Here is a 136,955-nt window from a genome sequence, read left to right as displayed (position 1 = left end):
GGGCACGGATGGCTGAGCGCCTCGCACCCGCGCCGGCCGCCCCCGCAGAGGCAGGACCCGGGAGCCCACATATCAGAGGCCGAGATGATGAATGTGACTCCGGTGGGAGATAAGGGAGTCATTTGCTGTCTGGGCGCACCATGCCCTGCTGGCTGCAGGGTGCAGGGGACACGGGTGCATCCAGGCCGCAGGGCATTGCACCCCCTCCTCTGACCGCCCCCCCCCCTGCCCCGTGGGTGCAACCCAACGGGGTCTGGGCAGCACGCACTCCCCTTCTGCCAGGATAGTCGCGGGCGGGGGCCTGCTCCAGAAATGCCACCTGAGCGCTGTGCTGAGGAGGCTGCTGGGAAGCGTTGCTAGGAGACGAGAGGAAGGAGCAGAGGGCATCAGTACCGGGGGGCTCCGCAGACACTCCGCGGGCATCGCAGCCTGCATCCAGGCAGGAGGGGAAATGGATGGAGTCAATCTCTTAATTTCAATGAGCTGGGGCCTACCTGACATTTGGGGGGCGGCGGGGGGAGGGCTCAAAGGACGATTTGAAAGCTGATCGCGGTGTTTTGCTTTGGAATTAGAGCCATAGCCCTTGGCAAATAGCAAGGAGCTGGACGCCTTCCCTGAGCCTCTGGGCAAAGTTTACTGGCGCTGCCCTGGCCCTGGACAAAGGCCATGTGGGAGGGGAGGGGAGGGGGGCGGGGGCAGAGAGAGCAGGTGCTCCTGGGAAGGGGAACGAGGTGGAGGGGTAGCCACGGGCTATGCGCTGCGTGGGAAACAAATGTTCTAAGCGCATGGCTTCCTGGGGCCTCTTCCCTGCTCTGTGCATCCTGGTACCCAACCCTGCATCCCAGGACACCCCCCCAGATGCAAAGATGGGGAGAGACCCTGGGGGTCCTTACCGTGCACCCAAAAAAGTATAGATGGGTCGACATGGAAGTGGAGAAAGTGAGAGAGTGAAACCATTAAAGTATTTGAATAAGTCATTTTAAAAAATCAATCTCAGAATGGGAACGGCCCTTCTAGCAAAAACACAGATCTGAGAGTCATAAAAAGGAAGTGTTAGAACAACCACATGAAGATGGAAGTTTGCTGCCGGGTAAAAGCTACCGAACAGAGTTTTCTTTTTTGTTTAGTTTTGTTCCTTAAGGATAAGTGATAAATACACACACACACATCTGCAATTCTTATATACACAGGCTTCGTTCCTCTTTTAAATAAATCGTCCCTATAAAAATCAATGAGGAAGAAGTTCAATAGCCCGGCAGAAGATGAGCGCTCAGAGGAAGAAATCTAAATGGCGCTGAAGCGCACGGAAATGTGAGCATCTCACTCAGGACGAGAGAAAGCTCACGCGAGCTGCAGGAGGAGAGCACCCCCCCTCCCCCGACCCGCCGGGCGCAGATGGGGAGCGGGGTAAGGGCGCGTGGCCCGGCGGGGACTGGACGGCACGCACGACGGCTACTGGCCTGCGCCGCTAGATTGTATCTCGTGAGACGGAGCAGAGAACCCGGTGACACAGGGACGCGCTCTCTGGGTCGAGTTTCACTCCAGACGCGTGGACTCCCTCCTCCTGAGTCTGAGCCGCGTGACCAGACGCATTACTGCGCGTTGTTGTAATGAGCAAGCAGCCGCGGGCCTCGCCTCGAAGTGCTCTCAGGGTTCGTGGGCGACACCAGGGACCCGCAGCTCAGGTCCGCCCGGGCCGGCCGGCCTCCGACCCCGTCCCCAAACACGGGTCGGTGCGCACACTGGGGCATCCCGCAGCGAACATTCTGGGCTCAGTTCTGTGTGAGGCAGAGCCCGGAGCCGATCTTCTCCTGCTTCCCCCACACCTGTTCCAGCCAGAGAGGCCTCAGGGGGTCAGGGAGCGAGGGGGGCCGGAGGAGGTCCTGAGAATTTCCCACGCATCGCAGTGCTCAGTGTGTGTGTGTGTGTGTGTGTGTGTGTGCGCGCGTGCACGTGTGCTTCTGCACTCCCATGCTCTCTCCCTCTCTCTCACACACACACAAACCTGCCTCCTCCATCTCCAGGGAAATTCAGTCCACACACACACACACACACACACACCCCAGTCTTTCTGGGGCACCGGGCGCACCACCACCCCCCCCCCCAGCCTAATGGCGCTGTGACGCCTGCAAGATGCCATGCCGCGCACATTAAACGCAAATGAACCTTCACGGTTATTGTTGTTGCTGTGATTACCGAGGAAATTAGTGATCATGAGACGCCTGCAGCCACACGCCAGGACCCGCGTGAGCCAGGCCTCAGCTCCGCCAGGCCACCCACCCATCACCCACACAAAGCCAGCCCCAGGTCCCGGCCCGGCACCGGCTCCTCTGATGGCCCTGCAGGCAGCAGACACCGGTGGGGGGACACCTAGGAGAAACTCCGGCTTCTGTGTGAGGAGGGCCTGACCCCGGCCTGGTGAGATGGGGACCACCGGCCTGGGCATGGTGACCAACCAGCCCAACCAGTTCCAGAAGCCAACCCAGGACGGCCTCGTGCAGAGCTGAGCCTTCCACACTCATGCCCTGAGGCACAGCATGCCCCCACCCCCGTCCCCCGCCCGCTTCCGAGGGTCCCTACCCCGAGCACAGTGGCCGATCTTCGCATCCCTTCACTCTGCACTCCCGGCCAGTCCTCCCTCGGCCCCGATCAATGAGTTACAACTGTCTTCTGGTGCCTCCAATCACTATCAGAATCCCCTCCCTGTCCAGCCCCAGACCCTGAGGGGACATCAAAACTCCCTTTTAGGGGCCTCCACAAGGCACAGTCCCCGCGGGTCGCTGGGTAAGCTCCCAGGGCTGGCACTCGGGCCGGGCCGGGCCGGGAGCGGCAGGGGGCGGAGCTGGCATCCCTCACCTGCCCTTCTCCCCGAATTCTCGACTCATCTGACCGACGTGGGCAAAGGGAAAAGGCAAATCGCAGAAGACATGTGGACTGCCATGTGCATACAATTCCCAAAATCAAACAAAAGGACGGCGTCCTGTCTGCGCTCGGTCAGCATAAACCCACCATGACAAGGGCAACACGGGCGTGAGCGCAGCGGGAGGGGAGGCGAGGGGGCCGGCGAGGGTTGGCCCTGAGCGTCAGTGACCCCGGGCCGACCTGCTCCCCGCAAAGGAAAGGCAAGCAGCTGGGTCATGTGCTCCCCGCATTCGTCCTCCCGGGGGTGCGGGCCATTCGGTCGTCCTCGGCCCTGTCTGGAGTTCGCGATATTGGACAACAGTCTCAAGACTGGATACGGCAGGAGGAACCGCCTCCTGGTAACCATGGCGATCTCGAGGCAATTAGATAGGCTCTTTCTTCTTTTTTTCTGCTTTTATATTATCTCTTTCCTTTCGAGAGGACTTTTCTGTTGCGATGGGAAAGTGTGTCCATTTCCCCGCGGTGTCAGGACCGCCCCGCACCCCGCAGGACAGGACAGCGACGGGGCTGCGCGGCCCCTCACCTGGCCCCGCGGGCAGCTCTGCGGAGGGAGATACGGACGCTTCTCCCTGCGGCCGGCGAGGAGGGGAGGCGGGTGGGAGATGAGTTATTGCAGGGACGCCGGCCCCTGCTTATCTCACTCTGTATCCTGAGGCGGACTCACTTAAACTCCGAAATAAAATAAACATCAGCTTCAAATAAGGATTAAATACTCAGCAGGCTCCTCAGTCCAACACACTGACATCGTCCGTGTCATGGTCAGGACGGAGGGCCCCGGGTGGCCACGGGGGGCGAGGGGACGCTCAGGGCCACGGACGGAGGGGAACCCGCTGGCACCTGGGGACTCTGGCCTGCGTTCACCTTTGGTCTCTTGGACGCCACAGAGCGACACCTCTTCCTGCAGGAGGAGGGCTGAGCTCCGTGTCCCAGGGAGAGGGGTCAGCCGGGGAGCGGGGTCGGGAGACTGAGGCAGCCACTGTGCCCTTAGGAAACAGCCCAGAAGAGACTGCCCTGCCCGGGCACTGCCCCAAAACAGCTTCCCGGAGCGAGAGCTGCCAGGGAAGACCCCTGGGTCCCCGCACGGCCCCCGACCACAGAGGGAACCAGGAAAGCCGGGAGGAAAGGTACGCGTGGGCATCTGACACGAAGGCCCGGAGGACCCACCCTCCTGCATCAGGGAGGAGAGACGGCGGCTGATGGATTCTTCCAGACCTGCTGCCCCAAAACCAAGCAGCACCTGCAGAGGCCCAACCCTCGGCCCATAGAGGGCAGGATCACAGAGCAGAGCCCTTGTTGGGGGGAGGCCCGGGCAGCAGGAGGGGCCCCCAGGGCAGGGCTCAGGGGGTCCCAGACTCAGCTGGGGGGCCTGCACAGGCCTCCTGGCCACTGGCCTCCCACAGGTTCAGCGAAGACAATGGTCCTTCTACGGGTGCAGACGGGTGTCTGCTAGGTCCAGGGGGCTCTGTGTTCGGGGCTGGAGCCTAAGAGTCCGCAGTCGCCCAAAGGCAGGCGTTGAAATAGCTGAACAGGCCTGGCCAGTGTGGCTCAGTGGCTGAGCATCGACCCATGAACCAAGAGGTCAGGAGTTCGAGTCCCGTTCAGGGCACAGGCCCGGGGGTGGGCTTGGCTCGATCCCCAGGGGCAGGTGTGCAGGAGACAGCTGCTTGATGGCGTTTCTCTCTCATCAATGTTTCCCTCTCTCTCTCCCTCTCCCTTCCTCTCTATCTAAAAATCAATAAAAACATGTTAAAAAGGAAGAAAGAAAGAAATAGGTGAACAGCAAAGCCGGTTGCGATGGCCGACTCGGGAGGAGGCGGGTGTTGGAGCGAGAAGCATGGGCGAGTCCGTTTCCGGGCAATCGGGAACGTCTAGAGCAGTGGTTCTCAGCCTTCCTAATGCCGCGGCCCTTTAATACAGTTCCTCATGTTGTGGTGACCCCCGATTTCAATGAAAGCATAGTGATTAATCACAAAAACAATATGTAATTATATATGTTTTCCGATGGTCTTAGCCGACCCCTGGGAAAGGGTCGTTCGACCCCCAAAGGGGTCACGACCCACAGGTTGAGAACCGCTGCTTTAATGGCTGGTCCCCAAAGGGGCCGCTTCTCCTCTTCCTGCCCCAATTCCCAGCTGGCCCCCTAAAGCCTTCCCAGGGGTACAGGGCGGCTGTGAGTGCAATCAGAAGAGGGGAGGGCAGAGGGCTCCTCCTGGATCACGAGACAGGCATTCTGCAGGAAAGACAGCAGCCCTCCAGGGCCCATGGTGGCAGCTAACGCACAGACAGATGATGGCTGGCTCTTCAGTACCTGGACTTGGACCATCTGCAGACAGATGAGTCTTCCCAGCCCAGCTGGCACGGCACGCTGAGTGCAGGGAGGGATCGGAGACGAGGGGTGGGAGACAGGCAGCCGGGAGGGGCCTCCCGACAGAGAGGCAGGGTGTCCGCCAGCACAGGGTCGGCTGCATATGAGTGCTGGCTGCCACGCAGGCAGGCGTCCTGGGTGCTGGGACCCCGCGTGATAGGGTCTGCGTCGTCTCGACACAGAGCTGTGAGATGACACACGTGGTTATTTGCTTTCTATGTCTCCCATCTGTTGTTTGTTCCACTGTTCCTCGTTAGTTGTGTTTGGTTGTGGTTTTTTTTGTCTCCTATAAGGTTGAGTATTTTTTATTTCATTTGATCTTCTTTGTTGGCTTGTTAGGTATAACTATTTTGTGGAGTTTGGCTTTGATTTTTTAAAATATATTTTAACTAGAGGCCCGGTGCACAAAATTCATGCAAGGGGCTCAGCCCTCGCAGCCCCGGCTTCGTCCGGAAGGTCATTTGGCTGTCGGGTCTAATTAGCATATTATGCTTTTATTATTATAGATTGATTTCAGAGAGGAAGGGAGAGGGAGAGACAGATAGGAACATCAATGATGAGAGAGGATCATGGATCAGCTGCCTCCTGCATGGCCCGCACTGGGGATGGAGGCTACAACCCAGGCATGTGCCCTTGACCGGGAATCAAACCGTGACCTCCTGGTTCATGGGTTGAAGCTCAACCCCTGAGCAACACCAGCTGGGCTGCTTTGTGTAGCTGCTTTTTGGTTTGTTATATATCTTTAATCATAGGCTACCTTCAAATGATATGATGCCACTTCACATACAGTGTAAGACCCTTACAATAATACAACTTTTTTTTTTTTTAAATTTTTATGAGTTTATTTGAGCCAAACTGTCGACAATTGCAGGAAGCAAAACCTCAACGATGGACAGGATGGTCCAGAGAATGGCAGTTCTGCACCTTGTTTCATACGTGACAAGCAAAAGAGAAGGCGTAGCTGGTTCCGTGAAGTCCACTGGTGACAGGTCTGGGAGGCGGGAGCAAGGAAGCAGGGAAACCTCTGGGACTGGATAAAAAGCAAAACCCAGCAACACACTTTTCTTTCCTGCCCTCAGCTACTGCGTTACTGTCTGCGGGCATTTTGCTTCTACCTGTGCTTTAAATCCCATACGGCATGGTTATTATTTTTCACTTAAACAGCCAATCATCTTTATTTTCATGTTTTATTTTTGACCAGAAAATTTACCATTTTGGTAAATACTCTTCATTCCTTTGTGTAGATCCCAGTTTCCATCAGGTGCCGTTGTCCTCCTGCCTGAGGGATTTTTTTTGTCATTTTTTGTAGTGACGATCTGCTCGTAACGGACTACTTAAGCTTGTGTATACCTGAGAGTCTTTATTTTACGGTCTTGCTTGTTTGCTGTATCTTGGCTGGGTATAGAATTCCAGATTGGCAGTTGTTTTACCCGTCAGTGCTTGGCCAATGCTGTGCCACTGTCCTCTGGTGGCACTGTTACTGACTAGAAGTCTGCCATCATTTTTTTTTTTTTAATGGTAAATTTTTGGGGGTTTTTTTTGTGTGTGTGTGTTTAATATATTTTATTGATTTTTTACAGAGAGGACGGGAGAGGAATAGAGAGTTAGAAACATCAATGAGAGAGAAATATCGATCAGCTGCCTCCTGCACACCCCCTGCTGGGGATGTGCCCACAACCAAGGTACATGCCCTTGACCGGAATCGAACCTGGGACCCTTCAGTCCGCAGGCCGATGCTCTATCCACTGAGCCACACTGGTCAGGGCTGCCATGTTTCCTCCTCTCTACACAAAGTGATTCTTCTTCTCTAACTGCTTTTAAGATGTTGCCTTTATCCTTGGTTTTGAGAAATTCGACTATGATGTGCCTCTATGTCGTTTTCTTCATGTTCCTTGTGTGTGGAGTTCACTGGGATTCTTTGATCTCTGAATTAATAGTTGCTATCAAATTTGAAATGTTTCACCCATTTCTTCATATACATTTCCTTCTCCCCTCTCCCTTTCTCCCTCTTTCGAGGACCACAATCACACAAATATTAGGGCTGTTGAAGCTGATTCTCTGTTCATTATCTTAATCTCTTTTTTCTCTGTAGTTTGTTTTTGATCGTTTCAATCGCGCTGTCTTCAGGTTGACTAGTCTTTTCTTCTTCAGCAGCTAGTCTGTTGTTAATCCCACCCAGTGTACTTTTTAATCTCAGATATTATATTTTTCATCTCTTGAAGTTCAATCTTAGACTTCCTGATCTCCACTTAACATGTTCAAGTTTTCCTTTACCCTCTTGGTGTGGAAAATATAGTTGCGGTAACAGTTTTAATGTATTTCTTGCTAGTTATATATGTGTCATTTCTGTGTCTGTATTTATGGATTAGCTTTTCTTATTGATTTTGGTTTCTTGTTTCTCTGCATGCCTGGTAACATTTTATTGCATGGAAGACAAGGCGAGTTTTACCTTATTGGGTAGTGGGTATTACTGCGTATCTATAAATATTCTTGAGTTTTGTTCTAGATTAACTGGGAATGTGTTGGAGATTTGGAAGCAGCCCCAGTGTCCATCAGTAGATGAGTGGATAAACAGCTGTGGTACATTTACACACTAAGTAATGGCACACTACTCAGCTGTAAAAAAAAAAAGAAAGAAAGAAAGAAGGAGGAGGAGAAGAAGAAGGAGGAGGAGGAGGAGGAGGAGGAGGAGGAGGAGGAGGAGGAGGAGGAGAAGGAGGAGGAGGAGGAGGAGAAGGAGGAGGAGGAGGAGGAGAAGGAGGAGGAGGAGGAGGAGGAGGAGGAGGAGAAGAAGAAGAAAAAGAAGAAGAATGGACCTGGAGAGCATTGTGCTAAGTAAAATAAACCAGTCGGAGAAAGACAAGTAACATACAATGTCACTCATTTGTGGAGCTAATGAACAGAATGAACGAACAAGCAAAACAGAGACAGACTCATGGATAGAGAGCAGCTGGCAGCTATTTGGGGCGATTGGGAGACGGGGGGCAGGGGGGCAGATAGAGCACAAAAAGAAAAAGGGAAACTCATGGGCAGGGACAACAGTGTGGCGATTAATGGGGGAAGGAGGGGAAGGAGGAGGTGGAGGATGATATCGGGGAGACAAATGGTGATGGGAGGAGACGACTTGGAGTGGTGAACACATAATCCCGTACACAAATGGTGCGTGTGGAACTGTGCACCTAAAACCTGTATAATTTTGTTAACCAGTGCCACCCCAAAAAACTCAATTAAAAGGGGAAAAACTAAAACTATGTTTGTCCTTTGAAGACTTTTTAAGGCCTTTTAAGTGAGAGGAGAGTAGCTTTAGCATCGGCTAGTTTCCCACGTTCTGGAGGCGATGTTTTTAGTCCTATGCCCCGTGCCCTGGGGGATTCAGGCCTGGACACGCTCCTGCTGGGAGCGCCGAGCGCGCCTGGGCCTGTGTGAGCCACTGCTCCTGCCGCCCCTCTCATGCGGTCTCCCTCCGGGCCTGGGTAGCTCACTCGCACGCACGCACCGGTCGGCAGTCAGCTGAAGGCGCTAGAGGTGGGTGCCTTACAGCGTCTCCTCTCTGGGCTGTGGACGCTCTGCCTGCCTCGCTTGGCGGCTTGGTCTACCCGGGCTCCCGCTCCATCTCATCAGCTCGGGAGTCCGACCAGGCTCAGCCCGCGTCTCCCTCCCGGGTGCCCTTGGAGCTCGCTGTGCCGTGAGGCGGGACAATCCTTTGTCCCCACTCATCTGCTTGTTTTCTCTCAGGGACCAGTGTCCGGTGCTGCCTCGCGTCTGACCTGTAGTCGACTTAGGATCTGAGACCAAACTGCTTGACACCAGAGGTCACATCCTTCGTTTGTTTGTGAACCCTCACCTGGAAATATTTTTCCGTTGATTTTTAGGGAGAGTGGGAGAGAGAGGGGAAGACAGAGAGAAACATCGATGTGAGAGAAACACATCCATCGGTTGCCTCCTGCACGGCGGGCCCCAACCAGGTCCCAGGCCGGAGAGGAGCCCGCAACCGAGGTTCGTGCCCTTGACCGGAATCGAACCCAGAACCCCTTGGCCCTCAGGCCGACGGTCTACCCACTGAGCCGAACCGACTGGGGCCAGAGGCCACGTCTCAGTGCCCTCGCCTCCGAGGGGTCCTTGTCCCTCAGCCCCACCCGGAGGCGGTCTCTGCTTCCCGGGGCGATGCCCTGGGAGCTGCCAGCAGCGCTCTCCCACGCGTGACTGGCAGCTGCCGGGTGCCCTCTGTTCCTGCTTCTGAGTTTCCGCTCGCTCCCTCCACGGCAGGGCCCGTCGTTAGTAACTAATCTGTGTCCTTCGCGTTGTCATTCCCCAGGCGCTGAGCCAGCTCTGCTCCCGGGTCATTAGCAGCTGAGGTCTGATGTCAAACCATCACACCCACCATCACACCCACCATCACACCGGGAGCCGGTGCCGGAGCCAGCACGCGGGGCGCCTCCGAGAGGCGGCGAGCACCCCACACCCCGGTCTGGGCTCAGGGGCTCACAGCACTGAGTAAGGGGCTCGGGTGTGACGATTTCTCAGACGCTCGCCCTCACCAGAGATGAGCTTATAATTACCCCTTCCCCTCGGGGAAATGGAAGCCGCGGTCCCTGATTCACCCGCGAGCTTAGGGACAGGAGGCAGAGGAGAGCCACTCGGGCCTATTCCTGGAACATGCTCGACAGCTTCTGGAGATTAAAATAATGGCCACTAATGGAGCTACACGCTTAATGTTTCAGCTCCTGGTAAAATTAATACCCTGTTTAATATTAATAGAAGCGGCGTGCGTCCCTAGGGTTGTTAATCTGCTCCCTCTCCTCTGCGTTTGGGTGTAAAAATAGCTCAGTGATTAGCCAGGTGGGCAGGGCGGGGGAGCAGGGGCTGGGGGGGCGGGGGGTGACGATGGGCGGGCGACCACAGCACACGTTTGACAGGCCTCGCGGCTCATCAGAATTCCAAGGGAGGCCGTGCTCTTCCGGCTGAGACGCCTGCTCGCCTGCCCTGATGAGTTTGTTCTTCCTCAACAAACACTGACGGAGCGCGTTCCATAGGCCGCGGCCGGCGGCGCGCTCCTACCACCTCGCCTATGTCAGTCCTCGCAGGAGCGCCTGGAGGGGAGAGCGACTGTCCCCACTTTAAGGATGAGAACACTGAGGCTCAAGGTCCAGCAAGTCAGGATGGGGCAGAGACCGCGATGGGGCCGGCTCTCTCTGACTCCAGAGCCGATACTTCTCACTGCAAGCTCTCCGGGTTCTGTCTTGTTTTTCCTTCCAAAGCAGCTTTAAGTCTGTGATCACTTAAATGCCGCCGGAAGTAGCTAAGCAGACAGGACAGAAAGTGAGGGAGTGGGGAGGCGGCGGGTGGGGGGGGGGGGGGGCGGGAAGTCAAGTGCGCAGGCCCCCACTCCACAGCCGGGACGCCTGGGAACATTTCTCCCTTCTCAGCAGGTCCAGGTTTGCGTCATCATTAAACAAATGCGCGTGAAGCACCTACTATGCGCCAGGCACGGCGCTGGGCACTTAGGACATCAGGGTCCGGACAGACCCCGCTCCGCCCAGGGAGTCCGTCCCGCACCACTCTGCTCAGTGGACCAGGAGGCGGTCACCTCCCCCGCCTCCTCTCCCACCTCCGTGCCGGCACCGCCCGTGGAAGATTCGATGGACGGGGGCTGAGCCTTCCGAGCCCCAGAGGTACCTTTTCAAAGACGGCCCCTTTAAGGTGGGTAAGGACGGCGAGCCAGGGGCCGCTCCCAGGCGGAGGCAGAGGCGGGGCGTTGGGAGGCAGCCGATCCGTGATTCTCTCTCATCATTGACGTGTCTCTCTCCCTCTCCCTTCCTCTCTGAAATCAATAAAAATATATTTTTTTAAAAAATAAATGAGTCCTGCTTCAGAGGTAGGTCTCATATTAAAAAATAAAAATAAAAATGAACCCGGCATTGGAGTGGGCGCTGAGCACACAGTGAGCCGCACAGTCACTGCCCCGCCCTCCCCAAGCTCAGTCCAGCCAGCAAGGCAGAGGCGCGTCCAGGAGCTGCCAATCACCGCTGTCATCGCTGCTCTGGAAGCAAAGCTCAGTGGGCAACGGGACCCTGGACACGGGGCCTGAGCCGGCCTGCAGTCAGGGGAGCTTCCTGGAGGAGGTGGCTCTCACAGAGGAAGAGACGGCGGGGAAGAGATGATGGTGCCTGACTCTCACCCTGAGGCCTGGGAGGCGGGCCAGACCCCGGTTCTGTGGACCCCGGCTCAGCTGTGATGACGGTGATGCCTGCAGCTTAGAGCAATTCCTCGCGGAGGCCATCAGTCCTGTCTGCCGACGCCTCGGAGGCTGGCTGAGCGCCGGGAGGGGCTTGGACGCTGTGCCCGGAGGCGCGGGAGCAGCAGAGGGTGTCGCTCTGAACACCGCCCTGTGGGCCCCGTGAGGCGAGGGGGGTGCTCAGAGGCTCGGCTGCTGCGTTTGCTCTCCCCCTTTGACGTGTGCGGCTCCCTCCTGCGTCCCGGCTGCATCGTGAGCCACGCAGAGCTCGCTCTTCAAGCTTCTCATTATCTGTGCCCCCCCCCCCCCCGCCCCCAGCATATTCCAGGGCAGTGATGGTGAACCTGTGACACGCGTGTCAGAGGTGACACGCGAACTCATTTTTTGGGTTGATTTTTCTTTGTTAAATGGCATTTAAATATATAAAATAAATATCAAAAATAGAAGCCTTTGTTTCACTATGGTTGCAAAGATCAAAAAGTTTCTCTATGTGACACGGCACCAGAGTTAGGTTAGGGTTTTTCAAAATGCTGGCACGCCGAGCTCAAAAGGTTCGCCACCACCGTTCTAGGGGCTGGCAGTAGGGCTGCCGATGGTGCCGTGTATTGTAACTGACGGATCCGAGAGACTCCAACTCCCCCACACTCCCTGCCACGCGAAAGAGACAACATGTTTTTATTCCTCAGCCTCAGAGCCTCGAGGGAAACAAGTTATGCAACCATGGGGCTGCTGGCGCTTCCAGAGCCTGCGGTGGCCGGGGCAGGAGGCCGGCTCGGCTGGCTCTTCAGTAACGAGGGTCCCGCCTGGCCGGTGGGGCTCAGGGGTCGAGCATCGACCTATGAACCAAGAGGTCACAGTTCGATTCCCGGTTGTGGGCTCGATCCCCAGTGGGGGGCGTGCAAGAGGCAGCTGATCCATGATTCTCTCTCATCATTGATGTTTCTATCTCTCTCTCCCTTCTTCTCTCTGAAATCCATAATAACACATATTTAAAAAGAAAAGAAAGAAAAGATAAGTGCCCGGGCCTCCTGCCATGGCCGGAGAAGTGGGGTGCTCCTGGGCACGGCTGCCTCACGTCCACATGCCTGGCCGGAGACGCCCGCGTTGGCTCAGGCAGGAAGCTGCTGGGCCGAAGGGGCAGGCGGGGACCATGCTCATGCCGCCCCCACTGCCCACAGGCGCTGAGCCTTCCGGCCTCCCGTTCGCCTCCGTGTGCTGTGCACCAGGCATCGGTGCTGGGCAGGAACTGCCACCACCGTAGCTGATAACAACCCGGTTACCGGCCCAGTTGCCAGGGGGCAGAGTCCAGGCACAGGTGAGCTGGCTCCCCTGCCCGGGCCTCGTGGCTGACACCGACATGGCAGCCAGGGCCGCGGGCTCACGCAAGAGGCTCAGGTTCCCTCCCGGACGCGATGCTGTTGGATGAATTCAGCTCCTGCGGTTGTCGGACGAGGGCCGGCCCGCCGTTCTCTCCCGAGTTCTCTGCTGCAACATGGCAGCTGGCGTCGGGGTCAGCAGATGAGCTCTGCGGCTTCACTGCTCCGGCCTCTTCCTCCTCCGGGCCCTTTGCTAAAGGACTCGCCTGGTAGGTCAGGCCCACGCCGCCCAGGACCGTCTCCCTTTCCCTGAACGTGAGGTCCACCGACGAGAGGCCTTTGCACCTGCGAAACCTTCCCACCTCGCCGAGCAATGCACCCTCATCGGGAGGAAGGCCTCCTGTCCTGTTCACAGTCCTTCCCACGCGTGGGGAGGGCCTTCCACGGCGTGGGCTCTGGGCGGCCCTGTTAGGAACCCTCCCCCGGCGCCCATCTCCGTCTTCCGTGCACGTGTCGCCTGGCCTCGGGGCACTGCTGCTCCTGCCGCCTGAGCTGAGCCTCTGCTCTGACTCCCACGCAAGCTGTGCCGCCTCAGGCCGGACACCTACCTTCTCTGTGCCTCCGTGGCCTCGTCTGCAGAGTGAGCTCAGCCACAGTCCCCACGTGAGGCGTTGTTCTGAAGGTTAGATGACAGAGGCGTGGGCCCGCTCGCCACAGAGCCCGGCGGAAGCGCCAGGAGACGCCCGCGGTGCCGGCGACACCCGTGCTCTCACTGCCCCCAGCGCGGGCCCAGGACGGAGGCACGCCCAGTCCCCTCTCCCAGCATCCGCCTCGGTCCCAGGAGCAGCGGAGATGAAGCAATTAGCCCTCGGCAATAAAAGCACCCGGGGCCGGGCTGGGCTGCCAGAGGGATTTATGAACTCCTGGAAGCGTGCGCTGCTAGGAGACAGCTTGTCAGGGGACCACTTCCGAGGTAAGAACGAAAACAGCCCATCCATCACTGCCAGCGCCTCCCGGGGCCGATATTAAAGCGCTCCCCCCTCGCGCCTTCCAGGCGGACAGGGAGACAGGAAGGCCGGAACCTGCTTCTCCCCGGGAGAGGCCTGTGGTCAGAAACACCAGCTCGGGCAGCGCGCTCCCTGGGTGCCCTGCCAGGAGGCTGGGAGCTCCTTGTTCGTTCCTCTTTTAAAACAATGATCCATCCCGCAAATGGATCGTCAGTTTTTTAAAGCGTCTCGTCCCGTCTCAATTAATTACAGTCTTCATGGGCCCAGCCCCTCAGCTCAGCATGAAACCCTGGGGGACGTGGCCTGGGGCACCCCCGTGCCTGCTCCTGCCCTGGAGACTCTCATCCCCTCGCCCACCCCTGCCTCCCGCCCCGCTGTGCTTGTCCCCTCGCTGGCTGGCTACCTCTGTGCACCACCGTCTCTCACACACACACGCACACACACACTCACACACACGCACACACACACACACTCACACACTCACACACACACGCACACACAAACACACACACTCACACACTCACACACACACGCACACACAAACACACACACAAACACACACTCACATACACACACACTAACACACACTCATATACACACTCACACACACTCACACTCATACACATTCACTCACACACACACGCAGACACACACTCACACATACACACTCACATACACACACACACATACACACTCATACACACATACACAAACACACACATATACTCACACACACATACATACATAAACTCACACACATTCACTCACACACACACATTCACATATACACAAGCACACTCACATACTTTCACTCACACATACACACTCACACAAAACACCCTCACACTCACACATTCACTCACACATGCACTCACGCACACACACATTCACACACACACACACACACAGCAACCCTGGAAGTTGTGGCTGCTCCATCCTCCAAGAGGGTCCGTCTCCGACCGGAGAGAAACTAATGGCCTGCAATGCACCGCTCAGCCCTGGGCAGCTGGCCCAGCGAGAGTGGCCTCCTGGCTTAGCGCCACCGAGAGGAGAGAAGGGGATGCGGCCTCCAGAAACGCAGCCGGGGTCACCTCTGTCCTCGAGTCTGCTGACCGGCCAGCCCAGTCCCGGTGGCCCAGTGCTCTCCGACAGCCAGCCTCCCTCCTCTGCACACCCCATTCCCTGCCCACTCCCCCACAAACTCCTCCACCCCACCCTCACCTACTCCCCACCCTCACCCACTCCCCACCCACACCTACTCCCCCACCCATTCCCCTGCCCTGCCCACCCCCCCCCACTCCCCCGCCCACCCCGTGCCGCCTCTGTGCACTCCAGGCCGTGTCTGCATCGAGCTGCCCACTTTCACTCTAATGAAAGGAACTGGAAACATTCTCACGAGGGGCCGAGGGCCAACAGCCACCGGCCGCGTGGGCTGTGACCCTTCCGCCGCTCGTTGGCATCTGAAGAGCAATCAAAGGAGGGGTCTCTGCGCCAGTTTAATGAGACGGCTCCGCAGGCCAGGCCGTCTTCCATTGCCCGACGCTGCCCCCAGCCGTGCCCCCAGCCGTGCCCCGAGGCCAGGGAGGCCCATGAGAGGCATCCAGGAGCCAAAGGGGGACCTGCTGCTCTTGGAGGAGGAGGAAGCCCCGAGGGCGGGACCGGCCTCTCTCCGCCTCCCCCGCACTCTGCTCCACGCTCGGGCTGCGTGCCCTCACCCTCGATGCCTCCACCCTCCTCGCTGACCCCTCAACCCAGCGGCCCAGCCCTCTCCATCATGTGGTCCCCGGCCAGAGGCAGCGCCTCCCCTGGGAGCAGCTAGGAGTGCGGAGTCTCAGGCCGCACCCCAGGCCCCCGGGGCAGAAACAGCCATGATGAGAGAGAATCATGGATCCGCTGCCTCCCGCTTGCCCCCCACTGGGGATGAGCTCACAACCCGGGCACACGCCCTTGACCGGGAATCCAACCGTGACCTCCTGCTTCCTAGGCCGACGTTCACCACTGAGCCACACCCTCTGGGCAACAGCCCTTCTTTTCACAGACGGCAATAAAACTCCACAAGCAGCGGCTGAGCAGGGGCCGCGGCTCAGGCACAGAGAGACGAAGACCCAGGAGACCCCGAGACACGTTCTCAGAGGTTCAGGGCCTGGGCTTTCTGCACCTGCGCGACCTCAGAGCTTGGGAAGCCGACTTGAGGGAGCCCCGCTGTGGCTGGGGGGGCGGGGGGGGCAGGGTGTTTGGGGGCGAGGCCGGGGGATTCGAGACATGGAGCAGGAGAGGAGCTGTTCCCCAGGGAAGGAGGGAAGGAGGGGGACACCCCGCGGGGTGGGACAGGCTGCGGCTCCCGACCATGTGGATGGAAGCTCTGCACTAGAATCAGAGCAGCCAGCCTCTCCCGACGCAGAGCCCACAGCACAACACAGCCGCCAGCTCAGATCAAGCGCCAGGGGCGCGAGGCTGTGCCCAGCAGCCGTGGCCACCCCGAGAGAGCCCTGCGGCCGCGTGCGCCTCTGAGACAAGGCGAGCCCCGACCTCCAGGCAGGGAGAGGGCAGGAAGGCTGCTCCCTGCCGAGGACCGCGGGTCCCAGGCCTGCTCGGGTGGACTCGGGTAAGGAGGGAGGTGGGGAAACACTCCCTGTGGCTGGAGCAGGGCCCCAGGGGACCAGGGGCTGCAGGCCACACCCAGCAGGAGTGTCGGGTTCCAGACATTCTCCCGGGGGAGGGTCAGAGCTGCTGCGCCCCCTGCACTCTGAGGGTCCCCTCGCTGCCCCTTTCCGAGCGGAGACGTCTACGTGGAGACCCTGGCCCACCACTGGGGGAGGTTGCAGGTAGGTTTGTCTGCTTAGCTCACAGGCACCTGAGCAATGGGACATGTGAACCTCGTTGTGAGGCCCCTGTGTCCTCCTAAGCCCACCCCCCGAGATCCTGGCCAGGCCCTGCTGGCAAGGCCGAGGCCGCTCCCATCCTAGACGCGAGGCAGCAGCCCCTCGTGCTCCCACCAGGAAGGCCAGCGGGTGCCGATGGAGAACAGGACTAAGGGCATGTGTGTCCGACACGCGGCGACAGCTGTTCGGGGGGACGACCGCTTCCCTCCTTTCAAACGCTCCGCGATCGATGGCCTTTCCAAGGGGAGAGCGTTTTTCTAAGAATAACTTCTCCCAGGAGCCACCGAGAGGCGGTGAAATTTACCCTTCGCCGCGGCAGGAAACCTGTTTGCAAACCCTTAGACGCGCCTCACTGCGCTTGAAGCCGTGGAGGCACCGGAGCTATCGCTCCCAGAGAACGTCGCCTCCGCGCTGAGGCTGCCCCGAGACGCAGACCCGGAGGGGAGCCTGGTCCCGCGCCCTGCCCCACCCTTACCACCCCCTGCCCGACTGGGCGCCCCACCTGGGAGGCCTGGCTGGGACCCTTGTGAGGGAGGGGAGGGAGGGAGGATCCTCAGGCTCCCGCAGCTGAGACACCCCCTGGAGCAGGAGCCTGGCCGCTGCGTGCGTGTGGGAGTCAGCATGTCGCCTGGAAAACGCCTTGCGTCTCGGGTAATAGAAACACATCCCGCACGAGGCAGCGAGAGAGAGAGAGAGCGAGAGCGAGAGAGAGAGAGAGAGAGAGAGAGAGAGAGAGAGAGAGAGCGCGCGGTACGGCGAGGCACACGGAGCGGAATAGAGACCCGGCGACTCGGGGAGGAGCAGCATTGAACATGACAAAGAGTCGACATTGGGCGATCAGCGCCTGGCACGGCGCGTGTGCTGAGAGACGCTCGTAAAACACGGAGCCAGAGCGAGGCGTGAGCCGAGCGGGCGTGTGCGTGTGCGTAAAAGTGAATGCATGTAAGTGTGTGAATGTACGTTCATGCGTGTGTGTCCGTGTGTGTGTTAACATGAGTGGGAATGCGTGTGAGAGTGAGTACATGCGTGTGGGTAAGGATGCATATGCGTGTGTGTATGTACACGTGTGTGTCTCACAGGGGACGGGCAGCGCTGCAGCTACAGCTGGAAGCCGGCTCCGCGCCCCGAGGCACCATCGCCCGGAGCAGCGGGCAGCAGGTGGCTGGGCTCAGACCCGCCGCTCAGCTCCCTGGGTCTCGGGCTGGGTTTCCTCGCCTGTGAAATGGGCTGATGGCAGTGACTGGGCAGGGAGAGGAGACGGCGCATCCCGGGTGGGGCCCTGAACACCAACTTTCCCATTTCTCAGTGGCAAATCTGCCCTCCGGAGCCGCTGGACAGATGGACAGACGGCCCCGGGGACACGCGGTGGCCAGGCGTCCCTTCCGGACCCTGGGGCTGCTCGGTGTCCATGATGGCGGCTGTGACCAGGGAAAGGCAGTGGGCCCCACCCCGCCGCACACAGGGCAGCAGGGGCTCCGGGCCCCGCAGCCGAGGCTCAGACCCAGCTCGGCCAGTTCCTGACGCGTGACTGGGCAAGTTCCACAAGTTTCTCCCCTGGTGACGAGAACCAGGTGAGACAGACCACAGGGCCCGTCCTCACACAAGGCGGGACACCTGGGCTGAGTGTGGGGTTGGAGCCACACCGAGCCCCTGGCCGGGCGGGCGCATCCCCAGCTGTGTGACCTCCCTGGGCCATGACCTCCCCGGACCGTGACCTCCCCGGACTGTGATCTCTCCCGGACCGTGATCTCTCCCGGGCCATGATCTCTCCGGGCTGTGACCTCCCCGGACCGTGACCTCCCCGGGCCGTGACCTCCCCGGGCCGTCACCTCCCCCGGGCCGTGACCTCCCCCGGCCATGACCTCCCCCGGCTGTGACCTCCCAAGACTGTGACCTCCCCGGGGGTTCCAGGTGCTGCCTCCTGGTGTTGTCATGGAGACCAGGAGAAAACAGGCCCAGAAGCACCTTAAAACTGCAAGCAGCTGGCTCCTGGCTGTCACTGTCGCGATCCAGCCACATACCTGGGAGAACTTGAACTCCCAGCCGGCCGTTCACCCTCAGCCCAGCCTTGTGTGCAAGGAGCGGGCAGGCCCTGCGCCCTGGCGGGTCTCCAGGGGCTCTCGCGCTCCCAGGCTCTGGCTCCCCGCACTCCCAGCAGCTGCCTCCTGAGCACAGGGGATAGGGGGCCTTCAAAAGGCCTGCTGCTTGCGGAGTCTCTTGCCCCACGGGGAGCGCGGCTCTGAATGGAACTCTGGCTACTTTCTGTAAACATCTATCCCGGCCCAACACTTTCTGAAATTCTTTCTAAAGTTATCAAAAATGTGTGAGCACACACACACAAACACACACCCGTCCTGGGCACCTACAGAGCCCCCACCCTCCCCAACATATTCACAGGACAGCACCGCACAGCCCAGCAAGGCAGGCGCCCTCCGCTTCTGTCCATCACCGGCTTCTGAGCAGAGAGAACCCCACGCACCTCGAGAGGGACCTCACGGGGGCCAAGGAGGAGGCTCAGAGGCCAGGAGCCGCCCAGCAGCCTGGGTCTCGGCCACAACCCCATCCTCACCACCTCCCCCCTCAGGACATGCTCACCCACAGGACGGTGGGCACTGGGGGCCCAGGACAGCCCCCTCTGGGCCCTCAGCCTTGAGCTTGGACCACCCACCAAGGCCACGGTGGCCTGGGTTCGTCTCATCCGCACTCATCAGTGGCAAGGAGGTGGCCGCCCGGAGTGGGCAGAGCTGCCCAGCTGGCACCCCTGTGGGCTTGCAGCAGCGGAGAGTGTCACACGGCTACCCAGCGAGCCCTCCCTGGGCGAGGACATGAGCGCAGGTGGGAAGGGAGGCGGGACCGTGTCATTCCTCAGAAAGACCGAGGCTTCCCGGCTCGCTTCAGGGCTTATTTCCCTTATTCTGTAAACGTGAAAAGTCCTGGAGGCCTCCAACCAAGCTGGCCAGGCCAGGCCCTCCACCTCCAAAATGCCTCTCCTACCTGCCTCGCGTTGCTGTGGCAACCATCCTGGTCCAAGCCTCCCTCTCTCTTTCCTGGGCCTGCCACTGCCTCCTGGCATGGGTCTGAAGCCATTCGAGGCTGGTCCTACTTCTCCGGCCTCCTCCCCCGCCACCACACTCCCCCCGCCATCGCTCCTGGATCCATCCGGGAGCGGTCTTTCTAAAAACAATCAGACACAGCTACTGCCCTGCTCAAAACCCTTCCTGGGTCCCCTCCCACCCAGGCAGGCTCCCCAACACGCTGTGCGACCTCACGCCCTCCCTTCCTCCCCCTCACTCACTCGGCTCCCCCCACTCTGCCCGTCTTCCTTCCTTAAGCTCATTCCTGTCTCAGGACCTTTGCACGTGCTGTTCCCTCTGCCTTTGAACAATGGGCTCCTCGTTCCCCTCAGCTGAAATGTCACCTCCTCAGGGAAGCCTCCCCTGACCACTGACCTCCATCCTGCTACGCGCAGTCCCTCCTCCTCACCACCTGGGTCGGTTTTCACCCTGACGCCGACCATGCCCGATCTCTCCCGTGCATTGCGGACGCCTTTCCCGGCTCCGTTCTGTGCGAGTCAGCACGCCCCCTGCAGGCACAGACGGGCTCTGCCTGGTCCCCCGCTCCACGCCCAGCATCACGGGCAACGCTGCAGGGAACCCGCAGTTGCTCAGCCGCCCGAGAGCAGGGAAGAGCCGGCGCCGCGGTTCAAGTCACAGGTGTTGGCTGCAGACCTGCCTCCTCCTCGGGGGAGGGGCGTCTCCTGCTCCGCTCCAGCCTCCAACTGACACGGTGCGGCCCCCATTCGGGAGGGCCGTCTGCTTCATGCGAAGTGCACAGACTTCAGTGCTAACCATCCGCAAACACCAGCACAGAAACAGCCAGGACAATGGTGGGCCACCTATCGGGCAGCGTGACCCGGACACGCGGACACAAACCAACCATCGCCAACCCCAAACGGGATGAACCCAGAGAAACCCCAGCCAAGACATGTGACAACCAGCCTTCGGAAAAATCAAAGACGAAGACACGCCGTGAAAGCAGCCAGAGAAAGAGACCTGATCCAGGAGAAAAGCTCTTAGAACGAGAGTGGGTTTGTCCGTGGAAACCACGGTGGGCGGAAGGACACACGTTTCTCATGAGCTCAGTGCAGAGACCCGTCAGCGCAGACCCTCACCACCAGGAAACTGCTCGGTGGGATAAAGGAGACTCGGACCAGCCGCGCGCCCCCCGGACCGTCTCCTGCTTCGAGTTTTGGACGGAGCCGACCCAGGGACGCCCCTTCTTCCCGCCTCCGGCCTCCCTCCAACGTCTCACCCCGTCGCCACCTTCAGAGCCACCCCAGCCCTCCTCGGCCCCAGGGCCCAGCTGAGGCCGTTTCTCCACCTTCACCCCTTGTTGCGGCACAACCTCGAGCTCCCAAATTCGCCACTTACTCCTCCCGGCCGCCTGCTTCCGTGGCCGCCGCACCTACCTCTCGCTGGGCTTCTGTTTCCACCGACGCCATGGCCTGGAGCGGGGGCACCTCTTCCGAGAGTTGGTGGCGAAGCAGCTCGGGGCTCCCAGCGCCTCTTCCAGATGCGAACCCGGCGGGTGGCCGCGCTCTCCAGGCCGCGCAGGAGCCGCGGGTGAGAGGCTGACACTCAGGGCGCCAGGGCAGCGCCGGGGGCCGGAGAGGAGCCTGACCCAGGCCCTTGCCGACCTGCACGCCTTGGTCCTGCCTCGCAGACCCTCAGCCCCGTGACTTCCCGCGGAACCACTTCCGGGCGAGGAGGTGGCGCTTGTCAGGATGATGGGTCGCACCTGGCTCACCTCCCAGGCTGCCGTCCCCCGGGCTGGGCTGGGCCAGTAGCTCTTCCGAAGGCTCCCCCTCAAGTACGACTAGGAGCCAGTGGAGCCCAAAGGCCTTGGGGGAGCCCTCTGTGTCCCCCTGGAGTCTGGCTTTCGCCTGAGTGTCTCCCGAAACCGCTGGAGCCCTCTCCCAGGCATCGGACCAAATGCAAACACTGAAGTTTCGTGCGGGGGAAGGAAAACACAACACACGTTCAGATTGGAAAACAGAACAACTGAAACCAGAATCCGGCAGCAGCCGGCCTCCCCAGAGAAGGGCAACGTTCTCTGAACAGAAAGAAAAGGTGAGGAAGGCAGTGGGAACGTGAGCAGCGAAGGAAGGACAGGGAGCCAACGGGGGGAATAGAACAGGTGGTGGTGGTTTTCAACTCAAGTTCTCTAAAGACGTTTGCAAGTTGCAGCAGAAGCACCGCTGCTGGGCCCACAGTTGGGTCAGGGAACCACTATGGCCGTCATATGTGAACAGGCCGGCAAAGGGGCCGCGAAGGGTCAGGAGTCCCCGGGGAGCCGCAGGAGCGAGGAGGGAATACCCACTGAACTGGTTTTGGAAATGGTGCAAGGTGAGCCCTCACCTACTGGGGGCCAGGACCCTCCGGGGACCCTGTGGGGCACAGGGGGCGGGGTCTGGAGGATGGAGGGAGGAGGCAGGGAGGGGAGGAGGTGGGCGGTGGCACTGGGTGGCTGTGGGGTGCTCCCCTGCCCCCCCCCCCCGCCGTGTTTATCTGGCTGCACCGTGAGGGGCTCAGCAGCCATAGAAGTGGGGCTGGGACTGTCAAACACGGAAGCGGCTTAGATGGCGTTGAAGAAGCTCTTTCCCTCTCGCTGGCGCTGTGCCTGGCAGCTGAAGAGGCCCAGCCGGGGCGATCGGGGAAGCGGGAACAGGGACCAGGCCGGCTGGGAACGGATATGCACCCGGCTGTCCTGGTGAAACCAATTCACCAGGATTCTATTCCCGCACACAAAGGAGCTGGCCTCTCGGGAACGCCAACCTTCCTAGCGTTTCCAGCCAAGGCAGCGTGCGTGTCTCCCTCAGATAGCGCTGCGGGGTCCTGGGCGTTCAGCTCCATCCGCGGACGACAGGGAAATAAAGCTCCCCTTGAAGTTGAGTGTCTGCGCGGCCGGGCCCATAGGGCTCTGGAGTGAGCGTGGAGGTTGCCATGGTGAGCGCGTGCCAGGTCTCATCCCTAATAACAACCCAAAGTCCTGGAAGGGCACGGCATCCGCTCACCTGGGTGCCGGGTAGACACGCAGATCCCTGGCCCTCACCAATCCTGCTGCGCCCAGGGCCGGGAGGGGCCCAGCTTCAGCATCCCTAACGAGTTTCCCAGGCGACGCCGGAGCCCATACAGGAGGCCCGGGGGGCTTCTCACTCGAGATCTGTTGAGGAGCAAAGTCAAGGAGCGTGCAGCCCACGCAGGGCCCGAGCACCCGGCACGATTGCAGAACTGGCCTCTGGGTCGTCAGCTGAGCCACCTGAGGGGCACGGGCACGCAGCTGCAGAGGTGCAGGGGGCACTGGCATTCCCAGGTCGGCTTGTCTGCCGGGCCCCTCACATCACTGCCCTCTGGGAATAACAGGTGGGCACCTCCCTCACCTGCAGGAAGGGAGCTCGTAGGAGACCCCAGGGGGCCTGACCCATGTCCCCAAGAGCATGTAGGACAGACGAAGTCAGCACACTCCTAGACATGAGTCTGCGACAGAGGCTGTGGGCAGCGCTGCCCTGGGGGCCGAGGACGAGAGGGCTTCTGGTGGGTGATATGCCACGAGGGACAGGGGCCAGTGGGGACAGTGGCAGCCCACTGCAAAGGGAGTCTTTCCTGGAGGATGCCTGGAGCGGTGACAAGTTGGAAGTGTCTGTGCAGAGTGGGTGGCCGGGTGCCCTGGGGTCCTCCACAGGAGAGCTCGGAGCAGGCCAGCCTCCATCACCGGCTCCGGGCCGAGGGCCAGAGCGCAGGGCATCTCCAAGCCCTCCCAGGACTCCTAGTGACAGATGGGCTTCTCTGCTAAAAGCTGATCTCAATATCTAGCCTCCAAAACGTGAGACAACCCATTTCAGTTGCATGTCACTCGTTTTTACCCTTTGGGGGACAACCCTAGTAACCGCAGCAGGTACAGCCACATCCCCCAGGTCCTTCAGGAGTGGACATTCCAAGCATCACAGTACATACTGGCTGGCACGTGGTGTTTCTTAGGTGGGAGAGCAGGTGGGAGGGTGGACAAATGGATGGGTGGATGGATGGATATATGAATGGATGGATGGATGGATGGATGGATGGATGGATGGATGGATAGGTTGGTGGATAGATGGATGGATGGAACAATGGATGGATGGATATAGGAATAGTTATATGAATGGATGGGTGGGTGGATGGATGGATGGATGGATGGATGGATGGATGGAACAATGGATGGATGGATATAGGAATAGTTATATGAATGGATGGGTGGGTGGGTGGATGGATGGATGGATGGATGGATGGATGGATGGATAGGTTGGTGGATAGATGGATGGATGGAACAATGGATGGATGGATATAGGAATAGTTATATGAATGGATGGGTGGGTGGATGGATGGATGGATGGATGGATGGATGGATAGGTTGGTGGATAGATGGATGGATGGAAAAATGGATGGATGGATATAGGAATAGTTATATGAATGGATGGGTGGGTGGATGGATGGATGGATGGATGGATGGATAGGTTGCTGGATAAATTGAGGGATGGGTGGAACAATGGATGGGTAGATATATGAATGGATGATGGATGGATGGATGATGGATGGATGGATGGATGGATGGATGGATAAATGGATGGATGGATGGATGGATGGATGGATGGATGGATGGATGGATAGGTTGCTGGATGGATGGATGGGTGGATGGATAAGTGGTGGATGGATGGATGGATGTGGGGTTAGGTAGATGAAAAGAGGAACAAATGAGTAAGTGAATGAATGAACACACAGGGCAGCTACAGATGCTGTGAGGATCTTGCAAAATGCAGCCCCTGCCCACCAGCCCGTCCAGCTGTGCAGCTGGAAGGACTGCCTGGCGCCACGGATTCCACAGAAATCAGTGCAACCTTGACTCCAGGGGGAATCGGGCAGCCTTTCTGGTAGAAATGCAGGCACTGCCTGGCCAAGGACTGCATCACCCTGTTTGCCTTCACACCCCTTCTCTTTATTCCTCATGCGGAGCAGAGGGGTCTCGGAGCAGGAAGCCAGAGGAGGGTGTGCTGCAGGGGGACTGAGTGCACATCTGAAGGGAGGTGACCGGGCAGGTCCTGCCATGAAGAAGGACGTCCTGCAGGGTCCCGCTGCCAGGCCGGTGATGAGCAGGGAGGAGATGCCAGCCCGCAGGCAGCTGCCCTCCGCGGGAGGCCCCTCATGGCAGGTGCTGTTCTTCCGACATCAGAGGATCCGACCACCAACTAGAATGAGATGGCTGCCCGGCTGGCGGGGCTCAGTGGTCGAGCGTCGACCTATGAACCAGGAGGTCACGGTTCGATTCCCGGTCAGGGCACGTGCTGGGCTGTGGGCTTGTAGGGGGCGTGCAGGAGGCAGCGATCAATGATGCTCTCCCATCATTGATGTTTCTGTCTCCCTCTGCCTCTCCCTTCCTCCCAGAAATCAATACAAATATAGACTTAGACGGCGGCAAGGCCCCAGGGTCTGTCAAGGCACAAGTCCAGGCATTAGTGTGGCCACCAGCACACCCTCCCCCCAAGGGCACCTGGAGGGGCAACCGTTCAAAGGCGCAGCTTGGAGACGTGCCCACCCTGTTGGCTTGGCCAGGTCCGGGGAAGCAGGTGCCCAGTGGCTCCGGGAGGAGGGGCGAGCAGGAGCAGGGCCTTGGAGGACACCCCAGGAGCCAGCTGCCTGGAGACGGGCCTGCCCTCCCGTTTCCGGAACAAGGCCCTGCATCTCATGCCCCTCTGGGCCTGGGTGCTGCGCGGCTGAGCCGCGGGATGAAATGAACCAACACAGTCGGAGTGGGGCTGCCGGGACCCTCCCGACACTCGGCTGTGCCTGTCCCCATGCGCCTGCCCTGGTGCCTCACCTCCAAAAATATTACCCCGATAAAAGGAAGCCCGCGGGCCCTGAGAAATCTCCGGGAGCCGCCGCCAGCAGCAGCGTGGATTCATCTACTCCTTTTTGATGCTCTGCACTCATTTGGCCCGGCTTCGGGGGCGCTGGTTGCCAGGGCAGCCTCGGCTGATAAATAATTAGAAGATAATTAACATTTGTAACATACAAGGGGAAACAGCTGGACCTACTGACTTATTAAAACCCAGGAACCTGATTAGTCCATTGTGTGGCGGGTGGCAAACAGCACGGGTTCGCGGATCCATCAGCTCTCTCCACCCTCCCTCCCCCACCCCCGGGCCTCTGAGTCTCTGACACTCAGGTGTGGACTCTGTCCACTCAGGGCCCCCCAGCCTCGCATGCCTCCCGCTCCCCCACCTTGTCTTCGAAGATGAGAGGGAAGTCCACACCCAGTCCTCTCCCAGCGGCCCAAGTCCCAGCCGGAGAGAAAGGCCAGGGGCCCAGGTGGGGGGCACCCACGGGCCCATCCATCCCCTTCCCTCCTGCGACTCCTTCTCCAGACAGTCCCCCGGGGGCTTGGGGAGAGACGGAGCCCTAGGTGTGCCCCCCTGAGACCCACCCACGCACGCAGGAAGGCGGAAATGAACCAGAGCGCCCAGCCGGCGTGGCTCAGGGATTGAGCGCCGACCTATGAACCGGGAGGTCAGGGCACAGGCCCGGGTTGCAGGCTCGGTCCCCGGTGTGAGGTCTGCAGGAGGCAGCCGACCCATGATTCTCTCTCATCATTGTGTCTATCTCTCTCTCCCTCCCCCTTCCTCTCTCTGAAATCAATAAACATGAATTTTTTTTAAAAAAACACAGAGCAAAGCACCCCTGCAGCCAGGACCCCGTGGGCGCTGCCCTCCCGCCCCGCCCCTGCGCGCCACCGCAGGGCACAGGGGTGTGTGGAAACATGCACTCGAAGAGGCTGAATGCTCTCCCCGAGAGCCTTGGTTCCCAGCCAAGAACATTAGGATGTTGCTCTACCAGCTAATCACACTCCCTCCGACAGGAGGGGGCGGAAACGAACGCTGGTGCTCCTGGGAGCGTGGAGGGAAGCCAACTCCAGCTGCGGCCGTGCTCGCGCGCGGGGAGCCGGCAGAGGGTGGTCCTGCAGCTGTGCTCTGGGAGTTCACTCTTTGAGACACTAGGCCACCTCCTCTGTCCTGCCCCTGTCAGGGCCCAATCACCCGGATGTGGGTGGGGCGTACCCCTCAGCACTGGAAACCTGAGGCCAATGATCGGTCACTGGGTGGACATGTGACCTGAGCTGCCCAATGAGAGGCCTGTCCTGGGATTTTTTACCCCCAAGCTAAGGACAGAGGCCTGTGGGTCCCCAGATGGGGGACTGTGAGCGGCCCTGGCTCCTGACTCGGCACCAGGCCGGCACCGGGAGGCACAGGTGGGGTCTGGGACGGCTGACCACACGCAGGCCCCACTTCCCTTGGACCAGCTCCGTCGGGATGCTGGCCTCCCCAACCCTCCCCATCCCTCCCCATCCCACGGGGGGCCGGCCCTGGGGTGCCCTGCTGGGCAGAGGCTTTGAGGAGGGGAAGCCCCCACGTTCTAGTCTAGGAGCCAGTGACTTCCTCGTCCTCGCCCCCGGCGTTCGGGGATGAGTCCCTGCAGATACCCCAAGTTGGTCCCCGTCATTCCAGGGAAAGGCTTAGTCTCCGAGCTGGAGGGAGGGGCTCAGAAAGAGAAAAAGGAAAGGAAAGGCAGCAGACAGGAGGGTGAGATTTAGCAGGTCAGTGTGACCCACACATCAGCCGGGGGAGGCGAGACTTCGTCTGCAGGCGCCCCCCAACTTACGATGGTTCAACTTACAATTTGCCAACTTTACGATGGTGTGAAAGCGATAGGCATTCACTGGAAACCACACTTCAAGGACCCCCCCCCCGCCCCCCAGCCACCCCTCTCCCGCTAGCAGCTAGCTGTACGCGCTCTCTCCTGGGGCTGGGCCGGGGCCAGGAGCCACAGCTCCATCGGCCACACAGTCACGAATACGCGGCCCCCACTCCGCAGTGCGCCCTGCTGCCAGCCTGTTTGGATGCCGCTGTGCTCAGGAAACCGCATACGACATCCAACACTTCGTTGTAAAGCGCGCTTTGTGCCGGAGGACTGCCGGCTGGAGGCCGACGGGAGCTCCCCGCACGGCTGAGGCGGGCGAGGCTCCCCGGTCCGGTGTATCCGTGCATTTTTACTTCCGTTCCACCCGCTGGGGGCTCACGGGGCGCAGCCCACCCCAGGCCGGGAGCACCGTCCTTAGAAAAGCCGCCGTGAGGGTCTGAGGCGCCCGTCCTCCCTCCGCAGACGGCGGCTGCTGTCGCAGGTCCTCTTCCCTGGGCGTTGGCAGACACCGTCTTGTCTCGGCGCCTCCGTGGCACTGGTTTCCAGCAGGTTCTATTTTTAAGTGGCTTTTTGCCCGGCTTCCCGACAGAGCGGCTGAAACAGGCGTCTCCCTGGGGGAGACACAGGCCCATGGAGGAGGGAGAAGGTGCGCAGCCCGGGGCCCAGCCCCAGGCCTCAGGGAGCGAGAAAGTCCCTCCCCTTTGGGGGCCAACGCCACCGCTTCCGGCCTAGACCCCTGAGACAGGGCGAGTGCCTGGGCAGACGCCGTCCCGCACCAGAGCTACCTGTCCCAAGCCTTGCGTCCCCCTGGACCCTTGTCGTTCCCACCAGCACCCAGAGGCGTGGGACCCACTAGCCGGTCACAGGTGGGGAACTGACGCTCCCTGCTGGGGTGTGAGGTCAGGATTCGAACTCGGTCCACCTGGCTCTCACTCCTGTGTTCCTGCTGCCACCTGCTCCGGTCATTGCTGGGTCCTGGCCCCGCCCGCAGCTCCGGCATCAGGACCCCCTCCCCCAGGCCTCTGCCCAGCAGGGCACGCCCCACCCCTGCTGGCTTCCGGATAACCAGCCTGGAGGGTGAGGCTGGGAGGCGAGGCAGCCCCCCCCCCAGCCCCACCCCCGCCCCTCTCCACACCAGCCCCGGGGGGCCTGCCTGGGAGAGGAAGCACGGTCACTGGGGGCTGCTCACTCACTAGGCAGCCAATTTGCAGAGAGCCCTTCGCGGGTGCCCTGGCGAGGTCTGCACTGTGAACGGGTCTGGCAGCCTTTAAATTAGAGGCGCGTATCACTCCGCCGTGAGTGACACCCCAATAAACGCGCTCCTGCCGGGAAATGGCATCGCCACGTGGCGTGCTCTGGGCGGTATTGAACTTCAGGAGGAAATAAAATGAAAATAAAAATAAAGCGGCTCTCACTCCAGACACACCATCATTATTGCAGGTGCGGTGGAGGGGGGGGAGAGGGGAGGGAGGGGCAGATCCCATTGTCGATAAAGATCTCATCATTCTGCCCGGCTGGTGTGGCTCAGTGGTTGAGCGTCGACCTATGAACCATGAGGTCAGGGTTCGATTCCTGGTCAGGGCACAGGCCCGGGTTGTCGGCTTGATCCCCGGTGGGGGGCGTGCAGGAGGCAGCCGATGCATGATTCTCTCTCATCCTTGATGTTTCTCTCTCTCTCCCTCTCCTTTCCTCTCTGAAATCAATAAAAAACATTTTTTATATTAAATCTCAGTGTCCTTGGCAGAGCGGGCATGTGGCAGGCCTGGGGAACCTTTGTCCCATGAGGGATGCCCTGAGGGGTCACCTAAGGCAGCCTCCCCATTCACTGATGGGGAGACTGAGGCCGGGGTCACACGGCAGATCGGGGCGCTGGGCCAGAAGGTGTTCGGTGGGCAGGCACGTGACAGCACCCAGGAGACAGCGTGCCTGACCCAGGGTCATTCAGGGCCTGTGCCCACCCGGCCTGGGCACCCACCAGCTGCTGCAGCATCTGTGTAAGCCTCGGTCCAGGCCCTGGAGAGTGAGGCAGGGCTGGGCACGGCTGTGTCCTGTCCCCGCGTCCTGACGTGTGACCCCCGGGAGGAGCCGCCATCTCTCATCTTTCTCCTAAACCGCCGGCTCCCGCCTCGGAAACCCCGTGTGTTTATTTACGCATTTTTTAATCCTCGCCGAGGATATTTTTCTGTTGATTTTTAGAGAGAGTAGAGGAGAGAGGGAAAGACAGAGAGAAACATCGATGTGAGAGAAACACGAGCCCCACCAGGGCCCGGGCCAGGGAGGACCCTGCAACCGAGGTACGTGTCCTTGACCAGAATCGAACCCAGGACCCTTCAGTCCTCAGGCTGATGCTCTACCCACTGAGCCACACCGGCCAGGGCTGAAATCCCGTTTAAATTGCCAGTTGATTGCCAAAACCGGTTTGGCTCAGTGGATAGAGCGTCGGCTTGCGGACTGAAAGGTCCCAGGTTCGATTCCGGTCAAGGGCATGTACCTGGGTTGCGGGCACATCCCCAGTAGGAGATGTGCAGGAGGCAGCTGATCGATGTTTCTCTCTCATCGATGTTTCTAACTCTCTATCTCTCTCCCTTCCTCTCTGTAAAAATCAATAAAATATATTTAAAAAAAAAAAATTGCCAGTTGAACCCACCGACACTGCCCTCGCTGGTGGCCAGGCCTCCGTGGCCACGACGTGATTCCAGATCGGTCACATGGGCCCTGCACGCTGCTGGCCCGGAGCGAAAGGCGTTAGAGCGAGGCCCCGCCTCTGCCCGCGGAGGGCAGGGAGCTCCGAGGAGAGCAGCCCGGCCGCCAGGAAGATAAGGCACCAGGTGCCAGTTCCTTGTCTCTGGAACCTTCCCCCGGGCTCCGGGCGGCTCTCGTGACAGTGGCCAATGCCACTAAGCCACCAGAAACAAGCCCGACGCGGGTGGGAAATGAACACACATCAGCTCACGGGCCCGGGCGCCCAGCTCCAGCGCCGTGGCCTGGGGCTCTGGCTGAGCCCCTGACGAAGGGCCCTTTGCCCCCCTCCCCCCCGGGTGGTTGTCGGTCACAAGCACCTGGCAGAGATGTCCGACTGGAAGGGCGCTGGTGAACCATCCCGGCCCCGGCGGTAAAGACTGACAAGGCGTCTCCAAACTCCTCCAGGAGCCTCCCAGCGTTAGCCCCGATCCACTGGCCGTGTTTCCACAGCCCTCCTGGCATGCAAACAGCCCCGGGCTTGGCCAGGGGGGGCTTTGAAGTGGGGGGCGGACCAGACCCCCCCCCCCCCCGGCAGCTGCTTGCCTCCTGCACCCGCCTGGCCCAGGTGGGAACGAGAGCGAGGCCGGTGAGGGGTTGGCACAGACTCCGATGAGGGAAAGTGCCCCCCAGGTCTGTCCTGGCAGCCGGGTCCCCCAGAGGAGGCGAGCCAGGGCCCGCGAGTCCCGCGGGTGGGGCCTTGGGGGGACACCTGCTCCGAGCGCTTCCCTGGAGAGGGGGCAGGGCGAGACTGCATGTGAGGACAGCCCGCCCCGCACGGCCCGCCATTAATTAAAACCTGAAAATAGCGCTCCGGAACTAATTAACAGGCCAGGCGCGAAGAACAGCGGTTTCGTGGGTGCTGTCCTAGCGCGTCCGTCATCCCTCAGTCACAGCCGGGACGCAGATCGCGCTGCACAGAGATGAGCAGTAAGGCAGAGGGGCCTCCTTCCTCTCGCTGCCCGTGTCTCTCCCGCCTGGCGGGACAAGGGCCTGTGCCACCAGGGAACCGGGCACGGGGCCGGGAATGGGTCCCAGCAGCCTGAGCTGCGAGAGGTGCCCACTCCAGACCAGCAGAAGGATGTAGGAAATGAGGGAAATCGGCAGAACCTCCCGGTCTGCACCGCCTGTCTCCTCCCTGAGCCTGTCCCCCCTCTCTGGGGTGGGACTGGGCGGTGGAGGCGGGCAGAGCGGAGAGGATGGCCAGGTGTCCCCCTGGGGCAGGCACCCCCACTGGCGCCTTCTGGGGACTCAGACGCAGAGGGAGCAGCGGGCTCAGCAGGCGCAGTTCCTCCCGCTGGGCCGCTCTCGGGCTCTGGCGCTCCTGCATCTTGGAGAGGCACTTAGGCCCCGCTCCAGGCGGCCTTTTCAAGGGGTTTGAGCAGCAAACACCTGGAGCTGGAGAGACGGTGAGCTCCAGGCGGAGGAGGCCCTGGCTGGAGCCCACCGGGAAAGATCGGGGTCCCCAGCTGAAGGCACCCCCGCCCCCGCATGCCCAGCTCCTCGGCGCCCAGGGCCACACCTGGGGATGAGATCACGGAGCCTGTGCCTCCCACTGTGCAGCGGGAACTGCTCCAGTCCCTGTCCTGGGCGTGTCTCAGCAGCAGCCGCTGCAGGGCCAGGGGGCAGGGGCAGGGGGCAGGGGACAGGGGGCAGGGCAGGTGGCCTGTTAGCCTGCAAGGAGGGGGGCATCTCAGGCCGCCCCGGTTGCTGACTCTCGCCCAAGGTCTCGGGCAAGAAATAAGGGCCAGGCCAGCCAGTGCGCTCAGTGGTCGAGCTTCAACCCATGAACCGAGAGGTCAGCGTTCGATGCCTGGTCAGAGCACACGCCCGGATTGCGGGCTTGATCCCCAGGCAGGGGCGTGCAGGAGGCAGCCGATCAATGATGTTTCTTTTTCATGATGGTTCTCACTCTCTCTCCCTCTCCCTTCCTCTCTCTCTAAAAGTCAATAAAAACATTGTTTAAAAAAAGAAAAGAAGAAGCACAAGGGAGGATTCCATCCACACTGTCAACACCACCCGCTCCTGAGGCGTTTCTCATGCTGTGCCCGGGGGACCCCTGCATCTGACAACTGCCGGGTGGGGGGGCCTATGAAAAGCCAGACCAGAGGCCCCACCGCTCACCTCCAGGATGGCTCTCTGGGACCTGGGGGACTTCACTCCCAAGCAGCGCCCCCATCTCAGCTCAGAAGGGTCCCCCAGTATCTGTGGGCACACGCATGGCCCTCGGGGTGTGAGCAGGCGCTACCGCAGACCTGCAGTGCGACGTGGAGGCCCGGCCTCTGCCCAGACGCGAGCTGGCACAGGGCTCTGCCACCCACCGCAACCCATCCTGGCAGCAAACGCAGCGGGACTGTGTTTTGTTTCATTTTCTGCCGAATCCCCCGGGCCTAGAAGAGCGCCTGGCACACAGGAGGTGCTTGGAATTGTGGGAGGAAGGGAAGGGAGGGAGGGAGAGGTGGAGGCAGCGCCCACAAGAGGGAAGAAGGGGACGGGGCAGGGGGCTAAGGCCACAGGTTCTTGAGAATGAAGACTGGGGTGGGGGCTCTTCAGGCAAACCCCAGGGTCCTGGACAGTGCCCCCTGCAGCCACGCCCTCAGCGCTGTGCCCACTGGCCGGACAGACCTCCCCCCACATGGTAGGGCCTGGCAGCGGGTCCCGTGGGAGAGAGGGGGGAGGGAGTGTGAAGGAGGGGCCCGGTGAGTGGTCCTGCGCCGTCACAGAGAGCTGGCAGGTTAGGGTTCTGGGGGACGCAAGGCTGGACGTCGCTGTGCAGAGGACACGCACATCAAAGTGCCGGCACACGAAGGCGCCCAGGAAACCCTGACGAGGAGGGAGCAGGCTGAGGGCCAGGACCAGGGGCAGCAGGCGCTAACGCCCAGCCCTGCGGCCGGACAAGTTGGGCACCCCACAGGCTCAGGGTCCTCAGGGGAGGCCCATGGGAACCCCACAGGCTCAGGGTCCTCAGGGGAGGCCCGTGGGGACCCCGCAGGCTCCGGATCTTCAGGGGAGGCCTGTGGGGACCCCGCAGGCTTCGGGTTCTCAGGGGAGGCCCGTGGGAACCCTGCAGGTTCAGGGTCCTCAGGGGAGGCCTATGGGGACCCCGCAGGCTCCGGGTCCTCAGGGGAGGCCTGTGGGAACCCCGCACGCTCAGGGTCCTCAGGGGAGGCCTGTGGGGACCCCGCAGGCTCCAGGTCCTCAGGGGAGCCATGGAGACGTGTGGAGGTCCATAACCCTGGGGTTCCCAGGTGGGCCAGGGGTAGGCTGAGATGTTCAACCTCCCTACTAATCGCAGGAATGGAAATGACAGTGAGACTCCTCTCAGCTTTCCGATGGATTGTTTTTTGAATAAATTGCGAAGATTCGATCCCGGGTGAGTCAGGAGTCAGACAGGCCCGGCCGCACTGAGGAGGATGCTAACGGGCATAACCATCTGGAACACAAGCTGTCACTTCGCATTGGCAGCCAGGCGGGGCCAGGTGTGCTGCCGAGGAGACCCCGGAACCCGGGCTCACAGCAGCATGTGACTCTCTCCGACCAGCACCCCGCAGGCTGGCCGCTGTGCGGGGAGGGGTGGCCTGGGCATCCTAGTGGGTCTCGTCGGACCCAGGGCGATGGAGCAGGAAAAGCGTCCGGGAGACGTCGCCCTGGCGGGGGCTCTGGCTCTGCCATCCCCTCCCGGTGTCCAGAGCACAATCATGTGGCCGCGTGGCTGCGAGGGAGACCGGGGACGTCCTCGAATTGCTGGCCACGAGGAAAGGGGACAGTCGGTAGCATGTAGCCCGTTTGGAGATGACACCCTGACTCCCCATCACCCCACCGCCCCGGGCACTCTGAGACCACGCCCTCGCCCACACACGGCTCTGAGCCACATGGGACCCACCGCACTTCCACCACTGAGCTGCGTGGCTGCCCCTCGAAGGCCAGGGAGGGCAGAGGGGGGCTCGCTGCCTCCATGGGGGGTTGAGGGGGACTCGCTGCCTCCATTGGCTGCTGAGCAGCAGCACACATGAGCCACCAGGAAACCCCCAGCCCCGGTGTCCCATCCACCAGCCTGCGCCACGGCAGTGAGAGCCAGGGACACGCGTGCCTCTCCGTGCCCAGCTGTGTCTGTGCAGGAGGCGGGGACATTAGGAAGACAGGGAAACAGGTCCTCTCCACTCAGCGCCTCCCGGGACCCCAACCAGATTCTCTGTCTGAGGTTCAGCTCAGGCACCTGAGACACACACACACAGAGACACACGGACACAGGCATGCACACACACACGGACAGACACACACACAGAGAGACACACGGACACAGGCATGCACAGACACAGGCACAGACACACACGCGGACAGACACACACAGAGACACGGAGACACACGGACACAGGCATGCACAGACACAGGCACAGACACACACACGGACAGACACACACACAGAGAGACACACGGACACAGGCATGCACAGACACAGGCACAGACACACACATGGACAGACACACACACAGAGACACGGAGACACACGGACACAGGCATGCACAGACACAGGCATAGACACACATGGACAGACACACACACACAGACACGGAGACACACGGACTCAGGCATGCACAGACACAGGCACAGACACACACGGACAGACACACACACACAGACACGGAGACACACGGACACAGGCATGCACAGACACAGGCACAGACATACACACGGACAGACACACACACACAGACACGGAGACACACGGACACAGGCATGCATAGAGCACATATGGACAGACACAGAGACACATGGACACAGGCATGCAGAGACATGAGCACAGACACACACGCAGAGAGACACACGGGCACAGAGACACACGGGCACAGGCATGCAGAGACATGAGCACAGACACACACAGAGATATATATACAGACACACGACCCAGGACACACAGACTCGGGCACACACGCAGACGGGCAGACACGCACACCCCTGAGGGGCTCTAGAGACCGCAGGGCCGGCCGCCGCCCAGCACACATCACCCCCCGCCTGGCCAGACCAGGGCCTGAGGCCTTGGCTGGGGAGACTGGGGTTGCACGCAGAGACCCACCTCCCCCCAGCCCGGCCGCTCACGCAGAGGCGGCCTCGGCGTCGCATATGGCACCCACCCTCCGCCCTCTCGCCTCACCTGCCAGCTCCGGGCCCGCGGGCGGGACCCACACAGACCCACACACGTGTGTACATTCCGGGGAGAAGTCGAGGCCCCCTCCCGTTGCCATGGCAACCCACCTCAGAGCTGCGGTGAGAGCTTTAATTGGAAATGCTTATTTAGCTGAAACCCCGGGAATCGTCAACAGGAGATTAGGGCCATTACACGCCGGCAGGAGCCACGGGCGTCCTGGCGGATGGACCCTCTGGAAACTATTGATGGGAACAGTGACCGTCACGGTGAGTGGCAGCGCCACCCCAGCCGTGCTCAGCACTGAGTCCTGCCACAGCCCCTCCACCAGCCTCCCATTGTGCAGACGGGGAAACTGAGGCTCCGACTCAGAGCCCACCCAGAACGACCCCAGAGGCCGCCAGGTCCGGAAGCACTGTCCCCAGAGCCACCAGGGTGGGGTCCGGGACCCCCAGAGCCTGCAGCTTTATCTAGGCAGCTGGCACCTCGGGGCTCACAGCCGCCAGCGCCCACAGCCCGGCTGCCCCGAGGCCCGGGCAGGTTGACCCCCAAAGCCTGCCTCCAGGTTGCTGCTGGGTTCTTCCCAGGCTGCCGGCCCCCCGCCACCCGCCTCTGCTGGCCCCACTGCCTCCCTCTGCTGGACCGCCAGCATCCACCCTCCAGCCCGCCGGGGGTCTGGTGACCCCTGGTGGCAGCCATGGGGCGCTGCACCAGGACGTGAGCTTTCGCCCAGATCCCAGACATGGAAAGTGCTGGTCCAGGAGGCCTCTAGGGACAGCCTCAGGGAAGTGGGGGAGCAGAAGGGGGAGCAGGGCTGTCGGGGCAGCTTATCCAGCTCCCAGCACCTTTTCAGGGGGTCAGGAGTGAAGAGAGAGGTAGCAGCAAGCGGGAGAAGCCCATTAGCACCAGGCATCCAATGGGCACCTTGACGCCACCCCTGTCCGCCAGTAATTGGGCTGCGGCTCAGGGTCCCTCTCCCAGGGCAGCAGGTGGCACCTCAGGACACTGCCTAGGACACTGCCCAGGCCCACCCCTGGCCGGGCCACTGATGCCCGCAGGCAGGGGCCGGGCCTGGCCTCCTGTCTCAAGCACAGAGCTGGCGCCGATGCTGCCTCAGAGCGAGCGGGCCCCCGGGCACCACCCAGCACCCCAGCCACCAGCCCAGGTTTCTGGAACCAGCAGAACCCAGTGGCCACTCGGACCAGGAGCCTCACCAGCCAGCCAGTGTCCTCTGAGCACCCACGGCCCCAGCCCTCGCTCTGCGGGGGGCGCGGGGGCCCAGCGGGGTTGAGGGGCTGCGTGGGAAGGATCTCCAAGGCGCTGAGAACTGGGAGGGCGGAGGCGCGTTCCCGGGGGCGACGGCCCAGGCTGGGAAGCGGTGCTTCAAAACCAGAGGGAGACAGACAAGCTTCGAGCACCGGCAGTGACGGGTCACCGAGCTGTTTATCTGGATTATTCTAAGGAGGGCCGCGCCTGCCGCTGGGATCCGGCCCCTCTGATGGCGCGTGTTTCCGCCACAGAGAGAAGCGGCAGGGGCTGCAGGGGCTGCAGGGCTGGGGGAGCGTGAATATTTGCAAATTCCACGCAGATGCGCCTCTTCTCCCCACAAACCAGCTACTTACAGAGCCTGGGAGAGCGAGCGTGGCCATGAGAGGCGGCCTTGGCCTCCATTCCAGGGACGAGAGCTCCCCCCTCTGTCACCTGCCGGCCACTGCACCCGAGCCCGGAGCCCAGGCTTCAGTGGTGGAGGCCAGGGTCCCCCAACCTCCCGGATAGGGGTGGTCAGAGTGGGGACGTGGAGGAGCAGCAGGAGTGAGAAAAATGCCGCTGGAAACACCGCACACGGGGACCTCACCTTCGCCACGGCTCCCACGCCCGGCTCGGCTCCCTGCGGCCCTTAGAGAAACTCCAAAAGCCACAAAGAGCGGGACCCCAGTGGCTCGGGGACTCCCGGGGACCCCAAACCCAGCCATCTTTTTTAATGTGTATTTGTATTGATTTCAGAGAGGAAGGGAGAGGGAGGGAGAGAAAAACATCAAGGATGAGAGAGAATCATGGGGATCGAGCCCGCAGACCAGGCCTGTGCCCTGACCGGGAATCGAACCATGACCTCCTGGTTCATAGGTCGATGCTCAACCACTGAGCCACACCCAGCCGGGTTCAAACACAGCCACCTTTAAAGTTCCTGTTTGAACTTCGAAGTTCGGGCTCATTTTGCATTTCACTCCTCATCTAGTCATACTTCTTAACGTAAAAATAATGCTGAGCCTCTAAATCCGGGAGAGAAACGAATACCAGAGGCGCCTCTAGTCAAATGGCTGTAACTCAGAGCGAGACCCCGGCCCCTCCCCGCCTCCCACACATCCCTGGAGTCGCCTGTGGGCCCCGGAGTCCCTGCCTGAGCGCGAATCTGGCTCTTCCACTTTTCTTGGTGTGTGGCTTTGGGGAAATAAAATCACCTCTCTGTGCCTCAGTTTCCTCATCTGTAAAGTGGGAGAAGCGTCCGTGGCAGAGGGCGGCTGTGGCAGTTAACAGCCCCACGCCCTGGCCTCCAGGACTGTTTCCAGCCACGTGTGTTTTGTGTTTTGGGAGGTTGTACCGCAGGGTGCGTTCCACAGGGTAAAACGAGGGGCCGGTTAAGGGAGATTTAATGAGTCCAAAAGAGATCAGAACCAGGATGGACCCGGGTATAGATCGAATATGAACCTGGGAGAGGCGCGCTGGCGAAGGCGTGAGTCAGTAACACGGCCGCCCGGCAAGCGCCTGCCTCTCGCTCCAAAGAGACTCGGCACATCCTGGCGCAAAGCAAACGGCAGGGGAGCCGAGCAGGAGCCGGAGGGGAGTCTCCGGCCGCTGGGAAGTACCGGGTGTCCTTCCCTGGACACGAGGGACCTGCCAGCTGACCCGCGGCCGTCGGAGCTCATCTTCCTCAAAGGTGCTGGCGGGAACTCGGGGAGGACGCGCCCGCATCACCCCTCACTGTGCTCAGCAGTGACCGTGTCACCTCTGGCCCGCAGTCCTAGCATTACACCCAGTGCTGCCCCTCCCTGCGGCCCTCCTGAGGTCAGCTTCCCTGTCAATCACATTCATCCATCCTTGTCTCGCCCTGGCTGGTGTGGCTCAGTGGATAGAGCGTCAGCCTGCGGACTGAGGGTCCTGGGTTTCATTCCAGTCAAGGACACATACCAGGTGGCAGGCTCGGTCCCCAGTGGGGGCATGTGGGAGGCAGAGGATCAATGATTCTCTCTCATCATTGATGTTTCTATCGCTCTCTCCCTCTCCCTTCCTCTCTGAAATCAATAAAAATATATTGGGGGGAAAAATCAATCCTTGTCTCAACGTCTGCTCCTGGACACCCCACCTAAGACAGGGTGCAGGGCCCAGGGCGGTGCCCGAGATCCCCATCCTCTCTAGAAACCCAGCCCACGGCTGCCAACCCAGCCCCAACACAAGCCCTCAGGGTCTTATTTCCTCCAGGCAGGCCCTGGATGGAAGAGAGAGGCCAAGAGGGGCCTCCCTCCAGGGAAGATCCCTCGGCCCAGCACCAGGCGAGCTGACTGCCTCAGGGACAGACACAGGGCCTGGGGACAGACACAGGGCCTGGGGACAGACACAGGGCCTGGGGACAGACACAGGGGCCTCGGGGACAGACACAGGGCCTGGGGACAGACACAGGGGCCTCGGGGACAGACACAGGGCCTGGGGACAGACACAGGGCCTTGGGGGACAGATGAGGTTGGGTGAGAGGCAGGGCTCAGCATGAGCTACTGAGAGCAGTTGCCTCCTTCCCAGCATCAGCCCTGAGTCCTCCCTTTTCCACAGTCTTAACCGGGGCCAGCTCTGCCCCGCCCGCCCCCGGGCCCGGCCCTGCCTGGACCCCAGGGCAGGACAGAGATGGAGCCGTAGGTTCCACAAACTGGAAGCAGAGGAAAGGCTCCCTGGTCCCCAGCCAGCCCCCCACTTTCCGAGGGACATTTCCGGAGATGTTGCCAGCGGTCCCTCCCGCCAGGAACAAAGGTGGCAGCGTCTGATGTCCCCGCCGCCCAGCCTTCACCCCTGGGGCCAGGAAGCCGCACGGGTTCCCTTTCTTCAGAGCACACTCCGGCCTCTGTAAAAATTCCCCGGAACAGGCTGGCCTGGTGCGCCGGGCCGCTGCTCCCATCAGACCGGAAGTTCACTTCCAACGCGAGCTCACGCCAAGGCTGCACCGTCCCCACAGGCTCCGTCTGAGCGGCTCCCAGCGCCAGCGCCCACAGCGCACGGAAACTGTCCCGGGCGTGTTCCCACGTGTGGGGGGGGGCCCGTGGCCGCGCGTCTGGGGCTGGACTGCTGTGGGCACACGGAGCAGTGAGCTCGACGCCTGCAAATGCCCCGGAGCAGGTGGCCCGTCCCCTGTGGACACACAGGTGCCCAGAGCGAAGGGAAGCTGAACTCAACTCCCAGCAGCCAGGAAGGGTCTGAGTCACTGAACGCTCGCTTATCCGATGCCGTCGGTGGGCGGCTGGCTGCGCCCTGGGAGGGTCCAGGAGTGGCCCCAGCTGTGGCCTCTGGGCGGGAGTCCTCTGAGCCACGGGACCACCCGCAGTGAAAGCAGGAATTAGACTATCTTAGGTGCCCAGGGTCACGTGAGAGCAGGAAGTAGCACAGCCCCCGGGGGCAATGACAGAAGCCCCCCAGACAGGCTGGGCGGGAAAGGGGTGCATCAGCTTCCATGATTGAGACCAACAAGGGGTGGGACTGGCCTGGAGGGTTTCAAAAAGGCCACTGTGTGTGCGTGTGCGTGTGCGTGTGCGTGTGGGTGTGTGTGCACACGCACGTGCAGACTCTCTCTAATTATCTCTCTCTCTCTCTCCAGCTCTCTCGGATCTCCCAGCTCCCCATTCCTCTGTGTGGGCTGCATTTCCAGGCAGGTTCTCCCCACACGGCAGCAGGATGGCCACCAGCAGACTAGGATAAGATCCCAGGACTGAATCTGATTGGCCCTGCCTAGGTCATGTGTCTACCCCTGAGCCAATCACAGTGACTGAGGGACTACATTCTGCTTCAGTGGGTGTCTAAACACTGGGAAGCACTGCTGGCCCTCAGTGCCTAGGTCCCGCCTCCCGCTCACACGCTGGCCCCCGAGGAGGGGCGGGAGTGCGTGGGGCTGCGAGGTTCTGGAGGAGGGTCTGGCTGTGTGCCAGGCGAGGCGCAGCTCTCCCGTTCACTTGCGCCTCTTCTCCGCACATGGGGGGGACGGGGGAAGGAGACGCGTCCCAGGGAGCCCAGCCCCCCGTGAAGTTGCAGGAAACATGCCCCGTCTGCCTCTGCCCCTGGCTTCTCCCAGGAGGTCACGTCACTGAGGGTCAGGTCACCTGCCTCTGCACACCACCCCGCCTTCCGCCGCCCCAGCCCATCAGGGTTGTCCAGAGCCCGGGACCCAGCACCGAGCTGGATGGAAACCCTAGACAGCTTCAAGCCACGGACGCTACAGACGGGTCAGAACCAGGTGAGTCGGGGGACTGGGTCCTGGGATATAGGTGACATGGTGGCCCGGATGCTACAGTCGGGTCAGAACCAGGTGAGCAGGGGGGACTGGGTCCTGGGATACAGGTGAGTATGTGCCAAGGGTGCAGAGGCCTGGGTTCAAGTCCCAGCTCTACCACTTCCTCCTGGATGACAGTCAAGCATGTTCATCTCTCTGGGCCTCAGCGGCATCATCTGTGAGATGGGGGTGAGGGGCCTGATATGGGACCCGCATCCCTGGTCCACTGGGAGGATGGATGAGTGAGGTCGGGTCCAGCACCCAGGACAGCACCTGCCTAGGAAGCCCACCCACGTGCTGGCTGCTGCTGTTACATTCTCACTCACGTCGCATTATGTGATGTAGCACAATTACTATGTTGTATGTCAGGTAATTATCATATAAATCATGTTATCACATTGTAATTGTTATGTATTGCCGTGTTACCGCATAAATTATGTGGTTAACGATAACCATAACACATAGTTATCATCGCTACCATGTGGCAGACAGAAGACTAACTGTTTACACGAATTATGGTCTCACGTAGGCATCCCCACAGCTCTCTGCGGCTGGGAGCCTGGGGCCATTTCGCGGATCAAGGCTGAGGCTCCAGAAGGTCAGAGATGTGTCCTTGGTCTCATCCGCCGGGCTCTCACAGAATTAGACCCCAGGCCCTCGGACGCCGGGGCGGCTCAGCTTCACCCCGACTCCATATGGGGAGCTGAGAGTTCACAGACCACAGAGCCGGCCACGCCAAGGACAGGTCCAGGCCAGGTGATAATGTGCAACAAACGGGCTCTGCATGGGGGTGCCTGGGGGTGCCATGGGGCAGTGGCCGCATGTGAAACAGAGTGGGCGTCCAGGGGGGAGGACACAGCTGCTTCTCAGGTCAGGTAACTGGGGCCGCGGGGGACACGGGTCACTGTGGCCAGACCTTCCTTTTAACAAAAATATAGACTTTGTTTCGGTTTGTAAATGCTGGAAAATTATTTGAATTTTTAAAAACACAGAATGGCATATATATGTATATATATATATATATATATATATATATATATACATATGTATACATGTGTGTGTGTGCATATATATGTATATATATGCGTGTATGAAAAACCCTCTATGGGTCAGACTTGGCACTCAGACCCACAGCCTGGGATCCCTGCAGTGGGAGAGACACCGGGGGACCCAAATCCCCACGCACAGGGGCCCCGGCTCTGCCCCCCTGGCTCTCTGAGGAACCCCTGCGAGAAGCCCAGTTTGTCTGGTGGGAGAGCCTTGAGCTGCAGCTCCAGCCTGGAGACGGGCCACGCACCCCTGAGCGCCACACCTCCCTCCCTGAGCTTCTGCAGGAGCAGCACCTGGCCCAGCCCTGCCCCCAAGGACCACGAGTGCCCAGCAGGGCAGGTGGGCAGTGGGCAGCCGTCCACCCAGAGTCAGCGGGCAGGAGGGGCGGGCCCTCTGCCCCAGGGCCTTGGCACGTGCTCAGTGTGCTGGCTGAACTGCAGCTCGAAGCTCTGGAAACCTCACGGGACCCACAGAGAGGGAGTGTGAGGCCCACCGCGGCCCCGCCCGGAGCCCTGAGCCCCCAGGGTCCTGGTTTCTGGTTCCCCAGGGTCTGCTCCGGCCTCTGTGAGCACAGCTGTGTCTCAGGCATCAGGGTCCTTCCTGCCCCCAGGCCTGGCACTGAGTCAGCATAAAGCTGAGACCCTCGGTCACCAGCTGCCCGTGGCACAGATGGGGACAGGGCCAGGGAGGAAGGTCATGGCCCAAGGTCATACAGAGGCCCACCGCAGAGCACGCCGCCTGGCCTCACCTCCTGGCTGCAGGGGACTGAGCGGCGCGCACCCTCCTCCAGGAAGCCGGCTGGACTCCACAGTGCCCCCGCCCCATCGCCACACACACACAGGCCAGCCGTCACCCGCCGCCAGGCTGCCCGTCAGACTCCAAGCAGACGCTGCTCATATCAAAGACCATGACAGCGCTTTGAACATTTCCCACTTTGAAGCCGCCTCGGACTGGGTCCAGGCCTGCAAACATCTGCAGGAAAACAGCCCGGATTCGCCACAGCGCGTCTGACATGCGTGTGCGGCCCCTTGATCCGCCTCTGGGCCGACAACAGCTCCCGTCTTCGCTTTCAATGAGAACATCCGCGCCAGGGACAGGAAGAGCGGGCAACGTGGGGAATGACTTTAAAGAGAAAGAACTTTCATAAACAGGAGACAGATCGGCCGGAAAATGGTGCCGGGTGCCCAGCCGCGTGACCATCCACCACCCGGCGGCTCCCACCGCTGACGACAGGCCTGACGGGGCCCCTGGGCGGCGGGCGGTGGATCCGGGCCCCCGTGTGCAGATCACTGGTTTTCACTTGGCCCAAACGCCCTGTCACTCAGAGTCGCTACGCCCGGCCCCTGAGGAGGCGCAGGCAGGCCCCGGCGTGGCCGGAGGTGGGACACGGAGCTGGTCCCGTGGCCGCTGCTGGAGGGTGGGCCAGGGCACCTGCCTGGAGCGGATGTTGGCGAGGGCAGGCCCGTTTCACTCTGCATTAGCTCACTATTGCCTCACTCCAACTCGATGGGCCCAGATGGGCAGGGGTCCCAGCCGCCCTCCCCTCAGGAACCTGAGCACCTCAGCCTCTGGCCCAGCCGTGGGCAAACTACGGCCCGCGGGCTGGATCCGGCCCATTTGAAATGAATAAAACTAAAAAAAAAAAAAGACCGTACCCTTTTACGTAATGATGTTTACTTTGAATTTATATTAGTTCACACAAACACTCCATCCATGCTTTTGTTCCGGCCCTCCGGTCCAGTTTAAGAACCCATGGTGGCCCTCGAGTCAAAAAGTTTGCCCACCCCTGCTCTGGCCTCTGCCCGTGTCTCTCGGGGTCCCTTTCCCAAGGGCACGAACCCCGTTTATAAGAACCCGTCCTGTGCCCTAATCTCCTCCCAGATGCCTCACTGCCTCATGCCATCACCCTGGGCAGGAGGGGGGACGTCAACATATGAACTTGGGGAGACACAAACACTCAGACCACAGCACCCACACGGGCACGTGTGTGCGCACACACACACGCACACACACATGTGCACACGCACACACGCACACACGCGCGCACACATGCACACACGCACGCACACATGCACTTCAGCACCTGGACTGGGGCCTTCCTGCCCTTCATGTCCCCCCAGCACTGTGTCCCTTTCAGCCCGTCGCTCAGTCCTTCGTTAAACAACCGCTTCTTTTTTTAAAATATATTGTTATTCATTTCAGAGAAGAAGAGAGAGGGAGAGAGAGAAACATCAATGATGAGAGAGGATCATGGATCGGCTGCCTCCTGCACGCCCCACACTGGGGATGGAGCCCGCAATCCAGGCCTGTGCCCTGACCAGGAATCGAACTGTGACCTCCTGGTTCACAGGTCGATGCTCACTCAACCACTGAGCCATGCCAGCCAGGCAAACAACTGTTTCTTTTTTTCTTTGTTGTTTAAAGTTTTACATATGTCTCCTTTTCCCCCCATTGACCTCTCCCCGGTTGTTCCCCCCTCATACCCTTCCCCCCTGGTGTCTGTGACCATTGGTTAGGCCTATATGCTTGCATACAAGTCCTTTGGTTGATCTCTCCCCCTTCCCCCACCCTCCCCTGCCTTCCCTCTGAGGTTTGACGGTCTGATCGATGCTTCCCTGTCTCTGGTTCTATTTTTGTTCATCAGTTTATGTTGTTCATTATTTTCCACAAATGAGTGAGGTCATGTGGTATTTGTCTTTCTCTGACTGGCTTATTTCACTTAGCGTAATGCTCTCCAGGTCCATCCATGCTGCCTCAAATGGTAAGAGTTCCTTCCTTTTTACAGCAGCGTAGTGTTCCACGGTGTAGAGGTACCACAGTTTTCTAATCCACTCATCACTGATGGGCACTCAGGCTGTGTCCAGATCTCAGCTGTGGTGAATTGTGCTGCTGTGAACATAGGGGTGCACAAACAACCATTTCTTAAAGGCCCTCCGCGTGCGGGGCGCTCTGCTGGGCCCCGGGGCTGGAGATGACCAGCCGCTCAGGAGGGGAAATGGGCCTGGAAACACAGCCGCGCACTGTGGCTGCGCTGGGTGCCGGGGTGGGAGAGGGGCTGTGCCCAGGCAAGGGCAGCAAGGGCCCGGGGCCTCCCCCAGCTGGAGGCTGAACATTTGAGGCTATAAAAAGCTGCAGACCTTTTCTCTCCATTTATCCCTGAAACCTCTGGGGCTGTGGGAGACCCGCCGCCTCTGCCGCCGGGTGATCTGTCTTCATTTGAGACTCGGGAGTGAACCGGCCTCGCTCTGGGGCGGTGAAGGGTGTGATGTTGACTCACCGCCCCCTCGACATCCCTCACGCTCCGTCTATGGGAACCGGCAGGAGGGATGGATGGCGGGGCGGCCACCTCCGGCTCCCTCTCCCGTGGGACCGGGACACACACCCGGCCTCACTCCCCGCGCCGGCCCCTCGCCCACGTCGCATCCTGACACCGTCAGTTCGCGGCTTTGTCATTTCCACCTCGACGCGTATTTTTTACTTTTGGCAACTTGTCGCATGCGCTTTGGTTCAGCCAAGATTTTGTTTCCGGGCCCCTCGGTCTGGCTGTGATTGAGCGCGTGATAGGGCGTCGTGTTGTGTGGACCCAGGGTCTGCTCGTTGATCCTTTAATCTCAGGATCCATTAAGGGGACCCGGCTGCACCGCAGGTGACGGGGCCATGTAGACACCCCGGCACTTTTCCAAACATGCAGGGTGTGCCCTCTGGGGGGACGGGCCCACGTCACCCACCACCAGGGGACAGCGACCAGGCCAGAGACCAGGGGCTCAGGAGGGGCGGCTGTGACATGTCCGGCACGGGATGGACTTGGCCCGAGCAGACCCGCTGGAGCCAGATCCGGGACAGCCACGGCCGGCCCGTGGCAGTGCATGAACACCACCCGGACTTCAAGGCTCTCAGTGAGCCAGTCGGCGCGACACGTCTGCAGACCCTGGAGGGTCCGAGTCGAGGGGGTCACACCGAGGAGCGTCCAGCGTCCAGACCGTGGAGGGTTGGGCAGCCGACTCACCGTGAAGGCGCCCAGAGCCTCAGCCCTGAGTCAGACCGTCAGTCACTCTGGGGATCTGCAAACGCTCTCCCACCGATCCTGCTGCCCGCGAGGCAGAGGTCACCGTCCCCTCGGGCGGTCCCCCCCAGGAGACAGGTCTGGGGCAATCTGAGCAGAAAAATAATGGGAAGAACGGATGGTAGCCCATTGAAAACATAGGTAAGCCAGGAGACCATGAACATATAAATCAGTGAAAAAATAAATGAACTACATAAACATTTTAGATGGCATAAACAGATTTAATAACTACTAATGTGGTAATTTTAATAAATTAATGGGAGAGAAGAGAAGGCTCTTCCTCGTGGGAGAATGCCTGCTACTCAGTGTAGAAGAAACGCTGGAATTAGAAGTCATCGACTCACGCTGAAACTAGAGGACATAGCCCTGGCTGGTGTGCTCAGTGGTTAGAGTGCAGGCCCATGCACCGAAGGGTCAAGGGTTCGATTCCCAGTCAAGGGCACATACCAGGCTTGCATGTTCGATCAGCGGCCCCAGTGAGCATGTGCGGCAGGCAACCAATCCATGTGTCTCTCTCACATCAATGTTTCTCTCTCTCCAGGCCCCCACCCTCCCACCTCCTCCACCCCCCCCCGCCTTTCCTTCCTTCCACTCTCTCTAAAAATTGTGAAAAAAATAGCCTCAGGTGAGGATTAACAACAACAAAAACCTAGTGGCTACAAAGCGTAGTCCGGAAGTACAATACTGACCTGTCTCAGAGTGTCTCCCCGCAAATGACCCGTTAAGTATAAAGGGGAAGGAGTCACTTACAGGAAGTAATAAAAGACCTAGTGGGCACCCAGGGATCAAGGTCAACGTCACCAAGGCTGAGGTCGCTGTGCCTCTGCTGTGGGGAAGTGAGAGCCCAGCATCGCCTCAGGCGTCTTGGCCCAGAAAGCATCGTCCAAAGCCAAACACCAGGAAAAGGTAGGAAACCCACATTTAGGGGCATTACATCACCACTGGCCTATTGTCTTTTAAAATGTCAAGGTCAACATCCCTGAGAACTCAGCCAGGTGGAAGGGGACTAAACAAGATGGTGACCAAATGCACTGCGTGAGATGGATTAGACCCTGGACAGTGGAAAATGAAGCGGGTCTGAAGGACATTATTGGGACAGTTGAAGGAATTTGAACATATATGTCTATATACCAAGGAAGGTAGGTAGAGATAGATAGATAGATAGATAGATAGATAGATAGATAGATAGATGATAGATAGATGATAGATAGATAGATAGATAGATAGATAGATAGATAGATGATAGATAGATGATAGATAGATAGATAGATAGATAGATAGATGATAGATAGATAGATAGATAGATAGATAGATAGATAGATAGATAGATGATAGATAGATGATAGATAGATAGATAGATAGATAGATGATAGATAGATAGATAGATAGATAGATAGATAGATAGATAGATGATAGATAGATAGATGATAGATAGATAGATGATAGATGGTAAATAGATAGATAGATAGATAGATAGATAGATAGATAGATAGACAGATGATAGATAGATAGATGATAGATAGATGATAGATAGATGATAGATGATAGATAGATAGATAGATAGATAGATAGATAGATAGATAGATAGACAGATAGATAAATGATAGATAGAGGATGATAAAGCCAAAATGGGCACAATGGTTGGCTTGGGAGGGAGAATATGAGAATTCCTTACCGTGCTCGCACCTTTGGTATTGATTTGGAATGACGTGAGGATTAGACATTACGGGAATCTCTCGAGGTTCTGCCTGCCCCCATAGGCACATTGCTCGCGGGGGTCTCTGACTGTCCTCAGGTTCAAGGGTTTTCCGGAAGGATCCGCGGCGTTCAGAAAGGGCTCTTTCTAACGGGAGGCAGTGAGTTGGTTTCCTAGCGTGTCGCCTCTAGAAGGATGAGGCTCGAGAACCGAGGTCCCGCTGCGCCTGGGATGCTCTGTGGAGAGCAGCGGGGGTCTGGTCCCGGCTCCCAGGTGTACAGTGGGAGGTGCCGGCCTAGGCTCACGGGCTATGCTGCTGACGTGGGGGTTTTTGTCGCCTGCACGGGACGCCAGGCCCAGTGCTGCATCCAGAAGACACTGGCTGGCGAGAGGAACAGGAAAGCTGCCCTTTCCGGTCGTGAAAACACAACCCTCAGAACTCCTCTGGAGCCGGCTCAGGGATTTGGAGGGCGTTTAGCTCACAGAGCGAAGCGTCCTCTTAAATTAGTGAGGGGGCAGATCCAGGTTTCTTTGAAGCTGAAACATGAAGTAATTATGGAACCAGAACTCACAGCAGGAGATGTTTTATGGAACCTAATTAAAGCGAGGCAGGAGGAGCGGGTTATTAGAACCACGGGAAGGAATACGCCGTGGGGCGTGGGGCGTGGGGTGTGGGGCGTGGGGCGTGGGGCGCCAAGTGAGCTGAGCAGAGCCAGCCAGCACGAGGTGGCCGAGCGGCGACAGGGGCCGGTCTACCCATGCAGACGGCACATGGGGCAAAGAGTCCAATCCTGCCTCAGCCACTTACCAGCTGTGTAACCTTGGGTAACTTACCTACCTCTCCTGCCCTAGATTCCTCATCTATAAGTTGAAAGTGATGATAATAATACCGATTCACAGCATTGTTGTGGGGATGCCTTAATGTTTATAAAGTTAGAAATAAATAAATACACTCTGTGAGTTTCTGCTTTCCCTTCTATAAAAGCATAGAATTGTCCTGAGACACAAATGAAATGAGGTATGGTGGTTATTGAGCACAATCCTTGGAACACAATCCACACTAAAGAGTAGCTACAACCTATCATCACCATCACCATCATCACCACCATCACCATCGCTTTCATCACATCATCCTCATCACCACCATCATCACCACCACCACCATCACCCTCACCATCATCACCACCACCATCATCATCACCATCATCACCATCGCTTTCATCACATCATCCTCATCATCACCACCATCATCACCATCATCATCATCACCACCACCATCATCACCATCACCACCATCATCACCCTCGTTATCATCACTGTCACCACTCTCATCATCGTAGTCATCTCCTTATTCATACCCATCGGGGACAGTGGTGTCTTTCCCATGGGCCTCACAGGGCTTGAGGGAAGGCCACTGAAACGAAAACCTCACAAATGCATTGTTTTTACCATTTCTAACCCCTAAGGAAGTTAAGCGGTTTCTTTCAATCCCTTCTCAAAACACAGCTTCTCAAAAACAGATTTCGAAATCCTGTATCACTGTTATTAGGATATTCTCCGTTCAGTTCTCAGCTCCATGATCCGGAAGTCTCACCTCTTCCTCAATGTAGGGCTCACTGCCTCTCTGTCTTGAAGGGCTAGGGCTCATCTGTTCCCCAGGATCCAGGCATACAGCCCCAGGCCCCAGTGGACCAGAACCAATCCCCACCAAAAGAAAACATCCATTGTAGCGACTGAGCCCCTGACCTCTAAGCATTCAGTCTCCCGCCACCCGCCACCACGGTAAACTCACACATGCATGTGCACGTGTGCGCGCGCGCGCACACACACACACACACACACACACACACACACACACCACCCCCTTGGTCAAGGAGCCCAGGAATAATTAGAGCCATAACCTAAAACATCTTAACATTTCATGTTCTCTCCGGCGTGTCACAACCAAATGCCACCCAAGTCTCTGACCCCCACAATGAACAACTCTTGTCAGTGACATGCACGTAGACATCAGCTGGCAACACATGATGCTTCTGAAAATGCCAAGTTCATCGGGTTAGACGTGACCAGTTTAAGGGACGCTGAGTGAGCCTACTCAGAGGCCCCCCTTCTCTGCTGGAGCCTCCACCGAGCAGAGGCAGTTGCCCTCCTCCGACAGAGGTCAGTGCTTATCAGATGCTAACAGCTGAGCCACCCCACCCTCTGGCAAACCCTTTCTCAGAGCAAAAGAGAAACAATGAGAGGGGCAAGAGTCGAGGACTTGCAGGTTTTCATAAGAAACTTGGGGTGTAATACAGTTACTATAGTCCGCAAAGAAATCATTCCTTCTTTCCACTCATCCACCCATGCATGACTTCCACCCATCCATCCATCCATCCATTCATCCTTCCCTTTCAATCCATCATCATCCATCCATTCATGCATCCTTCACCTTCAATCCATCATCCATTCATCATCCATCCATCCATCCATCCTTCCACTCATTCATTGTCTTTCCATTTCTTTGGTTCACACAGAATCTTTCCCCAAGGTTTTTGCATGCAGACTGGAGCTTCCCAGAGCACCCTGGTCCTTGTAGGAGATTCACCAAATGTAGACACATCAACCTGCTATCTGTACTTTAGAATTCAAGCTTCAAATGGTTGTAGAGAGCAGTTTTAAACAGTGGTAAAAAAAAAAAAATGCAAGACTAGACCCTGGAGTTTCCTTTTGAGAGAGAGAGAGAGAGAGAGAGAGAGAGAGAGAGAGAGAGAGAGAGAGAGAGGCTATTTTTTTTACATATCTCAACAATAAAAGAGTTGTTTGGAATAGTCCCACATTGTTCCTCTTTGACCCAGTTCTTACAGGATTATCACTGTGTTTGGAACAGCCTGGGGGCAGGTCATGCAGCAAATGCTAAGATTTGCTCAGAAACCTCATCCTGTTTCCAGCAGCGGACCCTGAAGACCTCACTCTCACTGGGCTCCCTCCTGCCCCTCCACACTCGACCTGCACCATAGCATTTCATTCCTTCAAATGAGACCATCCAACAGCGTCAACATGGCCTCCCACCTGACCTTGGCGAGGCAGCCACTGAGCAATTCTAGGTCACGAAGACATTGAGTAACACCCAGTCCCAGCTTTCCCCTAGGAATACAGCAATAATTTAAGCGTATTAGGAAATGAGGTGTCAAATGTTGCTATGTGTCGATTTTTTAAATTCTGAGGCTAGACAACCAAGTTTTTATATATCTTTTAACAAAAAAAATCAACATAGGCATATTTCAGGTTGCCTCTCTCTACAATCTGGCAGGTTTGATATCAAAATAAGCAGAGCGTGGTGACGCCCCATTCCATATGTCACCTCGGAGAGAGAGAGATCAATTTTAAGAGACCAGAATTATTAAAAGAAACCCCAGAACTACCCTTATTTTTTATGCTGTACACCCTCCCCCAAACTTGGCAAAATTAGCTGGCCTGAATATTTTTTTTTTACTACATTCATCTCTCTTCCTGCAATTTGGATCGACTTCAGGAACCTTTCAGAATTCATTTGATGAAATGCTGCTCTGTGTCATTATTGATTTTAGTTCCCGTGTAAAACAGGAAGTTTATGTCCACATTTCGGACATAAATACAGCCACGCTGTCTAAATGTTATACCTCCCTGTCACAGAGCGGCAGTGAAAACATAAACATACTTTTAATTGACCTTCAGGCACCTAAAGTAGATGGCACGCGTGGACTCGCCGGGATTGGAGTCTCCTTTCATCAGCAATGCAATATCCGCCGGCTAGGAACGCGCTCTCCAAGCCATTCCTCTTCATTAAAAAGCAGAGACATACAGAACCCTCCCTCGACAAGAGCCACCTCCGCCTGCTCACTCCGAGAAGCCTGGGGAGACGCTGAGCATAAGTAGCGTGTCCGCCCACACGAAGCGCATGCGGGTTGGTCTCCACCTGCCTCGAAATCCTCTCTTCTCTCCCGTTAACAACGCTTTTAACGAGCGAAGACCAAGCGAGCCAGTCCGGTGGACAGCGCCAGGCTTTTTTCAAGGGCGGAGCGTTCAGGACCATGGACAGCGCGCCAGGTTGCAAGGGCCTTGGACAGAGCATTGGATTCCCCCAAGTTTCCTGAGAGTTTTAACTACTTCCCCCGCCCCCCCCCCCCCAAAAAAAGAAGGGGAAGTTAAATCTAAATTACACACTTTTCCTTGCAATGCTTTAAACTAGAAGTCAACAAATGTCTTCTGAAAAGACCAGATGTAAACATGTTGGCTTTGCAGACCATACCGTCTCTGTCAAAACTTCTCCTCTGCCTTGTAGCCCAAAGCCGCTAAATTAATGGGTGTGGCTATGTCCCCCCCACCCCCAAAAAATGTAATTTACAAAAGGCAGATTTGGTCTGTGGGCTGTGGTCTGCTAACACCTACTTTAAGTTAGAAGCAGTGCTGAGAAAGGGGTGAGGTGTGTCAAACAGTTGGAAATCTAGGGGTGTCTCTGGTTGTGTGGTCAGATCACAACTCCCCAGGAACTTCCCAGTAAGAAACCAGCTTTGTATGTCAATAAAGGGTGTGTTTTTTTAGTTCTCCTGTGATTTGAACTTGGTAAGCTTTGCTTTACATCCTCGACAACTAGAAGAACTGAAAGGATAAAGAAGTTTCGAGATGCCAGTGAGCATCCCTCTCCCCCGTTTCCCCAGGCAGTCCTCCTGGGGCCACAGAGAGCTCCTGGAGGAATGGGAGCCAATCCCCGGGGACTGATCCCTCCCTGGCCCTGGGGGGGGGGCAGCTCTGACGCCCCCACTCTCCTCCCAATGGCCCAGGTCTCAACAGGGGGCTGGTAAGGGAAGCTGTTCTTTGGGAATGCGACTGGGGGAAGACGGAAAGAGCGGGCAGGACTGAGCTGAAATGCAGCGTTCGGAAGGCTCTGCTCAATTCTAGATCTGAGTGCTTCTCTCCTCCTGAACACATTAGCTGCTAATTGGCTTCAGCAATTTAAAGAAAAAAGACTAGATTCAATTTCCACTCCCTTAAAATGCAATCTAGACAATTTATGAAAAGCAACCAAATATACTGCAGAGATGAATAGACCTTTTTTTTTTTTGGCCATAACCTTTCTTAAAAGCACTTGAAGAGGTAAAAATATTCTTAAATCAAAATGAATGCCACACTTAATAAAATGCAAGTTGGCATAATTAATCGAGCTGCTTCTTTATGAGAGAGGACAAATAAAGAGTTCTGTTTCCAGCGGTTAGGGCTCATCCTAGATGAATCCATTTAGAACGGGCAATTATGAAATGAAGAGGATCTGGCTGCCAGAGACGTGCAGGCCCCATAGAAGCTCCTGCCACTCAGACAATGCACACGACCTTGGCAGGAAATGGCCCTGGGCGGGGAGCAAGGCAGAGAGCAAGGCCTCGGGAGGAGCTGGGAGAGGCGGGGAGCCAGTCACTGCGTTCCTGGAACTAAGTGCAGAGCTGAGGTGGAAGTTTCCAGAAGAGGGATAGAAGGCCTATAAACAGGAGAGATGGACGCACTAAGGGAGGCGGTGAGGGGTGAGGAGCTACACCCCCCCCCCCCCAGGAATCCCCATGTAGATAGGATGTCACCTGTCAGGGACAATGAACATGCATGCACACAGCTCGATGGAGGCACACAGAGCCAAGGAAACACAGGTAGACACACACCTCACACACACACATACACACTCCCTGAAAAGCAATGGGAAAAAATATCCTCAGGTAACGAAAACAACAACAAAAAAGGCAAATGCCCAACACCTCCCCCCACACGGCCTTCTCCATTTTCACAGCAGCTCTGTGAGGTAAGATGCTCAGACCCCCTTCCCGCCCCCCAACCTTAGGGGCTGGCCCAAGGCTCTGCGCAAGGAGCAGACCGTGTGTTCCACCATCTAAGCCGCTCGAGAAAGATCGAGGGGCTATGAGCGCGCTTGGTAAACTCCCCAACATCATACAAAAGCCCTGCAGTTAAAGAGGCCCCTCGTTCTGAATCTCAATGGTTAGCCTGAGAAGCAAGCAGTTTCTAGGGCAGCAAAATCTGAGGCCGGGATCCGAAATCAGTTGAAAGAACATGTGGGAACATTTAAATCATTCACGATGTGCTCCCCCACTCTCCCACGGCCCTGAGCCACGGGAAGCGCCGTCTGAATGTGCTATGAGCTCCAAGAAGGGAGCCTCCAGCAGGAAACGGGCCCCTGGTTGCTCTGCGCGCGGACTTTGTATGGAAACCTGCTGCTCCACGAGGGAGAGAGCCCGAGACTCCTAGGGCACCTGGGGTTGGGGGCGCCGGGCCTCCTGCAGCGCAGGGTCGGGGTGAGGAGGGTGGGGAGGGGCTCACCACCAAAGCCCTGTTCCCTCGTGATGTCCCGGGGACAGGCTTGGAGGCCACATGTTAGGTCACGTGCTTCCTACTGGGGTCTCGTCCACCTTAGTTTAAGCCAGTGGTTCTCAACCTTGGCTGCACATTAGAATCACCTGGGAATCTTGTTAAAATCCTGATTTCTTGGCCTCATCCTCTGGAAATTCTGTTTCTTTGTTACTAATGATGAGGCCCAGAAATCAGGATTTTAACAAGATTCCCCGGTGATTCTAATGTGCAGCCACGGTTGAGAACCACTGGTTTAAGCCCTTGGTCCCTAGAGAGCTCAGCAGTTCTCCCTCATGAGGCCCCCTCCACTCACACGTGGCCTCTCTGAGCCTCCATGTATCCCTGGGCACTCGGGGCTGCAGGAGGATCTGACAGGACAGGTAGAGGGAACCCCGCCCCCGCCATCATCCTTCAACTTTCCCACAGGCTGACAGCGCCTCCCTTCATTTCTACACTCAGTCCCAGGCCTGCAGCTGCTTTTCTGTGATGGTGCCTCGATGGTCTTCTCTTGCTTTGCACACACACGCTCTCTCTCTCTCTCTCTCTCTCTCTCTCTCTCTCTCACCATAATGCCATGTACCCCATGCTCACATCTATACACACATTCTCACACTCACTTATGCATGCTCTCACACACTTACACCCATACACACTCACAAACAACTCACATACATGCACATGTACACTCTCACAGTCACATACACAACTCACTCTTTCACACCCACATACACACACTCACACACACTCACACACCCATACACACTCCCACACTCTCATACCCATATGCACATCCTCTCACACTCACACACACATATATGCACACTCACACACACTTATACCCATACACACGCTCTCACACACACTCACACACCCATACACACTCTCATACCCATATGCACATCCTCTCACACTCACACACACATATATGCACACTCACACACACTTATACCCATACACACGCTCTCACACACACAAATGCACTCTCATACCCACCCACTCTCACACACATACCCATGCGCACACTCTCTCACACTCACACGCCCACGTGCTCTCACGTCCATAACCACACTCACAGGTGCCGAGGCGCAGATGCCGTGCAGACGAGCCCCTCCCCCGGAACAAGCAGCACCGCAGGTCAGGGGCTCGCCCGCCCCTGCAACATGCCTGCAGGTGTTTCTGCCCGAAGAGGACTTGGAAGGGGAGGCGTCCTTCCTCACTGCACAGCGTGTGCATGGAATTGCCTTCTCTGGAGAGAGGCGACCTCAGATCAACCAGGCGGCTCCGGCCCAGCGGGCACAGGGCCAGGTCTGAATCTGGAGCAGCACAGCCACAGCGTGTCCAGCCTGGGAAGGAAGCAAGGACCATCTTCCTGCCATGAACACCCACTGACTGCAGAAACCCTGGGCCAGGCGCTCCGCCGCTGCCGCCGCCTCCCACGGGACCCCTGGACAACAGCCCACCGGCTGGGGGCTTGGGAACAGTGCCGCTGGCCACTTCCCAGCCATTAGCCACTTTCCAAAAAGCCAGACTCCCTTCCAGCGCTGCCAGCGCCTCTGGAATCTGCCAGGTGACCTCCCAGAGGCAGAGGGGGCAGGCGTTGTCAGAGCTGACCCTCTAGACACCACCTACCTGCGTCTGCCTGCCCCGCCCAATGGCACTCGCTGTTCTTCCCTCCAGAATTCCTCCGAGACACATCTGGATGGAAAGGATGGGTATGCCTGGCATGACGGCGAGGAGGCGGGCCGTCCATGGGACAGACGTGTGTCCACAGCCCAGCGCCAGCTTTCTGTGCCTGTGTAGGCCTCGCGGGGTCCTCATGTCCTCACCTGCAGCATGGAGGTGTGAGCACCGTCTCCTCAAGTCGCCCTGGAGATTAAATAAATTGACGTGTCTGATCTAGAAGGCGCCACAGAAGTAGAGAGACATCGACGTGAGAACTAAGCATCAGTCAGCTGCCGCCCTGACCCGGAACCAAATGACGCCCGACCTACACCTGCCAGCATCCTAGAGGGAGAGGCAGCTCCGGGCCCCTCCCACTGGCACTTCTGGCGGAGCCTGGTCTGACCTCCCTGCGTAGGTCTGATGCCGGGAGGGGGGGGGGGGGTCCGCGGCCCGTGCTGTGCCTCCTCCCATTGAGATGGTCCCACAGACGCTCGTCTCCCCATCACTGGAAAACAAGCACCACCAGGCGGGTCCGGAGTCCGGCTGGAGCTCACTGCCACCATCACCCCGGACCCAGCTGGGGCCAGGCGCATGGGGAGCTCAGCACACGTGCTGAGTGAGTGAGTGAGCTTGGGAGAACAGAGCCACCTGCTCCCATGTCCTAAAGGGAAAGTCCCTAATGAAAGAAAGCGAGGAGGGGCAGATTTCATTGTGTGTGTGTGTGTGTGTGTGTGTGTGTGGTGGGGAGGGGGACTCTGGTAATGCCCCCAGGACATGAACTTAAGGCTGAGCTGAGGTCTGAAGAATAGATTCCCCAGCAAAATGGGGGAGGGAGAGGAGGGTCTCCAGGCAGAGGGAGCAGTGCATGCAGGGGGAAGGGGCTCTGTGGCCGCGCGGGGCAGAGGGCACAGCGTGCAGAGAGGGAGGGGAGGGCAGTGGAGCCAGATGCGTCAGGAGGAGGGGCCGGGGCGGGGGGGAGGGGGCAACCTCACGGGCCTGATCTACATTCCCTCAACACACACGGCACCGCGCTGGGCCTTGCCGGTCATGCTGCAACCACTAGTCTTGACCCTGGAGAGTGGGGAGGCCCTGAGGAGCGTGAGCCAGGCTCAGGCCACCACCGGTAAGGGGTCAACCGCTGCCATGGGCACTCGAGCGGGAGGAGAAAGCTGGGACGCTCTGCAGCCCAGAGTCAGCAGGAGAAGCTGCTGATTTGGTGCGTCCATTGACACGTCAGGACCGGGCAGCAGATGCCCTTTTCTCAGATTCACACATGCACTCATGCAACATGTTTGCTGAGCTTTCCTGTGTGCCCTGTATGAGCTGGGGCGGGGGAGAGGGGGGGAGAGAGAGAGAGAGAGGGGAGTACAAATTTGAGTGTCAGGCCTGAGCAGCTGGAAATACACAGGTACCTGGGATGGGAGGGGGGAGCGGGGAGCAGAGGGTCCCTGTGGGCAGTCAGGAGCCCCTCAGGAGGCTGAGCTCCGGGGGCCCCGCCATGCACACTGAGGCAGAGCCATAAACAACGGCGAGCACAGCTGCCTGCTGGCAGCCCGCGCTGGTTATGGGAGCTCTGAGCTCTGAAGGGCTCCTCGGTAATGGAGCCACTGCGCCAGCCGGTCCTGAAGGCAGGTCCAGTGCGAACGGGCGGGTGGCGTTTAACACGGTTTTGCTTTGTTTGTTTCTTAACAGCCAGCAGTCGACTGGCTTCTTGTCCGATGGACTGCCTGCCAGGCCACAGCTGTCTTCTCCCTCCCTGGGAAACAGCACGGAGAAGCAAGGCCTGGGGAGGGAGAGGGTGCGACTGCCAGGGAGGTGGCTGTGTGTCCATGTGCATGTGTGTGCATGCGGGGGGAGGTGTATACACGTGTCATGCCTGTGTGTGAACGCATGCGTGCATGTGCATGCATGTGTACACATGAAGACTGCATGTGCCCTCACTCACTGCCAAGAGCGGCCCATGTGCCGTCTAATTGCAGGTTCTCTGCAGGGGGAAGAGCTGGCGGGCCCTCAGGTGCCCTCACTTGCTCTGCCCTGAAGAGGCCTCAGCGGTATTCGCGGGCTCTGAGGGAGTCATGCCCTGTGAGCAGCGAACATTCAAGCTTCCAGGGGAGGATGTGAGTCGCGCCTCGCCTCGCCTGCCTCCCGGGGAAACAATGCAGAGGGGCCCTCCAGCAGCTTCACAGCTTCAACTGGAAAAGCTGATGCTTCTGACAAAACTGCCTGATTTAAATGTTCTCACTGGAAGAGAAAACAGAAGGAAGGGCAGCCCAGGCTCTGTTGTTGGCAAAGCACGGCTGGTTCCAGGAGCAGCAGCCAGCCTTCTGCGCTCAGTCAGGGCTGGGGGTCCTGCAGCCTGGATGGGCCCTGGAGCCCGCTGTGCCCTTTTCGGAGGCACGTCCCAGAGCCCAGGAGCTGGAGCTGGGGCCTGGGGTGTTTGAGGGCAAGGCTGGACGGCGCCTTTGTAAAATGTCAAACGCTGACCCTGGGCTGACAGGAGCCAGCACCTCGCCAGGGGCTGTGGAAAGGGGGCCTCGTGGCTCGGCCTCCCTGAGGGACAGGAGGGGCGAGGGGAGGGATGGGGGTGAAGGGGTTAGGTCCCCTCCTCTAAAACACAATACAAACGGAGCCTCTTTAAAAATGGAAAAACTGCCTTGCACATCTTGTGCCTCCAGCCTTTGGGATGCTAAAATGGAGCAAAATAACCTCTGGACGGGGCTTAAGCTCGTGTCCCAGAGAGCTGCGTGCAAAGAGGGCGACAACACAGACACTATGACCAAGGGGCTGATGGCTACAGGGCTGAGAGTCAAAACCTTGGCTACAGCCAGCCTGGCTCAGTGGTTGTGCGCCGACCTGTGAACCAGGTCAGGGTTGGATTCCCGGTGGGGACACAGGCCTGGGTCCTGGGCTCCATCCCCAGTGGGGGGCGTGCAGGAGGCGGCTGGTCCATGACTCTCATCATGGATGTTTCTCTCTCTCCCTCTCCCTTCCTCTCTGAAACCAACGAAATTCTACTGATTTTAAACACGCAGTTAGCATCGCCGCGTCAGCTGACCTGCACCTGTGGGAACGCCTCCCCCGCCCATAGATGCGATGGCCCCCCTCCCTCTCGCACAAGCGGAGCCGCACACCGAGTTCGCGTTCCCCGAATGCCATTCTTTGATCTCATATCAATGCTGGTCCTCCTTGGCTGTGAAAGGCCTTTTGTTTTTTAATATATTCTTATCGATTTCAGAGAGGAGGGGAGAGAGAAGCATCAGTGAGAAGCGATCGGCTGCCTCCTGCACGCCCCCTGCTGAGGATGGAGCCCGCAGCCCCGGAACCTAAGCGAGACCTCCTGGCCCGCGGGCGGGGTGGGGGCCAGTGGCGGAGGGGCCGCTGCAGTCCTTCCCCCAAAGGCTAAGCAACGGGCGGCCGGCGGCTGGGTTCGCTCCGGCAACCACGCGGGTCCTGGGCCGGCCCCACCGACACCCCGCACGGCCCCCAGCACCTCGCCCGCCTGCAGCGCGGGTGCAGCCCGGCCCAGGGCGCGGAGCCTCCGGCCACGTTCCACCCGCGGGAGGTGCGGGACCTCTGGGCCGCCGCCCCACCGACGGGAAGCGGCCTCGGCCGGACGGGCTGCGGCACGGCTCGCAGGAAGCGGGCCCGAGGCCCCCGCGGCCACCCCCACGCGCCCCCCCCCGACACGTGGCCCGGGCCGCAGGGAGGCGCCCTCACCAGCAGGGCCGCGCCCCTCCTAGATGGCGGCGCAGAGCAGCGACGGAAGTGCCGTCACAATCACGGCCGCCACCGCCAGCTCCGCGAGGCGCCAATTTTGTTGGGTCACGTGCCGGAGGGCCCCGGGCTGTGATTGGCCAGCCCTCTGGTGACGTCAGACGACGCCGCGCGGGCCGAGGGCTGGAGGGTGCCGCGGCGCTGGGAAGCGTTAGGCAGGAGCCAGGGGCTTGGCGGTGCGGAGCGCCTCTCACACTCATGAGGAGCCGGAAGGTGAGGGGCCGCGGCCGGGCGGGAGCTGGGTCGGTGCGGCGGGGACCGAGGCGAGTGCGCCGGGCGCCGGTGGCCTGGGAGCTGAGGAGGGACGTCTCGGGCTCGGGGGGGACCTCTGCTTGGGCCTGGTCCTCCGTGAGCGCTCAGGCCGCGCTCCCCGGTCGAGGAGGCTCCCAGGCCACGCCTCCTGGCTGGGGTCTCGCAGGCCACGCCTCCTGGAGGGCTTCGCACGCCACGCCTCCTCGCAGACGTGAGGAAGGGAAGGGGCTCGCAGGCCACGCCTCCTCTGGGAGGGGGTTCTCAGGCCACGCCTCCTAAGACCACGCCCCCCGGAAGGGGCCTTGCAGGCTACATCCCAGAATGGGGACCAGAGCTCCCTCTCCGGAACTGGTCTGGACCCAGGCGTTTCCGGTGCTGCCACGCCAGGGGTTCGTGTTTTTCTGTTGCCACGACTCAAGCCTGGGTGACCTTCAGCTTGGCCCCAGTTATCCCCTGTGCAAAGTGGGGTGACGTGGAATCCACCTGGAGAGGGGTGAGGACTGAAGATGCCCGGTTCCTGGCACTTGGTGATGGGCGCGGTGTGTGAACTGAGGCAAGGGGGACCCGACCAGGGGGGCCTCCGGCGGAGGGGGCGCTGCACCTGGGCACTCCGGGTTTGCCTCAACCAGGTTTGCTCAGGAGCGAATCCCAACTCCTTTTACCCCGAGCGCCTTCGAGCCTGAGGTCCCCCTGCAGGCGGCATGCGGTTGGGTCTTGCGGGCAGCGGTGGTGGGTCCCAGGCTGACCTGTCTGCTCCTGATTACGTTGTGCAGCAGCTCACATGTAACGTTACTGGTATAGTTGGGTGCACACACCTATGCTGTTTTCCTTTTGCTCCCGTTATGTGGTCTCTGTTTTGTTCTGTTCCTCATTTAAATGGGTTAAAGTGAATGCTTTTTATTAAAATTTTTAAAAAAATGTTTTTATTGATTTCAGAGAGAGGAAGGGAGAGAGAATCACGGATCAGCTGCCTCCTGCACACCCGCCCCCACTGGGGATGGAGCCTGCAAACCCCCACCTGCCCTGACAGAAATGGAAGCGTGACTTCCTGGTTCGTAGGTTGGCACTCAACCACGGAGCCGCACCCGCCGGGCAAAGTGGATGTTTTTTAATATAACACTAATGATTTTTCCCCCTGGTTTAAAAGGTTTCTTTTCCAGTGGCCTCTGTAGGTTTAATGTGTCCTTCGTAACAGCAGAATCCACTTCAGATTTGTACCAGCTTCATTCCACACATGCAGAAATGCTAGGCCCGGATAGCTCTGTGCTCTCTACCCGCTTTCATGGTGTGCTGTTATGAATATTACATTTCTTGTTACAAGCGCAGTAGTGCAATGCCATGCCTGCTTTTCCATTGGTAGCCATTTTCTTAGCCCAGTACAGCCTTGCTCCCACTCACCTCCTTTATGCTGTTATTGCAAACTAGTGACCCGGTGCACAAAATTCATGCACATTAATTAAAGGGAATTAATGTCCTGCCCGGTTTGGCTCAGTGGATAGAGCATTGGCCTGCAAACTGGGGGGTCCCAGGTTCGATTCTGGTCAAGGGCACATGCCTGGGTTGTGGGCTTGATCCCCAGTGGGGGACTTGCAGGAGGCAGCCAATCCATAATTCTCTCTCATCATGGATGTTTCTGTCTCCCTCTTCCTTCCTCTCTGAAATCAATAAAAATATAAAAATTAAAAAAGGAATTAATTAGAGGAAATATTTTAATATTGCTATTTGCCCTTTCTCTAGAGTAGAAGTGTCAGAGATGAAAGAAAATTAGTAAAATGTATATGAAAACCTTCCTCCTGTCAGAGTCTGGGGCACACCATGGGAACCAGAGTCAAGTCCCCACCCACCCATGTGCTCCTTGAAATTGCTCGAGACCCGGACCCGGCTGGCCCCACCCCCATTGGGCTAGATTCAGACCCGGCCAGCCCCACCCCGGTCAAGCCCTGCCTGGCAGGGGCCACGGCCTGAGGTCCCCCAGCCTGGCGTGGGGGCGGGGGTGCGGCCAAGGTTCCCTGTCAAGCACCACCAGGTGGGGGGGGGGGGCTCGGCCTCAGGTCCCCGCTGATTGCTTGTTAAGGCTCGTTGCGGGATCCCTGCCTCTGCTGTGGGTGCAGCCATCTTGTTATGGTGTAACGGTCAATTTGCATATTCCCTCTTTATTAGATAGGATGGCACGTTTCTGTATGCGTTGTGTGCATGTTATTCTGTGTGATTGCTTTTTAAGTCGGGTAAGAGAAGGACTGCTGTCCACTTAGGACACAGGTGCATTCGGGGGCTTTCTTTTCCCTTGATTTGGATTGCCATCCGGGATCGCTTCCTTTCCGCCTGAAGCGTCCAGTGTTTCCTGTATGGTGGGTGTGCTGGCGGCAAGTCCTCTCGGTGCTTGTTTATCCGACAGTGTCTATTTTGCCTTCATTTTTGAAGAAGAGCTTTGCTGGATTGTGGGATCTTGGCTGCGAACTTTGAGTACGTTTGAATGTACCCACGTGCTGTGGCCTCCAGGCCTCTGCTGGTGAGTCAGCAGCTGGTGCCCTCGTAAGCCCGGGTCATCTTCCTCTTGCTGCGTCAGGATGTCTCCTTGTCTGTGGCTCTCGGCTTTCTCACGGTGATGTCTGTGGCTCTTTACCTCTGTCCTCCTCGGAACTCGGTTCTTGGAGACGCCTGATGTGCAGGTGGCGATCTCAGTCTTTTGGGGAGCTTCCAGCCATCCTTCCTCTGACTCGCCTCCTGCTCCTCTGTCCTGGTGGGACTCCCACGACACGTGTGCTGTGTGCCCAGCGTTTCTCTAAGACCCTACATTCGTTTTTCTCTCAGGGCTGCACATCTATCAGCCAGTCGTCCCGTTTGCTTATTATTCTGCCAGTTCATCCCGCTGTTGAGCCCTCTAGTGAAGGTTTCATTCTAGTCATAATTTCCAACTACAGGACTTCCATGTGGTTCGTTTTTATAATTTCTGTCTTTTTATTGATATTTTGTATTTGATGAAACATTATCATCAGATCTTCCTTTACTTTTTAACTCACAGTCTCTCTCGTCTCTTTTTCACATGTTTATAACGGCTACTTTAAAGTCTTTTCTGGTAAATGCAAGATCTGGGCCCTCTCACAGGCAGTGCTGTCTGCTTTTATTCCAGGGCCCGGATCTGCTTTCTTGTTTCCCTGCATGCCATACCTTTTTGTTGAAACTGGATATTTTAGGTACCATATTGTCGCTATTCTGCGTGCTGATCTCCCAGCTTGCTGGTGCTGGTGTGCTGTTAGTTCAGTGACGTGGTGGGTTGTGCTGTGAGAGTCTGTTCCCTCCCACAGAGCAGCACTGGGTTACCCAGTCACCCCAGATGACTGCTCCTCGGACTGCCTTCCTCTGACCACACCCAGCTGGTAAACCGGCTGATTGCTCAGTTGTTTTCAGCTGTGACCTGGGGCATAACTTGCTCCACAAACGAATCCAGTCACATTCTGGCTTCTCTGAGGGAATAGCTTCTACGCAAGTGCCTGATTTTGTTCGGGTCCCAGGGGGCCCCCCTGCGAGGAGCTGCTCCAGGACCCCGGCTGCCACTGTCCTGGGAGCCCTGAGGCCGGGCTGCCCACTGTGCGGCACTGGAGTCAGCTCCTCTGGGAAGAGATGAAGAGCTCTGCTTGGATGCTGCCTGTCCCCCAGGCCACATCTGAGCCAGGGCTCCATTTAGCGGGGACAGGGACAGGCCTCAGTGTGAGGCCCCTGCCCCAGGAGCTGAGGGCTTGGGGAGGGACTTGGCAGCAGCCAGGGGAGCTGAGGGCTCAGGGAGGGACGTGGCAGCAGCCAGGGGAGCTGAGGGCTCAGGGAGGGGCGTGGCAGCAGCCAGGGGAGCTGAGGGCTCAGGGAGGGACGTGGCAGCAGCCAGGGGAGCTGAGGGCTCAGGGAGGGACGTGGCAGCAGCCAGGGGAGCTGAGGGCTCAGGGAGGGACGTGGCAGCAGCCAGGGGAGCTGGGGCTCAGGGCGGGGCGTGGCAGCAGCCAGGGGAGCTGAGGGCTCGGGGCGGGGTGTGGCAGCAGCCAGGGGAGCTGAGGGCTCGGGGCGGGGTGTGGCAGCAGCCAGGGGAGCTGAGGGCTCAGGGAGGGGCGTGGCAGCAGCCAGGGGACCTGGGGCTCGGGGCGGGGTGTGGCAGCAGCCAGGGGAGCTGAGGGCTCAGGGAGGGGCGTGGCAGCAGCCAGGGGACCTGGGGCTCGGGGCGTGGCAGCAGCCAGGGGAGCTGGGGCTCAGGGCGGGGCGTGGCAGCAGCCAGGGGAGCTGGGGCTCGGGGCGGGGTGTGGCAGCAGCCAGGGGAGCTGGGGCTCAGGGCGGGGCATGGCAGCAGCCAGGGGAGCTGGGGCTCAGGGCGGGGCGTGGCAGCAGCCAGGGGAGCTGGGGCTCAGGGTGGGGCGTGGCAGCAGCCAGGGGAGCTGGGGCTCAGGGCGGGGTGTGGCAGCAGCCAGGGGACCTGGGGCTCGGGGCGGGGTGTGGCAGCAGCCAGGGGAGCTGGGGCTCAGGGAGGGGCGTGGCAGCAGCCTGTGAGCCCCCAGGAGCCGGGGCGGGATGGATGAGATGCTACTGTAAGTTTCTAAGAGACCTTCTTCCTCTTTGATCTCTTTCCCTCTGTGTGGCCTTTCATCTGCCCTGTGGGTTCCCAGCCCCAGGGCGTGAGGTGAGGACAGCTTCAAGCCTGTCACCCGGTGTCCCTGGGGTGCTCCTTCTCTTTCTTACTCGCTCCCGTCAGTTCCTGCGCGTCTGGGCCAGGAAAGGGGAGTCACAGGAAGAGCTGCTGCACCTCCGGGGGAGCCAGCAGCCCAGGGAGCAGTGCTGTCCAAGGCGAGCTGCCTGCGGGCCGGTGTGCGCGGTGGTGTGACGTCGGGCAGCTGAGGGCAGCACACACAGGACTCCCTACACCCGCTCCTAAGTACCATTCTTCCAAGTTTTCATCTTAACTTCTTGTTATTAGAAGGCGTCTTTAGCATCCGGAGTAAATAGGAGGCGACCCATTTCTTACTGTTGAGGGGCTCAGGGTCTGGGGTTGGGGGGCTTGTTCATGTTGCCTTTCACCCAGAACCTGGCACCACATGGAAGCTGGAGAAGCTTCTGAGGAAGGCTGTGTGCTGCTGCTTCAGAACAGTTACCTTATGAACGGAGGTTCCTAGAGACGGGTGATAGGGCAAGTCACCCCAAGTTTCTGAGACAGTGGGGAGAGGAGGTCTTGCATCTTAAACCCAGAATTGTTTGGGTTCCCACACTCAGGCCACCAGTGTCCTTCCACGCGACGGAAAGTGGGGGGCCATGTCCAGTGTCCTTCCACACGATGGGAAGTGGGGGGGGGCTATGTCGAGCGTCCTTCCATAACCATGGAAAGTGGGGGACCGTGTCCCATGTCCTTCCATAACCATGGAAAGTGGGGGACCGTGTCCCATGTCCTTCCATAACCATGAAAAGTGGGGGGCCGTGTCCCATGTCCTTCCATAACCATGGAAAGTGGGGGACCGTGTCCCATGTCCTTCCATAACCATGGAAAGTGGGGGACCGTGTCCCATGTCCTTCCATAACCATGGAAAGTGGGGGACCGTGTCCCATGTCCTTCCATAACCATGGAAAGTGGGGGGCCGTGTCCAGTGTCCTTCCACACGATGGAAAGTGGGGGACCGTGTCCAGTGTCCTCCCTGGTTAGGAAGCCCCTCCACGCCCACATTTCAGGGCACGGCCTCTGACAGCCTTGCCTCCGTCCAGCTCACAGGGGCAGTGCGGTCTTCAGAGCGTCTGAGAGCCCGGAGTTGCTCAGCCAAGTTGACCTCTGCCCAGGAAGGCAGGACCGCCCCGTCCAGCAGGACAGCATGTCAGGTGAGCCTCCGCCAGGGAGACACAGGGGCCAGGGCTCGGGTGTCCGCTGTGTCTACACAGCGTGCGTTCTGCGGTGTGCTGATTGGGGACCGGAACAGGAGGTTGGGTCCAGGGAGTGTCTGGCCGTCAGCAGGCCTGGCTCGGGTCCTGTCGCCTTTGATGTGGCCTTTTATTTTTTAATCCTCACCAAGGAGCGAGGATTTTTTCCCATTGATTTCAGCGAGAATGGAGGGGAGGGGAGAGAAACAGAAACAATGATGTGAGACACATTGGCCTGTTGCCTCCTGCACGCCCCCCCAGTGGGGAGGGAGCGGGGGTCGGACCTGCAACCCAGGTCCTTGCTCTTGACCAGGAATCGAACTGGCGACTCCGGTGCGCAGGCCGAGGCTCTAACCACTGAGCACGCCAGCCAGGGCTCAATGAAGCCTTTTGAGTGATGGTGGCATAGCACCCTCCTGTCCACCCCTAAGGCTTCGAGAGAAAGGCAGCATGGGCTGGGGAGAGGACCCAGCGTGTCCGTGTTCCGCGCAGTGCGGCGGCACCGGCTGGGACTTGGTGCCCCGTGTGGCTCGTGGACGCCAGGCTGGAGCCACGTATGAGCTGAGAGCACCTCCCCGTCCCTGCCCTCAGCTGCTCACACCCCAGCAGAAACGAACGGAAACTGGATTCTCTGTCTGCAAGTCTGTAGTCCGTCAGGACGGGCTTCTGAACTTGCCTCGGCAGTGGGCAGCCCGGAGCACACGGCGTGCGGGAGCGGGTTGGGGTCTAGGTTCTTCCCGCTGTCCCTTGGGTGGCAGCAGTGACCTGGCCCCGGCCCAGCCGTAGCAGCGGGGCTTCGGCTCATCCCCGTTGAGGTGTGAGGAAGGGGCCTCAGGGGTGGGACTGTTTTGTTTGCCGTCCGCTTCATAATCCTAGACGGGCCTGCTTTCCCAGCATTTTTCTTCCTCAACAGACTTCCTCACACAAAGCCACGGACAGGCGAACTTCCAAGAAGTTCAAATGTGACCGGGGTCAGCTTGTGAAGTCAGAATCACAGAAACTGGTCCCTAAGAGCGAGAGTGCGGCCCCGCCCCGAGCGCCGCCGGGGAGCCCTGGTGGACATGAGCCCCTGGCGCTGGAGGGAGACGGCCCGTCCCCCCCGGGAGAGGCAGCCGGCATCTCCGCGCCACGGGGGACCGCAGGCCTTCCCTTCGGTCACGGCCGAGTGGTGAGTGACGCGTGCTCGGCCAGGACTGCGGACGGCCTGCCCCGCGCCCTCCCCGGCGGGGAGTCGGACAGCAGCTCCACCGCAGGGGGCGGCTCCGTGCTACAGATGGACGGCAGCGCCTTCCTGGATGACGACAGCAACCAGCCCATGCCCGTGAGCCGGTTCTTCGGGAACGTGGAGCTCATGCAGGTGAGGGGTGCCGTCTCCCCTCCGGGGGCTGCGTGTGAGGACTGCTTCAGCGCAGTAACAGGTGCACCGTCATCTTTCAGCCCAGATGATGGCAGCTCCTCACTGGGCACGTCCCCCCTGGCCCCCCCACGGGGAGCATGGCTGCTGGGCAGCGTCCCCGCAGGGCCTGCGCCAGGGGTGGGTCGGGCCATGTGCCCTGGGCTCGTTTCCTGCCTTTCCTCCCTGTGGGCAGTGGTCCCTCTGTCTGCAGGGGGGCTGCGCTGTGGCCCACGCAGGCGCCGAGGCAGAGGGTGGGTGACTGATGATGGCGTGTTCTCTCCCCCCAGGACCTCCCACCGGCGTCTTCGTCTTGTCCTTCCGTGAGCAGACGGGAGTTCCGGAAGATGCATTTCAGAGCCAAAGATGACGACGACGAGGAGGACGCCGAAATGTAGGAATAAAGTACACACGGCGACTGCCTTGCGTATTGATGCGGTTACAGCTGACAGGTTAAGGTTACGGGACTTAGGAAGTTGATCCTCGGGAGGATGTGTCCTTACGCCGACTTCCTGGGGGCTCCGCTGGGAGCCGGGCATCCTGGCGGGAGGAAGCTGCTGCTGCTTGCACGAGGCGTCTGGTCTGCGTCCGTACAGACGTGAGGATGGTTTGAGGCGGCCGTGGGCCGGGGTGAAGGAGAGAGGTTTGCAAAGGAAACGCTCCGTAAGTGTTAGCTGTGATGTGCCAGCCTCTCCCCTCACGGGCTGACCCTACTCGGGCTGATTCGGGCGGTTCCGAGAACCCGTCTCTGTGTGAAGCTGAAGTTGACCATGGACTTTTTGCAGGAGTTACATGCAAAAAATAAAATATATTTTGAAAATATTTTAAAGAAGTCTGTGTCCCTGAAGCTGTGTTCCTTTCTCAAGTGTTTGGGACAAAGCGGGTCGTGCCCTGCCTGGCCCCGAAGTCGAGGTCAGCCTCTTCACCCAGCCAACCGCCTAATTGGCCGCTGCGGCCTGAGGGCTCCTGGGGGGGGGGGGGGGCGCGTTTAATGCGGGTGAGCAGCACTTTCCTCACCTGTGGTGGGCACTGCTATCCTGTGGTTTATAAGATCTTCATCCTGGGCTCCGCTCGCAGCTCTGCAGTTTCCTTACTGGTTGATGTCATGTTAACCAGGTGGCTTTGGGCCCCAAGGGTGGGCCTCCGGGGAGAGGAGAGCCTGGAGGTTGAATCTGTCTCCAGTGGCCAGCACAGCTCACGGGTCTCTCGGAGACCTTCCTGCTGGTGGGTGAACACGCGGAGAGCCTGGTGAGCCTGGGCCGGAAGCTCCGCTGGGTCCCGCCTACCTGGCCCTGTGCACCTCTTCCTGAGCTGTTGGCGTCTAACCTTTTACTTAAACCAGTAGTGTGTTCCCCTGCGCTCTCCGAGCTGGCCTCCGTGGTGTAGCAGTTACCGGGCTCAGCTGCGCCGCCCCCCCCCCCCCCCAAAGACGACACCTAGGCGCCTGGCCACAAGGAGCATCTTGTGCCGCATTCTTGCCAGTGGAAGGAAAGGCTCTGAGACTGGTCTGCAAAGTGATACACAGTCACACACAGAGCCCGCTGCGGTAGGGACGCGGCCCTGTGTCCACAGCCAGGCGGGCGGCAGGGTCACCCATGCTGTGTCGCAGAGAGCTTCCGAACACCTCTTCTAAGTCCGCCCACCACCAAGAAGGCTGCACACACCAACACGCAGGAAACCCCCACTTCTGTGGCTGGAAATGGAACCGCCACCCCCAAAACCCACCCCCAGAGTGCAAGGACCTTGGCAGCCCCCAACCTTCCCTCCAGGCACAGGCCAGAGGGGACACAGTGCCCTGCTGCACTGCCTGACAGACAGGTGAGCTCCGTGAGATGAGATTGCTCGTCCCCCGCAGGCCTGGCTCAGGCCACGGCGCTCCCGTACTCCAGTAGGAGAACGGGACGATTTGGGTCAGGTTTTTGAAAGTCACTGACCCTTTTTTTATCCTCATTTCCATCATTGTCAGTGAGTGCAAACATTTCTGACACGTCTATTTGTGAAAAACCTTTACTGCTTTTCCTGGTTCTACAACAAATGTAAAAATTCAAATGTTACAAAAGGTAAAAAACTAAGTTTTAAAAATTCTGAAATAAATGCTCTTTTTAAAAACTTCAAGTACAAGCGTTCCTCGGTACCCGCGGGAGGCTGGTTCCAGAACCCCACCCCACCCCAACACCAAAAATCTGAGGATGCTCAGCCCTGATGTGGAACGAGGAAGAGCAATGCATGCAGTCGGCCCTCGCGCCCAAGGATTCCAGCTGCGACACAAAGCCGGCGGACACACACGAGGGCCGACTCTCATAAAACACGGTTTAGAACACCAGTCCTGTAACCGGCGCACCCACCGTCCCCAGGATCACTGCTGTCACAGACGAGCTGCCTCACACTAGCACGTGTGTGACACACTCATGGCCTTAGCGTTAGGCCACTTGCCGGTGCATTTAACAGGCAGCTCCCGTGTCCAGTCACAAACACCCGCGCTGTGCACGGCGGGGCCTCGTTACGCGTGTGAGGCTGAACCGTGAAATCAACAACACTGGCCGCTTGGCCTAGCAGCCCGCGATCTCGTGGCTGAGCGCGGGGCCACGGTCGCCACGCCCCTCTGACGGGCGTGGGAGGCCCGCTTCCGGCCGGAACGGCACAGCAGCGAGCACCCTTGTGCTCTTGTGGGGTGTGAGCAGTTCGCCCTGAAAGGGTCACGATCCCAGCATTTGGAAGAGTCCAGAGGATGGAGCTTCGGTCTGGGGAGTGGAGACCCGACAGAGCTGTCCCTCAGGCAAGGGTGGCGGCTTTGGCCATGACGCCGTTCCCGTGGCAACTGTGCCACAAAGCAAGCAGAGTGGGTCAAGTCGGAGGACTCCGGTCCCTGACCCGCCGACCAGGCCCCAGGCCCCGGTGTCCGCAGCTCTCAGGCGCAGGAAACATGCCGAAACGCGCTGAGGCCAGAAATCTAGGGAGATTCTGTAAGCGTGTTTTTCAGAAGCTATTGCAGTGGCAGAAAAATAGCACCAGTTAAAATCCCGCACGGCACCAGGACGCGGCCCGAGTCAGGGGCGCTTGCGCGCAGCCCGCCTCCTCGTGGGCTTGGCCTGGGGCCTGTAGATCCTGCGTGGGTCGCAGCTGAGCCTGTGGGTGGTCTTCTTGTGGCAGGCGATGTGCACCAACTTGAGGTTCTCGCAGGTGAAGAGCAGGCTGTAGAAGTACTCCCAGTCCACCTGCCTCCCGGCCTGCGCGCCGACCGCCTCCGCCAGCGCGGGGATCACCGTGCGCTTCTTCTCTATTCTGTAAGGGAGGGGAGGGCGGTCACGCCTGCTGGCACCCCCGAGGCACAGCCTGTCCACCACAGGCTCTGACACCTCGGGCTCAGGCAGCTCCACGGAACAGCGCTTGGCCGCTTACAGGAGAAGGTGACTGGGAAATGACGATTTCAGAGGAAACCACACTCGGCCGCCTCCCAGGAGCAGCACCAGGGTGGGAGGCTCGGCGCTGTCGCGGGTTGAGCACTCGGGGATGTCCCTTCACTGACTGGACCCTGAGCCGCACTGAGCGTGGCCACAGCTGCAGGTCAGCTGCCTGGCAAGGCCCGATGATGGCAACTTTGCCTGTGTCCCTGGGTAGTGCCAATTTGTTTAAACACTGGGAAGCCCCCAACCCGTGGACTCACATGTGGTCCAGGTTCCAGGTGCTGAAGAGGACCCGGCTCTCCCGGCTGCCGTAGGGGTTGATGGAGTGTCTGGACGCACAGTCGGCCATGTCGAAAGGACCCTGCGCCGAGAGAGAGCAAGGTGAGCGCGGCGGAGGGAGCCGTTCCCTCTGGTCTCGGGTCAGGAGGCGCCACCTCAGTCCCCGCCCAGCTCTGCAAAGCCCAGCTCTGTCATCGGCACTTGAGGCCGGACCACACCTGACACCCCACAGACGTGAAGGCCAGGACGGTGGTGGGACGGAGTCCCCGCTGTCCTCCGAGGGGTGGCACCGGGGGAAGCTGTGCCCGGGGATCCCTCGGGCGATGGGGAGGCTCCTGCAGGGCCTGCCTGTGCAGCTCAGAGTGCCGGCTCCGGCCGATGCCCCCGGCCCGGGACTCAGGCTTACCCAGCGCCCGAGACGTCACAGTGGCCACAGACCCTGACATCCCTGCGCTGTCACCGAGGAAGCTGCCCAGAGGGACACAGCGCTTGCTTCCCAGAGGCGCCTGATGTCCCTCCTCGGCCCAGCCCCCCCAAAGGAACGGTGTGCTCCCAGATGCTGGCGAGAGCTCAGCTCGGCAGCTGTGACAGCGGGGGGCCCGGAACAGTAGGAGCGCCACCGGAACTTGTCAGATATGCAGGTTCTCAGGCCCGTGCGACTGGAGCAGGCGCCATGGGTGGGCCCAGCAGCCTTTCAGCAGCTCGGGGTCCAAGGCCTGCTGGCCAGAGGCCCAGGGCGTTGTCCCGCCCACCTCCTTGGGAGGGCAGCTCAGCACTGGCCTGGTGGCCCTGGAGAAAGGACACCCACTCACCTGGCAGGAGAACCAGCCTTCGGGCGTGCAGAGCCGGCCGCTGGCCTTGGCGCCCCTGTCGAAGTAGCTGCCGTTGTACTGCGCGGCCCTGAGCTTCTGGGCCATGGCGGCCACGGCCCGTGCGTACTCCTCCCGAGCCTGCGCGCCCACCACGGACGTGTGCGAGCTCACCTGGAGGCGGCAAGGACGTGGCTGGGGCTGGTGCGCGATGCCGAAGCCCGCAGTGGGAGCCCAGCCCAGCCCACAGCCCTCGGGGTTCAGACGGGCCCTCGCTGTCCAACCCGGGAAGTTTCCACAGACGGAGCTACATCTCAGGCGGCGGACACAAACTCGGGCTCCGGACACCCTGCCCACCCCTCTGGGCTCCGCACTGGCCGCTGCTGCCCAGGAGGAGGCTGAGGGGAAGAGGGCCGACGAGGAGCTACCGTCGTGCTGCGTCCCCACCTGCCTGCCATACCGCCTGCTCAAGCGCAGGTGGAGACTGGCCCCAGGGGTGCTCCGGGCTGTGCCCAGCACCAGCGCCCCTTCCTGAGCTGCCCCAGGCAAAGGCAGCACCAGGCACTGCGGGGCTGGGGGTCCAGTGCTGACCCAGGAGCTCCAGGAAGCCCGAGCCGAGCGGCCTCACCTCCCACAGCGGAGCCCCACGTCCCCCCGCCCTCTCCGTGCAGGGCCCACCTCTCTCAGGTAGGTCCGGATCCTGCTCGCACAGCTGAACCTCAGGTAGGCACACTTGTTCCTAAACCGGGACTCCAGACCTGCAGGGGCAGCCAGGCAAGGGCCTGCATTCATGCCGTCCTGGGCGGGGGTGGGGGGGTGGGAGGGAAAGAGGAAGGTAGGGGACCCTGTAGTCCATGCCGTCCTGGGCAGGAGGGGGGCCGGGAGGTGGGGGTCAGGGCGTCATCTGAGAAATGTCCTGCCAGGCGTGTGTGGGGAGTCTTTGTCCACGAAGGGATCTCAGCTGCCACCCCAGGCCAGGGCTCCTGCCTGGTGCCACCTTCTCAAGATGCTAGCATTTCAGGGTTGCTCAACAGGCTAGCCCAGGGGTGGGCAAACTTTCTGACTCAAGGGCCACAATGGGTTCTTAAACTGGACCAGAGGCCGGAACAAAAGCATGGATGGAGTGTTTGTGTGAACTAATACATGTTAACACGGCTGCTGGTGAAGGAGCGGAGGGGAGAGCAAGAGAACCCTCCACTCTTTCGGCTCCGCGGGCCGCATAGAACAGCCGAACGGGCCGGATCTGGCCCGCGGGCCGTAGTTTGCCCACGGCTGGGCTAGTCCAAAGCCACCCAGGTGTCTGTCCATGGGCGGGTGAACGGATCAAGAACACGGGGTCCCCACACAGTGAGACAGGTTTCACCCACGACGGCCAGGAGGGACCTCGTGGACGGGCTCAGGAAAGCAGCCAGTCGCAGAGGCAAGTGGTCTGACTGCACCTCGGTGAGGTCCCTGGAGGAGTCAGGTCCACAGAGGCAGGAAGGAAGGGTGGGCGCCAGGGGCGGGGGGAGCGAGTGGCGGTTAGTGGTTAGTGGGGACAGAGGTGCAGTGTGGGAAGATGGACAGTTCGGGAGCTGATGATGGGGAGGGCTGCACAGCAATGGGAATGTATGTAATGGCCAAGCTGCGCCCTTACCAATGGCTAGGATGGGGAGCTGTATGTCATATGTACTTCACCACCATCCTGGGCTGCCTGGGACCAGCCCACCATGATCAGGGAGGCTGCAAGCCCCTAGTTTGGGGAGCCCCTAGTTTTGGGAACTGAAGTAGAATCCGGCCTCTCCCAGGGTGTCCGGCTCTGGGGAACCCTCCCACGCCCAGCTCCCCAAGCCCCAGCTCCCAGGCACCTTCGAACCAGGGCGGGTCCTCGGCCCTCGTCTCGGCCGCGATGTTCTCGCTGACTGTGTGCAGCAGGTCGGCCAGCAGCTTCTGCCGCAGCGGCGCCTGCTCGTCGGACAGGAGCTGCCGGGCAGCCTGGATGACCCCCACGTGCGGCCTGTGGAACACGCTGAGGAAGCGACTGATGTCACTCACGTCTGCCACCAGGAGGGGGACAAACAGAAGAGCCATCAGTCCTTGGGCACCGCCTTGGGCCGACACAGCGCTGACCACCTCCCACGTGACGTTTTGGAGTCGGGGCTTCACTCCATTCCCGGCAGAATAACATCCCACTGTTTGAACCAGTGAACACAGAGCTGTTTCCACCTTCGGGCCATTAGGCATAAAGCTGCTGTGCACATCTGGGTATAACCCAGTGGCTCCCCGCCTTCCTTTGGCCACACCCCATCTAAGCATCTCTAACATCCTGATGCCACCCCTCCCCCCGCCCCCCCCCCGTGACATAAAATTCTTATTATTCACAAAGTGAACCCCTGCCCTGACCAGTTTGGCTCAGTGGATAGAGCGTCGGCCTGCAGACCGAAGGGTCCCAGGTTCGAGTCCGGTCAAGGGCATGTACCTCGGTTGTGGGCATATCCCCAGTGGGGGGGTGTGCAGGAGGCAGCTGATGGATGTTTCTCATTGGTGCTTCTAACTCTCTGTTCCTCTCTGTAAAAAAAATCAATAAAGTATATTTTTTTAAAAAAAGTGAACCCCTAGTCATGTGGAGGAAGCCTAAAAGGCCATGAACTTAGTCTAACCAAGCTTCCAAAGAACATGGCATCCATGAAAGAGAAAAATAAAAGAATGAAAGGACAGTTGAAGTCCTGAGAAAGAAATCACTCAGAATTTGTTTAAAAAATAATAATATGAAGCGATATGAAAAAGTAGCAAATAAAGTTTCAGAATATATACTAGAGAACTGAAATTTGTATGTCACAACATATATTTACATACTATATGAGGTGCCTAGAACCATAAGAAATGCAAAAAAATCACTGTTAATAACTCATTCTGGGACCCCCTGTGGGCGTATGACCCACGGTGGGAACCCCTGGCATAACCCTTTGTGTGGCCGATGCTTTCAGTGTTCTGGGGTACGCACCTAGGGGAGCACTGCCAGGTCACCTGGGGGGCGTCTGTGGTTCCAGGAACCACCAGACTGGCCCACGCGGCTGCACCGTTTGACGTCCCACGGGCAGAGCGTGAGGGCCACTTCCTCCCCCTCCTCCCCAGTCCCTGTCCGCTAGCATGCGAGGTGCAGTCTCACCCTGGGTCCGGTCTGCACGTCCCCGATGGCTAATGATCACGCATCTTGTCACCCGTGGATGGACTATTCGAACATGCTGCTTGGAGGAACGCGCACCAGACCCTTTCCCTCAGCGCCCAGGGCCCGCCACGCTCTCTGCCACGCTCCCCGCCACGCTCCCCGCCACGATCCCCGCCACGCTCCCAGGCCCTGGCACTCACAGCCCTGCCAGGCCTGGCCCTTGGTGAGCAGCACCAGCTCCGCGTTGTCGGGGACGCTCCAGAAGCCATCTGCAGTCAGCTCCGTGCCGTCCTCCCAGAGGCACAGGCGGGAGCCGGGCACGGGCACCTGGGAGGAGCGGAGAGGAGAGGAGAGGAGAGGAGAAGGCAGGACGCTCGCTTAGGGCCTCAGGCAGGCCCCCCTCCACACAGCAGCACGAGGGCTCCCCACAGCAGCCTCACGAGGAACAAGAATCACGCTCACACGCTGCCTGCACGCCAGCGGGCGCACACCAGAGGCAGACACGTGTGTCTAGAGCAGGGGTGGGCAAACTTTTTGACTCGAGGGCCACAATGGGTTCTTAAACTGGACCGGAGGCCGGAACAAAAGCATGGATGGAGTGTTTGTGTGAACTAATATAAATTCAAAGTAAACATCATTCCATAAAAGGGTACGGTCTTTTTTTTCAATAGTTTTACTCATTTCAAATGGGCCGGATCCAGCCGCGGGCCGTAGTTTGCCCACGGCTGGTCTAGAGAATCAGCCTGTCGGAACCAGGGCGCCTCCTGCAGGTTGTTCTAAGACAGACTGGTCCCCGCTCTGCGGGAGGCACGACACGGACCTTTCCAGCTGCTGTTCAGAGCACTTCAAGCCAAACCCGTCCCGCACATGACACGTGACTGCTGCCGCGGAGCCAGCAAACGCACCCCCATCCGTGAGGGCACATGGCCCGACGGGCCAGAACCACGGGCCTGGCGTGGGTCTGGTTTCCCAGGCGCCGATTGGTTAGGACAGGGGTCCTCAAACTTTTTAAACAGGGGGCCAGTTCACTGTCCCTCAGACCGTTGGAGGGCCAGACTATAGTTTAAAAAAAAACTATGAACAAATTCCTATGCACACTGCACATATCTTATTTTGAAGTAAAAAAAAAAAAAAAACGGGAACAAATACAATATTTGTATTTGCATGTGGCCCGCGGGCCGTAGTTTGAGGACCCCTGGGTTAGGAGGAGTCTCGCTGAAGATGACGCCGGCCGCCGTCCAGAATGGCCGCCACCCGGGGCCGTTCCCTGGCGGAGGTGGGCGCTCTGTTGCTCCACCCTGGTCGGTTTTGTGAATTTTTAGGGCAACTCCTGTGTCACCCCCACCGCACGTGTACACACCCCAGCGCTGGTCCAGGCCCAGCCATGGAAACAACGTCAGCGAGAGCAAGAGTCACGGCCGATGAGCCACATTCGTGCTGCAGGGCCGGAGGGCCTCCCAGCCCAAGCCCTTCATCCCACACGAGGGGAACCCGAGCCCCACGGAGGCCAATGGCTGTGTCCTAGCTCGCAGCGAACTGGCAGGTGTGCCCTGGAAACGGTCCCCAAGTCTCAAGCCAGAGGTCAGGACCCTCACAGTCAGGGGAGGGAAGATGCCCCCAGCCCTCCACAGGCCTGCACTCTGCACCCCAAGGAGCTGGAGGAGGAAGTGCCTCTTCGGGGTCTCAAGGGACCAATAGCAGGAAATGGCTTTTCCCTGGACCCTCCCCCCCCCCCCCCACACACACACACCCTGGACGCTGCACCTCTGATTCTCCCAAATCTCTCCCAAGCGGGTCAGTACCTGAGCAGCGCAGAGGCTTCGCTAACGCTGGGAGCCAGACGCGGCACCTCTGGGCCAGGGGAAGTCTGAGGGCCCCCCAAAGTCCGAGAACCCCCAGAAATCTGCAGACTCCAATTCCACCCACTCTGCAGCACCCCGGCGCCCTTCCAGGCTCTGCCACCTGGCTCCTGTCCTGAAGTGGAGGCGTCAGCACAGAATCGCAGGGTTTTGTCGTGGCCCCCGAAGCAGTTCACGTGGGGAACCCAGACGGTGCCGCCCCCGGGGGTCCACCGAGGTCCTGTTTGGGGTCCCCGCCTCCCGGGGCATCTGTCACACGGGGTCCGCCGGGGTCACACGGGGCTCCGCCGGTGCTGATGGTGACAGATGACCGGCCAAACAGTCCCATCCCACCAGAGCCGCCGGGCAAGCTCGCGGGGCCGTCCTCGCCCTCCCCGCGCACCTGGAAGTGGAGGCTCCCGCCCCTTGCCCAGCACCCCTGGAAGTGGAGGCTCCCGCCCCTTGCCCAGCGCACCTGGAAGTGGAGGCACCCCTTCCGCAGCACCTCCTGGCAGCTCCTCCCCGCTATCCCAAACTTCTGCGGGCTGTGCAAGGCCCGCAGCTTGAACGTCTTGGGCTTCCGGGGCGCAGACATCTTCAGGGCCCCGGCCCCGCGGGCAGCACCTGCTTGGCCCGCTGCTCAGGGAGTCCTCACCCGGAGAGGAAGACGGCCGCGCGCCGCCCCTGGGAACTACACTTCCCAGAAGGCCCGGGAAAGGGGCGGTGCTATCCTTGTGCGCATGCGCCATCCCCCGGAAACTCCGTTACCCAGAAGGCCTGGGAAGGCGTGCGCCAGTGCGGCGCCGCGGGCAGCGTCGCGCAGGCGCGGAGGCCTGCCGGGCCGGGCCCGGTCTGGTTGTCATGAGAGCGGCGGCCCCGGCGCTGGTCGCCGCCGCTGCGAGTCGGGGCGGCGGAGGCGGCGCTACTTGAGCCCCGCCGAAGGCGCGGAGGTCGTGTGGATGCCGAGGTCCGGCGGCCCTCCGTCCTGACAGGTGGGCGCTCGGTTCCTGGCGGTTCGCGCCGGATGCCGCATCCCGGTGTCCCGACCTGTCTGTGCGGGGCGCCCGGCGACGGTGACTCGCTGCCCGCGCAGGTTCGGTTCGCGTCCTGGCCCCGACTTAGTTACTTGGGGTCCCCTCGCTTCCGAACCCCTTCGCTGTGCGACATGGAGGTTTCCTGGAGAATGGAAGCGAGCTCACAGACATCTTCTTGTAGCGAAGCGTCCGGAAGCTGCTAAAATGTTATAATTTGCTGGAGAGACGCCAGTGCCCCTGGAAGGCGCGCCCTGAGCAGACTCCGGAAAGGGACCCGGCGTCACCCCTCCCCGCGGGACCGGCCTGTGTCGTGGGGGAGCCTGGGGGCGCCTGCAAGCGGCGCTGGCTGGGGGTGACCCCCGCCCTGCACGGGGCAGTCGGGGTCCCGGGGCCACTCTGAGCGCTCGGCGGTGCTCCCGGAATCATCGGTGGTTTTATGGAGCCTGTGCTCCCGGGATGAGCCCTCCTGCAGCCCAGCGCGGGTCGCGCGGCCTCCGGCCCTGACTCGGGAACCCCTCGGGGCCCTCCGTCCAGGTGGCCGGGCCAACCTCGTGTCTGCACCCAATGTGCCACCCCGGCCCTGCCCGGCCACACTTCCTGGGGATCAAAGTTGCACCCCTCAGCTCGGGACCCCCAGGTCCGGCCTCGTCTTTAGGAGCAGGACCTGCTGCTTCCTAGCCGGGTGTCTCCCTGTTCTCGGCTGAGTGCCATGGTGGATCTCGAATCCGTACAGATTTGAAGTCCTACTCGCCCGGTAGACTCGCTCCACCCCCCCACCCCCGCACTTGGCACTACGGTGGGCAAGGCCTTGAGGGCCCGTCCTTCAAACCTGCATGACAGCGGACACAGGGGCAGCTGTCCCCCCAACTCCAGAGACAGGGAAACTGAGGCACAGCCAGGCCCAGGCCAGGGTCACCCAGCTGCGAGCCACGCAGGCAGGGTCGGTGCCCAGCTGTCGGTGGTCAGGTCCCAACACCCTCCGCTGCGGCGCTAAGACTGAAAAACGACCTGTGAAGCCCCCGGGGAGGATGTGGCCACGATACCATGTTGCCTGGATAAATCCAAAACACAGGACTGGCGCTTAGGGACCAGGCAGGGGAAATGCCTGGGCACGGCAGGGGCACCCTCCCAGGGTGTCTGAGAAGGACTCGGTTTTGGCCACCCCCTTCCAGAGCCCTTCCACCTTGTACCCGGGGGGCCCCCTTTATAAACCGCCATGTGTTACGTGAGATATTGGGGTGTGGCTAAAGGAAGCGACTATTAAAGGTGCTTAAGGAGAAACAGGATTCTGTCCCAGCGGTGGAAACACTGTGAAGACGCTGAGAATTACTTTGTGTGTGAGCGAGGCCTGAACTAGCAGCTCCAACGCGATAACTTATCGCTGTTATAAATATGTTACTAAGTTCCCGTGTTTTAAAGGAGCGTTTCCTGCTCTTCCCAACAGCCCCAGCGCACAGGATGCCCCACAAGATCGGATTCGTCGTCGTCAGCTCATCTGGGCACGAGGACGGCTTCAGCGCCCGGGAACTAATGATCCACGCTCCGACCGTCCGAGGGTGGAGGTCGCCAAGGTGGGCTGGGCGAGGGGCCTCGGGTGGGGGCGGCGGGGGCTGGCAGGCAGGCGGGCTCCTTTCGTTCTCACGTGTCAGAACTCAGACGTCAGAGCCGCGGGCTGTCAGCTGCTGCTGCGCCCCCACCTGCCTGGTGTGGTGGTGCGTCTTCTTCCTGCGGCTTAGGTTTTTAAAGAGAACTTGTTGGGCCTTTTGCCTCGTAACATGACCCACGTCCACTTAAGAAATGTGCAAATACGAGAGAGGAGGAGGAAGACAGAGACCCCCGCCCAGGTGTCGAAGCCCAGCCGTCCGCCCCGGCTCTCGCCAGCGTCTGTTCTGAGCTGCGGTTTGGGTTTGCAGGGCTCCTGGTTTCACATCTGACCGCTCGGAGATCACACCGAGCTTTAGCCAAGGGAGGCTCGGGGGTGTGTCCTGACGTTTGTGCGCCTTTACGCACGTGTTCGCTGCTGGAGTGATGATACTGGGTGCTCTGTTTCTGACACGGGGGGAGGGGGGGGTACTTGTTGAGAGCTGGGTCAGGCGGTCAGCATCGTCAGTGCCCTGGGGTGGCCTTCCCCCCAGCCCCGTCACCTCCTCAGTACCCCCGCTCCTTGTCCCCGTCTGAGCAGAAGGTGCTGTTTGCTCCTAACTCACACACATGTAACACGTATCACAGTGCAAATCCCGTCACATGCCTGCGACTCACTTGTGCTGCTGACAAGGTGAATATAGGTCCCACTTTAAATGAAAACATTTTTCCTCTTGGCGTTTTTTTGAGGGGACCCAATAAGCCAGTCTCCCGTCCCCGCCTGAGCTCTGGAGGAGCTGAGAAATGAACGCGTCGTGCAGGGGGCGCGAAATGGCTCCTTTATTGTGGGTGAGGCTGATACTGGGGAGCAGGGCTGTGTCTGCAGGCAAGTCAGCGGCGCAGGACTCAGCCACCCACGGCCAGGTCCGCCTCCCCCGGTCAGCCGCCCACGGCCAGGCCCGCCTCCCCGGGTCAGCCGCCCACAGCCAGGCCCGCCTCCCCGGTCAGCCGTGAGGGGAGCAGGAGGGACGCCTCTGGCTGTGCCTTCCCCAGGCCCCAGTCACCCCAGTGCTGCTCTCCCTGGGCCCCCGTGTCCTGCAAAGGCACCCACCCCACCCTTCTCTCCCTTCCGCAGAGTCCTTGGTGCTCACGCACTTGCTCCCCTTTTGTGGGGACAAGTCACCACATGGAAGTAGCTAATGCGGCCTTCTGGGCCCTGACGCGGGCGTGCGTTTGTCTCAGGCGTAGCCAGGCTCGTCTTAGTGGTGAGGCCCAGCCTGCAGCACAGCGAGTAGACGTGGACCCGCCGCCGCCACACGGGCTCACACTGTGCTTGCTGGGGGCTCCTGCCTGCAGCACAGACTGGGGTGGGGCTCGGGTCCTACCCGGGCACGGGGAGCCCCTCTGACCGGCCACCACCTCGGACCTTGAGTCTGAAAGCTTCAGGGCAGAGGCGGCTCTGAGGCGGGCAGCTCCCACCCGCGCTGAGCCTGGGGCCTGAGGGAACCTAAGCCGTCCGCCACCCGAGGCGGCTGCCTGTGCAGTGGGCTGGAGGCTGTTTGCCTCATCGATGAACTCTGTAACCTGCATTTGAGCAGCCGCATCCTAGACTTCAGAGGACTTTAACACCTGGTCAGTGTCTGCATTCCCTCTAAGCCGCTGTGGAGGCTGCAGTGCGGGTTCTCACCGCAGCGTGTGCGCTTCCTCCTGACTCGCACGGGGCGGGAGAGGGTCTGGTCACAGCTGCTGGTTCCCGTGTTCCTGCCGCCGCCCTTCCCACGGCACCTCTCGACCTCTGCTTTGCAAAAACTCAGTGTCAGGAAATGCCAGGCGAGGTGCCCTGAACCAGAGCCCGTCTGATCCGGCCCCTGGTTGCCAACCACCCCCTTTCTCGTCTCACTACCCCGCTCGTCCCTTTATGTCCCTCAGAGTTCAGCATACAGTCGTCCCCACTCGTCCAGGGTCTCAGTTCAACCACAGAATGAAAATATTTCATGGAAAATTCCAGAAATAAACAGGGCATACATTTAAAATCGCCTGCTGTTCTGAGACGCGTGATGCAATCCTGAGCTGTCCCAGGGACGTGAATCATCCCTTTGTCCAGTGTCCCGCACTGTGGACACTCCCCGCCCGCCAGTCACGTATCTCAGCGCTTGTGTCCCAGCCACCCTGGTTTCCCTTGGCAACGGGCCCAGCACGCAGGGGGGCTGCTGGCAGCTCAGAGGTGCCCAAGGGAAGCCGGAAGGTGCTTCCTGTGGGTGAGCGGGGCAAGGTCTCGCCTTCGTGGTAAGAAACCCTGTGCTGAGGCTGCGGAGGTCCACGGTGAGGGCGACTCTCCCGTCCCCCGGGACCTGAGGGGGGAAGAGGGGTTCCTTCCTTTGCGTCTCGCCTTGGCCCACGAGGGTTCTGGCCATGGAGCAGGACGAGTGCCTGTTAGGAGGGCAGCGGCATTGGGTTTGTGGGTGGAAGACAGAGCGGAAAGCGTGTTCCGACCCACAGGGAGGAGTTTCCCGGAAAGTGGAGCCTCTGTGGGGCCCTGGGCAGGAGCCCGAGACAGGACCACCCTCATCACTGCATCACAGCGACCGTCAGAGCCGCTGAGCTAGTAGTGGTGACCGTTCGCCTGGGCTCGGGCCCGCTGCCTGAGTGGCTGCCTCTCGCTGGGCAGGGGCGGGAGGACCGGCACCCGCAGGCGCAGCGCATTCACAACCTTCACTGTCCTCCTCCTCTGTCCCCAGGGAGCCTGCCTCCAGCTGGCATCAGCCTGGTGTAGTGCTGGGCTTACCCAGCAGGGAGCCAAGCGGGGCCCCTGGATGGGGGAGGCCTGCTCCCCGTGTCAGAAGCTCAGGATAGGCTGGGCCGCTGGGGGGTGCCGCTGCTGCCGCCGAGGTCATGGTCCCATGATGCCGCGCTCAGATGTCTGCTGGGAATGGCCAGTCACCAGCTGGATTATGGGATGGGGCCCAGGGCGACGTTTAGTTGGGGGTCCTTGATTAGAGGTTTTTGAAGCCATGACTGACAGCTCACCCCCGTGGTGAGTGCGGAGAGGAGGCTGGGACCCAGCCCAGGGCACAGTCAAGGTCACGGGCCGGGAGGCCAGTGGGCTCAGCGAGGTCTCACTCGGCACCATGGGGTCAGGGCCCTGCGTGTGGGGCACAGGGAGGGCCTCCTGCTCCTGCCTGACGCTGGCTCAGGGGCAGCTCAGAAATGCTGGGAACTGGAGGGGGCAGGGGCCACCGGAGGCTTTTCTTGACCTGGGGATTTCGAGAGTCTGAGTCCTGATGGGAACGATGGAGAAGAGGCGGCGGGTCTGGCCGGGGCCCCTGGCTCGGGGGGGAAAGGGAGGGTTCGGCGGGATTGCAGGGTTTGTGAAGAGCGGCTGCTGGGAGGAGAGGTGGGGGTGACGGACAGGCCGGTGTGGCCTGTGGGCAGGGACGCCGAAGGCAGTGACTAGCAGCGTGTCCCCTGCTCCAGACGCCCTGTGTGCTGGCCCTGAGCCCAGTGTCGCCAGCTCAGCGCACATGGTTCCTCCGTCCTGGCCCTGCTGCGTGGCCGCGTCACGGTCACGGTCACGGTCACGGTCACGTCCCATGAGGCGGGGCTGGCGCTGCGGCTCTGGGGCTGAGTGTGAGTGTCACTTCCCAGAAAGACGCAGGTGCGGCGTGGGCGATGCAGGCGCCGCCTCCAGGCCGCTGCGCCTGCGCGGGGGCACACATGGAGCAGGAAGGCTGCTGCCACGCATGGCAGGACGCCCTCTCGCCAGGGCTCCGCCGTGTGTCGCCCACGGGGAGTCCGAGGCTCCGGCTTGCCTGCCCGCACAGCCTCTTAGAGGCACAGGTTGATCTTGTGATAAACTTCAGTTTCACTTGGAGCCCTGTCCCCGCTGCTGTTCCCCAGGTGGCAGGCAGGTCAGAGCCAGCCCTCACTCCGAGCTGCGGTCCCACTGCGAGGAGCCGGGCGGGCAGGAGAGGTGTCCCCGTCCCCCGAGTCCCGTCACCAGGGACCTGGGAAGAGCGGCGCCGGGCGTCCTGCAGAACCAAAGCCCATCTGTTCTCAGGTGTTGCCAGTTCCCACAAGAGATCGTGGTGCAGATGGTGGAGCGATGCCGCATCCGGAAGCTGCAGCTGCTGGCCCACCAGTACATGATCCCCAGCAAGGTGGAGTTCTACGTCAGCCACTGCCTGCCCGAGTGCTTGCCGCCGTTCCAGGCGGAGCGCTTCCGCAGACTCGGGTGAGCAGGAGGGTGGGAGTGTGAAGGCCACTTTCGGGACCCCTTCCTGAAAGCCCGAGGCTCTCCTGAGCGCCCTCCTCTGGGTCCCGGGCCCCACACTCAGATCCGGGTCCCGGGCCCCCCCGCCCCCGCCCCGGCTCTCTCCCTGGGTTTCCTACGAGGCCGCACTCGCCCAGCTGAGCCTGCCCTGTGCCCTCGCAGCTACGTCTCCCTCTGCGACAACGAGAAGACGGGCTGCAGAGCGCGGGAGCTGAAGTCGGTCTATGTGGACACCGAGGGGCAGTTTCTGAAACTCGTTTTTCACCAAAATCACGCCAACAAGTACAATGTCTACAATCAGGTGACACGCCTCCCCGTGCTGACCCCCAGCTCCGGCTGGGTCCTGTGTCCCATGTCTTTGCAAAGAGGCACTTTCAATCTTCGGTGAGGTGGCATCTCTATGGGGAATGCTAAGCTCCCCTAGAGGGAGCCGCTGGCCCGGCTGCTATGCAGGCAGGGAGCCCCACTGGTCCCACCACAGGCAGGGAGGTGGACGGGGAGCTGGAGGGGGAGCTGGAGGGCTCCTCACCTTGTCCTTCCTCTACACGCCTCCCCCACTTGTTTTCACCAGTGATGTCCAGGTGGGTTCCTACTTCAGCTGCAGTGATTCTCAGGAAGTGGGTGGGAAGGGGGCTCCTCCCCCTCCGGTGAGAATCAGACCGATGAGCCGTGGGAACCTTGGCATTCATTTCTTTGTCTAATTTACCAAGCATGTTGGGGTGACCCACATGAGCCTCGAGCAGAGGGTTCCCTGAGAGGCTGGGTTAAAACTGGGAGGTTTGCCCTGGCCAGTGTTGCTCAGTGGCTAGAGCGTCGGCCTGTGGACTGAAGGGTCCCGGGTTCGATTCCGGTCAAGGACACATGCCCAGGTTGTGGGCTCGATCCCAGTGGGGGGCGTGCAGGAGGCAGCCGATCCATGATTCTCTCTCATCATGGATGTTTCTGTCTGTCTCTCCCTCTCCCTTCCTCTCTGAAATCAATAAAGTCATATTTATTTTTTAAAAAAACTGGGAGGCTTTTAGCTATTATTGTTTTTATATCCTCTAAACATTAAAATAGCCACTTGGTTCAGCCTCAGAATGTGAGCTTCTGTGACTTACAGCAGTGCTCACTGGTAGCCTGCATATTAGCGCAGCATGTCACCAGGGACACGCTCCCGTGGCGGCCTCGCACTGGCGGCTGTGACAAAGACGACGGCTGCCCACCTTCCACACGTGGTTTCTGTTGCTCCCCCAGGTCGCCCTGGTTGCCATGAACGTCATCGGGGACCCCGTGGGCTGCAGCGATGAGAGCAACATGGTGAGTGTGGGAATTTCATTTCTACAGAAGAGACTGTTTCCAACAGGAGGGAAGGGTTATTGTCACAAAAGGCGTCATCGTAAAATCTGTGCAGAAGTGCCGGCTGAATGACAGGCTTTCCTTGACGCGAGAACTGAGGCCGCCCCCCGGGAGCCTGGCCCCGGCGCTTGCTGGCCCCGGCCGCCCATAGTTGGCTTCCGTGCCGCTCCTTTCTCCTCCGAGATGCGAACCAGCCTTCTCGCCCCCCAGGCCTCGAGGGAGAAGCTGATTGACCACTACCTGGGGCAGCGCCCGGAGGACCCAGCCCTGGAAGGAACCTGCTCTGGGTAAGAGCCCCTCCCACAGGCAGTGAGCGGGGCTCCAGGGCCGCCCCCCAGGTGAGCATCGCCTCCAGGGGGGCCGGCCCAGGCCTCCGGGTGCCCTGCGGCCACCCACGCCTCTGATGGGTGAAGGCCCGGAGTAGGCGTCTCCGGTGTGGCCCTTCAGAGGCGACCGTTTCTCGTTGGCTCAGGGGTTTCTTACTAGAGGCTTCTAGTGCGTTCGGGAAAAGGCCTGCCACCGCCTGGGGGTATTTATTGGCTCGGACACATGCACAGGGGAAACGGTCAGTTACCGAGGCTTCCGTCCATCTGCGTGGAGACTGTTTTAAGGAAGTGAGGAGTAGATGCCACGTCTGTGTCTGTACGTGCAGTGTTTCCAGTTCCTCTCCCCCTTCTTCACAGTAACGGCTGGACGTGCGCATTGGTTTTGCTGCCTCTTGTTTGGAAGTAGGGCCTTGGTAGGTCAGAGTGGAGGGAGCTACGGACCCCGCTCCGCACGTCCCTGCTCCCTCTGCTCCGGCCTCCGCACCCTCAGGCCTGCCTGCGGTTTACAGGCAGAGGGGCTGGTCCCAGAACATGGAACCGAGGCCACCCGGCCCCTCCTCTAACCGCACGCCCCGCAGGAACAGGCGGCATGCGGGTGTGGCAGGAGGTTGGCCGCCGCACAGCTGCAGGTGAGATTGGCCTTGGCCGCACGGAGTCAGGGCTGCGGCACAGCCATTGGGACTCGAGCCACCGCTGCGTTTGCACAGATAAGCGTCTGCGGCCGCTCAGGAGCCTGGGCCTCGCCCAGTGTGGGCGGTGAGCCTCGCTGTCTGCAGAGGCCGCCCCGCCCCACAGGCTGGCCTTTCTGACACCCCTCAGCCTGAGGCGAGCCAGGGCTGTGTGAGTGCTGAGGGCGAACGTCACTGACCACTGACATGGGATCCGTGGCTGACCTCCAGGGGGTTTCTGGGAAAGTGGAGAGCACTCTGGGACAGGACGGCCCTGGAGCCCTGGGCGGATGTCATATGACCTCACTTTTTTCTTTGTTAGATTTCTATAATGAAATGAGGTCTTTGTTTCATCTCTGGGACTTCAAGGCCGAGTGACTTAGACTTAGCGTGGAACCTGCCTTTTGGTGAAAGTAGTTACGTGGCTTTGTGGACACAGTAGAAGGTGGCCCAGTGGATCATCGCTGGTCACACTGACCGTGTTCGGGGCTGCCAGGGCCTAGAATGGGGGGGCTTGGTCCTTCGGAAGTTGACGTCTCCTGTGTCCTCTTTGAACTCATTACTATACAATTTTCCAACCGGTTTATTTGAGGGCAAATACCACTTTAATTAAAACGTGCCTATATGTGAAGCCAAAGCTGACAGTGGCGTTTCCTGTCGCTGGTGTCCTCCGTTACGGTTCTGCTGCGATCCTAGACGGGCATTGTCAGTGTCAGCGTCAATGTTGACGTCAGCGTTAGACCTGCCTGCAGGGAAGCTGAGAAAGTAGAGCAGATGCCTGGTCAGGCGCGGGCTGTGCGGCTGAGATGCGTGTCCCCCGAAGGGTTTCTCATCTGCGGGCGGGAGGGCTGATGGCAGCATTGGACCCTGTGAGGTAAAAGCGCAGTAGAAGCAGCTGCCCGGCCGACATGTTCACCAGTCACGGTGCTGGGCGCTGGAGTGAAGCGGACACTTGGCTGCCTGGCCTATCAGGTCGGCTCAGTGAAGGGCCTGGTCAGCATTGGTCTGGGGTTGGGTCCGCGTGCCTAGAGAGAGCCTGGATGGCCAGCACGAGGGGGTGGGGCGCGGGGACGAGGACGCCGAGTGCATGTACTTGGACACGGGCCAGAGTGTGAGCTGCGCAGCCGCCCCACTGCAGCTGTGCTACCGAAGCCGCACTGAGTCCTCGGGCAGCGCCTCCAGGAACTGGGCTGGGACGCTCTCCCGGCTGCCTCCGCGCTGAGCCGGGCCCTCCGCGCGCCTCCCACAGGGGAACCTGGCGCTGAAGCGTCCGCTTCTCTCCTTCAGGAAGTCTGACCACATCTCCCCACTGGACGACTTAGCCTTCGATATGTACCAGGACCCGGAAGTCGCGCAGATTATCCGCAAGTTAGACGAGAGGAAGCGCGAAGCCGTGCAGCAGGAGCGCTACGACTACGCCAAGAAGCTGAAGCAGGCGATCGCGGACTTGCAGAAGGTACTGCTCCAGAGGGACGTCCCCTGTGCGCCCGGGGCTCGCACTAAATATGCCGTCCAGCTGTGGGCGGTGCCTGGCCTGCAGGAGTGGGTGTGGGCTCAACGCTCCAGGCAAAATAGAAGCGCGGCCGACGAGCACCTGGGCGAACCTGTCATGAGCCCCTGGGTCCCTCTCCAGACGTCACCCCAGACGCCGGGCAGGGACACATCGCAGACGTGTTAGACACCCCAAAACTCTCGGGGGTTTCTCAGGCGCTGCTGTGGCCACAGGCAGCACTCACTTTGCAGGGCGTGGCCATACGGCCGTGCCTCCCGCTGCTCCAGGGACCCCTGGAGCCCTGGTCAGCGCCTCCGTCGAGTGGGCATGACTAACCGCTGTCTGCCGGGCGGGCGGAGCGCGGAGACAGCGGGTGTTGTGTGCAGGTCGGGGAGCGGCTGGGGCGCTACGAGGTGGAGAAGCGCTGCGCCGTGGAGAAGGAGGACTACGACCTGGCCAAGCACAAGAAGCGGCAGATGGACCAGTACCGCGCCCAGGTGTACGCGCAGCTGGAGCTGCACAGCCTGGTGGACATGGAGCCGGTAGGTGCGGCTTGGCCTAGGGCAGTGATGGCGAACCTATGACGCGGTGTCAGAGGTGACACGCGAACTCATTTTTTTCGTTGATTTTTCTTTGTTAAATGGCATTTAAATATATAAAATAAATATCAAAAATGTAAATCTTTGTTTTACTATGACGGCAAATATCAAAAAATTTCTATATGTGACACGGCACCAGAGTTAAGTTAGGGTTTTCAAAATGCTGACACGCCGAGCTCAAAAGGTTCGCCATCACTGACTTAGGGCGAGGGTCTGCCGTGCTGTCTGCATCGCCGGCGTCTGTTCTGTGAAGCCCGGCAGACCGGCCGCGCTCAGGAACATCAGCACCCGTGTGCCCACCACTGTGGCTCCCGCCTCGCCCGGCTCTGGCAGGCCTCACGGTGGAGCTGGGGGGGCATTTGCTCCCCAGTGTTCCTCGTTGGTGAGAAGGAGTTGCCTGCTCCCGGGAGCCGTGGGAAAGAAACCCCAGGGGCCTCCGCTGCTGAGAACACCTCCATGGAGGCGCTGCCCCATCCTCAGACCCACTTGGGCAGGAGTGCGCCCGCCGCAGATGAGGAGACGGAGGCTGAGTGCAGACGGGAGACCCCGCCTGGGTCCAGATCCTGCTGTGCCGCTCTAGTTGTGTGATCAGACTAACCCCTGCTCCACCTGTGCCTCGGTTTCCCCGTCACATTTGCCAGGGGGCAGTGGCGGGCACTGAATGAGCTAATCTGTCTGGAGCACTGACCACCCCGCCCAGTGCCTCGCACTTGTTAGGATGACGTGGGGTAGTGAGCGTTGCCCGGCTGGCGGCGTCCTCGGGGCCACCAGGTGCCCATGTGCCTCTCCACTGGCACAACCATGAGGTGTGCCCCCACGCTAGTGACTCACCCACGTGCTCGTGATGACACGGATCCTCTGTGTGTCCCCTGTGTGGCCCACACAGTGACCTGCGGGCAGTGAGGGCAGCGATGGCTCTGCCTCCTGAGGCTGGTGCTCCGGGGAAGGTGCGGGCCTGGGGTGGTGGCCTGGGGATCACGCGTCCCTTCTCCCTAGGTGCCAAGGCCGTTGGATTTACCGCTCCAGCCCCTCATTCACTCCAGCAGTTCTTGCCACCTGCCGCCAGCACTGCCACCACCTCAGGACGACAGTGTGACAGAAAACCAGCGTGCAGAGCCCGTCCCTCTGGAGCAGCCCTCGTCCCACTCCCTGGACGTTTCTCTTCAGCGCTCTCCCTCGGACCAGCCGCTGTCCCCCTCGCACCCTTCCCACAGGGCCCACGTAGGTACCTCAGTCCCGTGGCGTGAGGTTCACTCAGCAGGCGGGCCAGGCGCCGGCATGGGGGGAGGGGGGCGGCGCTGTCCCGGTGCAGGCCTCGCTCACTCACCTGGAAGTCAGTGTCACGTGGACTTGTCTGCATGTCTGTCCTCCGGGAGGTGTCAGCGGGGGGCGGGCCTCCTGCCCACTGCTCCACGGGGGCAGCAGCCCAGGGCCCAGGCCGGCTCAGGAGAACCCACGCCTGCGAGGAGGCGGGTGGCGACGTGGAGGCCGCTGGACAGCGAGCCCATGAGCTCGGGCAGGACACTTCCAAGCCGTGACTAGGGAACTGGCCTGCTTGCCCGGTGAGCCGACCCGCTGGAGGTAAAGGGTGGGGGCAGCATCGGCATCGCTTATTAGGCTGCGGTGGGGTCGGGGAGTAGGACCCCTGAGTGCATTTGGTCAGTTGCTCCTGCTGTCGGATAACCTGTTCTGATGACACTGGGATTTAGCACGTACCCTCGTCCAGACTGGGAAGGCCACGGCACTGAGCCTGCCGTGTAGACGGGTGGCGGGCGGGTCCGCACGGGAGCTCTGCAGCCCCTTCCTCCCCTGCAGCCCGAGGCGCTGCCCTATGACGAGCGCCCCCTGCCCGCCGTCCACAAGCAGCCCGGGGCGGCCGTGGAGCCGGAGAAGAGGGACCTGGACACCAGCGAGGCTCCCCGAGCGGGTGCTGTGGGCGAGCCCGAGCCCCTAACAGAGAAGGCCCTGAGGGAAGCCAGCTCTGCCATCGAAGTGCTGGGGGAAGCCCTGGTAAGAGGATGCCACAATGTGTGCGTGTGCTTGTGCGCGTGCACCATTGTGTGTGTGTGCGCGCACCCCTGTGCATGTGTGTCCATGTGTGTGCGTGCACCCCTGTGTGTGTGCACCACTGTGCATGTGTGTGTGCCCCTGTGCATGTGTGTGCCCCTGTGCATGTGTGTGCGCCCTGTGCATGTGTGTCCGTGTGTGTGTGCACCACTGTGTGTGCACGTGCACCTCTGTGCATGTGTGTCCATGTGTGTGCATGCACCCTTGAGTGTGTGCACCAGTGTGTGTGCACGTGCACCTCTGCATGTGTGTGTGCCCCGGTGCATGTGTGTGTTCGCGCATGCACCCCTGTGTGTGTGTGTGTGTTTGTATGCGCGCGCCCACATGTGCCCACGTGGCAACCCCATGAGTGACTGAGTGACAACCACAGTGTCCTGTCCTCTCGGCCCTGCTCAGCTGCGCAGCCTGCTGCCTGTGGCTTGTTATGGCCTCAGTCCATGCAGACTTGGTCTCCCTCCTTCTGCTGCCTTCCCTTCCCCAGCATGACCATCTTTCTCCAAGAACCCGACCTTCTCGTGCCGCGTCCCCCCCCCCCCCCCCGAGGGCGGCTTCGCTTTGTCGTTGCCTCCGGCGATGCTTCAGGCTCATTTGCTGGGGGAGCCCCTTGCTGGTCTTTGGTCCAGGGTCTCCGTAGAGCCTCCTCCAACACCATGTTTCAGAGGAACCATTGTGTTCCCAGCAGCCCCCTCGCTGTCAGCTCCCGCACCCGCGCCGAGTCCCTGGGGTCCGAGGCTGTGGACGGGCTCAGCTTGTCTCTGATGGCACTTCTGTGCCCTCGGGGATCTGCCTGAATTCGTCCCCTGTGGGAAGGAAGGAGGGAAGGAGAGAAGAGGGGGACGGGGAGAGGGAGGGGCGAGTCTTGTGCTGATTACTCAGCGTACAAAACGGAAACGGAAGCGAGGGTTTCAGATCTCCCGAGTGAGGACTCACTTAACGCTGTGTCCTGGAGCTCAGAGCTGGCCAGGAAACCAGCTCCCCTGTGCCACCAGCCAATCCCGGGAGCGACAGCAGGGGGACCGGCAGCGCGTGTCCTTGCACAGGGAGCCCACATCCCCAGTTCCCAGCCCGCAGCACTCGCCGCGGTTCAGCGCCGTCAGGTTTTCCTACAGAAAAGCGGCTCTCTGGACGTGCAGTGCGTGCTCTCTCTGTAGGGGCCTGGCTGTAGAAAGGTGTCGTTCTCATTTGAAACAAAGGCGTGGTGGCACAGGGCCGGGGGTGCTGTCGCCGACACCCAGGGAGTGAGCAGGCTCCCGCCCGCAGGTGGCTCAGGCCTATTCCAAGACGTGGTCGTTCCGGGAAGACGCGCTGCTCACCCTGTACCAGCAGCTGGTGGACACGCCGGTCGGAACCCCGAAGGAGGACCTGAAGGGCTTGCTGCGCGCAGCCGTCTTTCTCATCCGGAGGTCCATCCGGGACATCGTGACCCCAGTGAGTTCCCTGGCCCTCAGGGCCAGTGTCTGCCGCGATGCCTGCCGCGCCCAAGAGGGAGAGCAGACAGGAAGTCCCCGTCATGGCCAGCTCCCTCCGCAGGGCCAGCACCGAGGCGCTAGGAGTGTCTGTGCGCCAGGCACCCGTCCCTCGGTCCAGTCATTCGCGCTGGTCTGATCAGCCTCCCCTGTGCTCTTCAGAGCCGGTCACAGAGGCCTGGGCTCCGGACTCACGGGCATCCAGGCCCGGTTCACCGTTCAGGAACCTGGGCTGGGCGATGCTGTTGAGCTGACGGACTGTGCGAGGCCTCCGGTGAGCGCCCTGGTGCGCCGCCGCCTGCGGGAGCTTCCCCACCTCAGCGGGGCTCTGTGACCCGGGCACGGGGGCACCAGGAAGTGAGAGCGAGGGTCTCCGCCCGCGACGACCTATTTAGACAGTCGTTCTCAGGTGCCTGTCCCAGCCCTGCAGACGGCGTGGCATGGCCTGGGCTCCTGTTTATCCCTGAGAGGAAGGCGCTGTTCCCTCGCAGCGGAATTCCATCAGCACAGCTCGCCCGTCTCCTCCCCTCCCCAGGTCTTCCAGGCTTCGCTGAAGGTGCTGAAGATGCTCCTCACCCAGTACATCCCCAAGCACAAGCTGAGCAAGCTCGAGGCGACGCACTGTGTGGAGAGGACCGTCCCCGTGCTGCTCGCCAGGACCGGAGACTCCTCTGCTCGCCTGCGGGCCGTGGCCTCCAACTTCATCCAGGTACGCCGTGCGCAGGCGCACTGCGGGGGGCACAGCCCTGCTGGGCCGGACGTGGTTCAGACGTGGCAGGTCCCCTCTGCTCGGAGCACCTGCCTCATCCTTAGGGCCCCGCCTGGACTTCCCTGGGCTCTGAAAGGGCCGTTTTGTCTTTGACGTGAACGTTGAGGGAAAGGGACACTGCTTTCTAGTGTTTCTCTAAGTCAACACACGCTGTTGACTTTTAAAATAAAAATATGTGACAAACTAAATCAGAATAGGAAACACGGGAAAAACGATAGCAAGTGTGTCACTGTCTTGATGTAAACATTTCCCTCTGGACGAGCGTGCGGCCTCCAGGCCAGGCGAGGGGAGCGCTGAGCTGGCGGGAGCTGTGCCGGTTTGGGAGCGCGGCCGCCCTGGGAGGCAGCTGTGTCTTTAACTCAGCGGCGCCTCAGCTCGCCTGGGGTCTGGAGCGAAGGCCTGCGTGTGGCCTTCAGAAACCCTGTGCACCTCTTAAACGTGTATCCGCACGTGTGAGCCGCACGCGTTTCTCGGGACGGGATCCAAAGCTTCCAGATCTCTCCCCGGGATCATTCTCCCCTCTGAGGAGTCAGCTTCGTGACTCAGTAAACCTACAGTTTCAGTAAATGAGGATGCAGTCCTGCCGCGCAGGTGAGAGCAGTCACGTAGTCCAGTCGTGCGGTGCCTCCTGTGGACACAGCGGAGCTGGGGAGAGGCCCCTGGGGAGACGTGTTGAGGGCGGACACGTCCACTCCAGAAGGTTGAGCCCTTTGACTCCAAGTATCGGGGTGCTGACACCTCTGCTGAGGCCGCTGGGGCCGGGCACGGGGCTGGCTCTGCTCCGCACGCGGCCAGGGCGGCCCTGAGCTCCCAGCCCGAGGCATCTGCTTATTGCTGAGGCCGCTGGGGCCCGGGCACGGGGCTGGCTTGTCGCTGAGTCGCTGGCGGGCTGAGCATGAGGGAGCTGTGTGGAGAGAGGGTGTTTGGGGCTGGGCCCTGCAGGCGACTAAACGCAGACTGCTCTCCATGCAGCCTCTTACAAGCTCAGTATTTCCCCTCTTCTCCTCTGATCTGGGTAACTCAGTGACAGGCGTGTCTCCTTCTGTAATCTTGGTAAATGTGTGGTGGAGCTTGCATTTCCCATCTTAGCCATCAACAGCCCCTTGGCTACAGGCCGTGGTTACACGTGGGTCGACCTTTAATAAATGCTGAAATGATCTACAAAGCAGAGCTGATTGCTCTCAGGATTCGAGAGACTAGAAACCCCTTTCATTCCTTGGGAAATTCTGGGGAGAAGCCCTGCGTCTTGGATCCGTTTTCCCTGATGCTCTCACTAAGCTCCAGGCGACCGTGGCTTCATTTCTTCCCCTTTGGGTTTTGCTCTAGTTTCTGGGTTATTGTGTCTTACACAGAAGGGTGAGCTTAGGGACCGGCGATCTCACACCCATGTGTCACTGCCCGGTTACTGTGAGGGTCCTATCAGATGGGACTAAGTTGCCGCCAGCGTTTTCAGGACCGACAGAGGGATGGGTAACTGTGGCTCTTCCAGGAGATGGCCCTGTGTAAGGAAGTGAGGTCCCTACAGATGGTCCCGTCCTACTTGGTGCAGCCCCTGAAGGCCAACGCGTCGGCACACCTGGCCCTGAGCCAGGTGGCCCTCCTGTCCCGGCTGCTGAGAGACCTGGGCACCGACAGCACGGGCTTCACCGTGGAGAATGTGATGACGGTAAGCGTGGGAGCGTCCGTCGGAGAGGGGATCCATGCCTGGCGACACGTCTGGGACAGATCGCCGTAACGCAGCTAAATGGGTTGTGACAAATGACAGGCACAAGTGTTCAAAGCATGGCTTCAGAATGACACACTCGGGGATGTGCACGGCGAGGTGAAGGCGCGGGCAGGCCCTCCCAGAGAGCCTGCCTCCGGGGAGGCCGCGGAGCCGGTCGCCAGGAAGGCCAGTGCTTGATTGCTAAGAGCAGAAACTGTAACCCTGGCTAACCCAGGTGGCGAGGCCTGGAGCTGATCCTACCTCCTCTCCTCTGCCTAACGGTGTGTGATACGCGAGGTCACACGTAGGGAAGGATGCACCGAAAAGCGATTATGGACACAGGGCGTGGATGAGAGCAAAACCAGCTCTGCGTCCCTCCCGAGGCCACGTGCCTGTGAGGCCGTCGCAGAGGGCGCTGTCCTCACCGCGGGGCCCTGAGGGCCCTTCGTTCCCTCTGCTCTGGGGTGACGCCGGCCCTGCCTCTCCGTTCAGTTCGCAGTGCGCGCCCTGCAGCACCGGGTGTTGCAGGTGCGGGAGATGGCGGTCTGCGTGATCCTGGACCTGTACCGGCAGCGCCGCTCCGTCGTGCTCGAGTACCTGCCCCCCGACGACAGCACCTCGCGCAAGAACATCCTCTTCAAAACCATCTTCGAGGGGTTTGCCGAAATCGACGGCAGGCCCACGGATGCTGAGATCAGGGTAGGGGACTGGGAGTGCGGCCGGGTCCTGCGGAGGCGGTCAGGCAGGGCAGCGCGCCGAGGGGTGCAGGAGCCCGCCCAGGCCTCTGCCTCCCTCTGCCTGCCAGGCCTTCCCGCCTGGAGAGGCGGTGGCGCGAGCACCTGCGTCTGGGCCACCGGAAAAGCTCTTATGTCACCGGGAGCTGACCTTTGTCGCTCCCCATGTGACCAGTCGTAGCGACTGTTACACCGACACCTGTGACTTGTCTCCCAATTCAAAGACGACTCTAAAAAGCTGTTCTGACGGGAAAATCATTTCCTACCAGGCACAGAAAAGAGCAGCCACAGAAGAAGCAGAGAAACAGAAGAAAGAAGAAATTAAAGCTCTACAGGGGCAGCTGGCAGCCCTGAAGGAAATGCAGGCCGGGGCCCAGGTGGGCGGGTGCTGGCGACGGGTGAGCGACTGGGGGGCGGCCGGGGGGGAGATGGCCTTGACAAAGGTGGGTTTCCCTGGAGTCCTGGGGAGGCCCGAGGAGGAGACCGCAGAGCTTGAGTCGTGGAGCCTTTTTCCTAGAGCAGTGCCCTGTGCGCCGGACGGACGTGGCTGCCGGGGGGGGGGGGGGGGGGGGTGCAGGCGGGTCAGTGCCGTGTTGGCAGGAACGAGAGCAAAACTTAGGAACAGTTTCAGGATCGAGACGCATCTGCATAGACTCGCTCTGAGCACTGGCCTGACCTCTGCTTCTGTTTTAGGAAAAAGGAAGCGAGGCTGCCAAGGCGAAGAGTCCAGGTAGGTGAGTGCGCGGCCTGAGCCGTGGGGAACCTCTGCTCACCGCAGGCGGTGCTCAGACACGGCGGGTTGTGAAGATCCCCTGTTAACTGGTGTTTTTAAATACATTTCACATCAAACGCCACCAACTTTAAAAAACCGGCTGCTAAAACTTTGAAAATTGTTCCCACAAAAAGTGAGTTAAATTTCTTCCTCTTTAAATTCTCAGACCCTGACGGACGGAGCGCGGCCCCTCGCAGTCCCCCCGAAGCCGCCGAGAATCTGGGCCTGGACAAGTGCGTACAGCTGCCCTCGCCCTGTGGGGAGTGATGGGGGACTCACCGTGTACACGCTGCCCAGGGTTCTGTAGACCAGCCGCCCCTCTCGGTACCTTAAAGCTGGGACCTGCCCCCACAGTCAGCCTCGACTCTGAGCCAGGCAGGCGGCTGCCCCTGCGCCCAGCAGGTGGCCCATTGGTCACAAGTGCTGGTTCCGGCTCACAGTGTCAGAGCCGCAGAGGCTCCCGGCGGTGCAGCGGGTCTGCAGAGCCAGGCACGTCTCTGCCTCTGCTGTGACTCAGGATCCTTCCTGCTGGAAGGGGTCCTGGGGAAGCTGACACCCCGACTCCGTGGAGCCTCTTCAGGGCAGCTTAATAGAGAAGCCCCCAGTGCCCCACCCCTCGCTGGAGGCCCACCGCTGCCGGAGGCACAGACAGCCACCAAGGCTGACAGCCAGGGAGGCCGACCGAGCCTCACGCCCGCCTCCCGTTGCAGCCTGTGCATCTTCTGCGGGGAGCGGAGCGCAGCCTTCACGGAGGAGGGCCTGGACCTGCACTACTGGAAGCACTGCCTCATGCTGACCCGCTGCGGCTACTGCAGACAGGTCAGGCCGGCGGCCGCCTGGGTGCTAAGGCGCGTGGCAGTGCCCTTAAGACTGGGATTGAGCAGGACGTGGGTCTTTAGCCGAGGAACTAAGTGACGAGCTCGGCGGGGTGGGTCCCAGAGGTAACAGTACGTGCCGACCTTCACCTCGGGCACTGGGAACTCTGAGGACCAGGCACGGGCGCGAGTGCGGGGCTGCCGGCGGCTGGGGCAGGACCTGCATTTCGGCTGCAGGTGGTGGAGATCGCCAGCCTGACGGACCACCTGCTGACGGAGTGCGACAAGAGGGACGGGTTCGGGAGGTGCTGCCGCTGCAGCGAGGCTGTCCCCAAGGAGGAGCTGCCCAGGCACGTCGCGTCCAAGGACTGCCACCGTGAGTGCCCTCGGGGCCCGGGCCCCAGCTGCCGGGGAGGCCCAGCAACAGGTCCACGGGCAACCCCTGGTTCCCTGTCTCACCCGCCACCCACCGGGCAACTGTGTCTTGTCTCACTGACACCATTTCAGCTGCCAAACCAGAGAAGCTGGCCAACCGGTGCCCTCTGTGCCACGAGAACTTCGCCCCTGGAGAGGAGGTGAGGCTCGCCGGGGCCAGCGCAAGGGGGCTGAGCAGTTTAGTGCCGTCCGTGTCCCTCCACTGTGAGGAGGCTCAGCCCCGGGGACAGGCGCGCCGAGGGAGCCCATTCCCGTCTGCACCCTACATGTGGGCCCTACCTGGAGGCGTGGCCACCCTCGCTCACATTCTGGTCCCTTTGATTCATGAAAGTGGGTCAGCTGGTCGGGTTTGGAGAGTCTACTTCCTGTCCAACGCCAGGCGCTCCTCCCTCCCCCGCGTGAGCCACGCTGCACAGGTGGAGTGGGCTCAGGCCTTCCCTCCTCGCCCCGAGCCCTGCAGACATGGCTGCAGCCTCCGTGCTCCTAGACTCTCGTCCCACGGCTATGAGCTGGCGGCCTCTCACGGCACACACTCGAGGCCATGGCTTTCTCCACGCCCGTCCCTGCTGCACCCGTGACCTCGCGTGGCTTCCAGGCCCTCAGCACCTCACAGTCGCTGTGGCTCAGGAGCCGGCACGGGACCCGCCGGCCCTCTCTTGGGGCCCCACAGGTGGTGGCGGGCATTGGGGGCCGTGTTCCCACCAGAGGGCTCCACAGGGAAGATCCTCTTTGAGCTCCCTCCAGGGCGGGCAGGGCTGCTTGCTTGGTCATCGGAGGACGGATCCCCTTTCCTGCCGGCTGTCGGCCAGGGGCTGCGCTGTGCTCATGCCCTCAGCTCCCGGCCCCTGGCCCCACCGTGCCCTCCCTGAACTGTGACCCTTCCGTACACCCTCCTGTGACGGTCTCACTGTGCGCTGCCCGGGGAGGGCCGTGGGAGGTGGGCTGCGTCTTATGATCAAGTGAGCCCTGAGGCCACAGACACCAACTCCGCATGCTGCCTCTGGCTGCGTCTTTCATGACAGGCGTGTGGGCTGGGACAGCAGCGGAGGCCCCGCCCCCCAGTTACACCCGCAGCCTCTCGTTTCAGGCGTGGAAAGTCCACCTGATGGGCCCCGTGGGCTGCGCAATGAATCTGCGCAGGACGTGCCTGCTGCTGAAGGCTCCAGCTCCACTGCAGGGTGAGGATGGTCCGGGTCGCGTCTTCCACGGCCACTCACTCCCGCCAGGCGCCAGTTCCTTAAGCAGTGGCTTGGTCAGACCCGCAGTGCTTTTCATTAGAAAACTGTTCTGGCCGGGAGGCGCGGGTGCACCCCACGTCAGGGTGAGAGAGGCGAGGCCCTGAGCGAGAGGATGGGAGTAAGCGGCATGTGCGCGTCTGTGCCAGGCGCTGTGCTGGGCGGCACACCCTGGTCCCATACCAGGACGCTGAGGGCGGGGAGGGGGGGCCAAGCTCACTCCAGGGAGGAAGCCCAGTCACGTGGCTGCTCATTCTGTTCTGGAGCTGAACTGGTGAGGCCAAAAGCAGGCCGATGGCTCGGTCTCTCCTCTGAGCTCAGGGTCCTTCCTCTCCTGCCATCCTGGTGCGTCTGCAGCGGCCACCTCACGTCACCACCAGGTGACCGCTGTCCTCTGCTGACCCCCCACAGTCAGGCCAGCTCCTGTGGACAAGTGCCCAGGTCCCAGCCCTCCTCTGTGCTCCCCGTGTCGGCTGACGCCGCCTCCATACCGTCAGGTGCTGTGCGTTCCCCTCGTGCGTCAGTTTCCTTGTGACACGGTGCCTGTGCTTTATGTTCCGTGTCCACCGCAGGCAAAGGCCCAGACACGGCCAAGCCAGGGACCTCGGCGCTGAAAGCTGGAAGCAAGATCCCCACCCCAAAGGGGGGCCTGAGCAGGTGCTCTGGCAGGACCTACAGGAAGCGATGACCCGACGGGACCAAGCCCCTTGGTGTGAGCGGACCGAGCCAGTTCCTGATCATGCACACGTCTCCCAACAGCCATCTGCGGCCGGCGGCCATGCTCCGCCCGCTGTCCTCACGCGTGTGTGGGGTTGGCCGAGGCGGCGGCCCCGACGACCGGCGCTCCCTCCCGTGTCCAGCTGGCAGGTCTGACTTTCTCGGGCCGGGAGCCATACACGTAGCCGTGCTATTGGAAGAGACCCCAAAACCAGTGCCGAGGAAGCGCCTGGAAGCAGGTGCCAGGTCGGGCCAGAGTGTCGAGGGCGTCCCGCAGGCACAGAACCCTCTTCCTTCACAGTAACCTCGCTTGTGATCTGTCTCGGCCACAGAGCTGTGGTCACTGCGGGTCACAGGACAGGAGAGCGGGTGGCTCGAGCTCCCCCATGCCTTCTCCCGCGCCTTCGCCATAGGCAGCGGCTGCAGAGCCTGTGTTTTCCTTTGTGACAGAATAAAGGTTAATTAAAGGCAATGGCGGTCACCAAGAACTGGTCCCTCCAGCACTCACATCTGGGCTGGCCTGGCCCCGTCCCCATCCCTCTCAAAGCCAGGCTGGAATTGGAGCTGAAGGCACTTTCTCAAACACTCCAGATACTGAAACCCAAAACGTCACTCACAGTGACAACCAAACCCCCAAACCCAGTCTCCTCCCAGCTCCTGCCCAACCCCTCCCCCACCAGTGGTTCCCCCTGCCTCATCTACAGGGCGGGGGGGGGGGGGGGGCAGTGTCTGAGACCTGCTAGGCCACGCCCAGGTCTTCCCGTCCAGGTGGTGCCCCACAGCACCCCAGCGGCTGCCCCCTCCGTCCCCTCCTGTGGCCAGGGGCCCGCCGCCCACTGCCGAGCGCACGGCGGGCTGTCAGAATGCCGCCGGAAGGGATGGCATTTGTACCACACAGCTAGTGTATCGCTATCTCTAGTTCCCAGCCTGGGGAACAAGAACACGTCAACTAATAGCTATTTGAGCGGCATACTCCCCGGCCACGTTAGCAACCACGGGTTCGCACTGATCTCTCACCGTTTTTGGTAAATTAACACCGTCTCGTATGGTTGACTAGAAATGCTGAGTGAGACTGACCAACGGAATTACCTTTCAAAAAATACTAAAATGTGGGGAGACGAGGTAAAGTGCTCCTCGACCAAGTGGAATACAGCTGCCGAGATGATTACTCAACGATCCTTTTCGGCTTCAAAAGGTGTTGGCCGTTTTCTAGTCCATTTTTGAAATACAGATAAAACATTTTTTTAAACAGAACAATAATGAGAAAGTTAACTAAGCAATTATTTTCTCTCCAAAACTTTTAATGGGTATAATGTTTTCTATATATTATAACCTAAAAATATTTGTAAAAATGTTTAGTTTTTAATGATTGACAAAATTAGGTGCATTTAAAACAGGTTAGTCTTGCCCTGACCGGTGTGGCTCAGTTGGTTGGGCGTTGTCCCATTCACCAAAAGGTTTGCTAGTTCAATTCCCCTTAAGGGCATATGCCCAGGCTGCTGGCTCCATCCCCAGTAGGGGGCGTGCAGAAGGCACCCGATTGATGTTCTGCTCTCACATAGATGTTTCTCTCTGTCCTTCTCTCTCTCTAAAAATCAATAAAAATGTTTAAAATGAAAATATTAAAAGGTTAGTCTTGCTGGTTATAGAAGCTTCATGCATTTGTGGTGCAATGATCCGTGGCCGTGGTTCGTGGCCATGAAAGCTTTACCGAGTTATGTACTATTGAACCAAGAATCAGGGTAAAAACGTAAAAGGAACTGTGTGCTCTGTCAGCCTTACGTAAGCATCTGAATTTGGAACAGTAATAGTTGAATTTATTTATGAGTATGTTGTGGGTATTTAACAATATTTGTTATTTTCATATCTCAGAATAGCATATCTAATTTAAAAGAATTATATGTATAAATTGGCATTAGAATACAAATGTAAATACTTTTCATGAAAATTTACAATTTTTTAATGTTTTAGCATAGTTTTCTATTTATCTTTATTTCAGGTATCATAATTATAAAATATCTGAGTAATATATTTTTGTTGCTATTCAGGACTTAGTTAATTCACCCCAAGAATATTCATATAATAAAAAGGTCACTGAACATTTCACTTTTATTTCGATAATTTAAAAGCAATTTGTAGGTTCTATTTCCATCTGTAAACACGGGGGTAAGGCAGGGCAGGCACCTCCGAGGGCAGCCGGGGGCTGACCAGGGCTCTGAATGGTAAGTTGCCAGTAGAGAGTTTGGCCCTAAAATAAGTTATCTGTCAAAATGGATTTACTGCTGAAGAAGCGAAGATGTTAAACTGCAGATGAATTAGGAGGAGTTACTGGCCACGTCTACCCTGTGGAGTAGAACCAGGGTGTCCAGGGATGCGCGGCCGGCCGGTTTCCCTCTAGTCACCCGTTTCCCTCCAGCCAGCCAGTGAGCCCTTAGCTTTTCAAATAGGAAACATGGCAGCGCTTCTCTGTAAGTGTGTGGAGCGGGTTTAAGCTTCCATCAGTGTTGCTAAGTTTATAACTAACTTATGTGCAGCGTTTTCCTTTACACAAATGGGCACCAACTTGAAATTTGGGGTATCGCAGCTGAAAACGGCAAAGTGGCTTCCAATGTCTTATCCTACTTCGGGGGGAGGTGTGCTGCAGTGGCCTCTCGGGAGGGCGTGATGGAAGGGAAAAAAGCCCGTCTCCAATGACGTCATGGCCTTGGTGCCCTCAGAGCAGTGACGTCATAGCCTTGGTGCCCGCAGAGCACCGCGCACCCCTCGCGGCTCGTGGGGACGCGGGTGCCACCCACCGCATGGTGCCCACGGCGACTGCTGCTGGTGTGTGTGCTGTACTTCCGTCGCCTTTTTGGAGTGTGCGCCTGGCCCCCGCTTTTAAAGCTTCTGTAAACAGCAGCCGTTCTATCCAGCAGTGGCCTCATCCATGTCCTGTTGACCGCGCTGGAGGGAAGCGCGACAGGACCCCCCAAATTTGCCGGGTTGTGTACGGGTTCTTCTGACCCGTGGACTCTGGGAACCCGCCGCTGCGGGGGGCGCCTTCTCGGCACCCCGCTGCCCCCACATTCCCCCCAAAGGAGCCACTGCCACCAGCCCCTCGCAGTGTCGGGGCCAGGAGGGGGCGCTCTGGTCGGGAGGGGACTCGAGGTGCACACCCGACAGACTGTCGCCCCTTCGCTCAAGGACAGGGGCGCCACCCGGCCGTCCTCCCGACCGCGGCGAAGCCCGGATTCTAAGTCTCCTCGGGCCACTCCTTCTCCGCGGGCATCGCCGATGGGCTGGTCACTCCGCCTCTGTCACAGGGTCCCAGGCGGCGGGGCGGTCCCTGCTGCTCCCCAGTCTCTGCGAGGGCGACTCTGCGGTGCGGACCCCGCCAGGCGGGCCAGGCGGGCCAGGCGGCCCTCGGTCCGGAGCCGGACTCTCCCAGCAGAGGCGCGGCCGGAACCTCGGGCGCCCCGGTGGTCCAGGCGCCGGAGGGCTGGCCGCGTGGCTCTTTCCGGTCCGCGCCGGAAGTGACGCCGCGCGCCCCGGAAGCGCCCCGCGGGCTGCGGGAGCGGCATCGCGATGGCGGCGGCGGCGGTGTCCGAGGCCTGGCCGGAGCTGGAGCTGGCGGAGCGGCAGCGGCGGCGGGAGCTGCTGCTGACGGGGCCGGCGCTGGAGGAGCGGGTGCGGGCGGCGGGCGGGCGGCTACCGCCGCGGCTCTTCTCGCTCTCGCTGCTGCACTACCTGGAGGTGAGCGGCTGCGGCAGCCTGCGCGAGCCGGGCCCGGGCCTGGCGCGGGGCCTCCCGCAGCTGCAGAGCCTCGTGCTCCGGCGCAACGCGCTGGGCCCCGGCCTCAGCCCCGAGCTCGGCCCGCTGCCCGCGCTGCGCGTGCTCGATCTGTCGGGCAACGCGCTGGAGGCGCTGCCGCCGGGCCAGGGCCTGGGCCCCGCCGAGCCGCCGGGCCTCCCGCAGCTGCAGACCCTCAACCTCAGCGGCAACCGGCTGCGCGAGCTGCCCGCCGACCTGGCGCGCTGCGCCCCGCGCCTGCAGACCCTCAACCTCACCGGCAACTGCCTGCACTCCTTCCCCGCCGAGCTCTTCCGCCCCGGCGCGCTGCCCCTGCTCAGCGAGCTGGCGGCCGCCGACAACTGCCTGCGGGAGCTCAGCCCCGACATCGCCCACCTGGCCTCGCTCAAGGTCAGCAGGGCGACCCGGCGGGCGGGCGGGCGGGCGGGCTGGGCCCGGGCCAGGGCCAGGGCAGCGATCCGTCCCCCTTCGTCCCCCGCACCCCGAAGTAACCCCAGCCTCGGCTTCTTCCACTCCCCTCCCCAGAGCGGGGAGAGCCCAGGAGGTGGCCCAGACCCTGCCCCGCACTCCAGGCCTGGGGCGGGGACGCTGAGAGGCGGCGCCGTTGACCGCTTTCCCTCTGAGGCGCCGGGCTCTGCCAACCCCGGGCCTCTGACCCATCAGCTTGGCTGCCCCCGGGGAGACCTGAGAGTGCGGCGCCGCAGGCCAAGGAGGGGTGGCACCCTCATGGCTCTGGCTGCCTGCGCTCCTAGTGACTCCTACCCGGACCGGAGGTGCTGCCCACCTGGGACTGGTGGAGGGAGGGGCGGGCAGAGGAGGAGCCGCACGTTCCTTAGCCAGGACCACTCACCCAGGGTCCGCCTTCCTGCCGGGAGCCCTGTCGCTCTGTCACCCAGTGGACTCAGTGTGGGGCTCCCCACCGCAGGTTTCAGAGGGAAGTTAAGCTCCGAAGTGAAACCCTTTGTCCAGTGATAAGAGAAATGGGCGTTAAAAGAAAATCCTGCCTCCGTTGTTTGTTTTTTTCCTGAGCTGCTGCCAGAGGTGGGGCTCAGGGGGAGGGGGGGGGGGGGCGGGGCCCAGGTGCCCTCAGTCGTCTGTTGCAACCGAGACCGGTCCTTGCACCCCTCCAGGGGGGGCTCTCGGTCGCACCCCAGGAGCTCAGGGTCCTTTCCCAGCAGCAGGTCCCGAGCGGGAACAGGGCGCTGCCTGGGCTCAGAGACTGGCCTTCTCTGCCCGTGGGTGGGGGTTGTTACCAGCGAGCGGGGAGCAGCTTGAGTCCCCTCCCCCGTCCCCTCCCCTCCGTGTGTCAGGTCCAGGCTATTGCTGGGGCCACTCCCACACGTTCATCCCCCTTTGAGGGAATATGGGTTTCACGTCCTCTGGTTGGGGCGCAGCTTCCCCTGGGAGAGCCTTGCTCAGCCTCCTGCCCCAGTGCGTTTGCGGGTCCTGAGGGTGCCTCCATTCTGCCCTGCTCTACAGGGCCCCTCCCGCACCCCCCTCCCCTGCCGGCTCTTCATTCTGGAGGCAGACACGTCCCAGCCAGCCAGCCAGCGTGTTTTGGTGCCGGGATGAGGGTGACGCAGGTGCAGCTGGCCAGCTACTGCCCTTTGGACAGCACAGGGACTCAGAGCCACCCTGACCTGACTCATCAGCCCTGCCCTGCTCTCCAGGCTTCCGGGATGCTGGTCTAGGTGGCCGGGCTGGCTCAGGACAGCCACTGTCACCGTCGCTGGGAGTCGGGGTTCCTGGCTCAGTGCAGGCCCTGCCTCTCGATGGGAGGAGCTGCCGGGTCACCTGGGGCCAGATACTGCCTTGCCCCTCCCAGTCCTGTCCAGCCTGAGTGGAGAAAGGCCTGGCGTCCACGTGGGGACAGCCTGTGGCAGGGTGACCAGCAGAGGCCCCTCCGCTGCTCGGACCGTGGGAACTGAAGACCCGTCTGGCTTCCTGGGCCCCTTTTCTTTGTTTGATTCCTGTTTTGAGGGCAGGATCTGCCCCTGCTCTACGGGCAGACAGCGGCCCTGCAGTGTCAGCCCTGTTCCCCGTGGGCCCGCAGATGTGAGTGCGTCCTGCACTGCGTGTCAGTGTGGGGAGAGATCTGTTAGCGCCATTGTGCGGGGCACCTGTTGGCCCCTGAAGCACCACGGGTCACAGCTAGATTGCGCCTTCCCCTGCCCCTTGCTGCCTTGTCCCCTGACCTAACCGTCCCCCTGAAACGTTGCTATAGCTGTGACCCGAGGAGCCTGAGGGTCAGGGCAGGTGTTTCATGGAGACCCCTGGCCGCGTCGCCGGCGCGTGGGGTGCTCCGTGCCTGACGCGCGCTCTGCCCTGCAGACGCTGGACCTCGCCAACAACCAGCTGAGCGAGGTCCCCGCAGAGCTGGCCGACTGCCCCAAGCTCAGGGAGCTCAACCTCCACGGAAACCAGCTGAAGGACAGGCGCCTGGAGAAGATGCTGGGCAGCTGCCAGACCAAGTCCATCCTGGAGTACCTGCGGGCTGGGGGCCGCGGCAGGGCCAAGGGCAGGGCCGACCCTGAGAAGGAAGAGAGCCGGCGCCAGAGGAGGGAGCGGAGGAAGAGGGAGGGCGAGGAGGAGGAGGTGGCCGAGGCCAGCCGGCTGCTGCTCCGCGTGCTGCACGTCTCAGAGAACCCGGCCCCGCTGACCATCACGGCCGGCCCCGAGGTCAAGGGCGTGCGGCCGTTCCTCGTGGGGGCTGTCGTGAGGGGCATGGACCTGCAGACGGGCAACGCACTCAAGCGCTTCCTCACCTCTCAGGTGGGTGCAGGCGGCCAGCGGGTGGGTGGGGTGAGGAGACACCACCTCTGAGTGCCTCAGTTTCCTCTCCTGGGAAATGGGAACGCAGCGGCCCTGCTCTGGATATTGGTGAGCAGCGTGTGGGCCGTGGGCAGCCGAGTGTGCTGGGCACATCGAGGGCGCCTCGCACACACAGAGCCAGTGTGCCTGGCGGAGCCGGTGGGGGCTCCTGCTCCTCGCTCACAGTGAGCCGCGCTTCTGCGGGCGGCCTTGTCGCCCTGGGCCTGAGTGTTCCTCCAGTTCCCGAGTTGCTGGAGTTTCTGGTTCCGCAATGAATCACACTCAGTTCCACAGAAGATGGTGTCGAAGTCAGCAGCTCTCACCAGCACATTCCCACGCGAGTCGTGCTGTTTGTTTAGGTTTTAGCGAGACAGACGCCCCGATGGGTTGTCTCCGTGCCCATGCCCCTCTTTTAAAATAGCAGGCGCGTCTCTGACGTGAGGAGGCCCTGGGGCGGCCTGGGGACAGGCGGCTTCCGGAGGCTCCCGCGGGTCAGGAGTCCTGCCCTGGGAGGGGCAGAGGCAGGGCCAGGCGTCCAGCCCGGGGCTCGCGTTCGGGGGAACGCCGTGGGGCCATGTTTGAGTCGTGCTGCTGTGAGCGCAGCCAGGAGTGTGGTTCCCGTGGCTTCTCGGACGGACGCCTCCCACATTGTGCCCTGGCGTCAGGGACGAGGAAAGCCCTGGTGACGGGAAGAAGCTGTTTGCCGGGGGCAGTTTCACCGGATGCTACTGGCCGGAGGTGGCAGTGCCGAGTGGGTGGGCGGCTCCCGCCCGCGCACGCCTGGCCCTGAGCGCCTGCGATCTCGCGTTGCAGACCAAGCTGCACGAGGACCTCTGCGAGAAGCGGACGGCAGCCACCATCGCGACCCACGACCTCCGTGCCGTCCGCGGGCCGCTGCTGTACACCGCCCGCCCGCCGCAGGACCTCAAGGTGACCGCCCCTCCGGGCTGCGCGGGGTGGTTCTGGTGCCAGAGCGTCTGCAGGTAGCCGGCAGCTCCTCGCCCTCCGGCTCCCGGGGCAGCAGGGGCCTGTTCACGCCGCGGCACAGGCTCAGGAGTGGGACCAGTAAAGGGGTTCCTTCACTTGCTCACTCGCTTTAAACCGGAAACTCCTGCTTTGCATCCCAATGGCAAAGCCCCAGTGGGGCCTGACCTTGGCCGGCTGTCCCGGCAGGTCCGGCCATGCTGTTGGCCTCTGCATGGGCGTGAAGCCCCGGGTGGGGCGGGTCCCGTGCCTGCTCGACGGGCGCTGCTGGCCGGCCCTTGGCCTTACAGGATCTGTAGTCTTGGAGACGCAGCTGTGTGTTGGGTTTGAGGTTTAGCTCAGTTTAAGCACTGGGGTGTTTGGGTGTTTGGGTGTTGGGGCTCCTAGGTGACCTCTGAGGCACATGTGAGCACACGTGATGCGGGGGCAGAATGGCAGCCGTGGGGCAGCCGGCTCTCCCGTCGTGAAGGAGGAGGGGGCGGGGGCGGGGCTGCTGGAGTGAGTGGCCGAGAGTGTCTCCACATGAGCTGACCTGAGGTTTCATCCCAAAGATCGTCCCACTGGGGCGCAAGGAGATCAAGGCCAAGGACCTGGTGCGGCAGCTGCAGGCAGAGGCAGAGGAGCACCGGAAGCAGAGGAAGAGGCAGACGGTCTCGGGCCTGCACAGGTGGCCCCTGGTCCCGGCCCCGTCCTCCATCTCGTCCACCGCCAGTTAGGAAGCGCCTGACCTTGCCAGGGACTGAGGCCTCTCCCGGAGTCCATCTCTCTCCTGCGAGGCCTCCCGGCGGGTGGGGTGAAAGGCAGTGCCCGGGACCGTGTGGCGTGGATGCCACTTCCGAGGGAGCCTGTGTAGCCTCCGGAGGGCGGCTCTTGGCACCAAGGACGCAGGTGGTGGGGGAACCGAGTCACCCACAGCCCGAGGGAGACGAACCCCCACATCCCCAGCATTTTCCCGGGTCTCACAGCTGGGAATGACCGCGGGCCTTGGCCCTGCCTCCTTAGCCCAGATGCCGTCCCCGCAAACACGGTTTCGGGACACTCTGTGCCTTGAGCTGTGGGACGTGCCTAGGTCTTTCTTGGGGTCAAGGGCTTTGATTTGCCCGGTTTAACCTGCGGGCGCTGTGGCAGCTTCACTGTTAACGGCTTTTCTGCACAGATACCTCCACCTGCTGGACGGGAAGGAGCAGTACCCCTGCCTCCTGGACGCCGACGGCGACGTCATTTCCTTCCCGCCGATAACCAACAGCGAGAAGACCAAGGTGGGCTGAGAGTAGGCGTCCCTGCGTCTTCCATGCGACGTCAGGCGCGCACGGCCCGGCCTGGGCCACACCATGTCAGGGTGCGCGCAGCCCGCGGTCTGTGTCTGTCGGCTTGAGCGGCGCATGTGTGAGGCTTGCCCAGATTCAGTGTTGCAGTTGCTGGTGTCGCTGTGGGTAACTTGGCTCTTTTCTGACACGTTCCTGGTTTCTCTCTAAGATTAAGAAAACAACTTGCGATTTGTTTTTGGAAGTGACAAGTGCGACAAGTCTGCAGATCTGCAAAGACATCATGGACGCCCTCGTTCTGGTGAGTAGCCCCGCCTCCAGGCGACGGGCAGAGGACCGCGTGGGTCTCCGGGCGCCTCCCAGGGCTGCCTCTGATCTCTGGGTCATTTGCAGAAAATGGCAGAAATCAACAAATACACCTTAGAAAACAAGGAAGAGGGCTCTGTCTCCGACACTGAAGCAGACGCCACTTCTGGACACCTCTCGGAGCCTGGAAGGCGCCCCAGCCCTGAGCGAGATGGGAGCGCCCCCCTGGTGGTGGAGCAGGTGCGGGTGGTGGACGAGGAGGGGCACCTGAAGGTGGTGTACCCGTCCAAGACGGACCTGGACATCGCCGCTGCCCACGTGACGGTCATCCGCTGAGACGCCGCCAGCGCCTCCAGCCACCTGGACAGCTCTGCCCCCGTGGGGCTCACGCGTGGGGGCACTGAGTTACTGGCTGCCCTGCCCCCTGGGCGGTTTTGAAGCTGTCTGGAGTCTTTGTCCAGTTTGCAGAAGATCCTGCCATGAAGACGTGCCACACTGTCACGTGCTTACACTCTCCTGCGTCCAGCTTTCACTAAGGCTTTGGATGGCGTTACTCAGCGCACTGCACTGTGAGTACGCGCTGGGGTCATGTGGGCACAGCCAGCTGCTCCCGGGAGACTCCGTGGACATGGCGTTCCGTCCCAGCCGGAGCCTGCGCCGCGGGCATCGCCTCTCCCACCGCTGCCGGTGCGCTGAGTGCGCAGCCTCCTCCTCAGCCTGCACTGAACGCATTGCTGGTGGGCGCTTAGGGGTGGCGATTCAGAGGGGCACCTGCCGGGGGAGGAGTCAGCGGGACTTAGAGCCGCTGGTGAGTGAGCCTGTGGTGACGAGCAGATGGCAGACCCCAGTCCCAGGGGACGTGCGGGTGGATGGGGCTGCAGCATCTTACTGTAGGTGTTTCTGGTGTTAAATGTCTCGGCAGGAAGCCTGTGTCTGCGTGTGTTGTGTGAGCACACGCGTGTGCCCTCCCAGGGCCACGTGCTTGGGTCCAGGAGCGGCCGTGGGGCCACGGGGCCGACTGCGCCGTCAGGCTCTGGCTGGAGCAGGGAGGGCCTCCTCAGCTTCCGTGTTTCGCGGCCGTTGATTCCACGGCCCCAACCTGCAGAGGCCCATGTCTGTCTGGGGGAGGGACGCTTAGCCATCGGAAGCAGCCGCACGCGGCCTGGGAGCTCAGCCAGCCTGCTCTGCGGGACGGGGTGGGTGGCTGAGACCCCGACCTGGCTCTCGACCACAGGCCTTCCCACCGTTGTCCCTGGGCTGACGTGGGTGAGCTGCCAAAGGCACTCCTTACTGCCCTGCTCCCCCCACCCCACCCTCGAGCCTCCTGTGCAGTGTCTGCTGGTGCCTGGCTCACACACAGGGCCTCGGGCAGTCAGCGCTGACACTGGCAGGCGTGGGGTCTGCGGGTCACAGTGGAGCATGAAGGGGGCCACAGCCCAGCTGTCCTCCAGGCCCCTGGCTCAGTGCACCTGGTGCGACCTCCACGTTGATGAGGCCGCCCCCGCCTGCTGCTCCTGGTGCCACTCTCCCCATCCTGCATCTCCAGCGACCTTAGTGGGAGCGCCTGCTCCTCCCCGGCCGCTCTCAGCGGGCGTTGGCAGGTCTGCAAAATAGACCCCAGGCTGCTCGGCCCACCTGCAGCCCTGCCTCCCGGGCCTGCCCACTCTCCTGTGCCTGTTGTCGGGAGGCTGGGCACCGACTCAGCAGGGGCCCTAAGGACTGCCCTGTACGTTGGGGGCCCTGGGGGATCAGTCTCAGAGGCCTCATGCCCCCGGGGCAGGGACACTGGCTCCTGAGACCCGTGGGGTGCGTGCATGTGCGCGGCTCGAGCAGGCATCGTGTTGGCCTGACATCTGGTCAGCCCGGGAGGAAGCTGGAGGAGGTCCTCCGTGTCCAGGCAGTGCTGGCTCCCAGCAGTGCCCTCAGCGTGGGTCACCTGCCACCTGCTCACCCCTCCCTGCCCTGGATACCTGTCCAGGACTGTTGGCCTTGCCCCAGGCCACTCATACCTATCCATCAGCAAGGCCGGAGCCTGCAGTGCACCTGGGAAGTCGGGGAGGAGTGGGCAAGGGCTACCAGGACCCCTTCTGTCCTCACCCTCTGCCAGTCCCGGTACCCCCAGGGCAGACTGGCCCCGTGGAGGCCCATGCCCCTGCCCACCTCCCCGCAGCCCCCACCCCACGGCCTTTCCTGGATCGGCGCCAGAGGGTGAGGCTGGGAGAAGGGTGCAGAGGCCGAGACCAGAGCTGGACAGGACCCTCCCTGAGGCCCCTCCAGCAGGCCCACAGGACCCGGTCCCTGCCCGCCTTGGGGTCAGAGCCGGACACCACCTGGATGCAGACTCCTGACGTCCCCCCAACCAGCCACGGGTGCCCCTGTAGGCAGCTTGGCCTGACAAGGTGGACTTAACACAGGGCCCGCGAGGACAGTGACTCCTCATCTCCCACCCTCATCCTGAGATGCCTTCCCTGGGACAGGAGCAGGTCTGGCCACACCCCGGCCCTCAGGCCCAGCCAGGAGGGCACGTCCCAAGGCCCTGAGCCAGGCAGCCTCACCACAGGCCCCTCACAGCTGTCCAGGCACTAGTCACACCTGGCCCGGGGGAGCATGGCCACCAGCATCTTTCATTCAACAGACATTTAATTTAATGACTAATACACTCTTCCCCAGCGGAAGGAAAGAAGCGGGCAGACCAGGGGTGAGAGTGGAGGCCGCTCCCTGCTCTGCCTGGGAAGTGTCTTCCAGGAACAGCTCTCGGCCCCTGGGAGGGCGGGCAGAGGGGCACACACGGCTCCCCTCAGCGCACTTGGGGGCCTCTGTGTGGGGGGCGGTGTCTGTATACCGATGCATGTATATAGGGGAGGGTCTGTATAGGGATGCGTGTATCTGGGGGGAGTCTATACAGATGCGTGTATGTGGGGGTCTGTATAGGGATGCATGTATGTAGGGGCCAGTATATAGATGCATGTCTGTGGGGAGAGTCTGTATAGGATGTGTGTTGGGGGAATCTATATAGGGATGCGTGTATATGGGGGAATCTGTACAGATGCATGTGTGTGGGTCTGTATACAGATGCGTGTGTATAGGAGGGTCTATAGGGGGAAGCGTGTTTATGGGGGGAGTCCATACAGATGCATGTTTGTGGGAGGGTCTGTATACAGATGCATGTTTATGGGGGGAGCCTGTACAGATGCATGTATGGGGGAGTCTGTATAGGATGTGTGTTGGGGGGTCTGCATGAAGGCCCCCGGCCTGTGCCCGTGGCCGTGGCCCCGGCGGCACTATTTGCACTTGTGGACTAGGTAGCCGGCCACGTAGCCCAAGATGAAGATGACCCAGAAGAGGGCCACTCCTCCCAGCATCCTCATGGTGACCCCCAGCCGGCCCGAGCACAGCTTCCGGGAGAGCCTAGGGTAAGAGGGCAGCAGTGAGCCCCTGGGGGGGGAGCCCCAGGGCAGGTGGGCCCCAAAGGAAGTGGGGGTGCTGGGGCCCTCTGCTGATGTGGGCAACAGGAGGGAACCCGCAGGGAAGGAGCAGAGGCGGAGGGCCCAGGTGTGCTCAGAGGCCAGGGGAGGGGGGCACCCGGGGGTGTGGAGCGGAGGCTGCCCCCACTCACCTCTCGCAGCAGGGGGCCTCTTCCGGGCTGGACGCAGCCCCCACTCTGACCTCATCCCACCTGCTGTACTGCACACTGGGGTCCTGGGGCTCCATGCTGGGTGCGGAGCTGACGTGGCTGGGGGCGTGGCAGCCTCGCTGGGCTCACTGTAGGGCAGGACCCTGCGGACAGCGAGGGGAGGGGTGCTTTCAGGGGGAGTCTCCCTGGGCGCGGGGAGGGGGGAGAGACACTAAGGTGGGTGGCTGCTCTACCCACACCTCCCACCCGCCTTACGAGGTGACCAGGGCCAGAGTGCTACGCTACTGGCCCAGTCACGTGGGAGGGGCAAAGTGGACATTCCTGCCCCGGAGGCTGCAAGTCCAAGAACGCTGTGCTCAGGAATGCGCGCATCCACCCAGCCCTGGGCCTCCGGCGCCCGGGCCAGGGCCGATGACCACTTCCTGCTGCCCGTCCCTGACAGATAAGGCCGCCGGCCCTCTCTGGAGGTCGGGAAGGGAAGGGAGGGGGCTGTGGCTGGCGAGCTCGGCCTGTGGGGGGTGGGGGCGCCCGGCGGGCCCCACAGCAGCTACGCTCTGGCCTGTAGCTCTCTAGTCCCTCCCCCAGCACTGCCTGCGGGAGGAGCCAGGGCTTGGGGGCGCCTGGGCCTGCTGGGGAGGCTGCAGCAGCTGGCCCCTCACTTCTAGGGGCTGAGACTTGGCTCAGCCCCCACCAGCCTGGGAGACGCTGACTGGGTCCCAGCTAGTCTTGGACACAGAGGGCGCCCTGGCCCGTGTGCTCAGTGGTTTGAGCACAGGCCCCAGGACTGAAGGGTCATGGTTTCGAATGGGACCTGGTCAGGGTACGGGTACGTGTGGGAGGCAACCAGTCAACGTGTCTCATCCATTTTTCCCTCTCTCCCTCCCCCTCCCTCCCTTCCACTCTTTCAAAAAACAAGGAAAAACCTATCCTCAGGTGAGGATTAAAAAAAAGCACAGAGGGCCCTTTGCTGGGAGAAGCCAGCCCCAGGCGGTTAACCCCTGGCTCGCTGGTATTCACCCTTTCCAGGGCCCAGGCATGGGAGGAAGGGAGGCCTGAGGCAGCCATTCAGAGCAGCCCCAGGCCTGAGGGAGGGCTTCACACCACCCTCCCCTCCCGTGGGCAGAATCCTCATCTTCCCTGCAGCACTGCCTGCTGCCGCCCAGTGACACCTGGGCTGAGGCCAGCTTGATCCCCTGCCCCTGCCGTCCTCGGTCACCAGGAGTGGGCTGGGCGCTCTCCTGGGCGGGGGAGCAGGGGGGAGCTTCTGCTTTCCTGAAAGGCAGCCACCTCCTTCCTGCTGCCCTGATGAGGGCCGGAGCGCTGTCAGCTGCCTTGTGACCTGGATGCCACACCAACCTGAGTGGCGCTTCCCCGAAGCCACACCCACTGCCCACTGGGGCTTCTGATGCCAGGAGAGTCGCCCCAACCTCGCGGCGGCCAGGGCGTTCTTGTCACTCAGCAGGACGCGTTCCAAACAGGCGCCGTGGCTCAGTGGTCCGGCTGGACCAAGCCCCAGGAGCGGGTGAGGTGCTCAGAGCCGGGCGGCGCCTGCTCGGCTGCCAGCCCACACACCGGGCACACCTCGTCCCAGAGGCCTGGGGCCGTGCCACCTGGCGGCGACATGCCAAGCCCTGGGAGCCCGGGTACCAACCACCAGCTCCTGGGAGCCTGAGGCAGCTCCACGTACCTTAGCCCCCTTCACCCCGAAGCACCTCTGGGCAGCCCACAACTTACAAAGGGCGTCCTGGCCAGGGGGACCGACTGCAGCCCGCGGTCCAGGGAGATGGGCGGAACCTGCGGCGGAGCTCAACCTTAAATAGGAAGAGAAGGTGACGGACGGCCCTGGGCCTCCCCGCGGCTCCCCATGGGTCAGGCCAGAACCCGTGGGACCGGGACAGCGCATGGGCCCCGACCCCCACCGCGCAGACCCGGCCTCAGGCCAGCCGCTCGCAGGCCGGGGAGGCCGCGGCCTCAGAGGGACGGGGGCTGCCGCCGCCAAGGCCCCCCACACCCGCTCCAACCCCCACACCCCCAGCCCCGGACGCACGAGGAGGCTGCACACGACCTCGCATCACCTGGCGCGGACTGTCCAAGTGGCCAGAGGGCGCGGAGCCGGGGGCGGGGGCGGGGGCGGGGCGGGAGTGGGGAGCGGACGGGGAGGTCCGAGCCCGGAGGGACCTGGAGGCGGGACCGTGCCCGGGGGCGGGACCAGCGGGGGGGCGGCCCCCAGGCCGGGGCTGCTGGGGTGACGGGCCTCCGGGACTGGGGCGGCTGGGCGCGTCTCCCCAGGACCCCGACCCCGCGGGAGCGGGGAGACTCGGGGAGCCGAACTCAGAGCGGGGCCCCCGGAGCCTCCGGGGCGCCTGGGTTTGCACCCAAAGGCGCGGCGCTGGGCTGGGTCTCCCCGCGCCGGCGCGGTTGCGGCCGGTCGTCCGGGCTGCGGGCTGCTGGGACCAGAGGCCGGGGAGCCGGACCTCAGCGCGGGTGCAGGGCCGGCCGGGCGGGCGCGGAGCAGAGCGACGCCCCAGCGCCTCCCGCATCCGCACGGGCTCAGGCGCCTGGACTTGGGAGCCTCTGGGGGGAGCCTGCCGCCTCCTGGCGCGCCCGCCCCGTCAACCCGGGGACTGTGTGCGCGTTCATCTGAGCCCAGCTGAGGAGCAGCGTCTCACCGGGTGGACGTTCTCTCGGGAGAGCGCAGTCGTGCCCCTTACTTCCCTCATTACAATCGAGGGGGGCTGCATGGAACCCCCGGGGGTGGGTCAGGGGGCGGGGCCTCTGGGATCGGATGAAAGTAAGATGACTGACACATGCACCTTCCGCACGAGTGGGTCTGGGTGAGGCCGGCAATTAACGCAGCAGCGAGAGGGTTCCGGGTCTCGGCCGGTGTGTGGGTTGGCCCTGGGGTCTGGAAAATGAGAAGTTACCTTGACATTTCGAAGGCACGTTATCTGAGATGCAAAAGGCAATGAACTGGCCAGTGAAGGTCAAGATTGACCTTTGCAGGGGGATTCTAGCCTGGGACTGGACGACCGGCCATGAACAGCTTTCAGTTACCAAGTTTCCATTCCACACCCTCCCATGGGGTGGCTTTCCGTCTGCGATTGTAAGGCCGCCCCGCAGGCCTCCCGCGAGCTTGTGGGGTTTAGTTGTGGCCCCTTTTCACCCACGGTGGGAACAGAGTACCCAGCCCGGCCACCTTCCTCCGAAGGAGTCGCCCTTGCAAGACAACGGCCCCAGGCAGGGAGCCCCTGGGGCTGGGGCAGGGGAGGGAAGTGTGGTGGGCAGAGCAAGGGCGAAGGTCAGAAGGTCACCAGTCCAGAAGGTCACCAGGTGGAAAGCTCCCTGTGGTAGCCCGTAGGGTGGGACCTCGCCCCCAGGGGACCTCTCCTCCCCTAGCATCTCCCTGGGCCTGAGGGTGGGACCCCCTGACCTGTCTCCCTACAGATGACATGGTGGACAGAAGGGGCCACGTGCTGACCTGACAGCTCAGGGAAGGCATGCATGGCGGCCCTGCAAACACAGACCTACGTGACCACAAAGGATGGTCTGACATTAAACTTAAACTAAAGCAGTGATGGTGGGTGTTAGGTTGAAAGGGGATCCAGGAGCTGATGCATGCCTCCGCCAGGCAGATGGTGACGCAGATACTGGGCCCTTCCTAGGATCCGTAACAGGCCAGGGCACCAGGTAGATGGTGACGCAGATGCCGGTCCCGCCCTGGAATTCCTAACAGGTCAGCTACCAGACAGATGAGGACACCTGGAAAAACCGTGACGACCCCCGTGGCGGGAACTCCCACAGCTCATGCTCCCCCGCCCTCACTGAACAGCTGTATAAAAAAAGCGCCCCCCTCCCTGTTGGCGTGGATCCACGTGCCCTGTCTTTGGGGTTTGTGGGTCACAGAATAAAACCTCTCCTTCCTTCCTTTTCTGATCAACTCTCTTTATTTCCTACGCCGCCTCCTGAGCCACCTAACCTAACAGTGGGCAGTTATGTCCTAGGCCGGTATCTTCACTGACAAGGTCAAGCTTGACCTTCACTGAGCCTACCTGTCTTTTTGCATCTATGATAACACGCCCTTGAAATGTCTGGGTAACTTGTAACTTCCCTTTTTCTGGAGCCCCTGGGGCACAACCAGATGTGCAGGACGCCAGGACAGAGACCACCAATCCCTTCACTATCATGTTAATTGTTCCTGCACCCACCTAAGCAGGTGTCCATCATTTTACTTTGTATCCAATCCCAGGGGTTTCCCCACTTGGCTTGCTCCCGCCCCTCTAGTCTATCACCAATGGATTCCATGTAACCCACCTATGTCCCTCCTTTGATTAAAATGTATAAATACAGATGTAACCCACCATTCTCCGGAGCATTATCTCAATCCCTTGAGGTTCTGCCTCCCGGCATATGGTGCCATGGCTCAAACAAACGCACAACAATTCTTTACAGGTTTCCATGGTTTTATGTTAACAACATCTAGGCCGAAGTTGTATTTCAGCTCCAGGCCCAGAAAAGCAGTAAAACCAGACCAGCGGCCGGACTGGCGACCCCGGAAGGCACGGCACCAGGTGTCTGACCTTCCTGAGTTCTGGCTGAGAAAAGAATTCAGAGCCCAGACTCCAGCTGGAAGGGTTCCTGGGCGCGCAGAGAGAAAGGACCCCTGAAGAGAGATTTCAGGGCGTGGGCAGGGCTCCTAACCCCTCGGAGGGGTGACTGCTTTCTCCTGCAGACTGACCCATGGGTCTGCCGGGTCCTCCCCTCCAGCCCCGGTTCTGGAAGGGTGGGGTCTGCACAGGACACCCCGAGGCGGGGAGGAGAGGTCAGAAGGACCCCACCTGCGTGCTGGGGCGTGCCCGGGTGGAGGGTCTCAGGGGCCGGGTCCTGATGAGCAGTGTCCCCAGGACTTGCTCTCCCTCTCCCTTCCTTGGCCAGCGGTCCGGCCCGTCCGCCCTGGCGACCTTCCGACTGGCCCATTGTCCTGGCTCTGCTCCCGTCGGCCTCACTGCGACCCCAAGTGGAGACCGAGACCCTGGGAGGCTGCGAATGTTCTCCTGAGACCGTCCCCCAGAACCCCCCCTAACGCTAAACCCTCAGGAGGACCCCCTCCCCCCAGCCGTTCCCTCTCCCTCCTCCCACCAGGCGTTTACCCTCAGCTTCCGCATCCCAAGCCCCAGGGCCCTTCCTTCGCCTCCATAGCTTGTTTCCTGAGCCCATTTCTCCTGTGGTTTCCCAAGGGGATGGTCCCTTACGGTTTGCGTCTGGGCTAATTCTGCCCCAGCCAGAACCCGAGAACCGGGGTTGCCGAACCCAGGTCCGGGCAGACCCCTCGGGTCAGACACCCGGTGCCGTTCCCACGCCCACACCAGAAGGAGCCCTGCAGGTCCGAACTGCACGGGCCGGTGGCTCCGAAAGCTGGGCCACAGGGCCCCTGCTCGGCGCGGGTGTCTCCAGGGCGGTGTCGGCTGCGGTGCGGACTCCCGGAGAGTGGGCTTTGGACTGGGGGTGTCGCTGGAGAGTGGGCTTTGGACTGGGGGTGTCGCCGGAGAGTGGGCTTTGGACTGGGGGTGTCGCCGGAGAGTGGGCTTTGGACTGGGGGTGTCGCCGGAGCCCAAGCCCCGTGTGAGTGCCGGGAGAGGAAGCGGAGCCCGTGGCCAACAGAGTTTAATTCTGAATCGGAGCCGAAGCGGGGGGCCCAGGCGGCTCTGGGGGGGCCCGCCCAGCTACTTGGAGGTCACCTTCTTGGACTTGCTGGACGAGAACACCTCCGCCATCAGCAGCGGCGGCACCTTGACGCCCTTGTGCTTCAGCTGGTTGTAGTAGTCCATCCGCTCCGAGATGATCCGCTGGGGAAGGACGCACCGCTGCCCAGGCTGCTCCCCCCCCACCCCGCGGCCTCCGAGGGGGGCAGCTCTGGGGGCAGCATCAGTCTATTCGGGGGAAACCCTCCTCCTGGCTGACCGGGAGGAGCTGGTGACGCAGGGACCGCCCTGGGGCCTCGGGTCCGTCCCCCACGGAGGCGGCCCCACTCCCTCCCAAGGCCTCCTCTGGCCCAGGGACCAAGGAAAGGCTCCCCGGCTCCTGGGTGGTGCTGATGACCCTTCCCATCCTCCCCTTTTCCCTCCCACCCTCTCCCTCCCCCTTTCTTTTTCTCCCTCCCCCCTCCTCTATTCATCCTCTCCCCTCCCCACCCCCCTTCCCTTAGTCCCCAGAGGCCTCTGCCCAGGCCCCTCACAGGGTCTCCCTCTCCCCTGAGGCCTGTTGCCACCTGGCAGGAGCACCATTGGCCAGCGTCCCCTCACCCCCCGCCAATCGGAGGGGAGGAGCCAGGTCTCCGGGAACTGAGGGTGCTAGAAGGCCAAGGCCGACGGCACCTGCTCAGCCCGCAGAGCCTGGGGCGCAGCCACCTAGGGACAGGTGCCCAGCTCCCCAGAGCTGAGTCAGCGGGGGCTCTTCGCCCCGTCTGGCCCTGCACCTGAGGTAGGCGCTCCCTCCCGGGCCCGGTGACCAGCCCTCAGCTCTTCCACCCAGGCAGGCGGGGGGTGACTCCCTGAGGCCCAGCCCGCCTCCGAGTCCTGGGGTGGGGGGTGGGGGTAGATGAGGGGTAGCCTGGGCCCAAGCCATGGAAGGGGGTCCGGGTCAGGGCCTTGGCTCGGCAGATGGAGACCCCACTGAGGTGCTAAGAAGCGTCCGGAGGAGGCTGAGCGGGGCGTGGCCTGGCGGCTCCTGCTTCCAGAACCCTCCAGGCCCCACGCCTGCCCTGCCCGATGCCCAGAGGGCTTGCTGCCCATTCAATGCTGAGAGCAGCCCAGCCTCAGGCTCAGGACACCAGCAACCCCTGGGAGACCTGGTCCCTTCTGCCTGGACAGTCCCCGTCCCAGAACAGAGACCCTGCGGGACCAGCAGGGCCACCACGCCCGTCCCGGCCTCTCCCTCTGCCCGGCTGCAGCGGAGCTGTCATACCTGCAAGGCCTCCAGAATGTCGTTGTCAGAGATCTCGGAGGCGAAGGACCTGATCCCGGGGGTGCTGAAGGCGGCCTGGATGACCTTGTTCCTCAGTCTTTCCAGCTGCGAGCGAGCGAAGGGACAGTCACCGCTGGCCTTGGGGGCGGAGGGGCCCGCCCACCGCCGGGACCCCTCCTTCCCAGCTTAGGAACCGGAAACTGAGGCTGGAGGGACAGCGTCTACCTGCGAGCTAGACGGGCCTGGGGTGGCCTCACGCAAGGACCCTCTACCTCGCCAGCTTTTGGTTTGTTTGTTTGTTTGTCTGTTTGTTTGTTAATCCTCCCCTGAGGATATTTTTCCCGTTGATTTATAGAGAGAGTGGAAGTGATTTTTAGAGAGGGTGGACGAGAGAGACAGTGATGTGAGATACTGACTGGTTGCCTCCTGCACGTGCCCAGACCAGGCAGGGCTGAGGACTGCACCTGCAATCCAGGTATGTGCCCTTGACTGGGAATCAAACTCCCAACCCTTTGGATGTGCAGGCTGACGCTCTAACCACTGAGCAACCAGCCAGGGCCTCGCCAACTTTTTTCTTTTAAAGGGACCCCTTTTTAAAAAATATATTTTTTTTTATTGACTTCAGAGAGGAAGGGAGAGAGAAACATCAATGATGAGAGAGAATCATGGATCGCTGCCTCCTGCACGCTTCCAACTGGGGTTCGAGCCTGCAACCTGGGCATGTGACCTGAACAGGATCAAACCTAGGACTTTCAGTTCGCAGGCCGACTGAGCCAAACTGGCCAGGACCTCATCAACTTTTTTAATTAAACAAGTAAAACCTGCACATGATTGAAAAATAAAATCAGCCCGGCCAGCGTGGCTCAGTGGTGGAGCATTGACCTATGAACCAGGAGGTCATGGTTCGATTCCTGGTCAGGGCACATGCCCGATTGCAGGTTCAATCCCCAGTGGGGGGGGTGTGCAGGAGGCAGCCGATCAATGATTCTCTCTCATTGTTGATGTTTCTGTCTCTCTCTCCCTCTCCCTTCCTCTCTGAAATCAATAAAACTATATATTTATAAATAATAAAATGCTAATATGCAAATTGACCGAATGGCAGAACTACTGGTCCCATGATGTGCACTGACCACCGGGGGCAGGCGCTCAATGCAGGAGCTGCCCGTGGTGGTTAGTGTGCTCCCACAGGGGGCGCATGGCTCAGCCAGAAGCCCCAGCATCACTAAGGATGTCTGACTGATGGCAGGGGGTGGGCCTAAGCCGTCAGTCAGACATCCCCCGAAGGCTCCCCGACTGCGAGAGGGCACAGGCCGAGCTGAGGGACACCCCCCCCCCAGTGCACAAATTTCGTGCACCAGGCCTCTAGTATATTTATAAATAAATAAAAAATTATAAAACTGAGAAGGACCCCAAGCCACCTCCTTCCCCAGAGGAGCTCCCTTCTGACCCGGGGAGACTCCCTGACCCCTGACCCTCCTGCAAACTCCACCCTCTCGCTGTGGACATCACAAACCCCTGGGGTCCCCACGGTGGATGAGGTGGGCAGGGGCCCCGGAGCTCGGGGCCCTGCTGCTGGCGGGGGGCGAGGGAGCGGCGTACCCTGGACTGCGCGCTCTCCAGCGCCACCCGGACCTGCTGCTCCGCCTGCTGCGCCGCCTCGATCTTGCTCTGCGCCTGCTCCTGCAGCTGCTTCCGCCGCTCCAGGTGGTCCAGGCACTGGCTCACCTGGGCCTGCAGCTGGCCCGCCCTGGCCTCGGCCTCCGCGATGGCGTGCTCCCGCGTGGCGAGCTCATGCTCCAGCTCCCACACTTGCTGGGGGCGGGGCCGGGGGCGGAGGAGTAGGCCCACACGTCCCCACCCCACCTCCCCCAAAGACAAATCGGGACCCAGGGATGGCGCGGGGCCTCTGTGTGCCCCTGCGCCCTGAGTGTGTCGAGTGGGGTGCTGCCTCCCCCGGGAGGGGTCCCCCCCCCCGCGGTCACCTGTCGCAGGAAGAGGTTGTCCTTCTCGATGAGCCCCATCACCTCTTTCTGCTTCTTCTCTTCCCGGAGGTTGGAGAACTGCAAGGCAGAGGGGGTGGCTCAGGGGGCTCCAGAAGGAGATGGTGGATGGAACCCCACTTCTGGCTTCTCCCTCCCTGAGCCTCAGGAAGGTGAGAGCAGGAGGGTTTCTGATGAGGAAGGAGAGGAGGAGGAGGAGGAGGAGGAGGAGGAGGAGGAGGAGGAGGAGGAGGAGAGGACTACAACACGAGGGTGTTGGAAAGCGAACCCCAAAACACGGAACCCTAAGACCATGGCAGGGAGAGCCGAGCACAAGCCCGTCCGCCCTCCCAAGCCCCTAAAAGTCTCGGGAAGTGGGGGAGCCGGTTCCTCTGGAGCTTGGAGGGAGGAAGTTTCAGAAACACCCCCAGCTGTGAGCTGCCAGGTGCCCGCCCCTTCCCCACCCGGCGGGAGCCCAGATGTGTGGTTCCAGCGGGGGTCTGGCCTGGGAGATGCGGGGCTCGGTTAGGGGCAGAGACCCCAGACTCCAGATGGGGGTGGGGGTGCTGACGGTGGAGCCACACCCTCCTCCTAACTGGGCTCCTGCGAGGCCTTCCCGTCCCTGGCAAGAAGCCCCCAATTTCCCGTGTCCAGGGGCATCTGACCCGCCCCAGGGAAGGCCCTTCCCAAACCGGCCCCGGAGCCAACGGAACTGCTGATGGGAGAATAAGAGATTCCAGACAGGCCCCTCCCCGATCCCCCGCACCCCCATCTTTTCTCAAAGGACTGCAGGGCCCTGGCGGGTGTGGCTCAGCGGATAGAGCGTCGGCCTGCGGACTGAAGGGCCCTGGGTTTGACTCCGGTCAAGGGCACAGGCCTGGGGCTGGGGGCTCGATCCCAGCGTGGGGCGTGCGGGAGGCAGCCGATCCATGATTCTCTCTCATCATGGATGTTTCTCTCTCTCCCTCCCTCTGCCTTCCTCTCTGAAACTGATAAAATGTATATTTTTTAAAATGACAGCAGGATGTGCCCCAGAGAAAAGAGGGGGAAGTGAGGATGCAGCCGCCGTAACACGTTTTATGAATCATGATGACACCGGTTCGCCAAGGCGGTTCCGTTTCGTTGCGCGACCAGTAACTGCCCGCAGGAGTCAACTCTGACTGACGGCGAGGAGCCGGGAGGGCGGGAGGCCGGGTGATGCTGAGAGGTGGGGCCTGGGCCCTGGGTGTGCAGCCACCTCACCTGGGACGCGGGGCGGGTCCCTAAGAAACCGGCGGTGGAGGTGGTCGCCTCGGGGGAGAGCGGGGGAGCGGGGGCCGGGACACTCCTGCTTCCGTCAGGAGACTGGACTCGGGTGCTCTAAGCGACGCGGGTGAAAAACTACAAAACTCAACTCAAAGCGCCGAGCAAGGAGGCGACCTCGCTGAGCGCGGGGCTCCCGGGACGCGGCCTGCAGGTGCTTGCGGAACGGCTGGGGGCCAAGAGGCCAGGAGAAGGTGGCTGCTGGGGCCGGAGGGCGGCAGGGGAGGCAGGGGCCTGCTGGGCGCTCCCCCCGCCCCCACCGCCTCTACCCGCCCTGGGGCCCCGGGAGAGTCCCGTCGGCCCCCTAAGTTCCGTGTCTCCCGGGAGCTGCTGCCCCGGGCTGTGCGGGGCGGCCGGTGGGGGGCAGGACGCACCTTGTCGGTCATGGCCTGCAGCTGACGCTTCCGCTCCCGCAGCTCCTTCTGCAGCAGCTCGTGCTCCATGTTGACCTGCTGCTGCTGCGACTCCAGGCGGTCCACTTGCCGTTGCAGAGAGATGCAGGCTCCTGCGGGGGGGGGGGGGGGGGCGCCGGGGTCACGGGGCCAGTGGGGGGCCTGACCCTGATCCGGGCGTCCAACTCCCCACCCCACCCGCCCTTCCCCGCGGGGCTCCCGGCTCAGGGACTGCCTGCGGGCGGGGGTGGGAGCTGAGCCCATCCTGCCAGCGGGCGGGGGTGGGAGCTGAGCCCATCCTGCCTGCGGGCGGGGGGGGGGGGGGGAGCTGAGCCCATCCTGCCTGCGGACGAGGGGGGGGGGGTGGGAGCTGAGCCCGTCCTGCCTGCGGGCGGGGCGGGGGGGGGGGGGAGCTGAGCCCGTCCTGCCTGCGGGCGGGCGGGGGGGGGGGGACAGGACACCACACCTCGGCCGGGGGCTGGCCGGCCTGGCGCCCGCACGCCCACCTGTGGCCAGGTTGTATCTGGTCCTGGCGACCCCGAGCTCCAGCTGGAACTCCTGGATCACCTGCTCGTACTCCTCCAGCTGCGCTATCAGCTCCTCCTCGAAGGCGTCGTCCGCGCAGCTGAACCTCTTCAGGCCGCCGCCCTCCTGGGCCTGCTGCGCCTCCCGCTCCTCGTCCAGCTCCAGCCCCTGCGGCTCCTCCTCCTCGCCCTCCTCACCCTCAGCCTCCTTCCTGCCCACAGCGCCCTGGTCCACCCTCTGGGCTTCCCCCTCCAGGCCCGCCTCTTCCTCCTCGCCTCCAGACTCCAGGCCCCCGGCCCTGTCCGCCAGGACGAACTCCTCCTGCAACTGGGGACGGAGGGGCCACTAGGCAGGGCCGTGGGGGAGGCCCTGGCCTCACCGCCTGGGGGGACTGCAAGGGACCCGCACCCCGGGCGGGGGCTGGAGTTGCTCTTCCAGGTGGGAGCTGCCCGCCACCCTCACCTGCTCCCTTACAGGGTGACTGAGGGCTGCGGGCGGGGGTGGGAGCTGAGCCCATCCTGCCTGCGGGCGGGGTGGGGACCAGGTGGGGCTGCAGGTGGGACCCCGCGACTCTGGAGGTGAGGCCGGGGTCACGCGCCCCGGCGCCGCCCGCACCTGCCGCCAGCTCTGCAGCTCGTCCTCCCTGCAGAAGTCCTGCAGGATGCTGAGCCTGCCCTGGGGCCGCGAGCCGGACTCCGGGAGCCACTCCTGCAGGACACGCCACGGCCTCAGGGCCGCGCACGCCCCTCCGCTCCCAGGTGATGCACCCACAGCCTGCCCTCTCCCAGCTGATGCACCCACAGCATGCCCTCCCGGAGGCGGCCGCAGCCCCTGCGTGTCGGAGGAGGGGCCGCGCCAGCTGGTGGCTGCCGGGGAGCAGCGGGAGGATGGAGGTGCAGCCTTGGACATCTCCCCTGCAGCTCTCCACTCGCACCCCCTCCCAGCCCCGGGAGGCGGGGCCACGCTGCCAGGCCTCCCCGGACTCCTGTGCCCCCTCCTGGCCGCCCCACCATCAGCGTCTGGGCAGTTTTCTCTGGCGACATTCGTGGGATTTGGCGATGGTCTGAACACCCCCTTCCCCACTCATGTGTGCCCCGGCGTCAAGTGGGGCATGAGATAAATGAGGTCTTAGAAAGGGAGGGGCTGCTTACCCGGCCCCCCCAGGAGCTGCCCTGGTCAGTCCTCCGCCCGACCTGGGAGGCAGCACCCCCAAGCCCACTGGACAGGCAGGATACTGGTGTTCCCCATCCCACAGTCAGGACAGGTCAGGGCAACCCCAGTCACGCAGCCTCAGGGCACGGCCAGGCCAGTCTGGGGGCCCCGCCTGCAGGGCGCCCTCCCTCCTGATGAGAGGAGCCGGCCCTCACCCCACAGGGACAGGCCTGAGTCCAGCGAGCACCGCGGCCTGTCCCTGGAGAGACGGGCGGCCGAGCGCAGGGTCCTGTGCAGCGCGTGGCTCTTCCTCTGCATCGTGTTCCCATCGCCTCTCCTCAGATTCTGGCTCAACCCTGAGCCCCAGCCTGAGTGCCCCCAGGACCTGGCCACCGTCCAGGACGAGCAGGGTGGGCGGGGTGAGGGTCCTGAGGGTCCCGGGGGGTTTGGACGCTGTGGCAGCCCTGGCCCCGCTCACCTGGCACACGGACGGCCCCGGCCCCGCTCACCTGGCACACGGACGGCCCCGGCCCCGCTCACCTGGCACACGGACAGCTCCCGGCCTCTGCTCTTGAGGAGGTACTTCAGCTGCTTCTTCAGCGCCTCCCGCTCCCCCTGCAGCGCCAGGATCTCCTCGTCCCTCCGCTGCACCTCCCCCTTCAGCTTGGCGAGGCGCTGCACCTCCTCCACCAGCGTGGACAGGCAGTAGTCCTGGGCAGAGAACGGCAGCCCTGAGTGCCCACCAATCACACGCTTTTTAAAAAATTAAATATATTTTTATTGATTTCAGAGAGGAAGGGAGAGGGAGAGGGAGAGAGAGAGAGAGAGAGAGAGAGAGAGAGAGAGAGAGAAACATCAATGATGAGAGAGAATCATTGATTGACTGCCTCCTGCACGTCGCCTACTGGGGATTGAGCCTGCAATCTGGGCTGGTGCCCTGACCAGGCTCGAATCCAGGACCCTTCAGTCCACAGGCCGATGCTCTATCCACTGAGCCACACCAGCCAGGGCCACAACCACACTCTTCCTCACCCCTTCCAGCCATCAGCATGACAGCAGCTTCGGGCCCAGGTAGAGCCGGCCTGCTGTTCTGGGACCCCAAGACCCTGAGCCCAAGATGTGTGCCTTTTACTGCAGCCGGGTCCTGCCCACAGGCTTTCCCGGAGAGAGTCATCCTGGCTCCTGGCCAGCTGCCCACTGTGACTGCGGACACGTCCTCCATGCAGCCCACACTCGACCAGAAACTCTCTCCAAAGGCCACCCCTACGGCTCCTCCGCCCCTCAACTTCCCGTCTCTACACCCCAATGCCCTAGATTCTTCAACATTGGAGACACAATACAGATGGGGTTTTTGGGACACACAGGGACAGAAAGAACTGGTCCCCAGCAGATATGAGTGCGGGGCCCCCACAGCAGCGTTAGCATAAAAGCAGGGCTGACACCGGCATAGGTCACTCCTGCTGCTCTGGCGACGGCGATGGCGATGGCTCGGGGCGATTTCCTGACCTGATTGTCTTTACGTTGTTTCCTAAACTTCCCTGAGCTTTACTGACCTTCCATTCTGTCTGTTCTGCCTGCACGCGTGGCTAAAGAGCCAGTGTGTAACCAAACTGAGTAAAAGCGGGCAGGACCCGGACTTGTGGGCTCCTCTTCTTGCAAGAGGCCCCACCTGGCTCCCGTGCCTTAAAAATTCATATTTCTTGTGTAGTCTCTTCATTGTGCGTCGGCCCCCCTGCAGGTCATCCTGAAACCCGCCACGCAGGTCACAGCGTATGAATTTAGACACTAGAGAGCATTCTTCCAGACAGAATTCTGGAAGGAAAGGGAACTAGAAAATCCTCCAGTGTTTGGAAACAAGGTGGTAGGCTTCCACACAACCCACGAGTCAAAGAGAAAGTCACAGAGGAAGCTAGAAAATATCTTAAACTGAACAATAATGAACACTTGGGCATATTGAGACTTGTGGGGTGCAGCTAAAGCTGTAATTAAGGACAAATGTATAGCCTTAAAATACATCCATTAGAGAAAATAATGGAAGGCAATTAGGTACTAAGTATCCATCTCTAGAATTTGAAAACGAACTGCAAATTAAAGAACGAAGAGGGAAAGGAATAGTGTGGATCAAGTACAAGAATGAATGATATAATGAGGGAGAGGGAGAAGAGGACGAAGCAAACATGGCAGCATTTTAACACTTGGAGAATCTGAAGGGCATGTGGGAATTATTGGTCCTATTAGGTTAGAGGGGCAAGTAGTCACACAGAAATTGTGTCTTCACCCTGGCCCTGGTTGAGAAGTCTAAAAGGCTAATTCCAATGTAACCCTGATATTTGAGGTGGGGGGGGGGGGCAAGCAATCTGAATCTGTGCCAGCAAGTCCAGTGGACACTCTTGATAACCTATAATTAAGTCACTGCCTCTTTCCCAGAAACTGGTCTTGCAAGACCTGTTGCCTAAATACAGAGGCCATAAACTATGAACAGTGCACAGCCCCGGAGGGGGGGCGGTTATTAGTGCTGGTGCCAGGCCAGACCATTAGATATGGTCTCAAGACCCCCAACACCTGGGGCCTTCTTTGCAAAGCCCGCGAAAGGACCGGAGGCATAATCCATATTTGGGGGACAAAGACACCAGAAAGATATAAAGGAGAAGCTCCCTGCATGTTTCTTTGCTCAGACTTGGGAAATGACTCCTCTGAGTCCGCTGGCATAATAAACTGTGTAACTCCATTTCTCTAAAGCGTGGCTTGGTTTTTCTCCGGTCTTCTACAACAGGGTGACTTAGACACACACATGTGTCACACATCAGACACTGATACAGGAAGGAGGTGCTTCTTCCACTGGGGCCGCTGAGTTTGTACACACGCGTGGATTGCTGCACATGGCTGTCTTGCCTCCAGAAGAGGCAGACTCACCTGTGACAGCTCAGAGGAAGGCAGAGATGAGAGGAGGAGACCCCAAGAAGTCCGATGGAGCTCCTAGAGATAGCCAAGCCTGCAGCCCTTCCCGGGCCAGCTCACATGCATGTGCTGGTCATTTCCTTCCCCAGTTGGGATGAATAACCACACTGAGAAGAACATCCTTTCACTGCATCTGTGCGACTCTATCTAATTATATCCTCGGGCTACTTCCCGGGAGTGGGATGGCTTGGTCAAGGGGTAGCAACACTTCCTAAGTGGTGAAAGCTCTCCTGAAATGTAGAGGCAGAATTTAGGGAATCCATGTAAAGTGAGTCCTCCTGGGCCCTCGCTAACAGACCTGGTCAGGCCCCCCTGTGGACCTGCCCACTACCCAACACTTCCTGTTGTCATGGCCATGACCATCATCAACGCGTCACCACCTTAAAGAACCAAACAAAAGCGGATTCTAAGAAAAGACGGTCAAACTTCTAACAGGACCGACGGAGAGGTGAGAGCGGGCCTGGGTCCGTGGTGTCAGTACCGACAGAGGCCGCTCCCCCGCAATCTCCCGCCTGCGTGGGGCGGAAAACGAGAGACTATGACGCAGGGGTCAGCTGAATACATTTGAAAATTGCCAGGAAAGGGGCACATTCCTAGAAAACCATAGCTCACCCAACCTGAAGCCAGGGGAAAAGGAAATGTGAACATCCTAAGAGGAATTGAATTCGTTGTTTTAACACACGTTTTATTTATTGATTTTAGAGAGAGAAGGAGGGAGAGGGAGTGAGAGAAACATCGATGATGAGAGAGAATCGTGTATCAGCTGCCGCGTGCATGCCCCCTACTGGGGATCAAACCTGTGGCCTCTTGGTTCATGGGTCGACACTCAACCCCTGAGCCACACCGGCCGGACTGACACCCACCCTGTCAGATCTCCACACAGACGTTCTCAGTGACGAACTCCAGAATTTCTCAGAGAAAGGACTCCAGTCTTACGTAAGCTCTTTCAGAGAACGGGAAAAGGAAAGAGGAGAGCGCATCCCGCCTCTGAATTTGAGATCAGATGAACTCTGCCACCAAATTCAAACAAAGGAATTAGGAGACCGACAAGGCCCGGGCCAGCCTCCCTCCCAGTCGAGTGGGAAATAACGACTCCGCCAGGAGCTGGGCGCTGGCCTTCGCTGCGCCCCCAGCGGTTTCTGAGCGCATCTTCTCCGGAGCGGAAGGACTGGGCCAAGGTTGTGCCGCCGCCGGGTGAGGGGCACGCTGTGTGTTGGCACGCTGCCTGCACGTTGGTGAGGGCGAGGCTCTGAGCCACCCTCTGGGCTGCGGAGGCGCAGGGCCAGCCCATGTGGGGAGCCTCTGAATCCCAGATGCCAAAGGAGGGAACTGGGGTCGGCGGGACCACGTCTGGGGACCTGCGCGCACGCGGCTGACAGATTCTAGAAGGGAGCCTGGGGCGTGGGCGGAGCAGCCTCCGGCAGGAGCGGAGCTGTCCTGCGGAGCCACGGGTGACAGGGGCACGGAGCTGGGCGGCACCAGGCCAGCTGCTCGCGGGCGGTACCTTCTCGTGGATGACCGAGATGTACCAGGGCACCCGCTTCCTCAGGCGGCTCTGGTCCAGCGCCGGGCTGCTGCCGGCCGGGCTCAGCTGCTGGGACTCGCTCTTCCGAAGGTACTCGAGCTCCCCGGCGCTCTGGCTACCGGGCAGCAGGGGCCCTGCGGGGAGGCGGGCGTTGGGCTCTTCCCGGGCGGTGCGACCTTTCACGACCCCTGAGAAACCCTTCCTGCCCACCTGGGCTCCCCAGGCCTCCAGGGCCCGGTCTGCTGTCCCCACCCCAACCCCGCACCCCGCCCCAGCCGTGTGTCACTGAGGAAGTGGGGGGAGGCACAGAGCAGCCTGCAGACTCCTGGGCCCCTACGCAGGGGACGGCCGGGCAGGTGGTGGTGGGCGGACAGGAAGGGCGTTCCCTGGCGCGGGAGCAGGTGGCGCTGGGGAGCAGAGGCCCAGCAGGTGCAGGCAGAGGCCCTGGGGCTGGGGGCCCAAGGGGAGGACCCCTGTGACCAGGAGGCGCTGCCCTCACCGTCCGCTTTCTTGTCCAAGTCCTGCTGGCTGGAGACTGAGTCCTTGGTCGGCTTCCAGGCCTTGGAGCCCAGGCAGCTCTCCACGGGCAAGGTCATGGTGGAGATCATCCCTGCAGAGTGAGAGCGTGCTGACGGCTTCCCCAGGCCCAGGGGGAGGCCTTTTATGCCCTTTCTTTTCTTGTTAATCCTCACCCGAGGGTATTTTTCCATTCATTTTAGAGAGAGTGGAAGAGAGAGGGAAAGACAGAGAGAAATATCAATGTGAGAAAAACACATCGATGGGTTGCCTCCTGCACGCGCCCCTGACCAGGGTCTGGGCCATGGAGGAGCCTGCAACCGAGGTACGTGCCCTTGACGGGAATCAAACCCAGGACCCTTCGGTCCGCAGACCGATGCTCTATCCACTGAGCCACACTGGCCAGGGCCTTATGCCACTTCTCTCTCTCTTTCTTTTCATCCTTTTTAAATTAATTACAGAGAGAAAGGGAGAGGGCGCGAGAAACATCAATGATGAGCGGAATCGTGGATTGGCTGCCTCCTGCACACCCCACACTGAGGATGGAGCCCACAACCCGGGCCTGTGCCCTGACCGGGAATGGAACCGTGACCTCCTGGTTCATAGGTCGATGCTCAGCCCCTGAGCCCTGCCGGCCGGGCTCTATGCCATTTCTCTATAAACCTCAGCTGAGAAGAAAGACGACTTGTCTCTGTGGCCGCAGGGGCTGAACCCCGGGGATCAATTCAAACGCGATGGCGGCTGCTGCCCACCACAGCACGTCCCCCACAGCGCGCCGGGCACAAGGGAATTTCTGCAAACCGGTGCCCCCGCTCCCGGGAGGGCAGGTCTGAGCGCCCTTCTGCAGAAACGGCTCCCCTCAAGGTCCTGCCGAAACCTGCCCCCCGCCCGCCAGAGCCTGCTTCATCTGAGCCTTTGGGGCCCTAATTGACGGGCCCTGTGAGCACACACCCCCCTCCACCCCCCACCCGCCCCCAGGACCCGGCCCCTGCCCTTCCCATGACCTGCCCACAAGTCTTGCTCTCTGAGGCCCTGGCCCTGAGGGGGCACCTAGAGCCGGGACGGCGGGTGGGGTCCTGGCTGAGACCCACCATCTCCACGGGGTGTGGGGAAGGGGAGCCACCGGGGCCCCGGACTCGCAGGTCGGGGTGGAGCCTGCTGCACCGAGGCCTTCTGTGCCCACCACGCACTCAGCGGCCTCTGGGCCTCAGTCACAGGGTGGACGTGACGGGGCCCCGGCGCCTCACCAGCCATCGGCAGCCGCGGTCTCGGCCCACAGGCTTGGTCCTCAGCACGTCTTCAGCCTCATGGGCTCTTTCCAGAAGCGTCCCTCCTGAATCTCCCACTCCCTCCCCCTGAACGCCCCGCACTCTGCCCTGTGCCCCTGGCCGCCAGGAAGGCCGGCCCGGCAGGGAGGGCGGCGTTTCCGGGCCGGCGGGCTCTCACCGGAGCGGGACATGGAGGTGGCCCGCGTGCAGAACTGCGGGCAGCCGGGCCGCTGGAGGAACATGCTGCGCAGCTCCTGCATTTCCAGCAGGAAGGTGCTGTCCGTGGGGCTGGCGTCCGGCAGGCACTCGCTCTGGGGGAGCGGGGACAGGGAGACAGTCACGGAGAGAAAGGCGGGGTGGCCGGGGCCTGGTCCCGCCCGGCCCGCGGCAGCGGTCTGTCCCCTCCCCGCCAGCCACTCGCTTGCTGACAGCCACGCGGGCGACCTGCTCCAGTGACTGCGGGGCTGAGCCCAGGCGCCGTCCGTCCGTGTAGCGAGCCCCGGGGTGGGGGGCGCTCCAGTCGCTCCGCCACATGGCGGCCGCCTGAACCCCGCATTGCCCTTCCCAAGTTCTCTTCTCCCCTTTTGCTCCTTCCCAAGACCCCTCCCCCCGCCCCCAGGGAAGGCTGGGGCCCACGCCGCCTCCATCAAAACCTACTTAGAGCCCAGCCGGCGGGGCTCAGTGGCTGAGCGTCCACCTATGAACCAGGAGGTCACGGTTCAATTTCTGCTCAGGGCACATGCTCCGGCTGTGGGCTCGGTCCCCACTGTGGGGCGTGCAGGAGGCAGCCGATCCATGATTCTCTCTCATCATTGATGTTTCTCTCTTTCTTTCTCCCTCTCCCTTCCGCTCTGACATCAATAAACATCCTATATAATAAAAGCATAGGTGGCATCGCGTGACGCCCTCACGTGACGTCATCACAAGATGACCGCAGCGATGTTGTCACAAGATGGCCACCACAAGATGGCCAGCAGGGGAGGGCAGTTGGGGGCCATCAGGCTGGCAGGGGAGGGCAGTTGGGGGCCATCAGGCTGGCAGGGGAGGGAAGTTGGGGGCAATCAGGCTGGCAGGGGAGCAGTTAGGGGGCAATCAGGCAGGCAGGCAGGAGAGCGGTTAGAAGCCAGCAGTCCCAGATTGTGAGAGGGATATCCGACTGCCGGTTTAGGCCCGATGGGATTGGACCTAAACCAGCAGTCGGACATTCCCCAAGGGGTCCCAGATTGGAGAGGGTGCAGGCTGGGCTGAGGGACACCCCCCCCTCCCGCCCCCGTGCACGAATTTTGTGCACTGGGCCTCTAGTATATTTATAGAAACACACAGCTCATTGGAGAGCTGGGGTGGCCGCACGGCCTGTGGGCGGAGTGCCGGCCCCGGGCGCCTACCTTCCTCCTGCAGTAGAGGTTGATGGCCTGAGTCGACTTGCTGAGGGACTGCTGCTTGGCGTGCAGCTTCCACGCTGGGGGCTGGCAGGTGTGGCCGGCCATGCTGCGGAGCACCGTCAGGCCTTTCTCCATCGGGTTGAGCAGCAGGTTCTGTCTCTGAGGCCTCCTGGGTCCCACGGGCAACATCTGGGGGAGGGTCGAGGGCCGAGCCGCATTGTCTGCTGTCTGACAGAGCAGTGCGGGGGTGCCCCTCGTCCGAGACAGGGCGGCGAGGCGGGCGCGGACCCGAGACCTAACTAACGTGAGGCCACCTCCAAAGCTCCACGTCCTGTGGGATCCTGGGAGCAGAGTGTGGCATCACAGATGTCTCCATGGAAACAGCAGTCATTGTCTTAATGTCCCGAGCCCCTTGGGAGCTTTCTATCGGGCGGGGACGTGAAGCCGCTCCGCTGGGCCTCAGGGTGCTCAGAGCAGCGAGAAGGGCCCCAGGCATCGGCGGCCATTCTCCTGCTTTTGTTTGTTTTTTTAAAAAATATGTTTTTTATTGATTTCAGAGAGGAAGGGAGAGGGAGAGAGAGAAACATCAATGATGAGAGAGAACCATCCATCCGCTGCCTCCTGCACGCCCCCTGCTGGGGATGGAGCCCACAACCTGGGCCTGTGCCCTGACCGGGAATCGAACTGTGACCTCCTGGTTCATAGGTCGATGCTCAGCCCTGAGCCACGTCGGCCGGCCGGGCTCCTGGGGTTTTTATTCTTGTCTGTTTGTTTTCCCATCGTCAATAATTCACCTTATTTAAACCTGACACTGGCTCAGGGGCTCTGACATGGAAACGGACGCCCTGGGCTCAAATTCACAGTTTGGAGCATTTCTTAACCCGGATGTCGTTCTTTTTAAAAAATGGACGCGGACCCCTGGTTGGCGGCTGCGGCCTAGAGAAACGCTCGCTGCGGTTTTATTAAAACCTCGCTATCCGGCTCCTTTTCTGTTGTTGTTAAGCCTCACCCACGGGTATTTTTCCATTGATTTTTAGGGAGAGTGGAAGGGAGAGGGAGAGACAGAGAGAGAAACATCGATGTGAGAGAGACACATCGATTCATCGCCTCCCGCACGCACCCCAACCGGGGCCGGGGATGAGCCTGTGACCGAGGTCCGTGCCCTTGACCGGAATCACACCCAGGACCCTTCAGTCCATGGGCCGACACGCTATTCACTGAGTCACCCTGGCTTGGGCCACTGTCCCGGACACTTGGATGCCAGGCCTTGGGCTCACAGAGGACTTTAGGAAGTGGCCTTGGCCCGGATGGTGTGGCTCAGTGGATAGAGCATCGGCCCATGGACTGAAGGGTCCGGGGTTCAGTTGTGGTCAAGGGCACATGCCTAGGTTGCGAGCTCCACCCCCAGTGGGGGGCATGCGGCTGATCAGTGATTCTTGTCATGGATGTTTCTATTCCTCTCCCTCTCTCTTCCTCTCTGAAATCAATAAAAACATTAAGAAAAAAGAAGTGGCCTTGTTGAGTCTCTGCATCAGGCTGAAGTTTCTTTATGGCCATTTCATGGTTTTAAAGCTGCAGTTTTAAAAAAACAAAAACAAAAGGAACAACGGGCATAAATGGCCCCATGGCGTGTGATTATATTTACGTAAAATGTCCAGAACAGGCAAATCTGCAGTGGTGGGGGCAGGGGCGGGGTTGGGGGGCTGGGAGATAGAGGGTGGAGGGGTGCTCATGGGGGTGGGGGGCTGGGAGATGGAGGGTGGAGGGGTGCTCATGGGGGTGGGGTAGGGGCTAGAAGATGGAGGGTGGAGGGGTGCTCATGGGGGTGGGGTAGGGGCTGGGAGATGGAGGGTGGGAGGGGTGCTCATGGGGGTGGGGTAGGGGCTGGAAGATGGAGGGTGGAGGGGTGCTCATGGGCAGGTCCCTTTGGGGGGACCAGATAGTGGTGACTGCTGCCTGTAGGGTCCATTGCTACCTGCCACTGATGCCACACTCTAAAATGGTGACTTTTATCTTAATAAAGAAGCTATAGTTGTCAAAAGTATTCCATCCGCCTACAATGTTATACATTTTGCTTTTAACAGTATTTCAAAGGAAAGAAGAGAAGCGGCCTTTGTACGTTTCCCTTCGTAGAGGCCTGGTGCACGGAGCTGTGCACGGGTGGGGTCTGGCCCGCCCCGAACGGCCGATCAGCGACCAGAGGCTGGCCAGGGGGAGGGGACACGGGAGGTTGGCGAGCACGCCCCGGCCCTGATCAGGGTGTGGGGGGCCACTCAGGGCGGGGCCGGTTCGGAGGAGTGGCCTGGGTGGTTGGTGTGCTGGCCCCGCCCTGTGGTCAAACTCAGGTGGAACTCCCAGTCGAGGGGACAATTTGCATATTACCCTTTTATTATATAGGAGGATATGTATATGTTTAAATTGATTTCAAAGAGAAAGAGAGAGGGAGAGATAGAAGCATCCATGATGAGAGAGAATCATGGACCGGCTGCCTCCTGCACACCCCACACTGGGGATCGAGCCTGCAACCCTCGCACGTGGCCGGGGATCGAACCGTGACCTCCTGGTTCCCACTGGGCCACACCGGCCAGTCCACTGAGCACTTCTGTGGGCAGGTGGTGGCTCCTGCTCTGGGGTGTCCTCCCGGACACGTGCTGAGTTGCCTGCACTCGTGAAGGACGTTTGAGTGAAACTGACCAGAACACATGCAAATTCACACACCGTGTTCTTCCTGATCTATGCGAGCCCGCATCAAGCTCCCTTTCCCCTGACGGACGGACGGACGGACACGTGTGTCCCCAGGCCGCTCAGCACTCCCGCTGGGATGCGGGGAGAATTCGTGGCCGCCTTCCCGAGATCGTGCGACACCCGGGCTCGGGCACCGGCTGCTTGGCGAGGCAGCGCTCCAGGTGGAAGTGCGAGCGCGTTGGGGGGACCGGAAAGGGGTGCGGGGACCGCTCAGCCCCGTGCACCGCAGCAGGACTCGCCCGGCGGCGGGAGCGGCCGTGCCGGTGGACAGACGGCGGAGGAGCAACACGCGGAGCATATGCACAGGGAGGGCGGCTCAGCCTTGACGGAAGAAAACTCAGGCCGCCGCGGGGCTCAGGGGCTGAGCGTCCACCTACGAACCAGGAGGTCACCATGCCGTCCCCGGTCGGGGCACAGGCCCGGGTTGCGGGCTCCATCCCCGGTGGGGGGCCTGCAGGAGGTGGGTGGTCCATGATTCTCTCTCATCATGGATGTTTCTCTCTCTCTCTCCCTCCCCCTTCCTCTCTGACATCAATAAAATGAAATTTAAAAATAAATAAAAGGAAGGACCCTGCGATGCCCGCCACAGCGGGACAAACCTTGAGGACTCTGCTCAGTGACGGAGGTCAGACCCGAAAGAGCAAACGCTGTGACTCTGCTGCCGGGAGGCCCCGAGCAGCCAGCCTCGGGGACAGGCACAGCCTGGGGGGAGCACCCCGAGTCCCGTAACGTGGCTCCCACCGCACGGAGGGGGGTGTGCTCCTCACAGCGCCACATGGGGCGTCCCTAAGACCGAGACCCGGCCTCACGGGCTGGGGAGAGCGTGGCCGGGAGGTGGGCTGACTTCGCGGGGCCCCGGCCCCAGGGCCTTCTTGTCTGGGGTCCGCGGAGCAGCGGGGAGGGCGCCGGGGTCAGTTGCATGACGGGGACACGGGAGAAGCCCACCTGGTGCCGGCCCGCGTGGGGCTGCCGCCTCCCTCGCCCAGCGGGAGCCCGCGTGGCTCCGGTCAGATTGACTCGGAAGAGACAGTCACCGGGACACGTGCTTTATTGTCACAGAAACACAATCCGCACCAACACGCGCGACACACACCGCGCCTCCCGCAGGACGCACCGGGCGCGCCCCGCCGGGCGGGGCCTTCGCCTGTCCCCGCAGCCTTTCACCAGCGACGGCGTTTTCTCCAACGTGAGCAGGAAGGCGCCTGACCGGCCGGACGACAGAGAGGCGCGTGTTTGTGTGGCGACAAGTTACACCACGTCCCAGCTTGTCCCTGGTCTGTGCTGGGGACCTGGCCGCTGGGCAGGTGAAAGGCCGGCTTCCCGGCAGTGCAGCCCTGGGGGCCGACATGGAGATGCAGCCAGAGCCCGTCCTGGAGCCGCTGGAGCTGGGGGACAGGGTGGGCACGGGGACGAAGGTGGGTAGCTGACTGGGGCCTCCCGGTGTGGGCCCTGACGGGTGTCTGGCTATGGGCAGGCAGGCGTCCTCGAGGTCTGGTGAGCAGCGTCCCTCCACCTCTTTGCTGGGCCTCAGTTTCCCCATCTGGGAAATGGCAGCAACATGTGCCGAGGGCCTTGTGAGTGTGAGAAGGGGCGGCGCCACGCCCAGCCCCCAGTGGCCCAGAGCCCAGCGGCTTCCACCGTGACTGCGACCTTGGAACTTCGATGGGGGGGTGGTGTTTTGGGGAGACTGCAGACCCCCAGCTGAGCACCTCCAGCTATTGGCAAAGGCTGGTGCCTGCTAGAGTGAGCTGTGCTGTTACCTGGGGCTCACACCCCTGGCCGCCAGTCAGAGCCTCCAGGGGCCCTGACAACCCTGACATGTGGTCCGGGGGCCACGTGCAGGGAGGGGGTGGTGTGTGGGTCTGGGGCCACGTGCAGGGAGGGGGTGGTGTGTGGGTCTGGGGCCGCGTGCAGGGAGGGGCTGGTGTGTGGGTCTGGGGCCGCGTGCAGGGAGGGGGTGGTGTGTGGGTCTGGGGCCGCGTGCAGGGAGGGGGTGGTGTGTGGGTCTGGGCCATGTGCAGGGAGGGGGTGGTGTGTGGGTCTGGGGCCACGTGCAGGGAGGGGGTGGTGTGTGGGTCTGGGCCACGTGCAGGGAGGGGGTGGTGTGTGGGTCTGGGGCCACGTGCAGGGAGGGGGTGGTGTGTGGGTCTGGGGCCGCGTGCAGGGAGGGGGTGGTGTGTGGGTCTGGGGCCGCGTGCAGGGAGGGGGTGGTGTGTGGGTCTGTGGCCGTGTGCAGGGAGGGGGTGGTGTGTGGGTCTGTGGCCGCGTGCAGGGAGGGGGTGGTGTGTGGGTCTGGGGCCGCGTGCAGGGAGGGGGTGGTGTGTGGGTCTGGGGCCGCGTGCAGGGAGGGGAGGGGGCCCCACTGCCTCACACCCAGGCGCCAGGCGGAGGAGGAAGCTGCTTCTAACCCGGTGGAGGCTGGGATGCTTACGCCACTGGGGTGAGGGCGCGGCCTGGAGAGGACCCTGAGGTAGGGTTTGGGGTGGAGGCCTGTGGCCTTGTTCACCGGTCAGGAGAGCTCTGAGCCACTGGAGGTCTCCCCGCCCCTGCTGACACCCCTCCCCACCCGGACTTCTCCTGTGCCTGGAAACCTACAAGGAAATTGGCAGGTGACACCCACCTCCCTTCCTCAGAGCGGACCCTGTGCCTGAGGGAGCCGCCCTGGCTCCAGACCCAAGGGCGTCAGCTAGGAGTCCCCAGCCACGAGCAAACCCAGGGCCACCAGGGCTGTGTCCACCTCCCCCACCTGGGGCCTCACCTGCTTCTGTGCAGCCATCAGTGACAGGGGCACTGAGCCCGGAGTGACCCGCAGGGACCCGGCAAGGGACAGGGACCTGCTGACTGGGAAGCGCCGGACGCCTGCCCCAGCGGGGTCTCAGCTCAGCGTGCCCGCTGGTCAGGACCCCCC

The 136,955-nt window shown here is 60.9% G+C and overlaps 6 protein-coding genes across 21 annotated transcripts; 3 read left to right on the top strand and 3 right to left on the bottom strand.

The window, feature by feature from the left end:
- The first annotated feature begins 59,594 nt into the window (after positions 1-59,594).
- On the top strand, positions 59,595-67,885 carry CUNH1orf174 (chromosome unknown C1orf174 homolog). Of its 2 annotated transcripts, XM_036350477.1 has the most exons (4): positions 59,595-59,741; positions 65,511-65,621; positions 66,574-67,017; positions 67,344-67,885. In XM_036350477.1, the coding sequence occupies exons 1-4, from the start codon at positions 59,727-59,729 to the stop codon at positions 67,449-67,451; spliced, it is 678 nt and encodes a 225-aa protein (XP_036206370.1). In that variant the 5' UTR covers positions 59,595-59,726; the 3' UTR covers positions 67,452-67,885. The 2 variants fall into 2 exon arrangements, with proteins under 2 accessions (XP_036206370.1, XP_036206371.1); XM_036350478.1 differs by lacking the exon at positions 65,511-65,621 and having other exon boundaries at positions 59,612-59,741.
- Positions 67,886-69,044: 1,159 nt separating this feature from the next.
- DFFB (DNA fragmentation factor subunit beta) lies at positions 69,045-77,217 on the bottom strand. Of its 4 annotated transcripts, none has more exons than XM_036350475.1 (8): positions 77,007-77,141; positions 74,894-75,020; positions 74,694-74,769; positions 73,393-73,581; positions 72,224-72,303; positions 71,549-71,719; positions 70,718-70,818; positions 69,045-70,335 (listed from the first exon to the last, which is right to left on the bottom strand). In XM_036350475.1, the coding sequence occupies exons 2-8, from the start codon at positions 74,960-74,962 to the stop codon at positions 70,101-70,103; spliced, it is 921 nt and encodes a 306-aa protein (XP_036206368.1). In that variant the 5' UTR covers positions 74,963-75,020; positions 77,007-77,141; the 3' UTR covers positions 69,045-70,100. The 4 variants fall into 4 exon arrangements, with proteins under 4 accessions (XP_036206368.1, XP_036206369.1, XP_036206366.1 ...); XM_036350476.1 differs by lacking the exon at positions 77,007-77,141 and adding an exon at positions 75,156-75,303; XM_036350473.1 differs by lacking the exon at positions 74,694-74,769 and having other exon boundaries at positions 77,007-77,217.
- Positions 77,218-77,332: 115 nt separating this feature from the next.
- Positions 77,333-99,026, top strand: CEP104 (centrosomal protein 104). Of its 10 annotated transcripts, none has more exons than XM_036347909.1 (22): positions 77,333-77,523; positions 79,010-79,136; positions 83,204-83,377; positions 83,579-83,717; positions 84,653-84,715; positions 84,965-85,041; positions 87,036-87,204; positions 87,627-87,782; positions 88,836-89,060; positions 89,655-89,849; positions 91,167-91,334; positions 91,908-92,081; positions 93,667-93,807; positions 94,339-94,545; positions 94,850-94,978; positions 95,274-95,310; positions 95,519-95,585; positions 96,063-96,171; positions 96,405-96,543; positions 96,675-96,742; positions 97,665-97,780; positions 98,410-99,026. In XM_036347909.1, exons 2-22 carry the CDS (start codon positions 79,024-79,026, stop codon positions 98,708-98,710), a joined length of 2,967 nt encoding a protein of 988 aa, XP_036203802.1. In that variant the 5' UTR covers positions 77,333-77,523; positions 79,010-79,023; the 3' UTR covers positions 98,711-99,026. The 10 variants fall into 10 exon arrangements, with proteins under 10 accessions (XP_036203802.1, XP_036203800.1, XP_036203798.1 ...); XM_036347907.1 differs by having other exon boundaries at positions 93,631-93,807; positions 97,677-97,780; XM_036347905.1 differs by having other exon boundaries at positions 93,631-93,807.
- A 3,040-nt stretch (positions 99,027-102,066) lies between these two features.
- LRRC47 (leucine rich repeat containing 47) lies at positions 102,067-108,634 on the top strand. Its single transcript, XM_036347916.1, has 7 exons — positions 102,067-102,733; positions 104,675-105,115; positions 105,968-106,084; positions 106,690-106,805; positions 107,295-107,397; positions 107,615-107,704; positions 107,797-108,634. Exons 1-7 carry the CDS (start codon positions 102,119-102,121, stop codon positions 108,043-108,045), a joined length of 1,731 nt encoding a protein of 576 aa, XP_036203809.1. The 5' UTR covers positions 102,067-102,118; the 3' UTR covers positions 108,046-108,634.
- A 1,703-nt stretch (positions 108,635-110,337) lies between these two features.
- On the bottom strand, positions 110,338-113,467 carry SMIM1 (small integral membrane protein 1 (Vel blood group)). Of its 3 annotated transcripts, none has more exons than XM_036347917.1 (4): positions 113,391-113,467; positions 113,078-113,154; positions 111,326-111,486; positions 110,338-111,117 (listed from the first exon to the last, which is right to left on the bottom strand). In XM_036347917.1, the coding sequence occupies exons 3-4, from the start codon at positions 111,418-111,420 to the stop codon at positions 110,991-110,993; spliced, it is 222 nt and encodes a 73-aa protein (XP_036203810.1). In that variant the 5' UTR covers positions 111,421-111,486; positions 113,078-113,154; positions 113,391-113,467; the 3' UTR covers positions 110,338-110,990. The 3 variants fall into 3 exon arrangements, with proteins under 3 accessions (XP_036203810.1, XP_036203811.1, XP_036203812.1); XM_036347918.1 differs by having other exon boundaries at positions 113,419-113,467; XM_036347919.1 differs by having other exon boundaries at positions 113,409-113,445.
- Positions 113,468-116,995: 3,528 nt separating this feature from the next.
- CCDC27 (coiled-coil domain containing 27) lies at positions 116,996-124,373 on the bottom strand (the record flags this gene model as incomplete). Its single annotated transcript, XM_036352859.1, has 8 exons — positions 116,996-117,186; positions 118,304-118,408; positions 119,903-120,115; positions 120,286-120,363; positions 121,959-122,089; positions 122,483-122,828; positions 123,117-123,209; positions 124,194-124,373. Coding segments are annotated over 8 exons (1,269 nt in total), but the record flags the coding sequence as incomplete, so codon positions are not given.
- Between the last annotated feature and the right edge of the window lie 12,582 nt (positions 124,374-136,955).

Source organism: Myotis myotis, unplaced genomic scaffold, assembly GCF_014108235.1.
Source record: "Myotis myotis isolate mMyoMyo1 unplaced genomic scaffold, mMyoMyo1.p scaffold_m19_p_2, whole genome shotgun sequence".
Lineage (NCBI taxonomy): Eukaryota > Metazoa > Chordata > Mammalia > Chiroptera > Vespertilionidae > Myotis > Myotis myotis.
Note: the sequence above shows the minus strand (reverse complement) of the source record. Positions and strands in the feature narration are given on the sequence as shown.

Excerpts from the sequence above, each read along its gene's own strand:
- DFFB (XM_036350472.1), bottom strand. The coding sequence starts at position 73,849 with ATGTTAGAGATGCTTAGATGGGGTGTGGCCAAAGGAAGGCGGGGAGCC. Across the intron at positions 71,720-72,223 it reads TCCGGACCTACCTGAGAGAG|GTGAGCTCGCACACGTCCGT; the intron begins GTGGGCCCTGCA and ends TGCCGCCTCCAG. Across the intron at positions 70,819-71,548 it reads AAGGCTGGTTCTCCTGCCAG|GGTCCTTTCGACATGGCCGA; the intron begins GTGAGTGGGTGT and ends CTCTCGGCGCAG.
- CUNH1orf174 (XM_036350477.1), top strand. Across the intron at positions 65,622-66,573 it reads CCAGCAGGACAGCATGTCAG|ACTTCCTCACACAAAGCCAC; the intron begins GTGAGCCTCCGC and ends CTTCCTCAACAG. Across the intron at positions 67,018-67,343 it reads GGAACGTGGAGCTCATGCAG|GACCTCCCACCGGCGTCTTC; the intron begins GTGAGGGGTGCC and ends CTCTCCCCCCAG.
- SMIM1 (XM_036347917.1), bottom strand. The coding sequence starts at position 111,420 with ATGGAGCCCCAGGACCCCAGTGTGCAGTACAGCAGGTGGGATGAGGTC. Across the intron at positions 111,118-111,325 it reads GAGGCCCCCTGCTGCGAGAG|GCTCTCCCGGAAGCTGTGCT; the intron begins GTGAGTGGGGGC and ends CTCTTACCCTAG.
- CEP104 (XM_036347905.1), top strand. The coding sequence starts at position 79,024 with ATGCCCCACAAGATCGGATTCGTCGTCGTCAGCTCATCTGGGCACGAG. Across the intron at positions 85,042-87,035 it reads CTGGAAGGAACCTGCTCTGG|GAAGTCTGACCACATCTCCC; the intron begins GTAAGAGCCCCT and ends TCTCTCCTTCAG. Across the intron at positions 96,172-96,404 it reads GCTGCGGCTACTGCAGACAG|GTGGTGGAGATCGCCAGCCT; the intron begins GTCAGGCCGGCG and ends TTTCGGCTGCAG.
- LRRC47 (XM_036347916.1), top strand. The coding sequence starts at position 102,119 with ATGGCGGCGGCGGCGGTGTCCGAGGCCTGGCCGGAGCTGGAGCTGGCG. Across the intron at positions 102,734-104,674 it reads CCCACCTGGCCTCGCTCAAG|ACGCTGGACCTCGCCAACAA; the intron begins GTCAGCAGGGCG and ends TCTGCCCTGCAG. Across the intron at positions 107,705-107,796 it reads TCATGGACGCCCTCGTTCTG|AAAATGGCAGAAATCAACAA; the intron begins GTGAGTAGCCCC and ends GGTCATTTGCAG.